The sequence below is a fragment of the Centroberyx affinis genome, unplaced genomic scaffold, assembly GCF_046629955.1.
Source record: "Centroberyx affinis isolate AG114_WGS23_722 - 3 ecotype Tasmania unplaced genomic scaffold, CSIRO-AGI_Caff_v1 ptg000324l_1, whole genome shotgun sequence".
NCBI lineage: Eukaryota > Metazoa > Chordata > Actinopteri > Beryciformes > Berycidae > Centroberyx > Centroberyx affinis.
Window position 1 is genome coordinate 42,241 of NW_027279000.1, and position 144,179 is coordinate 186,419.

Here is a 144,179-nt window from a genome sequence, read left to right on the forward strand (position 1 = left end):
GTGCGCACGTGTCCTTGCTCCGCCGCATTCACCGAATAACAGTGCCAACTGGCGCTAGTCGACACGAATCCATTGAACCGAGGCACGCGGCACTTTTTGGCCGCACGAGGACATAAACGATGATCTCTGTTCATGTGTCTCTCTCTCTCTCTCTCTCTCTTAGATCACAGAGGAGGAGATCGAGCGAATCATGTCGGGGCAGGAGTTCAAGGAGGACGCCCCGGAGCACACCTGGGGCAACAACGGGGACAGCGACCACAGCTCGCCCAGCAACGGCGCCTCGGAGGGCAACCAGCCGTCGCCCGCCTCCACCCTGTCGTCCAAGTGAGTCGTTCGCCTCGTGCCTGGTGTGTGTGTGTGTGTGTGTGTGTGTGGGGGTGGGGGGGGGGTGGCGTTTCTGCTCCCATCACTTGAGATAATGAGGCGGCCCTGACTGCCTCACACCTCGTTCCCATCTCGCCCAGACTTAGTTAAGGTATTCATCGGGCGAAAGAATGCCTGAATATGCGGCGCGAAAAAAAAAGCCACAAAAGAGCTCGGCCGCGCTATCTGCTTTTTTTTCTCGCCCGCCGGAGACGAGTGCATTGTGTACCAGCGCTCATCAAGGCCAAATATTGTCTAGGTACTAGCACCATGGTATGTATTTTAGTCTCATTTTCTATAAACATTAGGCTTTATCTCTCCGAAGCCACGCAAGCTGATTATGATAGCTATTCAGACGGATTGTTATTTTATCAAATTAAATCTCAGCAGAAATGAGCAAGAATGAATACAATGCTCGCGCAAACTCTTCGGAATGCGGTGTCATGCACAGAACGGCGCACTCTGAATGCGTTGGGTTGAAAAGTAAAAAAATCTTTTTTTTTGCAAATGTCTACATAATGATGCCAGTTCGCTCCACTTTTGCTGGAGAAATCAAGGTTCAAGTGAATGCATCGCTGACTGTATGCATCCTTTTGGCCTGCAGCCGCTCCGTGGAGATGAACGGCTACACGGCGGCCCTCAGGGACCAGTACATCAACACCTCCATGTCCACACACTACCAGCTGCTGCCTCACCTGTTCAGCTACGCCGCCCAGTCCGGCCTGCTGGCCCCCCAGCCCCGCAGCCTCTACCCGCAGTCCCACCCGCTGGTGCTGCAGCTGGTGGCCGCCGAGGACCTGGCGCCGCTGGCCACCCCCATGCTCATAGAAGACGGGTGAGTCTGCAGTGAGGGTCTGGCTTGATGACACTGAAACTCTCCGTTGAAACCCAGGATGCTACTACTACAGCTGGGTAGGAGTAGTAGTAGTAGTACCTGGGTTCAAATCTCACAGAACTTTCCACATGCTTTATTATTCTCTCTTTATTATTCTATGATGAATGGTGATCACAAGGCATTGGGATTCAGACTTATCCTTTCCATTTATCCTCCTTTCTCTCCTCCCTCTGTCCTCCATGTCTCCTTCCCTCTCTCCTTCCTTCCTTCCCTCCCTCCCTCCTTGTCTCATCTCTCCCCCCCTCTCTCCTTCTCTCCTCTCTCCCTCCCTTTCTCCTCCCTCTCTCCTTCCATCTCTCCTTCCTTCTCTCCTCCATCTCTCTTTCCATTTATCCTGCTTTCTCTCCTCCCTCTGTCCTCCATGTCTCCTTCCCTCTCTCCTTCCTTTCCTCCCTCCCTCCTTCTCTCATCTCTCCCTCCCTCTCTCCTCTCTCCCTTTCTCCTTCCATCTCTCCTCCCTCTCCCTCCATCTCTCCTCCCTCTCCTCCATCTCTCTTTCCATTTATCCTTCTTTCTCTCCTCCCTCTGTCCTCCATGTCTCCTTCCCTCTCTCCTTCCTTCCCTCCATCCTTCTCTCATCTCTCCCTCCCTCTCTCCCTCCCTTTCTCCTTGCATACAAAGATGTGGCAAGACAAGACAGCAGCTATTAGGTGGTACAGGATACATTACATAGGACAAGACACAGGACAGGACAGGGCAGGACAGGACAGGACAGGACAGGACAGGACAGGACAGGACAGGACAGGACAGGGCAAGGTAGCCACCTAGTGGCACAAGACCCTCATTACACAGAACAAGACACTAAATTATCTAATAATTCCTCCATCATATTGGAGGACACTGACTGGCCAATATCTGAAATTTTGATTTAGGATAGATTTACATTAGATGAATAGATAAGGATAATAATAATAAGGATAATAATAAGGATAATAATAAACATTTATGCGTAGTTGTGTAGAATCTGAAAATGTCTCATTAGAATCAATTCGGGTTAAGGTCTTCTCATAGACCAGTGGTTCTCAACGTGGGGTCCGGGGACCACCAGGGGTCCTTGAAGGGCTTCCAGGGGGTCCCCAGCAAATTGATGAATTGTTAAACTTCAGAATTATTTCATTTACAAGAAGTTAACACAATTAGAGAATGTAGAAGAATGACTGTTCTGATCATACTTTCACTGTTATCTCTCTACCTACAATACAGATAGTCATGGAATTCTGGACAAAAACATATCTAGCAATAAAAATATTCTCAGATTTGGGTCCGAGAGACAAAATGTCATCAAATGGGGGTCCGTGGCTCTAATGTGGACTAGATTAGGGTCCTTGATATGAAAAAGGTTGAGAATCACTGTCACAGACAACCAGTGTAGTATTGATCAATTCTACAATAAATATGTAATCAATCAAACTGTAATCAATCCTATCCATCATATATATGACCGAGCAACATCCGCTGTGTGCCTCAGGTACAAAGTGACCCAGGTGGAGCTGTTCGCCCTGCTGTGCCGCCTGGCGGACGAGCTGCTCTTCCGCCAGATCTCCTGGATCAAGAAGCTGCCGTTCTTCTGCGAGCTCTCCATAGAGGACTACACCTGCCTGCTCAGCTCCACCTGGCAGGAGCTCATCCTGCTCTCCTGCCTCACCATCTACAGCGCGCAGATCTTCGGCGACCTGGCCGACGTCACCGCCAAGTACACGCCGTCCGACGACGAGCTGCAAGGGTGAGTGGAAGCGAAGGGAGGTCAGAAGGGTTCGGTCGGGCTGGCGGTCCAACCCTCATAGCACGGGTTCACCAGGGTTTGACCGAGGGTTAAGGGTTTCCCATAGACCAGTAGATTTCAGTCTTTTTGGGGCCGAGGCACGCCACAGGTCAAACCAAAACAAGTACAAATACCACTATTATGTGCAACTAAAAAAAAAGCCATCTTTTTAAACATATACTGAATTGTACTTCATGGCAATAAATCTCATTGAATTAAAGTGAGATTGAGAGAGAGAGAGAGAGAGAGAGACATCCATCCAGAAAGTGATCTTTAAATCTCTCTCTTTCTTTCAGATCTTTTAATTTGACTGTTTTTAGGCCAAAAAAAGACCAAAAAAAAAATTTAATAATCAGTGTTTCGGCCCTTTTTAAGAAAGAAATGCAAAATCATTAACAGAAACTGTGGCATTTTATGTGCAACGAAAAGGAGCACCAAAACCTCTCTACACATGCAGAGAGAGAGAGAGAGAGAGAGAGAGATACGCATGAGAACTATTGTTAATTCATTATTGTTAATTAAATAACTATTATTACGATTATTCTAATTGTTTCTTTTAATTTTATTGCACTTTTTCTTATCATCATTATTAATGCTATCATTATTCAGTTCTACCAAAGCTTTGGCAACATATACTGAATTGTACTTCATGGCAATAAAGCTCATTGAATTAAATTGAGATTGAGAGAGAGAGAGAGAGAAAGAGAGAGAGAGAGAAGAGAAAGTGATCCATATACATGCATAAGCACACACACACACACACACACACACACTAGGGTTCCACTGATATGGGTTTTTGAAGGCCAATATTGATATTTTTGGATTGAAGCCACCGATAGCCAGCTGCTTGATAGCTGATATTTTGAGCTGCTTCACTATCTTTAAATTTGACTGTTTTCAGGCCAAAAAAAAGAAAAAAAAATGTAAATAACCAGCGTTTCAGCCCAATGTGTATTAATTCACTACAACCATGAGTTTGTCACCTGAAGCTGACCATGGTCACCTTGTTTCCTGGGAGATATTTCCCAGCAGCAGCCAGTCATGCGGTAGCGCCGCTATATGTCATATGCGATGAGGTAGCTATTTATTTACAGTGCTATTTTTTTTTTATATGCGTTATCAAAAGAAAGCGATGAGGAAATTACCCTCATTCATAAGCGTTGGTGATAGCTCACCCGGAGTGACTCATAATGCCTCTGACCTCCCTCTTGTCGAGTATCGCGAGTCATTAATGAACACGAGTTATAAAACACCGGGGGCCTCGCCAACTCAATATTTCACTAAAGAGAGTGCTTGATAACAGGAGTTTAGTACTCTCCCATAAAGGCCAGACGTTCCACTCCGCGAGTTCAATATCTCCAAAGGGTTTGATATTTTTTCCCCATCGCAGCGGTCCGGTATTGTTGTTGGATGGGGTCCAGTGAACCGGTCCGTGACCGGGAGGACTCCTCAGGACAGAGCTGTGGCTAGCACCGTCTGGCATATGAAATACACGTCTGTCCCACGCTAGGCAGAACGGGACGTGTGGGGGTTTGCTTCTCTGTAAATCAGACCTGAATTATCTGACCTCATGACACACATTCTCCTAGTTTTCCTCCCCTTCTTTCCTTTGCTTCGGTCAATTTCCCTGCAGTTTAGGCGTTTTAGGAGTAAGTGTCTGATTTACAGAGGTAGTGCGCACTTCTGTGAGGCTCCACCGTGAGAGAGATTTGAATTCTGAGAGCCAGGAAGATGGGGAACTGAAGGATGATGAGTGGAGTTAATCCCTCTTGGTTCTAAGTACCTGCTTTGAAAAGCGACAGTAATGGTTTGGTCAGCAAAATGTGCCTTAATCACTTTCAGTGGATCCCTGACAAATCCCCTCCTTCCGTTTCTCCTCGTTTCATAACCGAGTTTTAGTTTTACCCTCGGTGACAAGTCTGCATCTCCTTTCCCTCAGGTTCAGCGAGGACGGGATGGAGGTGATGGAGAGGTTGATATATCTGTTCCGCAAGTTCCACCAGTTGAAGGTCAGCAACGAGGAGTACGCCTGTATGAAAGCCATCAACTTCCTCAACCAAGGTAACATCCGCTTTGTACGCTGTTATTTCATCCCGAACTTTCCGCCGGTGTCGTTCCCACCTGACCCTTACCCTCCGTCCCTCTTACCCTCCGTCCCTCTTACCCTCCGTCCCTCTTACCCTCCGTCCCTCTTATCCTCCGTCCCTCCGCAGATATCCGAGGGCTGACCAACGTCTCCCAGCTCGAACAGCTGAACAAGCGCTACTGGTACGTGTGTCAGGACTACACGGAGTACAAGTACCCGCACCAGCCCAAACGCTTCCCCGAGATCATGATGTGTCTGCCAGAGATCCGCTGCATCGCAGGTAAGGGACAGGCGTCGTATGCATGTTGGATGAAAGCACAAATGAAAGGGATGTAGTAGTAGGTAAACTCATTTTACACCGCCTTTTTATTATCACCTTTTCCGTTCCAAAATTTAATGGGTTCTTCCTTGGCCCATGCTTCCACGAAATTTCATGAAAATCGGTCCAGTAGTTTTTCCGTAATCCTGCTGACAGACAAACAAATGACACCGAAAACATAACCTCCTTGGTGGAGGTAAATATATGAGGACGGGGTCTTTTAAGGAAAATAAGCATATATTAGCATTTGTGTTGTTTACCTCTTGATGATCACCGACTAGAGGTGATAGTTTACCCTCCTTTTTATTTACCTACCATTACTTCTTACTGTACTTAACCCCTACCTGCTCACTCATTGTAAGTTGCCCTATGTAAGAGCATCAGCTCAAACACTAAATTTCAACGCCTATATGCCTTGGCAAGGGTTTTGTACATTCTACCAACCTACTGCAAGGTAATTTGAAATATATGCAGTATTCATGTTTTTGGGGTTGGTAAACATGAGTGTGCTGTGTGCAGTTTTCTGATGTCACCTCACATGGTGTCTGGGTATTGAAGTACTCAAAATTCGAGAAACATTTCTCAAAGGCAGAGCTGCTCCGGAGGCAGAGATAACCTCATTGGTTGAGTTAAACCTCAACGGGTGGAGCCAAAGAACCACAGTTAGCTAATGTGTATGGCAAAAATGGAACTCTGGTCAAAATATAAACAAGAAAATTAAATGGAAATGAACCTTTTTTAAATCATTTATGATGTTGGAAGGCCAGCAGGTAGCTAACTAGCTTACCTAGACAGCTATAGGCTAGTAAGGCTAGTTGGAACTTGGAAGGTCAGATAGACTAACTAGCTAAACTAGACTAGAACTTAGCATGGTTAGATAGCATTTTTTCATCTGCTCCCTTACCTCTTGCATTTTTCAATGGCTTCAGTCTAACATTACTTAGCCAGAAAAACTGAGGTTCTTTGGCTTTATTGAGGTATTTCTCAACCAATGAGATTATTTCTGCCTCCAGAGCAGCTCTGCCTCCTAGAAATGTTTGTACAAACTTCAACTACAATCTTCAGAATTCAAACGCCGACCTTTCACTGCAATTTGGGGCCGCCAACATGTGGTGTTTATCATTCGTATGTATATGTGCACATGAAATAAACTAAACTAAGCCTGAACTAAAGTTTGCTGTGGGATGTGTGTGTTTCCAGGGAAGCTGGTAAATGTCCCTCTGGAGCAGCTCCCCCTCTTGTTCAAAGCAGTCTTGCACTCCTGCAAATCCAGCCTGACCAGCTACAGGACCGGCCCGTCGCCCTGTGTGACCACAGGACCCTCCGCTGGAAACTAGGCCCTCGCCCCCCCCCACCCCCCCCCCCCCCCAACCCCCCACCCCCGAGCACCAGGGCCGCCCGGCCGGGGGGTCGAGGGACCGGTCTCCCCTCCTGTGAATGTGACAAGCAGCTAGTTTTTTGTAACTTTTTTTCTTTATATATTTATTACACGACAGAGCTGAATGTATGCTGATTTACACTGTGCACATGCTTCTGTACAAAACAAATGCACATAGATGCATTGGTCTTTGGAGTTTACAAGTGTGTATCCAAGTTGCTCAATGTGTCGGTGTTGCCATTGTTAGAGCTAGACTTTAAAAGATTTTATTTTATTCAGACGGGGACGGATAAGACACATGTTAACGAGTGTTTTGAGACTACCTCAGGAAGATATGTTGTTGCTATTTTCAGGTACCTTTTCTTGCTGTTTGAAATGAAGAGTTGCCCAGTCTAAAACCAAATCCCTGTGGATGCTTCGGCGCCTCAATCAGAGACTGAATGTTCAAAGGAGCTGCATAAATCAGAGAGTCAAACGCAGCGTTTCGTTAACGCTGAAATGGCAAAATGAATGAGCAAAAATGTTGCCGCTTTATCCACATGGAATCTCGAACATCGTGCTGATAGTAGGTGGTCTTGTCCATTTAACATTCCACGAGTAACGGTGACAGTTGTTGGATTTGTGGGATCTTCATCGAAAAAAGGAGCATACGGGTATTTTTTACAATCATAGACTGGGGATGTAAGGCTTTATTGCAGGGGAAGGGGAGGATAGGTAGGTTTGCTGTTAGTTTTATTGTTTTGTCTTGACCAAAGTGTTATGCAAAGCTTTTTTTTTTTTTTCAAACGCCCATTGATGGGTAAGAGAGCTGATAGCTCGACAAAAATGATTTCTTATCAATGAAGGATCAGGATAAGAAATGAATCAATCTGTGTCAGAGGGGAGAACCCTCTGCTGGACAGACGAGTATGTTGCCGGATCTCATTCTAAATGCTAACGCCCGAGACACACACACACACACACACACACACACACACACAGAGCAGATAGCAACACTGTAGCCTGTTCTTACACTCTCACCTGAATTTAGGGTCCACAGTTTTTAGGGTCCTCTGTCTGGTTAAAGTAGTAATCCGCGTAGTAATCCTGTTCCATCGCTGTGGTGTTTCTGCACCGCACTTCCCAGAGATCACCTGTCAATCAAACAGTGTGGGCGGAGCTTGGATGTTCTGTTGTCTGTTCAGCCATGGCGGCTATCGCTGCTCATGCTAACTACCCAGTTCTTCTTCTATTTATTCCTAACAAACTGGAAACATAAAACGCATCACTTGCTGGCTATAGGCTGAATCACTATTGTGTTATATAACAATAGAGAGAAGCAAAATGTACATTTATTTATATGACAAATGTCGCGGATTACTACTTTAACCTACAGCTATATTGGATATGGATAGCTTTAGTGTGTCTCAGTCAGTCGGGGCTTGGCTTAGAGGATTTAGGTGACCTCCGGCTCGCATACCATCTGTGACAGATATGCACATTGTTTAAAAAGCCATAGAAAAATGGTCTTTATTTTTTTGAAGTATGAGATGATCATTTCAAACCGCTTTGAAGTGTCTTTTCCGATTCCTCAAGTTTCCATACGCGACGCGAACATTCGAGAAGAAAAAAAAAACAAACAAAAAAAAAAAAAAAAACGCAGACGAAATGCAGTCCTCGCAACGACTCTCTTTTTTGCACACGACGGTGAGGCTCGGAGACCTTGACCCTTGACCTCGGCCACTGCCCGCCCCAGTGTGTTTCCTCTCGCTCAGGTCCCCCCGCCGACCTGGATCTAAACAGGGTAAAGTGAGTGTTATGTATTGCATTCAGGAGTTACTCAGTGATCACGCTGATGTACTTGTAGTATTAGTAGACGTAGGTTTCGGGACATCGTAGGTCCTTTGTAGAACGTGTTTTCTTTTCCGCTTTATTTTCCCTCACGGTTCTCTCTCCCCTCCATTCAGTGAAAGTGGATGTGGTTTATTTTGAAGGTGAGACACGCCAGGGTTGGACTTCTCTCGACGGCATTCGAAGACGGATCGGGCCGAAAAAAAAGCGAGCGGCATCTTCGGAATGTGCGGTCACAAACGGTTTGGGATCGTATCGATGCTGCCGCTTCCCCCCCCCCATGTTTCCGTCTGCCTCTCTGTATGCAGCCTTAACCGCACCACCAGTCCGACGCAGTCTTCTTCTTTCAAACGCTTCAGTTTAGCCTCCTTTTCACGTTTTTGGGATTTTTATACGTTTTCATGTACCTCGTAGTTATCGTGAATGTTTTTGTTTTTTCGTTGTTTTTCATGTATTCATAGTTTTTTTTTTTTGGAGTGAAGACAACCCCCCTATCATTTGCTTTACTTTGAATTCTTTCTTTTTTTTTTTTTTGTTGGACATGATTTTAATAACTCATTCCCTTGTCCAAGCTGTTCCTTGAAAGTGTCTAACTTTTCATTTATGAAAAACGTGTTACTGAGGCAATGTCTGCTGCAGTTTATATGGACAATGCAGACATCTTGGAGGCCTTATATGGCCTTTTTTATACTCCCAAATATCATCTGACATCTGATTTAAATTGTGAATTTTGTGTTTGGAGCTATTTTTTGTTCTGAACCTTGGTGAAATTACACTCTTGCAGCCTATTCGTTATCTGACTCTAGGATTCTCAGAGCAGCTGAGAAGAATATTGAAGAATATTTACCTCTCTCCAATTCTGCTTTTCATCATGTGTACATCATTCATCACGCAGGTTTCAGTCTACTGAGGAACAGCCTCAGGACTGGGTTTGAACAACACTAAACTTAATCTCAGGGATCGGTACTTTTTAGGGGAAAATAATTTGAGAGCGCAGCCTGCCTCAAAGTGTGAAAGTCTGAGTGATGTCATGCATCACGTTGAAGGAAAAATCCCCCCTAAAACACTTTAACACTGTTAAACAGCTATCGGTGATGTACTTTGCATTTCTGGGTCCATTTTGTTGTTTAGTGGTATATTTTTCATATTGGCCAAATGTAGACAGCGTGTACGACAGTTTGCTAGCAGAAAAATTTTCAGCAATCTAAAACATCAATGTCAGGGTTTTGGTGTCAGTCCCTCAGAATCAAAGAGCGAGGGCTTCTTTCTAGAGCCGCCATTTTGCACCAAGAGACGTTCAACAATCATACAGGGAGAAATCCATCGTAGAAGAAGCAGAGATGCTAGTTTCTCCAACGACAGAAGCCTCAATAGACCAGAATGCAATGCAGCTACAATATATGTTGGGTTTTGAGTAAGAGGCTCGGCCGCAATCATAGACACATCCCAATGTTCACAAGCTAGTTGGCTAGCTAGCTAAATCCGTATGCTAACACGCTAATAGCTAATGAAAGCAACAAGTAGGAAATCAGTAACTGAAGTAGATGTAGTTGAGGCAGGTTGAGGGAAAGTTGGTACACCAAAAAAGTTAATTTCATCACAAAATAACTCCTGGAATGCAGTGAACATCGCAGATTTACGATATTTAAAAGTGTAAGAGGATCCGCGGGGGGGATTTTTCCTTTAATGCAGAGACCCTCAGCAGTAGGTGATACCATTAAGGGTCTCTGTTACTGTTCAACCAAAACCAAATTCACCACCACTACCTTACTTCCACCACTCTGACTTCCTAACTGTACCACATTCATATTTTGATATAATGTGTCGAAGAAAAAAAAGTGTTCTTTTTATTTTCTAAATTGTATTTTTTACAGACCAGGGATATGTCATTTGCAATTTCTATACTGAAACTACCTCTTTTTGTCATCATGTTGCTTACTTTCAAATAGGTGATTTTTTTTAAATCTTATTTATTGGTTTCATTGCACCAATGTTCTGTTATTTTGTGTCTCTTATTTCACTCAGTGACCTCTCAGATTTATAACAAGCGCTGATTACTGCTTTTTTCTTTTCTTCTGTTTTTTTTTTATGCATAAACTTGTTGCCTCATATTCCTTGCTACCTCAGGCTAGTCTTCTGTCAGCAGGTTTTACCTTCTCTGACCTCTAAGTATGCTATATACCATATGATATCATACTTTCTTGCTCTACCAAAGCCGATATCTCTTTTCAACTATGATATTGTTAATTTCAGGGACCCTCTTCCTCCTTTTTGCTTCTTTTCATGTTATTTTGCGTCATATTTGATTTCGCTCTGCCCTGTTATCATGCATTCAATACCAAAGATGAAAGAATGTCAACGACAATTTCAACATACTGATTAAGCATTCGCGTGATTCGTCCTTGCTACAGTTAACAGTGGTTTCTTTTCCTGTGTTGACGTTTTTTATGAATACTTCTTGTTATCTTGTGAATCGGTATTTGTTGTGTACACTATATTCACCACATGATGATATGCCAGTTTTATTGTGCTACATGACTATTGTTCATTGGTAGACATTTCAAGGTAATGTGGAGTGTTAAGATGGGGCTAAAAGACCAGTATCATATTTGACTTTTGTCAATGCTGCTTGTGATCGATTAATTATTTGGAGAATGTAATTCTGATCAAACTGCCATCTCCTCATGTTTACATGCTTTTCCTCACTCATCTGAGCCTGATGCTGTGTCACTTGACCACCGACAGACTATTAAGTCTATTGCAGCGTTACTACTAGGGTTCGACCGATATGAAAATTGTGATACTTTTGGATTCAGCTGTCAATAGCTGCTATTTTGTGCTGATATTGAACGTTTGAATTTGACCATTTTCATGCCAAACGATTTCCTAAAAAATTTCAACTATTCAGGAGGTGGTGGACGACACTGACTATATCTGAAAAGGACAATATCGGCAAAGCGATATATCGGTCTAACCCTAGTTACTGCAGCTCTGTAATACTCTTAGAGCCTTGTTGTACAGGAGCACAAGATGAGAAGAGTCTGGGGGAAGTAAAAGAGCAGAAAAATCATCGCATATCTCAGGGAAGAAATTGATTTGCATTGTCATGACCCGTGAATGGACAATTGAAACGCCTTTTAGCCTACTATGTTTTTCTCTTCAAAAATCTCTTGTCTGCTCTTGTTATTTTAACTACCTGTGAAGAATGTGATCCATTACGTGTTAAAAGCATGTTTAGAATGTGTTAGGACTTGAAACCAAATAAATGTGAACGTTATGCAACTGTACATCAGCCGTCCCGTTGTCCATTATTCAGGAGAGCTTTGATTTTATCCACCGGGTGATCGTAGAAAGTGAAGATATTGTTCTATTCAGTCGTTTTCTGGTGGTATTAAGTTTGTCGAGTGATAACTAGGCAGAGGGCATGGAGATGAATGCTGTGTGCAACTGCTCAGCAGACTTTGGATGTGTCAGATATGTTTGTCCCTGACCTGTCGCCCAGCATACTCTTAATGTGTTTTTCAGAGTGAGAGGTCCTATCATTCAAACACACACAAAAACACAGTGTTCCTGCCTATTGGACAGTGATTTGTTTCTAAATAGTCTAAACCCTACGATTTAAGGCAAGGCACCATATTAAAAATAATAATGATTTTGTCTGGATTGGTCAACATTGAGATAGCCTACTATAATATTTTGATTCTATGACTAGTTTCATAAAATATATACTCAAACATCAAAAACAACCAAAAATTATTATTATTATTATTATTATTTTTTAATACCAGCTGTGTCAATTAGCTAAAAAAAAATTAACAGCCATTTTCTTACAATGATGTAGGCTACTCCCTGTATGCAAAGCCCTTTTTTAAATAATGAAATAAATAAATGAATGAAAATCAGAAATGTTACATTTTTATATATATATATATATATTATATATAGATAAAAACAGAAAAATTCACTTTAACTTGAATAAATAAAAAATAAAACTGTTCTGATATGCAAATTTCCAGGTTAGTTTTAATTCAGGCAGAGCTGCTCTGGAGGCAGAAATAATCTGATTGGTTGAGTTAAACCTCAGTGGACGGAGACAAAGAACCACAGTTTTTGTGACTAGGTAATGTTAGACTGAAGTCCAGTGAAAAAGGCAAGAGGTAAGAGAGGAGGAAGCTAATATTATGTAGCCTAGCGCTCTGCTACTAACTGAAAAAATGCAATTTAACATTAACGTTAAGTTATCTAGGTTAGCTAGTTAGCCTAGCTAACCTTCCAAGTTCAAATTAAACCAGTGGCCTATAGCTATCTAGGGACGCTAGTTAGCTAGCGGCTGACCTTCCAACATCATGAATGCCATGGTCATGAATGAATGAAAAAAAGTAATTTCCAATTACGTGATTAAGTAGTCAGCACTAAAAGTTAGGTGGCATTGAGTTAACATTGTATCTAATGTAAATTGTAGCTAACATGGCACACAAAGGATCATGATAGCTTGCTAATCCTAATGCGTTTCCCCTCAAAAACCTTTGTTTGCACCCCCAAACACAACAGCTTTTAGTCATTTTGCTCTAGACTAGAACACTTTCAAGTTAGCGGTCAAAAAGTATAGAATATACTAATATAGAATATTACGTATTTCTGCCTCCAGAGCAGATCTGTCTATATAACTAAAAATGCTAGAATATGTATTTTCTTACTATCACTAAAGGATTCAGCTATATATCTATATCTATTCAGCTATATACACATATATATATATGAATAGACAAAGAACCTGTTGTGTGATGTAGAGGAGTGAAGCAACCCGCTGTCAAGTTGAGCTATTTAATGAAATATTCGCTAATTTGAATATGTTTCTAGAACAAATGAAAAGTCGGAATGCAACATGTGTCCATAATCAACATATACTATTTCATTCAGGTAGGAGGAGAGGGTTAGACGAGATTTTTTTTCCCCAACTGACCTTAAAATGATTGGCACTGTGCAGGTTCATTAGACGTTCTTAAAGTTAATAAGTGCGTGCAAAAAGCTTTATGCCTCGCAAGTGGCGTCCTTAGAGGCGGGAGGAGAACGGAAATTGCTGACAATGATCACGTCTTAAAGCGAGTGGAGTAAGCCTGGGACCACAAAACTCTTCAAGTAGTGGGAAAAGGGCTGTTTTCAAAGGCCCTTTCAAAGCAATGAGATGGTATATTAGATGGTTTTCACTGGTAGTCCAGGCTCAAGGCTAGCGTTTATAAATGCTTGCTTTGGAGACACTGACACTTAGTGAAAGAACACACGCGGGATTCAATAAACACGACTGTCTTTGCTGTGGGGTTATCGCTCATTCATTCACGCGGATCCACCTGAGCCGTTGTTGCGACTGACTCCACAAATCGCACCGGCAAACACGCTCTGAAATCGTTAATTTTTATGGGCCGCCGTGCTCAATAGACCGTAGCCGACGCTGGAAAAATATGAATACCTTTGACACTTGAAAAGATAGGCTATCACTTCCTATGCTGTGTCATCCTAGATCAAGGATTTGGTTCTTGTAACGCATGAACACATATGACTTTAATAATAATAACAATAATAATAATAAGACTTTAGTATTGCGAGTGGTCCGTGTTTCTTTAAGCTTTGCTGCCTGGTGAAGAGGGGAGACTGCTATAGAGCTTTTTCATATCAAGGACCCCTAATCTAGTCCACATTAGAGCCACAGACCCCCATTTGATTAGATTTTGTCTCTCTCTGACCCAAATCTGGGAATATTTTTATTGCTAGATATGTTTTTGTCCAGAATTTCATCTGTCTGTACTGCAGGTAGAGAGATAACAGAGAAACTATGATCAAAACAGTCATTCTTCTACATTCTCTAATTGTGTTCACTTCTGGTAAATGAAATAATGCTGAAGTTTAACAATTCATCAATTTGCTGGGGACCCCCTGGAAGCCCCTCAAGGACCCCTGGTGGTCCCCGGACCCCACGTTGAGAACCACTGCTATAGAGAACAGACACACACACTGGGCTTTGACTGATATGGGTTTTTGAAGGCCGATAATGATGTTTTTTTGGATTGAAACTGACGATAGTTGCGCTTATATTCGATATCTTTCAATTTGATCATTTTCATACGCAGGTGAAATGGTGGATTTTATTGTTTTTAACTCGTGGTAACGCGATGCATGTCGTGGCCATAACTTATGAAAGCACAGGAATGAGCTCTATATGTCACGGCCACAATTTACTAACTCGAAAAATATGCTCAAACACCATTTTACTAATCCGAAGTCCTGTCTGGATCGACTTCACCTTCTGTTCCTGAGCGCTGCGAAAGCTCGAACAACTTCATCTTCGTCCTTCATCCTTTTTTCTCTACAAGCGGGATCTTCGGCTCAAGATGATTGAGATTTATGAAACGGAACACCACACAAGCGGGGCTTTATAAATCTGAAGAAAAGACTGTGTATGTGCATGTTTCCAAGTTTCTGCAAATAGATTTTTTAGTCTTTTTTATATAAATACCAATTTCTGTGTGGAATGCATTCTTTCTGGGATCATTTAAATGGGCCCCTGTATACTAAGGCCGCCATGAGTATGTGGCTTCAGGGGTTCCATAAACCTCCATGCATCCTGTATGGAGACTACACTGTAAAAACTCACCAATTGCAATGTAGTGAAATCAACTCTTTATCCATTAACACAATGTATATAGATGTTTGTCAAATTCAACTTAAAAGTGCAAGTTATGAGCTTCATGAGTTCACATCTTGTGACTTAAAATTATGAGTTAAAAGAACAACTTATAAAGCATTCACTAAACTCAACACTGTTAGTTTATTAGCAGACTTCCCAGTATGCATTGCATTCGGTTTAACTCTCCAGAAACTCTTCCTTCTTCTGGTTTGAATGAAGTTACAGGATAGAGACTTGTTATGTATGTATGTTTGGTGAATCATAGGTCAATTTCTGATTTAAAAAAAATAAAAATAAAAACCCATGATAAAATCTACTATCTATCTTATCTATGTATCTGGGAATTCACAATCAAATAAGTTACTCTCTGATGCACATGGCAAGTACAATCCACTACAAGTAAGTGTATTGCAGCTGCATTCTATATGCTGAACTGTGTATTAATCATGTGATACAAGAGAAACTTAAACCTAGCAAACCTTGTGAAAAAGTAAATAATACTGGATTTCAGTTCATCAATTAATGCATTCAACTTGGAAACACGAATCCACATGACTATACATTTGTTGATTGAACTTATTGTCTTAAGTTCACTCAGCTTTTCTACATTAGAACAGCTAACTAATGATATTTGAGCTAGCTATTCATTACTACTTCAGTCAACTCACAATTTTAAGACAGCAAGGAAACTTCTGTTTTTAAGTTGAACTGCCTTAATATTTCTTTGCAGTGTACCTCGTTTTGTTTACAGCAGGGCATTGGAGTAGCTAAGGCAAGATGAATAAAAAAGATGACGATGAATAAAGCATTTGTAATCCTCTCTGTGTCACTGAAATGACGGATCTAAATTTTACAATGTTCCTGAGATGGCTAGGGTTAAATATACAGAAGAGGATTAGGGCCACACGTGAAAAATGTATTTGAGTTCTGAGATTAAAGTCAAAATTTGGACTTTATTCCCAGAATTCTGACTTACAACCCAGAACTCAAATACATTTTTCACATGTGGCCCTAATCCTCTTCTGTACAAATATGACTGAGGTAGGCAGGTTTAATATGTTGATTTCGCAGACCAAGGGCAGGTTGAATTAGGCTGAATGTGCACTCTGGGCCTATAACGAGAACTTCAGTTTTGTCCAAATTTAGTTGTAAAAAATTTTGGACAGCCAAGTCTGTTAAACAGAGACGCCAACTTATTTAGTAAAAATTGAAAGGAAATGCTATGCCGCCTTATTAAAGGAATAGTTGGAATAGTTGAGAATGGTTATTATCACTCTTATGTCAGTCGAAACACTGATAAAAATTGTACGCCCACATAACACACAGTGAGTTTGCTTGCGTTGCTCCGTATCATAACAGACTTCTCCAATAGTACTAAAGTGGATTTGGTGCTGGTGCTTAGTCCCAAAATGGCAAAAAAATGACCATAAATTTACTCAAAACAGCTTGTGCAGCATAATCCAAGTGTTCTGAAGCCAAACAATTGCAAACAAAATCACTATTACCTCACTGCTTCTACTACTACTACTACTACTACTTGTACTATTACTACTGCTATTACTATTGAATGAATGAATGAATGAATGAATATTTTATTTTCGTGTCTGGTCATTTACATGACCCATCCCTTATTATTCAGACACATTAACTAACAACAAACCAGCATTCCGGCATGTTAACCCACCATCATCTAACAGCACAATACATAGATATCATCCAAACATAAATATAAACATAAACAAAAACATAAACATCATCCAAACATAAACATAAACACAAACCTCCAACAAATAATTACTACTAGTTCTGCCACTGCTACTAGTTCTACTATTACTACTACTACTATAGTACAACTACTACTACTACTACTACTATTATTACTACTATATTACTACTGATTTTTACTAAAAGGCCAGTATCGGCCCCATATATTGCCAACCATGACATATCGGTCTAACAGTAAGAAACACACACACCCACCCACAGGTTATCGGGGCAGTGACTGATGGTTGTCAGTGGGGCTGCTGATTGCATCATGAGTGTGAAGCAGGCCGGAGGTCCAGGAGGCATCACTTCATCTCCTCAAGGCTGACAAGAGTGGCTTTTGACAGGCTGTCCTACCCCCCCCCTATCCCCCCAACCCCCCCCACCCCACCCCTCCAACGAGCCTCTAATCAGATCAGCCCCAGTCAAGGCTGTGGATCCCCCTGGGCACAGCAACACCATCAGCGTGTGGAGGTGTGTGTGTGTGTGTGTGTTGGGGGGGGGGCAGGAGGATGGATTTCAAACACGATTATTCAAGCCAGGAGGACCTGAGCTGTGTTATCTTGTACAGGAGAGATGGTATTATGGTTATTTTTCGGGTGTGTTGGTGTTTTCTGGGTCTCACCTTGGCAGAAAGCATCAGAAGCCGCCCTTCGGAAATGCCAGTTGCGATTGCGTTATCAGCGGCAAAAAGTCCAACATCCTCTTTCTCTTTGATAGGCTTCATACACAGTGATAAGGTTTGGACCGGACCTCAAACACTCAGCAGGGCTACTGCTGTGTTTGATGGGTTCAACAATGAATGTAAACTATAATCTCCAGTCTGTGATTGGTAAAAGGCACCAAAACCGCCAATATAAAAAAAATGTAAAATTTTCAAAAAATATAAAAAAATGTTTTTGTTATTTTCCCCTTAAAAGACCCTATCCTCATATACCTACATGGGTTTGATAGTACTTACTATGAAACTATGATGATAATATTAATTTACATAATAAAGATTTATATCTGTCTATATAAAGTGATAAAAAAAAAAATTCCTGCAAATTAAAATAGAATTTAGCCTCCACTACATTCCTGATCCTAACTCATCCAGGTGTTTGGAGTATTACATTAGGTCCATATGGAAATTTCTGTGAAATTTGCAAGGCATAAGCTAATTATCAGAAATGTCACATGCAAGAACATATGTTAGAAAGTCCATCAAGATTTTGCAATATTTTAATTTAGTTTCTAATATAATATTTTGGGTTCATTCATTTTCTTTGCATTTGAGACAAATCATTCTAACTGAGAGCCACTGTCTAGTCACTTAATGCCATCGCTGGTTATTGCAGCATGTGACCTTGTTCAGCTGAGGGAATGTTTTGCGTCACTTGTACAATTAATGAAGCAGTTGTGATGTCAAACCTGATGGAACCGTAAGTCTGAAACAACAAAACCAGTTGATTCAGTCAGATAAACGGTTTTGAAGGATATTTGTACAGTATGGAAACCTGTCACGGTGTGTTTTTGCATCACTCACACCAAGTTAGAGAAATGCAGTGTCATTATGTTTTAACTAGGGTTATAGACCAATATGGGATTTTGAAGGACAATACCGATTGGATTGAAGCTACTGATAACGCATATTTTGCAATATCTTCGGAAGGGACAATGGGTTTCAATGGAGAATTTGAATTCTAGAGGCTTTTTCATCCAAACCAATTATTATTATTATTTTTTTTTTGTTTTGTTTATTTTTTTGCCCCCCCCCCAAAAAAAATAAATAAATAAGTAAATAAATACAAAATAATAATAATAATTGGTTTGGATGAAAAAGCCTCTAGACTGTCTGATATATGATTTTTTTTTTTCATAAATGTATTTATTCATTTATGTAGGTACAATGAAATACAATATACATTAAGGACTCTTTTTTTTTTTTTACATTTTTTCCCCCACCCCTGGTCCCACATAGAATTTCTACAGATACAATAAAAAAGAATAAATAATAATAAAAAAAAAAAAACAACCAAAAACCAACCCTTCCTTCTTAACATAGTGGTTACGTCAATGATAAAACAAAAGAACATGCAAAACGACAACACTGTAAATGATTTGAAATGTACTGACATGTATTGACAGAGTGTGCGATATATGATATTTTAATAAAAAAGACCAATATTGGCCCTGTATATCAGTCTTAACCCCATCCAAAGTTTCCTAACTCAATTTCACAACACCCGGGTCCTCTTCTTCTGCAGATTAGGCGTTCAGGGTAGAACACCCCCCCCCCACCTCCCCCCCCCACCTCCCCCCCCCACCTCTATCAGTTTGGTTTAGGCCTATTGTATGTACGTCAGTCAGGAAACATGTCAAGGCTGGGGACTGGCTGTTCAAACTCTGCCTAAACTCTGGCTCCTCTTCTTCCCCTGGCGTCTCTCTCTCTCTCTCTCTCTCCGCCACGCTCCTGAAGCGTGCCTTTTTCGCCAGGTGTGGTCCTCCCTCCCCTCCCCTCCTCTCTCCGTACCCCTCCTCCTCCTCCCTCCATCCCTCCATCCCTCCCTCCCTTCTCCCTCTCATCTCGTTCCCCTTGACCCTGACACGCCGGGACCTACACGCCGATAACGGGGATAAACGGCCCCTACCATTCCTTCACCCCTCGCCAACTGACACACTTCCAGAGGGGGGGTGGGGGGTGGGGGGGGGGGAGGTTATAACCTTGTTCCCTCGCATTTCTCCGATGCCTCCGCTGCACATTTCCTCATGCGCTCCTGAAAACGCCGTCTCCCTCTCTCCCTCTCTCCCTCTTTAGCCCTCCCTCCACTTCATTGCAATTCAAAGTAACGATCCACAACGCTCTCATAGAAATACATGACTCTATTGCGGACTCTGTCTATAGTCAGTTCATGACAGCTCTTATATTTGCTGCTCTAAACACCAAAAGAGTTTGTGTTGTTGTTTTCCTGGCTGACTCCATCATATCCCACAGCCTCTCTGTTTTCCTTGGTGAGCGTGGATTAGAATGGTATGGAGGAGATGGAGTGTGAAAAGATCAATGGTTTAATTCAGTAACTCTCGACCTTTTTCCTATCAAGGACTCCTAATTCAGTCCACATTAGGGCCACAGACCCCCATTTGATGAGATTTTGTCTCTCGGACCCAAATCTAAGAATGTTTTTATTGTTCGATATGATTCTGTCCAGAATTCCGTGACTATCATCAAAATAGTCTTTCTTCTACATTCTCTAACTTCTTGTAAATGAAATAATGGTGAAGTTTAACGCTTCATCAATTTGCTGGGGACCCCCTGGAACCCCCTCAAGGACCCCTGGTGGTCCGTGGACCCCCCGTTGAGAACCACTGGTTTAATCTGTAGGAATCGAAGACTCCATTCCAGTGACTCTCACAATTAGAATCGCCATCAGAATCAATTTCTTCCTCGTCGTCATCCTCTGCTACTTGTAACAACAATTAACAAGCTCCCTTCCCACTCACATTGGTCCATATGGCAGACCTGTTCTACATTCATTTCAATTGCCTCAGTCAGCGGGGGTGAGGTAGGCCTAGGTGTGGCTGGATAAAACCAAAAAGTCATGCACAAAGCAAAATCATTATAATATAAATAAACCGGCACCATTACCACAGCAATGAGTGCTTAGTACAAAAGATGGAAAAGTCAGAGAAAATTGGTATGAAATACTTATTGCCATGGGTGTCAGTTGGATATGGCTGCTGTAAGTGAGTCAATATTAATCTTGTAGTTTTTATCTTTACACTGGAGAGCAAAGATGAGCAAAAAGTGCCAGAAATGTATGTGGAAGCCATGTTTGGAAAAAAAAAAAAAATCACATCAGGAAGCATTCAGGACCAATGTTCCCTCTAAGATGATAGTTTGGTGACCTACATTTAATAATTTATCACTATGTCTGGATTAAGACAAATTTCCCCCTGGGGACAATAAAGTTGATCTTATCTTATCTTATCTTATCTTATCTTATTTTAATATTGACCCAGAAATGCAAGGTGCAACCTGCATCTCCTCTGTTTTTTCTCAATTGTTGAAGTCCTGCCTATCTGAGACGTGTTAATAGATACTTTGCTGCCTAAGTGTAGCACACTCATTTTCCCACTGGAATTGTAGTGGGGGAAAAGTTTTGAAAAGATAGGTTTCTCCTATTCCTGGGGCAGTGGTTCTCAATGTGGGGTCCGGGGACCACCAGGGGTCCTTGAGGGGGTTCCAGGGGGTCCCCAGCATATGGATGAATTATTAAACTTCACCATTATTTCATTTACAAGAAGTTAACACAATTAGAGAATGTAGAAGAAAAGACTGTTTTGATCACAGTTTCTCTGTTATCTCTATACCTACAATACAGATAGTCATGGAATTCTGGACAAAATCATATCTAACAATAAAAAATATTCTCAGATTTGGGTCCGAGAGACAAAATCTCATCAAATGGGGGTCTGTGGTCCTAATGTGGACTAAATTAGGGGTCCTTGATAGGAAAAAGGTTGAGAATCACTGTCCTAGGGTGTATGAACATGTGCATGTGTGTGCGTATGTGTGTGTGTGTGTGTGTGTGTGTGTGTAAGTTGTTAATGTTCCGTTAGAAAAAGCAAAAAAGTGAAACGGCAACAATGAAATAATGAATCCAAGTAAATACATCTCTCTCTCTCTCTCTCGCTCTCTCTCTCTCTCCTCTCATGTTTTTGCCTCATTACCCCTTGGTGGTCTTAAAGCTGAGTATATATATATATAGTATACATATATACATATAGTCTACATGTGAATAACCTTGTTTCATATGTGAATAGAGACAATCACATGTGAAAATGTCGAATTCCCATGTGACTTTGTAACATACTTTATTTTCACATGTAAAAATTTCAGTTCACATGTGAATAAAGCCAATCACATGTGAATATGTCGAACTCACACGTGACTTTGTGACATACTTTATTTTCACATGTGAAAATGTTTTTTCACATGTGAATACAGATAATCACATGTGAAAATGTTGAATTCACATGTGACTTTGACACACACATTATATTTTCACATGTGTAAATTTCATTTCACATGTGAATAAAGCATATCACATATGAAAATGCAGTTTTCACTTGTGAAATGGACGTTTTCACATGTGAAATGGACGATTTCACATGTGACTTTTTTGTAAGGGCAGCATTTATCACTGACACCAGAGTGATGCAAACACTGGTAGCATCGATCTCTTTCTTGTGTATGTTGTAACTGCATGGCCATGTGTAAAAGCTCATAAATTTCAATGGCTCTCTGAATAGCTCTTGAAAACCTGTTAAACACATCTCTGAGGTCTTGCATGGAGTTGATGGAAATATTTTGCACTTGACAAGCATCACCAAGAATGCTAGGGCCAACGAGGTATGTAGTTCCACGTCTTTGGAGGTAATTCGTTTGCTTGATCCTCTTCTCCTTTAATGTACGCTATCGTCATATCCTCTATGTTTTTCACATATTGAAAGGCACTTGATGCAGCAGTCAGTGACGTCCAGGTAGATTTTATGAAAATGCTCGTTAGAATCCTGGAAAGCGGTGTCCTCCTCCCCTGACCTGTCAAGGAACTGCAGTAGGGGCCCACAGCTCACAGCTGCTTCTGATTTGGCCTTCCTAAAGGCTGCGTTCACACATAGCGTTTTTTCCCCAACCGCCAGCGCCCTTTCCTCATTAAAAGCGTTGCAGCCGGCGTTTTTTTCCGTCAGAGCGGAGCGCTTTCAAAAGTTGAGAAATGTTCAACTTTTCAGAAAAGCGCCGGGTGACGTGAACCGCTTTTTCGTCCGCCGACCAATCGCGATGACAGAGACGCTGGCCGTTTCCCATAGCAACAACAAATATGGGGAAAGTGAAAGTGCCGGAGGAGAAATGAGATGTTGTAATCAGTGAATTTCCGATCATAAAGGCAGTATGGATTATACCAGACATGTATTGGAAATATCTGGTAAGCCTTTGCTTGTTGCACAACACTGTATTGGTTACGAGAAGTGCTAACCAGCTGGTTAGTGAGCTAGCAGCTGCTCAGCTAACGTCAGGAGACATTGCTGGTGATCCAACGGCATAACTACCATATATGCAAGTAATGCAGCTGCATTGGGGCCCGCAACAGTTTAAGGCCCACACGTGCCTTTCTTACCTCACCATTATCATATCGTGAGACCTTGAGCAATGAGTCTACAGCATACACACAACCACCCACATCAATGGTGAGCAGTTAGTATTTATAGTACTCAATGAGCCAAGTCATCTGCTCCATGGTGTCACATAGTTGATTCATTCATTCACCAAATAAATAACAATACAATAACATAAAACAGTTTCACATATAAATTAAGTTTAAATAAGGATTAATGGGTGTTTTGATGTTCAAAAATGTGCAAAATGTGCCCCCGCCCCGCAGAATTCTGGGTTATGGTGATTATGGACACATGCGTACTACTGCGTTAGAAGAGTTAGAAGTTAGAAGAGTTAAGACAGCAAGTAAGTGAGATGGAGTACAAACACAAAAGCGGGTTTCAGAAGCGAAAACGCCTATGATGTAAGTAGAACTTATTTATTATTTATTTGACTAATCAACCTACACACTTGTGTTTTGGTGTTTATAAGGCCTATGCGCAGACATGAATAATGTTGTCAATGTGCGGGTGAGCTGTCACCGATTATGTTTTCATCTGTTATGGTGCTCAGACACCAGATTTTGTCAAGTAGGCTATAGCCCGGCGGTCTGTTTTCCTAGTAATCATTTCATTTAGGCGTCAGCTGTGCAGTGCATTTCACTGTTGCTGGTCGTTTTAAAGCTGCGTGCTTTCACTTCTTTCATTCGCTACTGACATTACATTATGTTACGTTATGAGGGGAGGAGGAGAGGCAGGAGGAAGGCAGGCCGCAGACTGAATAGCAAGCGGAACATTATGATGCATTGTGATGGGCAGGGCCCGCTTTGACCATCTTGCATTGGGGCCCCGGCGCTAACTCGTCATGCTCCTGCGGTGATTCCACTTTTTATTTCTCCTCACAAAAAGAGCTCCAGGCAGTGCTTTTTCACATCAGAAAACGCCATGTGTGAACGCAGCCTTACTCCCTCATAAAATGATTCAAAGCGTGTCTCTTTCTGGTTAAGGTGGAGGACGAAAGGTGGAGGACATCGGCCAAAGACAGCGACTTGATTGCTTTCAGACTGCTGGGAAACAAAATGCATCTCGGTTGCAATTGAGCTGAGACCACCTCTGCCATGCGGATCCGGTCTTGCTGTTTTGGAGCAGGTCATGAATTCACTTTCACATTTGTTAGAAGTAACCATGACAAGGAGGTAAACAGACTCTGTTGTGAAACAAACTAGCCAAATGGATCCAATCAGAAAGCACCCTGAATGCTCCAAAGTTAACTTCGGTGTACCACTAGGTTCAGTGCTAGGCCTGTTGCTATTTTCTACATACATGCTACTTCTTGGCAAGTTATCCATAATTATGACGTCAATTTTCACTGCTATGCCGATGATACTCAATTCTACATACTTATCAATTATAATTGACCACAACAAGAAGTATGCCTTTACTGTCAAAAAATATGTCATAAAATTTCCTGCTACTAGCCTAAATTGCAACAAAACAGAGATGTTAGTTGTTAGCCCAAAAGCACAAAGATATGTTTGTGATATCTTTTTCCACTTTCGCAACATCCCAAAAATCCACCCTCTGTTAAATATGACTGACACTGAAACCCTTGTACATGCATTTGTTTCGTCAAGGTTATTCCGATACCTGTCGCACGTATTTTACCTGGCTTTTGTGAACGTTGGCACTGGCAGAAGTCCCATCTTTCTGCTACATCATCATCTTTCTCTTTGTCTTATTTGTTTTCTTATCCCAATGTGACTGCCCATGTCGTTGTTCATTTTGTCCATTTTTGCGTCCCGGCACCTATTGCATGCTCTGCCATCCTGGTGAGGAATTCCCTTTTTGAATTAGCCCTCCCAAGGTTTCTTCCTTTTCCTTCCTTTTTTTCCTCATAAGGTTTTTCTTGAAAGTTTCTCCTTGTCTTCACTGAAGATCTAAGGTTGGTGCGGCCTCGGCAATGGATGCCCTGGCACTGGCACGTTGTTGTTGGCTGCCAGCTGGAGTTAATGTCAGGTCATTGGGTCCCAGGGATCGCAATGGAGGATGTTGGAAGGTAAGTCACTTGTCCATTTTGTTGGTGCGAAAAACTAGCTAGCTAGCCAAACTAACAGCGGTCTTCGTGGGCAATACTTTCTTTATGGATTTCTTTGACGTGTTTTGTAACTGATGGCTCTATCGTGACGAAAACCTGAACTTGGCTAATCAAATTAAAATTGCATATGCAAAAGTTCAAAAATAACCACGGACATGGTATTCCATACTTTCCCGATTAAGACAGAGGTGCATGCAGAGCTGTTGTTGATGCATTACTTCTGTATATCATAAACCCTGGTTTCACAAAATGATTTTCTAAGTCTGGCTAAATAAACCAGCAACTGGACCAGTGGCACTAGAGGGAGAGAGATTTATATGGAAATCTTGATTGAAATGGACGAGGAAAGGGATTCAAATGATTTAAAATGAGTTCACATTTCGCCACTGTGTTTTGAAAGTAAGTCTATTCAGAATTACCTCTCTCTCCTCTATGTTTTGCTCGTTCTTTTGTCTGATGTCCAAAATTTGTAAAGGTCTTTTTTATGACAGCTAATTACCAACCAGCCTGCTGTAGCCTTGAAAATGAATACGATTCTGGCATGAATCTGCACTTGAACATCTGCTGGTGTCCAGATAATAACACAAATCCCGCAGCACCGCGCTCACCAATGTGATTTTCAATAAGTTCATCTTCAATGTAAATAGTGATAAGCCCAGCAATTATCATGGTAAGCAAAATAGATTTTACAAAACAAACCGCAGTTTGTTTTTTCCTCTTTTCAGTTGTTATGAAATGTATGCAAGAACTTTAAGATCTCTCTCCAAATTCTCGGAGGGGAGTTTGGGTCAAGGACTATTTGAAGTGGGATTTAGGGGGGGTGTTTGGCATGGTCTACTACAATATTTGCATTGTAAGACATCTGAAAACCTGAATTTTGTCAGACTGTAAACATTTATACAGACAGGTGCTGAAGAAGCCTGTTTCTTAAGCCATTATGTTTTGTAGGACTAAGTTGTTGTCTTGTGTGTGAATATGGAGAATATGTTGGGTATGGCAAAGTGTGGGATTCTACATAGCTTAGTTAATCTAAATTTGATGTTGTCGTTTTTTATCATTATAGAAGAGCAAAGATCAAACAAAAATCCCCAGAAATCTATTTGGAAGCCTAAAAAATGAATTAATAATAATCTTGTCAGTCAGAAATGTAGCTGATATAAGCAGTTTTAGAAGTTTGGATGTTAAATGATTTTTGATGCAGGGACTTTGCCATAGGGTTCAGTGAGCTGACACCCTCGGTTACAGTGACACTGTGGCTTTAGTCGGAAATAAAGTATGCTCTTTTTTGTCGAATCAATACATGTAAGTTCCTTCATAATCAGTATATGTTTACAAATTAAGCACCTAGTTATGACTGCTTCACTGTGCATTAATGCAAACCAAGTGGTTAATTCAAGAACTCCTGCCCACTGTGATGGATTACTATGCAAGAGATATATTTAAGAGCACGCAAGGTTGCAATTGAGTTTAACCTTGTGCGACTAACAGCGTTTCTCTATTGTTCACTGAATACAAAAGCCAAGTTCTGAAAAGAGCACTGACGAGAACAGGGGCTGTTGAAATTCAGGAATCTTGTCAAGGGCAAGAAATGGTGGCAATTTATTCCCCCCCACCCCCCACCCCCCACACACACACACACACACACACACACGCTGTCCTGCATTACACAGAATACATTGCTAAGATTATGTTTTTGTGCCATTCATTTGGCATTCACTGTAGTGATAATGACTTTACAACAGAAAATAAAAAAATAAAAAACTTTCCAAACATAGTGGTTGCTACTCACATAAAAAGAGAATGACTAGTATATCTAGTAGTGAATATACTATATAGAAATGCCACCCGTATCATACCATTCCTATTTTCTATTATATATATATTTTTTAAATTTATTTTTATTTTTCTATCATTCATTGTGGTAGTTTCACATCACTGCTTTTGGGTTTTATTGTATGTAAAGCACTTTGTAAACATTGTTTTTAGAAAAGTTATTAATATTATTATTATTATGATTATGATTATTATTATCACTTTTCAAATATTAAAAAAAAGTGTCCTTAAATTGTCCAACATGTGAGGAAATGTATTGTGCAACATGTGAGGAAATGTAGGCTATAGGCCCCTTAATAATGTTAATAATGTTTATTTTGTTCTTTTTTTTTATTTATCTGTTGGTCTGTTTGTTACTTTGCTTGTTTGCCCATTTATCTATTCATCTCTCTGTTTACTTAATTATTGAGTTATGTATTTATTATTAAATTCACTTTTTTTTTTTTAATTATCATTATCCATTTTTTTTTTATAGGGGTAGGGTTATTTATTTTTTTTTATTTTTTTACATGCTTCCCAGATGTTTTCAATGTATATATCACCTGCATTTTGTAATACCTTGTGGTTCAATGAAAAAACAACCTAACAAAAAAAATACAACAGCAGAACACAGCCAGTGGATAAAATCAACCAGCAGGGGGCGTAAGTTAATCAGGGAAGTCAACAGCTATGATTTATTCGTGTCTTCATCAAATTAAACCAAACACTCCAATACTAACACAGGTGAGTTCTTGGGAAAACCTGTTTTTGTAAGTTAATTTAGAAGAAGCTGTGTGTCCCATGGGGATCAGAGAGATAGATGAGGTTTTTTTTTTGACCTTGTAGGATGACACCAAGGGAAACCCCTGCCATGCCTGCTTTCTCTGCATGCTATTGTCGTCGTTCTATTTAATTTCCCTTTTCTAAGTGGTTTGTTGTGGTTGTACCCTGGCTTGGTCAAGGACAGACATGAGGACACTGAATACACGCTGTTCAGCAAAAAAAAAAAAAAAAAAAAAAAAATCTCACTATTCTTCTTTTCTTATTGTGGAACATGAAGCCCACTGCTCTCACCTGTTCACACAGCTCCTCTTGCAGTATAGATTAACCAATTGGTTAAGTATAAAGGTTGTGACCGTGTATCATGGGTGGAAAGCAGGCCTTTCTTCTGGAAATCTGTCCATTCCCTTGCCTATAGACAGAGGTATAGCCTATTCCAACTCTGACTATATGCTATAGGAAATGAGGAAAACTCTGTCCGTCTGTCTGCATCCATTTTGCTCCTCAATGGGTTGGCCAATCAATCTGAAACTGCACATGGACATTGAGCATTGGCATAGGCAGGGACTGACGAAGCTGATTTTTCCATTTTCCCAAATTTACGCTGTTTATGCGCATTTTTGGCAAGTCTGCATGTAATTGTGGCACGCGCATCCCTGGGTATGGACTATACACAGCCGAATTCAGCCAGAACAACTGGAAATGCTGTGTTCCACTCAAATTAAGTCTTTTTCCCAGCTGGTTAAGTCGTAATTACAACCTGGAACACTGGAACATTGTTAATTACAACCGTGTTCCAGCTAGCTAGCTTGGTAGCATTGATAGCTTGGTAGTATAGAATGCTTGCAACTTTGCCTTTCAAATTCATAGGTTTGACCATTTACCACACAGGTCTTTTGATAGATATGAGGTCATGCAATGCTGAAAATCTAAAGTATCCGAAAAGCTAGCATATTTTGAGGATTATAAACATGATAAAAGTAATGCTGTGTAGCATTTACAGTGTGTGCTGCCACGTTAATGTGACGTCAGATAGGCTAACTACATCTTGAAAATTCTAGTTAAGAAGCCCTGAGCTCGAGTTCCATACTTCAAGGGCCTTCCAGTCGGAATTCTTGACTTTCCAACATCTGTAGCATTAGTTCTGCAAACATTTCCGGAGGCAGAGCGACCCTGGAGGCAGAAATAATCTAGGTTAAACCTCAGCGGGTGCTAGAAGCTCAGTGAAAAAGGCAAGGGGTAAAAGAGGAGGTAGCTGATTTTATGAAGTCTAGTGCTCTTGCTACTAACTGAAAAATGCAATCTACCCATAAATTATCTAGTTGAGCTAGTTAGCCTGCTGGTCTTCCAAATTCAAAGTAGCCATTCTAGCCTATAGCTGTCTGAGTAAGCCAGTTAGCCAGCTGCTGAACTTCCAACATCATGAATGAATGCAAAAACATTAAGTCATTGCCATTTATTTGGATTATTCTGGCCAGAGTTCCCTCTTTGCCACGTAGCTAACTCCACCCAATGAGGATTAACTCAACCAATGAGGTTATTTCTGCCTTTAGAGCAGCTTTGCCTCTAAAAAATGCTTGTAGAAGTAAAACTTCAATCTGCTAATAAAGGACATTCGTGACCTTGGTATTATAAGGTTCTATCTGACCTTTTTGTCAAAACTGAATTGGTCGCATGAACCTATTCTATGAGTGCCTGTTGACATATGTGTGGTGTTATTTTATGAAAATAATGATTGACTTTGAGTTTGTAATTTCTAAAACAAAGGGACCCATCTCCATTTAACTCAATGGATGCTGGAAACTTTGAAGCGCAATATCTCAGAACTATCCTGAAAGCAGATAGAACCGTTATATCAGCAGTGGTTCTATGTATAGGTAGCCTATGCTAAAAGCTATCGGTTCAGTTGCTAATGTTAACTAGCAAGCCAAGTAGCTGTATTCTCCATAGAATATAATAATAAGTGAAGGCAGCTGATCAACAAGTACAGTTGAACATTTTGCACGGCAAAGAAATTCACCCAAATGTAGCAACTTTCACCCGGAACGATTGCGGCTCTATCTTTCTTTATCCACAAAGATCCTGCCGCTCCAGCACAAAATGGCAGAGGGTTGGGGGGCGGACACCAGCGAGCAAAATATAAATGATGAAGTCAAAACACGAGCCGGGCCTCAGCCCTGCCTCTCTATTTATTGTACAAATATATCTGGGAGACAGAGACAGAGCTTGTCTGATGCTCAGGCACCGCTGACCTGTAGCCACAGCACACTTGCAAAACAAATCTGCGCTACAGACAAACAGCAGATAGGCCATATTTCTCGGCCCCAGTGACAGAGGGCGCTCTCGGCTCCCCCCCCCTCCCCCCCCCTCCTCCGGTCGCCCCGGCTTGTTTTCTGGCTCCCTAATAGTCAGATGAGCGGATATAGGCAAATCGAGGACCTTGCCGTGCCTCCGGGAGGTCAGGGGTGAAACAGATTGATAGATATGACCTATCTCCCTATATGCACCTTCTGCTGAGCAAACAGTCTAAAGGCAGAAGAGATGGGTGCTGTGTATGTTTTTTCCAGGGGAAGGAGGAGGGGGGGGGGGTCAGGAGCAACAGTTCACTAAAGGTATGGCAAAGTCTCTGGGTCTCGCATTATCTGCCACCAAAACTTGTAAATCGACTAAAGTGGAGCAATGGGGCAAGTGGAGCAATGACAGCGTATTATTATTTTGTCAATGTGGTTCATTATCAGATAACAGGTGAATAAACTATGACCATGACCATCATAAGGCATCACACTCACTATTATAAGGAGGTGGAGGTGAGTACATTATGACCGTGATCACATTCACTATTAAAAGCAAAAAAATCTATTCAGGAATTCATTTATGCTTCATTTCTTAAATGTGAAGCCATGTGAAAATGTGAAATGTATGATCAGATTATTAATCAGGGACCCAAATGGGAAGATTTTAGTTGTTACTGACTTAGTGCTGGGTGTCTGAGAGTGAAACCTATCATTACGCATTCTCTGATTCAGTGGTTCTCAACATGGGGTCCGGGGACCACCAGGGGTCCCCAGCAAATTGATGAATTGTTAAACATCACCGTTATTTCATGTCAATGCGATTAGAGAATGTAGAAGAATGACTATTTTGATCATAGTTTCACTGTTATCTCTCTACCTACAATACAGATAGTCATGGAATTCTGGATAAAATCATATCTGACGATAAAAAATATTCTCAGATTTGGGTCAGAGGGACAAAAACTCATCAAACGGGGACTAAATAAGGGTCCTTGATATGAAATAGGTTGAGAATCACTGCTCTAATTGGGGTAATTCAATTGGGGTAAGTAAATTAGAGGGGGGATATACAGTATTCCTTGGGACGCCCTGGAACCTCCTCAAGGACCCCTGGAAAAACTTCAAGGACCACTGGAGGTCCCTGTACCCCCAATTTGGCAACCAGAGGTCTAGCAAATTTTGCTTAAGGGCTTAGGCTTTTTTTTTTTTAAATAAATCCAGTAGACAGTGAATGGATGCGACTGTTTTGTATGTATTTCCTGTCTTTAAAATGGCGAGGTAGTCTATACTAAAGGACCCTCAGCTTTGTTCGCGGTTCCTCCAACAAATCAGTGTCTCCACACAATGACCCTCAGCGGCCTGATGGACCCCCGCCAACCCACTGTTTCCTGTCTCACCTAACAATAGGCAGCTTTACTCTTCAGAACGCTTACTCCAGCAAAATGCCTTGTCACAGCAGATTCATTTTTTTACGTCAATGTGTTTCATTCTGCTGAAGCATACTGTATGTCCCGGAACTATATGTATATATATATATATATATAAATAGGCCTACATAATGCTTAGCAGTGCAGGTAAATATCCCGGAACTATATGTATAGCTATATATATATAAATAGGCCTACAAAATGCTTAGCAGTGCAGGTAAATATAGAAACCGATAGAGTTAAATAGCCTACATTGTAAAAATCATTATGTGAGTACATCCTTATGACTATTAAGCAGTGAATGTATCTTCATATAGTTGATTTTGTGTGTTTCTATTATATAATGTCTAATAGAAATAATTGAAAACTAAAAAAAAAAAGATACAAATAAAATAAAATATACACCAAGATCTCTATTTTATATCAAGGCTTTATACCAAATGTCATTATCTCTCATATAGAACATATTATAATTATTATGATTATTATTATGATGATGCTGATTGTTATTATTATTGTTGTTGTTATTGTAATCGTTATTATTGTTATTATTATTATTGTTGTTAAGTCATTGCTTTATATCAAACATCATTATCACTAACTATCATTATTTAATGATTTAATTAATTTTATTTATAGAGCACCTTTCATACAAGGACAGTAGCTCAAAGTGCTTTACAGGATGGCAAAAAAAAACAGATAAAACAGATAAAAGTGACATAGTATCCACTCAATGTATTGAAAAAAATATATATATCATTATTATTATTATTATTATTATTATTATTATTATTATTATTATTATTATTGTAGCTTTATTATAAATATTATTAGCTTAATTACATTTTAGATTTTTTTTATTATGTATTTATTTAGTTTTTGGTCAAATAACTTATGCTCAAGACTAAATGCTGTCTGTATGCAACAGTTTCCAATCTAAACTCAATATCTCGGGTTAAAACTGAATTTAGAAGAAAAAGATAAATAGCTGAGAAACTCCTGTCTACATATTTTTCCTCCCTTTTTGTCACGCTTCAGTGACACTCCAACGCTCCATCAGCACCGTTTTCCTGTCCAGGCATTCGGCGCTTGAGAGACGGAGGAGGCAGAGCGTCCGTCACGTGACCCGGTCCGCCAATAAGCAGCGGCGGAGCCCAAACTTTCCGATAAGGAACGGACAGTAAAGAGCGAGCCCACTGGAGGAGTTTCACTCGGTGCTCCTCAATGGTCACCATCACACTCACACTGGCCTTACTGGTTCCGTATAGACAGGATTTCTTTTCTTTTTAAATTGTTTTTTTTTTTTTTTTTTCGTTTTCGTGTGGCCCATGCGAGGGTGCAACCACATCTCCAGCCAGATTTTTATTATCAGACAATCCTCATTGACTGGCTGCTGCGTGGGGTTCAGATGTTGGGAGACGAAGCTCAAGGTAAGTCGGTGCAGTTTTCTGCAAACTTGAAAAAAAAAAAAAAAAAAAAAAATAGAGATTGATTTGAGAATGATTTGGTCTCGTTGTTGTCAAGCGAAGAAACCAATTATAACCCAGTAAATATGGTATAATACATGTACCTACACGAGATAAAAGCCTTTCTAACTGTCCCCACAATATCCAGAAGACTATAACCAAATGTTTCTATCAGTCTGCCACAAGATGCTAAGGCAGCGGCAGCGTTTCTTACAGAAAAATCACCGTTTAGTCCATTATACTGCTGAACGACCTTGAAATTGAATGACGACGCAAACCCAGGAGGACTGAATAGAACGGTACTTTAAAGAAAAGAGAAAAAAAAGTAGCCTACAGCCTATATTTTACTTTAAAAAGAACAAAATCTGTAGGCTGTATATTTTATTTGTAAAGAAAAAATTGTGATAGATTTAAATCATGGCAAACAATAAAGTAGGTTAGTGATAACATAATACAAAAACACTGCTAGAATAGGCTATTATAGAATAGAACAGAACAGAATAGAATAGAATAGAATAGAAGCATATAATAATTCAATAATGTTACTTAAAATATAACAATACAATAAAAACCTTAAACAACAACAACAATAATAATGATCATAATAAAATAGCGGCAGTGTAGAAAAGTAATTAAAGACTTGGATTAGAGAATGTCACGTAACCGAAAGATCTCAGGTTCAATCCCAGCAGCAGTAATAAAAGCAACAGCCTAATATAAATAAACATATTCATAAATTAATATCATAATAATGATATTAATTACAACATTAATATCATTAACCTAATAATAATAATAATAATAATAATAATGCTATATCTCTCCATGCTAGGTTCAGGATGTCCATATTTGGTCTTTTTCATAAACAATAATCAGTACAAACGTGTTGCTGAGCGCGCGCGCTACGCGGCTTCTCCATCCTCCATCTCGCCTCCTCGCGCGCGAGCACCTCATATAGGGACTGTGGCGCTCACAGCGCGCGTGACGCCCTATCTCACGCGCGCATCTGTCACTGATTGCTGATTGGTCACCTCCTCCCAGTTATATAATTCAATTCAATTCGGCTCAATTCTACTGTGCGTTATTGGCATGGCAGGGACGAAAGCGGCGTGGTCAAAGCGGCAGAGTATCAGAAACACACCGACCGACTGCGCGGACACCGGGGAGGCTTTTTCACCGCTACACCGATGGGACGCCGGACCGGACCGCGCTGACTTTAGCCCGAAAACACCTAGGCCTATTCTTCGGGTTCTTTTTTATTTTGGATACCTTTTTTATTGATTGATTGATTCATTGGTCGCAATAACCGAGGGTAGGTGACAAATGAAGTCCTACCTAGGCTACACTTGATAGAAAATATAGCTATAGCCTAGCAAAAAAAAAAAAATAGTGGAGTTTATCCACCTTTTTAGACTGATAGAAGTCACTATGATATGAAATTCATAGCTATCATATCACACTGATAAGTTAGGCTACATGAGAATATGGTGTTTTAAGGGGGAAAAAACCTGAATTAGCTAATACTTAGTAGGCTATTTTTGTTTCCGTTGGTAGTTGTTCGATGATAACCGACTGGAGGTCAGAGGTTTTTTTTTACATTACTGGTCATGTGGAAACCACGTAGGCTAGCCTATATAAAATTCGTGCATCTTTTAACCATACATGCGCATTTATGTAGCTAACAATATATAGAAGAAATGTATGGCAATATGGCAAATATGGCCACTTGCATATGTTCTAGGATTTACGTAGCTTACATGGTACATAAATACATCGATATTGAATATATATTAAAGGTATGTTATGCAAAAAAAACAAGAGTAGCTTATATTTTAAAATATGAGCTTATCCCAGCATACGTTATTATGAATATGTTTACGGATATTTTAAAATAAATGTGCCCATAACAGGATATAGACCCTATTAAACATAAATAGGCCTAAATGTACTTGCATTTTTAAATTGTTTTCTTGCATATATTATTCATAAATATAGCCTATTTATTTTCATTTTTCAATATAGCCCTGTGCTAAACTCTGGTGTAGGCCTGTAGCCTTATATGGACTTTTTTTTTTTTTTTTTTTTGCATAGCCTATGGGAGGCCTAGACCATTTTCAAATAAATAAGCATTCATTAGGCTATATTTTGTCATTATCGTTATTCATTTTTATAACAGATACAATTATAGGCTATTATAATGAAGTTAATTAAGCGAGCCGATTTGCGTGATTTACGTGATAAAAAACAATTGCCTTCACATCCTTATAATTGCATAAATTAAAATAGGAGAAAATCTAAAAAAAAAAAAAAAAAAAAAAAAAGAAGTGTATACACGCTATTACATTTTTTCCCTCTATATATAGCCTACAGTATATTTTCCTCTCTTAAATCACTGGGTAAAAGAAAACGAACGGATGCTTTGAGCGGGCATTTATAACAGGTTGTGCTTTATGTGTGTGTGTGTGTGTGTGTGTGTGTGTGTGTGTGTGAGCCAGGTGTGACTTTGAAGGTTATGGAATACACATATGACGATGACCTGGAAGAGCTGTGTCCTGTCTGCGGAGACAAGGTGTCGGGATACCACTACGGTCTTCTCACCTGCGAGAGCTGCAAGGTAGAGCCGATGAATGGATGAAGCGTTATTGATATTAATAAATCAATTTGTCTGTAAAAAATAGTTATGAAATATTCAAATAGGATGCAGGGGCGACAATCCACTGATCCGATAAGGAATGAAATATTGCTGACTTAGGACTGACAACATATTATTATTAATATTATTATTATTATTATGGTAAATTATTAGACCTAGGTCACCAAACTATCCGATTAGAGGGAACACTGATGCTCCTATTATTTTTTTCAATTTCAATTCGATTTCTGATACTTTTTGCTCGATCTTTTCTTTTCCTTGTAATGCTAAAAAAAAAAAAAATGCGTCCGTAATATTAAACGGTATGCCCTCTGTATTCTTCCATTCTGTTTTCTAATGCTCCGTCCTCGTGTCCAGGGCTTCTTCAAGAGGACGGTGCAGAACAACAAGAGGTACACGTGTGCGGAAAACCAGGAGTGTAAAATAGACAAGACCCAGAGGAAGAGATGTCCCTTCTGTCGCTTCCAGAAATGCCTCAGCGTCGGGATGCGGCTAGAAGGTACGGCAGGAACCTCCATTCATTTCTATGTGCCGTGTTATTTAATGGTTCAGAAATAAACATGTGTAGGCTACCTCTTTTTCCACTGTTATAATAATTTTTGGAGAAATAGTCATAACGAAAAAAAAAAAAATCACTGCAATCTTTCTATAGGGATTTATCTGTAAGTCAGTTAACAGTGACCTTATAATACTTGATGGCATAATTCTTACAATATTGCTGTAATATTCCTCTAGGGACGTATAGTGTGTGTGGTACTCTATTTGTGAATTTATAGTGATCTTATGGTACTTGCTGGTATCACTATATAATATTGCTATAATATTGCTGAAAGGATTTATAGTGTGTCTGTGGTACTCAATAGTGAGTTTATGACGACAATCATTTTCAATGGTATAACTATATAAAATTACTGTAATGTGAATTCCTATAATATTCCTATACTGTGTCAGTGTTATTCAATAGCTGGATTATATGGTACTTTATAGTATTGTTTGTCTCCCACACTACCACTATATGAAATTCCCATAATATTCCTATAGGGACTTATAGTTTTGCTGGGTTATTTCTATCATTCTAAAATTTATTGCAGGATTAGTAGGCCGTCATAATAAATATCTCCTGATTTGCAGGCTTGTGGTAGCTCTCGTCGTTGCTTCCTATGCACATGGGATTGCACTGATTCCCAGACAGCAATGCAGAGAAGCACCTGCTTCCGTAGTAGAAAAACGACACATTCTTGACTTACTGATAAAGCCCAAAAGACTCCCCTGTTTTAAATCAAAGGCTCTATTTAGGCTACAAGAAGGAGTGGAACTGCAGAGGCAGCGGGGATTTTTTTTAATCCCTAAAAAGGGAAGCAAAAATTAATGACAAGCCTGCTATTTACTCTCCGTGCTATTCTCAGAATTTGTTAAGGATGCCGGTGAGTTATGATTTTGTTTTGGGTATCATTTGGAACCACGCTCCTCTGCTCGTCAAGGAGTTTTGGAAATAGGAACCCGGCAGGGTGGGACGATTCAGTAGAGCCGGTATTTCATCTCTAAATCTGTTTTTCACCTCTTGTCTCTTGCTGTGACAGCGGTGCGTGCGGATCGCATGCGTGGGGGCAGGAATAAGTTTGGCCCCATGTACAAGAGAGATAGGGCCTTGAAGCAGCAGAAGAAGGCTTTGATACGATCCAACGGCTTCAAGCTGGAGGCCGCGGCTCCTCCGCCGGCCTCCCCTCTCCAGAGCGACTACGGCTTCACCGGCTCCCTGCACAGCCTACCCACCATCTCCAAAAGCCTCCTGCCCTCCACCCCGACCTCCATCACCCCCACAGACTACGAGGGCAGCCTCTACGGGCCCCCGTCTCTGGGCATGGCCATGCAGTCGCACATGCCCCTCGCCGCCCAGTACCAGTACACGGCCTTCCCCGGCAGGGCTATTAAGGCCGAGTGCCCCGACTACACCAGCTCCCCCGAGTCGCTGACAGGATACCCCTACCCAGACATGTACCCCTCGGGCTCGCCTCAGCCCCCCAACCTGCCGCCCCTGGTGCTGGAGCTGCTGCGCTGCGATCCGGACGAGCTGGTGGTGCAGAGCAAGATAGTCGCCCATCTGCAGCAGGAGCAGAGTGGCCGAGGCCGGCTGGACAAGCCCAGCACCTTCAGCCTCATGTGTCGCATGGCAGACCAGACGCTCTTCTCCATAGTGGAGTGGGCTAGGAGCTGCATCTTCTTCAAGGAGCTGAGGGTAAGTACCTCCCACGCCTAACACACATTTTTCCATTATCACATGCACAAATGGCATGCATGCCCACACTCTTACTGATGACGAAAAAGCTGCACTGCACAAGACGTTCATGTAGAAATCCAGCCTTCTTATCAGTCTGAATCACAGCGTCCCCCTCCCTCTGTTTCCCAAAATTAAATTCTGGCATCGGTGCGGTCACTGGTGGGAAATCGTCTCCACCCATCGGAAGTGACGAATCACAAACTTAAAGAGTGAAATCCAAAAGTGTCTTCTAAGCGAGTAGCGAGCACTCCGTCCAGAGAAAAGCTGGACTCACCGACGACGGCTGATTTCCAAACAAACTGCTGACTGGGAAAAGCCATCGCCCATAGCATCCTAGTGGTGATTACAAGTAGGACGGGGAAAATGTTTGTAGGCTCTGATATATGGTGTCACAAATTGCGTAAGCACGTCAAGACAGGCCACAAGTACTGTAGCGAATCCACCGATGTCAGCAGTCCAAGGTAATAAAAGTCAGAATTATCCGTTTTTTCACACTAATACAATCCACTGTACTTGAAGCGGCTTGAAACTAAAAGCGAGCAATATCTGCTTCAGTTCGTTTGTGGTTGATTTCAAAGTAACTTATTAATGACAACAATTGACCTTACCGTCGGCATCTTGGATGTGTGCCGTTCCAAAAACGTGGACACTTCCAAAGTAGCAATAAGATATCATCCCATCATCCCGTTCTTCTGCTTCTTCCGATATGATGTGAACGTAGTTTACTGGCGTCACCTTACGAATTTCTGGCATATGAAGACCTTGAAACTTCAAAAAATTCAAACAGTTAACTCTCACTGCCACTTGTCAAAGTGCGAAGGTGCCTAGTGCAGCATGAACACATATTGCCAATTAACCTAAGGTTAGCACAACACGCATAATTAAATTTAATGCAAATTAAAGCAAAGTTTTTGAGAAATTATTGAGAATTGGTCAACTTACCTGTTAAAGTCGGAATCCACTTTTTCCTAGGCGGTTAGACATTGCTGTACTGTTTTTTTATTTTTATTTTTTTATTTAGTCTCCATCTTTGTCACTAAGCGCTCATTGCTGTGGTGTTTCTGCTGCTCTTCCCAGAGATCACCTGTCAATCAAACAGTGTGTCCAGTACTGTGACTTTGTCTTTTTCCTTGGATTCTCTGTTGATGCAGTTTGAGTTTCTCTTTTCTTTGTCTGTTCAGCCATGGTGGCTGTCTTCTTCTGTTTTTTCTACGCAAACCGGAAACATAAAACGCATCACTTCCTGTGTGCCAGAGACTAGACCAGACACTAGGTGTTCAGAACAGTAAATGTTAAAGCCTTCATGAACTGGATATAGGTTGAATCACTATTATACAGGGTAGAAAAGCATACATTTATTTATATAAACATGTCATGAATTATTTCTTTAAGTGATGACAACATAAAATCATCTGTGTGTCACCAGTAGATTGTTCATACCGACTATTTTTAATTGTCCAAAAGGAGATATTTTTTGTATATTAATTTCACTTCATCCATATTTGTAGTGACACTCAGACACAGCCAGTATTGCTTTTACAATATGGAAGCGTATCGCATGCATAATTCAAAAGGAAATGTAATATGTAAAATGGCCATGTAATCCTACATTTGAATTTAAATTTGCCACTTGTATGTGCAGTTTTTGGCTCAAAATTCAAATTCAAATTCAATAATGTCATTTGCATTTGACATTTCCTATACTAATATTGACATTTCATTTAAACAGCAATTTGCATACTTTATTTTTAGCTTTATTCAAATGATGATGCAAATTGGAAAATAAAAATGTATTTCCCGAACTGCATAGATATGTTTCATGTGATTATGCAATAATGGTGTCAAAATTATAATTGATATGTCATTTACCTTATATGGTTTTGCACTCTCTAATAGGGCATTTTACATTTCATTATCAAAGACAATATTATGCTGTGAAGGTGGCAAAATGTAAACGCTTATCCAAATGTAAGAAGCCAAACAGCGCCTCCTGTCTTTGCCATTTAATACACTGGCCACTGTGCTGATTTCCTGGCAAAATGCAACTGCAAATGCATTTCCAGAGGACTGCATTAACATTGTCACAGGCGTCCACCTGTCAGTCATCCCATTAAGGCGGGTCTTGCGTTGAATCAATCAATCAGAAGTAGCTCACGTGGGAAAGGAGAGAAGGCGGGGAGTTCCGTGAAGCTGGCCACAATATCATTTCCGGGTCTGTCGCCAAAGTGCATTTTCTTGTGGTTATGGTTAACATGGTTTAACATCAGTAAATATGGAATTCTATCTAATTTGTCGTTTCCTCTCTCTCTCTCTCTCTCTCTCTCTCTGTCGGTGGTGTAGCCTATGTATTATCCAAAATTGTACAGAGTTTTAAAACTAAAGAAAAATGTTTTATTGTTCTATATTGTTGTCGAAAACATTTATTTAACATTTTCATTTCCAAGTTCTATGCTAAGTACTCTATTATATCAAAGTGATGAGGAAATTAGGCCTACTATCGAAATGCATTTGCAGTTGCATTTTGCCAGGGAATTAGCGCAGTGGCCAGTGTATTAAATGGCAAAGACAGGAGGCGCTGTTTGGCTTTTTACATTTGGATAAGCATTTACATTTTGCCACCTTCACAGCATAATATTGGCTTTGATAATGAAATGTAAAATGCCTTATTAGAGAGTGCAAAACCATATAAGGTAAATGACATATCACTTATAATTTTGACACCATTATTGCATAATCACATGAAACATATCTATGCAGTTCGGGAAATACATTTTTATTTTCCAATTTGCATCACCATTTCGATAAAGCTAAAAATAAAGCGTGCAAATCTCTGTTTAAATGAAATGTCAATACTAGTATAGGAAATGTCAAATGCAAATGACATTATTGCATTTGAATTTTGATTTTGAGCCAAAAACTGCACATACAAGTGACAAATTTAAATTCAAATGTAGGATTACATGGCCATTTTACATATTACATTTCCATTTGAATTATGCATGCGATACACTTCCATATTACAGAAGCAGTCATTGCTTAATTTACCTGCTAATACACATTAGCTTTAATGTACTGTAATGTTGTTGCTGTAAAGAGACATTAAAGTTAAGTAATGGAAAGTAATGGAGTGGGTGAAGTGTTTCGTTATAGTGTGGTAGAATACTTTTAGCCTTGTATGGATAATTATTCCTGGCTTGTGTTTGGTCTCTGTAGTTCCTTGGCTGCTGAACAGTAGGTAGTTATGACACTCCAGCCACTCACACACACACACACACACTCTCGCAACACACTCTCAGGATAATGATTAGAACATGCATCAGTGTCCCAGTCCATCATCTCCTGCACAATCATTCTCTTTGTCAGCTGAATGGTGTAATTGAGCGGCACCATAGACGTGGCACAGCATGATTTATTAGTACAGTCAAATGGAAGCCCCCCACGCCACAGAATCCAATACTGTTGTTGTGGTATGCTGTGGTGCTAGGAGGGAGCCGCCATGCAGGTGACAATATCTCTCTCCTGTGAGTCAGAACTTAATTTCTCCATACTGACAAACACACTGACAAACATTCGTCAGTAAGCCATGGTCAAACCAATTAAACTGTTTAAATAAAAGAAAGCGTTTTTTTGGCCTTGGGTAAAACTCTTGCTGAATCCTTTTTTTTTTAATTTAAGTTTATTTACCTTGGTAAGAATAAGTCTGCTCTTTTTCCTGCTTCACTCTCATTAAGTTATAGACATTCATACCTGGGAGCCACCCAGTATAACCACAGTCTTCTACTACAGCTTCTATTATGGTAGTTGTCGAGGGTTAGGGTTCACTGACTCTCTCGGTGTCAACCTCACCTCTCTAACCATTAGACTTCCACTGTGTTTCAGTAGGAAGTCTGTCTTTTGTTCTTGGTTTCTGACAAGATCCAAAAGGGTTTCTCTCTTTTTTTTTTTTTTTTTTTTCACTTTTCTACCTTCCCTATCTCGGAAACAATGAGTGCATTGTGGTCATAATGAGATTTGTCGCACTCCCTCAGACTAACAGGAACATGGTATCTTTATATTGGCTGGGTTAGATGGATACTTGGCTGCTCCTTTGCTACAGTATAGTAGTGAAGAGTTTCATTCCAAAATGAGATACCCACTTTGAAAAAAAGTTTGAAAAAAAAAAAAAAAAATTGTGGCAATTGTAGTTTTAAGGATTATGGGTATAAGGGTAGGGTATAATGTCAACTTTGGTACCAATAGATGATTTTTATTTTCTCTTTTCAGGCTAATTTACGGATTATTGTAAGATGCCTAGAGGCTGCAAATGTTTAGGATTTAACCAGAAAATAGCATTTATGACTAAGATTAAAGACAATAAACAATGACAATAAATATGCATATTAAATTTGTATATGACCCACAGAATGGTCAGTTTTGACACCTTGTTGCTGCTTTTTGACACAAATTGTCTCTTTAACTGATATATTATTGGAAGAAGCCTAGAGGCTATTCATTATTTCACGAGGAAAAGGCAGTTATCACAAAGATAAAAATGAAAGAAATGTATTTCTTCACATGCCTTTCCATCACATTACAACCCTCCCAAAAATCATCTTGCAACCCCCAGGTTAAGTTAACTGCTCTATAAAGTAATAATCCTCCTTTTATCATAGAAATAAATGTTTGCTTTGCTACACTCTGTCACCAGTTGATACCACACAATAGTGTTTCATTCTGTCTTTCCTGGGAAAAATCCTCTGCTTCACAGGAAATGAGTTTTATGTTAATGGGAGCAACAACATTGGTTGGTTTGTAATAAATATAAGGAGTAGAAGAAATATGAGAAGCTGTAGTCTACATTGAATGTCTTTATTATTACAGTATGTTGGGCCAGTACCTACATAGAGTGCAAAACACCAAAGCAATGACCGGTTATCACCAAAGGTATCGGCAAAATCAAGAAAAAACAAGAATCTTGCGGATTATCGCGTAAAAGAACAAGCGCTGATTTTGGACATGAACTCCTCAAGTGTATATTGTGTAGCTGTCGAGCCTGCTGGACCCTTATCGTCTCATTTTCCTCTAGAGTCAAGGCCGTAGGAATCAGGAGGGACATGTCTCCTCCAATATTGAAGAGGATTTAATTATCCCCCTCAAAGAAATGCATTTTTAAGTTGCGTAAACTGTCCGCTGAGCCCGAATGGGGCTTTTATTGTGAAATGACTCTCTTCTGGCGTGGCATGTTCTGCTCCTTAAAGTAACAGCGTCAAGGCAGAATGAGCCGTTCACAGACAAAAAAAAAAGAAAAAAAAAAAGATATAAATGATATGTTGTTTTGCTGTTTGTCCATCTGAGAAATATGTCAGTAAACTAATTCCCTACCATAACATAACACACTTCAAATTCTAACATTGACACTCTTTAAAGATGGCTATATTTTATCTAGGTCACATTTCTCTATAAAAAGTCACTAGCTATCAATATCCAATAACTTATTTTGTAATGTCTCTTCCCTGTAAACCATCCGTGCATTGTTTTATCAAATAAGCTTACATCAAACAATGCATTTGGCCAGAATATGATTTGATCAGATTTGATTTGATCTAATCCTTGATCCCTGTATTTCTTAGTCTCAGGTAGTGCCAGTAGTAAATGACATCTAATGGCAAGCAAAAGTTTGATTCCTGTTTAAATCCCTGCAGAGCTGTTAAATTGCTCTTTGTTGCATTTATCAAAAGCTCTTTCAATAAAGCCACTGCATAGATATATCAAACAAAAGCAGGTTTTCAATTTGTATAAACTAGCTGCGCCATCAAATAATTACCCAAAGGGAAAACTAGGACAGGGACGGCACTCCAACTGTAAAAAAAAAAGGTCACGTCCTCAGTCATCTCAATACTTCATTCTTCTGGTTTCTTTCAATTCTTTTCTTGTATTGTAACCATTTTCTCTTTTCATCACGAGTCACGGCGGGGCGTTTTTTTTTTTTTTTTTGCGCCCCCCCACACTCCGATTTCGGGTTTCTTTCCTCAACGCCGGCCCCGCACCGTGTCACACACCTCTGATGTATCTCCTGTGACTCGCAGCCCATTTTTTTTTTATTTTTTTTAGGTTGCCAGCGCGGACGGCATGAGAACAAAGCTGCGCATATTTGCCAAGAAAGCCTCCCGCAGAAAGAGCCGTTTTTTTTTTTTTCCCCGGGCCGGATAATTACATTCCACGCAGACGATAACGGGGGAATGTCAGCTCTCCACCGCAGCTCCGCGCTCCGCTTGTCTACATTGTTATTAAATACACAGCAGAATGGAAGCTATTGATTGCCGGGATTGCTTGTTTGCTGTGTACCACCCCCCCCCCTCCCCACGCCCCCGAGGTGGCCTTTGTCGTGGCTTGCGTTTGACCCCCCCCCCCCACAATTCACCTGTTGCACACGGAAGATGCCGCTGAGGGATTGCGAGGAAGCGCAGCACAAAGGGCGACATAAGGGTTTCGACAATTAGAGGCAATGTACTGTAAGATAGGCAATCTGGAAAATAATAATACGGCCAGGAATATTCTGTTGTATTTGAAGAGTTCAAAAATGAGATAGATATCCGCCATGTGAAAACAGAGGCGTCTGCTCTTAACAAAATGATCGACAGTAAAACAAAATAAAATAAAAGGATTGTACAAAAGGTAAAACTTAAAAAAAAAAAATAAGCCCTTCCTTGACAAAATGACATGTTTCCTCTATATCTTAGAGATGTTAAAAGATAAACCGGAGGTAGTGATTTCTTTTTTCCTGAAATGGATGTAAGATGTTTTGGAAATGAAACAGCAACAGAACAGGCCCCTGTTCTTGTTGCAGGCAATATTGCCCACTACAGTTATACCAGTATTAATTCTTGAAGGACAATACCAATACCAATATTTTTGAGTGCTATATTCAGTATCTTAAAATTTTCCATTTTCATGCCAAAAAAAACAGTCAGTATTCAGTGTTCCCCCCTAGAATGTAATTCTTATCAGTGTTTAAAAGCCTTGGAAACAGCATTTGGACCATCATGGGACACTAAAACTCTCCATTCTAATGACATTCTTTTAAGTGGTCAGCATCTCCTTGTAGCACAGGGTTTCACTGCAGGTTTTACAGACTGTTGCGTAAAAAAAAAATCCTCCCACACCACACTGGAACGATTCCTCCGGTCACATACTGCGTCTCATATAAAATAATAATAATAATAAAAACATATCGACTAGCAGTTGTCAGGAAGGAACCTCCGTCTTATCACGAGCGGATGGCCAATATCCGTTTTTTTTTTGTTTTTTTTTTAAAGACAACATCCGCCCGGATCGATACACGAGTCTACCCCGATTCCCCCCCCCCCCCGCTCATTGTTGCCGTTTCTCAGGCCTTTGCGTAGACAGTAGAGAAGCCACAGTCACACTAGATACAAATGAAGGAGCACCAGGTCTGCTCCTACAGGATTTCCACCCGTGTTCAGCAGTGATTTTTTTTGGGAGTGATCTCTTTGGCGTCCGATTCCTCTCGGAGGGGAAGCCTGAGCAGGTCGCCGAGACCTCTCCCGCTTCCTCCAGCACCCCCCCCCCATCACTGCACCCACCCCCACTCCCCACTCCCCAGATGAGTCCAGATGAGTGCGTGGCCACCAGATTGGACCTCTCCCTCCCAGACAGATATATAGTTTCATTCAGAGGGACAGTAATTCTGTCAGGGCACCCCCCCCCCCCACCCCCCACCCACCCCCCCCGTCAGATTGAATGTGTGTCCGGGCCTATTAGCACCAGCGGCTTGGAGAATTACTGACTGCCGTGTCCTTCGGTTTACAGACAATATTGTGACAGCGAGGAGGGGCTCAATCTGAAATGCGCACACACACACACACACACACACACACACACACACACCACACACACATACACATCCCCCAAAGCTGATGTAATGGGTGTGGGGGGGGGGGGGGGGGTTAGGGAGAGGTGAGCAGGTTGGAGAGGTCGTCGGCGATGCTCGTAAATACAAGGTGACGAGACGCAAGAAAAAACACCCAGGATGCTGGATAAATATGACACCAGGACCCCAGGACCCCCCCCCCCACACACACACACACACACACACACCTTGCCTTCCCCCTCCTTCCTCCTCTTTCCCTCTCTTTATGGTCACCCCATTTTTCTGTCCATCTGTGGGTGTGTGTTTTTTTGTGGGATGTTGCAGTTTCAGGTGGGTTTTAGTGGGTTTTGGCGTTAGATTGATAGCAAGTCCGGAGTGGTATTTTTTTTTATTTATGTTTTTTTATCAGAATCAGATTTATTGGCTGAGTGACTTTGCACATACAAGGAATTCGATGTGGTGGGTTGCTGCCTTTAAATATAACATAAAAGTATAGAAAATGTAGAAATTTAGGAGATTTCTATATGCAATGTGCACATGGTCTCTGTTAAAAAGCTATAGGAAGTTATGGAAGTCAGTAATAGGAACAATAAGCAGGAATACAGATTCAGAGAATATTGCACTGGCTTCTCATTGATTTGAACCGCCAAGAAAAAAGAATAATGCTTTACATGAATTGGAATGGTGTAAACAGAGTATAAATCGTCCCTGACTCTGTTTCTTTGTCTCTGTCTCTCCCTTTGTCTCGCTCTCTTTTCTCTCTCTCCCTGCCTATGCATCTGTTTTGTCCGCCTGTTTCTTGTAGGTGGGAGATCAAATGAAGCTTCTCCATAACTGCTGGTCTGAACTTCTGGTCCTGGATCACATCTTCAGACAAGTGCAGCACGGAAAGGAGGACAGCATCCTGCTGGTGACCGGCCAGGAGGTAAAAACTACTTCACACAAATTACCCATGAGCACCATGCAGAGCGGGGTCAGTTCACTTTCAGGTCACGCCGTTCAAATGTGCATGGAAAATTCAGTACTATCAACCAAGGCCATTTTTGAAATTGGATGTATAACATTTTGGAATCAAGCTGTTGAATTAGATCTGCTCACTGGTCAGAGGGGAGAAGTTTTTATGTAAAGTGTTTGATCAACATCTGCTTTTGAAGGCCAACACCACTACTGGTTGTTTTAGACTGAAGCTGACAATAGTTTGCCAATATTTTGCACCGACCTTTATGATCTTTAAATTTGACCATTTACATACCAAAAAAACAAGTATTCAGCGTTTCAAGGCATTTCAGCAACAGGGCAATTCAAAGTGCTTTACATAAAACATTAAAAGCGTCGAGACAAAATGAAAAGGATAAAATTCAAATAAAAGACCAAGAAAAATAAAGTTCATTAAAGAGCTAAGAGAATAAAAACCAAAAATTGTGTTCTTGTCAGGGTGGAAAAGCCTCTGAAAAAGCATTTAGACCATCATGGACACTAAAACTCTCCATTGAAACCCAGTATAATAATGATTATAATATTCTTTTAGTGTTAGCAGGTTAAGGCAGGGTGACCCACCCACCTATTCAATGGTAGGGAGCCTCCATCATATCAGAGGTGGACAACACTGACTGGCTGATATCTGATATATCATATGTATTGAATATGTATTGCCAATATCAGCAAACTGATACATCGGTCTCAGCCTGGTTGGTTATTGCTGTAAAAGGAAAAGCAACAGGCTCAGCAGTGTTGCTGGTGGTTAAAGTGATTGGGATGATTTGAACTTGGCTGCTGACAAAGTCATCACCTTTACAGTTAAAAATGTGGCATACTTTTACAAAAAGATGACTCTCATTAGAACTCACTGTGAATTATTATTGAAGTGAAAGGCCTTTCATTGCAAAATAATGACATTAGATGATATAATGGGTTTCAGGTTTGAAATATTGGGCAATAAACATGATATGTATTGATATGTATTTGTATGTAGGTATTTTCCAAAAAATAGCATAATAGAATGCTATACACCCCCTATAATGTATATGTGGGAATGATACCCACCTCTATTTCTGTGTATTCAGAGTATATCTACCTACTATATACAGAGCGATAGGATAACAGTATACCTCATCAGCTTCCACTACATTTTTGTCTATAACCTCTACGATATGTGTATGTATATTGCAGAATGAGATAGCCCCCATTTGAGAGTGACACATATCCTTACAAAATGATTGGTAGCACAAACGATAGGTGACTAAAGTCCTTATTTATTTATTTTTTTCCGCCCGAAAAATGGTTATATCGCTGGAAAGAAAGAAAGAAAGAAAGAAAGAAAGAAAGAAAGATAGGAAATACTATGATCACACATACACTGCCCATCAAAAGTTTGGGGTCACCACATTTTTCTTTATTTTTACTATTTTCCACATTTTAGAATAATAGCGAAGACATCAAAACCTCACTATTTATATTTGTCTAAGAAACAGATTTCAAACATTTAAGCATAAGCCTTTAGATCAAAATGGCTTTAAGAGAATGAAAAATTCCAAGTCCAGGTTTTGAAAGTTTAAAAGCCTTTAATCGGCGTAGGGTCCCATTGGTGTCATTTCTTTCCATGGGTGTCAGTTCATTCCTGTCCTACAAAAGCACCTTGTGTGAGACCTTGATCCGTGGCGTCTTGGACATAAACGCTGTCGTTCCCAGGTGGAGCTGTCGTCCATCCTGTCCCAAGCGGAGGCCACCCTGTCCGGCCTGGTCCAGAGAGGCCAGGAGCTGGCGGCGAGGCTGCAGGCGCTGCAGGTGGACCGCAGAGAGATCGCCTGCCTTAAATTCCTCCTCCTCTTCAACCCCAGTGAGTGGACCTCATGTGAATCACAGCATAAATCATGACCTCCAGTCGGTGACCATGCTCAGGCAAACGACCACCGATAGAAGCAAAAATCAATCATATTTTCAGAAAATGTGTTGATTTCTGCGTCTTAAAAGACTCTATCTTCATATAACCTAGATCAGATTTATTTTATGATGATATACTATGAATTAAGATCATCAAGATTTTTGTCAGGCTTTCTCCTCCACTACACCCAAGCCAACCATACGTGTAAATACATATATTCAACTCAAAATGAAAATACATTATTCTGCGATTTAAAAAAAAAAAAAAAAAACACTTTCCCACCAGATATAGTATATCTCTTCCTTTGAAGTTGTGTATTTTAATTAGAATTGATTTATCATTGATTGACCTAAAAAAAGAACAGAGGGTATTTTTTAAAGGGCTGAACTCACATTAGTAGCCTGCAGCTTAGATATTTTCAAAAGAACGGAATGGGATTCAGGTTTTGATGCAAAAAATCAATCAACTTTATTGGGCTGCGGGGCCAACGCTGATGCTGTCTTTTGGCAGAATTTGAATAGCAATACTGACATTTTAATGGAAAAATGTCACAATCGCGGATTATCTGCGGTGCCTATTTATCTGGAAGGTTACAAGTGTTTTCCAAACTGGTCTTTTTTTCCCTCAAATAAACACACTTAATTAAATTTCTGGGGTTGACAAAAGCCAATATTAACAAAGACATCCTCTCCCATTGTCCACTAATGGCATTCAAAAGAAGCGTAATGGATGGGTCTATCATTCGATGGCTGGACCGACATTCATGTAGCGGCTTGTGCATATGGAGAGAGCATAGATGTGGCTTGCCCAGATTCCCAGAAGTGATTGCTATTTAGCGCTGGCAAAGCAGCGAACAAAGAGCTTTTGAATAGGGAGAGCACTTGTCACAGGCAGAAAATATTTGCCGTCTGTGCTGTCGGTTTCTTTGCTCTCGCTCTCCCTCATCTTCAGAGTCAGGTTTGTCGGGGGTAATTTAATTGCCCTTAAGCAGTTTGAAAAGATGATTCAAAACATTGATTCAAAACATTTTTTTTTTTTTTTTTTTTAACAATATGTTTATTGAAATTTCACAATTGAAAACACAGACAACACATCACGTTCACGTACATCTTTACTCATACACACGTCAAAAATAAATAAATATACTGTATAATACATATAATAATAATAATATTAATCTTAAAAAAAAGGCAGTCTTCTGTCAATACACTCTTCCTTTTCCCTCCCTCATTCAGGCCATATTTGTATTTTCTAAAAAGTCCATTATTGGGTTCCAAATATTAGCAAAGTCATTTTGTTTCCCTTTAGCAATGTATGTCAGTCTCTCCAATCCAAGACAATTTGACAGTTCTTTCATCCACATTTTTAGTGATGGAGGGTCTACATTCCTGCAGTATAATGCAATCACTCTCCTTGCTTGAAGAAGTCCAAAGTCTAATAGTTTTGTCTGTTTCGATGTCCTAACAAAATCGTCAGGGTAAATCCCGAGCACACAGAGTTTGGCACGAAAAGGTACGTTTTTCCCAATTATCCGTGATAGACATCTGATTACACTTTTCCAGAATATCTGTATTCTGGGACAATCCCATAAACAATGAAACAGGGTCCCCTTCTCATCTAAGCACCTAACACAAGTGTCAGGAATGTTGGGGGACATATGGTGAAGTTTAACAGGGGTTATGTACACTCTCAGCCATTTATACTGAAGCAATTTCAGCCTTGTATTAATCGATTGCTTTTGTGCTTTTAAGCACGCCATTTCCCAATCCTCCTCATCAATGTCCTCTTGTATGTCCGTTCTCCAAGCATTTCATCTATCAAGAGTTGACTCTGCCGAATGTGTTGCCAGAATATTATAAAACCTAGATATGTGACCTTTACCATCTAAATTCTTAAGTACGATTTCCTCGATAATTGATAGCAGTGGTTAGGACATTATCTGCTTATATTTTAATGATATAAAGCTTATCAATTGCAAATATATGAAGAAATGTTTTCTAGGGATCTGATATTTCTGACAAAATTGATCAATGAAAGGAACTTCCATCTACACATAGGTCAGAGATTTTTTGAATGCCCTTATTAGCCCACAATTTGAATCCTCTGTCTACTTTACCAGGTTTAAAAATACCATCTCAAATTGGGGAGCTTAAGCCCCCCCCCTTTCAAAAGGTAGGTACAATAGCTTGAGGCAGAGTCTTGCTTTTTTATTGTTCCAAATACACTGGCTAAATATTTTGTCAAGATTACTAAAAAAGCTGTTTGGTAGTGGAAATGGGAGTGATTGAAAAAGATATAAAAATGTTGGGAATATAGACATTAGATTAGATTAGATTTATGCCTCCAATCATTGATACGTTAGACCATCAATTCAGTGCCTCTGTCACCGTGTCCACCAGAGGGTCAAAATTTGTAGGAACTATATCCCTAAATTCAGGGGTAATTCTAACCCCCAAGTAACTAAATCCATCTTTAGTGGCCAGAAATGGAGTATCTACTATAGGATTCAGTCTCTCTTCCTTATTCAAAAACAGGACTACTGACTTGGATTTGTTGATTATATAACTGGAGAAGCTACCAAATGATTCCGCCAATCTAATCAGGTTAGGAATACCTGTCTTGAAATTTGTCTGGAAAAAAATTACATCATCAAGGCTATGCGGTGTTCAACCCCCCCGATTGTGATAGCTGAAATACCCTTATATAATCTTACTGCCATAGGTTAGATTGCTAGTGTAAACAGTAATGGGAATAAAGGGCAACCCTGTCTGGTTGATTGCTGTAGACTAAAAGGTCTAGAGACATTACTGTTAGTTAAGATCTCTGCAGTTGGGCTTGTATACAGTAGCTGAACCCACTTTAAAAAGGTTCCACCAAAACCATATCGTGAGAGCACATCAAAAAGATAGGTCCTTTCTATTCTATCGAATGCCTGACAGGCATCTACTAATATCATTGCTGTATCTTTTGCATTATATTTCTCATACAGCACATTTAAAACCCTTCTAATATTTTGAAAACCTTGTGTTTTCAATACGAAACCATTTTGGTCATTACTGACTAGCTGAGGAAGGTATTGTTCCAATCTTATGGAGAGTGCTTTACAAGGTATTTTCATATCACATCCCATTAAACTAATAGGTCAGAAGGAAGAGCATTCAGTTGGAGGCTTGTTTGGTTTTAATATTAGGGTTATCATAGCCAATCTTAACAATGGTGGAAGCATTCTTTTATTATAAGAGTCTTCAAACAGGTTCAAAGAGGTTTTACGAGCTTCTCTTTAATCATTTTGTAAAACTCTATTGGTATCCCATCAGGGCCGGTTTAGAACTTGTATAACTTCAATCAATGCAGGTTTCAATAAATTCAACAAAAGCTGGATCCTGCAGCCAGAATACTTGTAACTGCCATCTCAGAGGGCCTTGAGCAAGCTTACCCAAATCTATCTCCAATGACACAGCTGCATGATCGCTAATCACTATGTGGTCATACCAACCATTTCTGACATTAGACAGTAGTTCTACAGAAATAAAAAAATAATCAATGTGTGAATAAGTCCTGTATGTACTAGAATGGCAGGAGTATTCCCTTTTGTTTGGGTTTTGTTTTCTCCACACATCAACTAGTCCAAGATCTTTCATACACTCCAACAGTGTCTTTCTAGCTAGTACATGGGCAGTATTGGATTGATTTGATCGATCCGTTATCGGATCCACCATGCAATGACAATCCCCTCCTAAGATATAAGTACCCTCCAAGGTGGACATAGTCAACAGAAGCCCCTCAAAAATGATGGATCATCCTCACTGGGGCCATATATATTAATCAAGTTCAATTTTTGTGACAAAATATTGTCCTGAACAATGATATATCTTCCAGATGGGTCTTTAATAGTTTTTGTAATTTTAAATGGTATTGACCTGTGTATGAGGATAGCTACACTTCTAGCATGATTATTGTAAAAAGCATAAAAAACATGGCCTGGCCATCTTTTCTTCAAACAGTGTATATCAGTGGTTATTAAATGGGTTTCCTGTAAAAACACTATTTTAGATTTCAGATACTTTATCCTGTTTATTATTTGTTTCAGTTTAGTCAGTTTTCTTAGTCCCCGAACATTCCAGTTTGTAATCTTAATATCCAGTTTGTTTACCTTTTTTGTTTTCTCCATGGATAATGTAGTTCAGTACAGTGAGAAGAGAGAAAGTAGTGATCCTGCCAGAACCAAATGCATACAAATACATACCAGCGCATATACACAAACACGCGCACACAAACACGCGCACACACACACACACACAGAAAACAGCCCACCCCCCAAGCATTTCCCCAAATGCATTTGAAACAATACCCCTTCCCCTTCTGTTATAGGAACATGGAAGAAACGCTGATCCACAATCCTTTGAGCAGCAGCTAGTCTGCACAGACTCAGCTCTGGACAGAATAACCATCAGTGTCAAACAACCGCACATCTGATGTATTCTACATTAATAAATGAACGCCTTTCCAATTTTAACATTAACATCTATCAGCAAATTCCGGAATCTGGTGCAGTAGTACAATCAATGTCACCATAAAAGATAATAGTGTAAATTTTAAAATTATATCAAAAGCGAATTGGAAAACTATAACAAAAAATAGGCTACTATACATCTCAACATTTAGAAATCATGTCTAAGCCTGTAAATTCCTTTCCGATTCTAACTCTGAAACATAGAACCAATCATTGTGTACCTAATCCAGTGTAATTATCTGAGTCTCATATTTACGGTACCTGTTCAGCCGATCAGTTGTTTTCCCAGTGGAGTCTCAAAGTTTGTTGTGAAAAGTTAGTGGATTTACAGTACATGTGTAGCACCTTCTATGCAGGTTGATTGATGTCACAGTAAACCATTATGTAGCACTCTAATCTTGCAAGCGTTGTGCTGGAACCCCCGAAAGGCTCCCATATCAACAAACAGCTTCGTAACTGCGTTGAAACCACGTCAAACACGGACCGTTTCTGCTAAGAGGTCCTGAGCAAACGAAATCTCGACCTCCTTCGTGTGTGATGTCTCGCCGTCTTGTGTTGTCTCAACGTCTTTGTAAGCAATTTGTTTCTTTTATTTACACGAGTCGAACGTTTCTCCACACGATACACAAACATCGATACTTTTTGTAGGTGTTTTAGGTCCAGACGACATTTCGGCTAATCTCTATAAACAGATATCCGACTCCATTCTCACGTCTCAAGTTGCTAATCGGACTGATTGAATGACCGGCGCACGGAAGAGGAAGTCTTGGCCCAGATGTCCGCTGGCTACACCTGAAACCCCCAAATATTGGCCATCGCCCCCAGAGTCTAATCGTCGTCAGACCGATAGAGGATGGGTTCCCAGATTGCCTCTGCTGTAGCTGTAGGATTGAGGAGCTTCAGCTTCCTCAATCCTTTTTGTGTTTGAAGAGACATCTTGTTCCACACTAATCATTTTGCCTTCCAATGATGTTATAGACTTTACCATGTCAGTCAGACGGCTATCAATGTTGTCCAACTTTGATCCGAAGTCCGAGCGGAGTGATTTCAACTCACTCAGCACCGCCGCTATATTAGCCATATTGCTAGCGTCTGTACTGGTACTGGTCGACAGGGATGACTTTGTTGTTTTCGTACTTGCCTTGCGTGCTCCAGTGAAAATCTCACACTGCTTTATCGTAGGAGGGCTTAATTGATGCCACATTACTTTTTCAAATTACAGAGTGTATTTGTGGGGTTTTTAATCAAAATCGCACACGGATGTGTGAGTCTTTTAAGCTAAGCTGCCGTCTTGGCTGAGGCCACGTGACCTCCCCCTGATTCAAAACATTTAATTACTGTGTGAATAGATTCTTCAGGATGGGCTCAGCTGATGCTGAATGCAAGTCCACTGGAGGGCCTGGCTATTGTCTCACACACACACACACACACACACACACACACACACACGCTCACTCAGAAACACAACGCACATATGCACACATGAACTTACACACCCCACACACTCTCCTCATTTCATAGATAAAAAAATATTTTAATGTAACCTACTAGACAGCATTTATACCTAAAATTAATAAAGTTAATAAAATAGAGGTTTTGAGGTTCAATTTCTGGTTCGTCTCTTCCTTTCTGATTTTATGATGTTTTGAAGATCATCACAGTTTTTACATTATTTTAAGATTATTTTGAACGTCAGAGTTTGATATTGTCTGATCCATTCCTGTAGAGCATTAGAAGTCCTTACAGCCCAGATGTGAAAACTCTTAAATGTTTATGGTGCTTTAAACCAAACGACTACTGCAAAACATGGAGTTCTGGCTCTAATAAATGTTTCACTGAGAATTTACTGTTTTCAGCATGTGCTTTCCACCACTGCTTGATCAAGGTTAGCCTGATATATCAGTTTGCTGATATTGTCACTTTATTAAAAGTCGGTAGTCCAGTCAGTGTGGTCCACCTCTGATATGACGGATATGAAGCACTTTGATTGATTACATATTTAATGCAGAATTTATCAATACTACACGTTGTCTATGGGAAGTCCTTAATCTGAACTGATCAAGTGTGTTTAAGTGAATCTGGGCTTCAATGGGGAGTTTTAGTGTCCCATACTGGTCTAAATGCTGTTTCAGAGGCTTTTCCACCCTGACAAGAACAGAAGCCGTTGTCTTCTCCAACTAGAATTTCACAAGGGGCTTCCATTTTCCATCCTGCCATACCTGAACCAGTTTCCCCTCCCCTGACCCATACTAACCCGGGCAACGTGTGCGTCCGCAGATGTGAAGCTGCTGGAGAACCAGGCGTTCGTGGAGGGCGTCCAGGAGCAGGTGAACGGCGCCCTGCTGGAGTACACCCTGTCCACCTACCCGCAGTTCCAGGAGAAGTTCGGCCAGCTGGTGGTCCGGCTGCCGGAGCTGCGGTCCCTCAGCACCCAGGCCGAGGACTACCTGTGCTACATGCACCTGAGCGGCGAGGTGCCCTGCAACAACCTGCTCATCGAGATGCTGCACGCCAAGCGGGCGTGCGTGTGAGGGGGGGCGCTCTCGCCGCCGCTCGCGTGTAGGCGGGAGTGAGCGTGTGTCTGCGTGCGAGGGAGAGAGAGAGAGAGAGAGAGAGAGAGAGAGAGAGAGAGCGGGTGAGTGTGTGTGAGGATGGAGGAAAAAAAAGAAAAAAAAAAAATGAAGATAGACCCCGCAGCTGTGGGGGTTGCAGGTTCAAATTTGGTCATTTTGCGAGGGGTTTTGTCGGGGGGGGGGGGGGGGGGGGGTTTGGACGAAAAGAAAAGGCGTCTTTGCTTGGAATTATAAAGGTCCATCTGCGTTCAAGGCGGCTTTGAGATTCTGAATGTTCATGTTTTCATATTCCCGCAGAGCTAAGCTAATGAGAACTTTTTAAGCTGGATTTTCTACCCCGTTTTCAAAAATCAAACTTTAGAACTACATCATATGAAAGACTTGTTTTTGACCAAAATGTCAGATGCAGCTTTATGATTCCAAGGTCAACAACACTCCTAGACTGTTCTCGACGAAGACGTCCCACAGAGCTACCCAGCAACATTTAGACGTCGAAGAAACGTCGATACGACAGACCGCACGTGCTCTCATAAAAAGTCGTGAAATGAAACTCTGAAACTCAGATTTACGTGCTGCGGACACGAGTTATAAATAAATTACATTCCTTCACCACAAATTGGATTCTGTGACAATAACACGAATTGAACACAGCATTTTCAGCTAAAGGTTGGCTAACGGTTAAGGTTAGGCAAGTAAAACAACTTTGGTTAAAGCAATATTCCACTTAGTTTCAACATGGGAGTTATTCGGCACTTCACCATGAAAACCAGAATATAAACTACTCACCAAGATCAGATGCAGCTGGACGAGTTTGTAGCATTTGGATTTTTACTTCCCATTCATTTGAATGAAGCCATGGAAACAGACTGAAAACTGACATTGAACACGTTGGTGAACAGATTCAACAACAGATCCTGCTGGTGTGATTTTCAATGGACGTTTGATCCGGCGTTTTAGAACATAATTTCACCAAATAGCATTTTTATTGATAGAAGAGAACATAGCGGAGGGATGCTATTTAGGGGAGATAGTTCCTGTTTGGGAGACCGGATCTACTTTTGTTTTTACATACTAATTTTAGTGTAAACCAAGAATAGAAATGCAAAATGACAATGGACCCAGGGTGCTTTGTTGTCTTTGTTGTCTTACGTGAAAGCAGGATCTGCTGTTGTATCACGACATTTAACACGTTCACAAATGTGTTAAATGTCAGTTTTCAGGCTATTTTCATGGCTTCATTCAAACGCTACAAACTGGTCCAGCTGCATCCAGTCCTGGAGCGATCTGAAGCGGTTGGACTTATCCGTCTTCCGCATGTCGCTGTACGTCAAAGTCTTGCTGGGTAAGCCACTGTGACCTTTTAAAGCTGGATTTTCTACCCTGTTTTCAAAAATCAAACTTTAGACCTAACTGTTGAATGACATGATATAAACACCTCGTTTTTGACCAAAATGTCAGATGCAACTTTATGATTCCAAGGTCAGCAACATTATTCCTAGATTTTCTAGATGAAGAAAGGCTTCAAAATATCATGGCACACCTTGGTCTTGTCAAACTAGACTAGCACTACTCATATCTCTGCACTTGTTCTTTTTTGTCACCAACCTTACAAAAAAAAAAACCTAAATATGAAAGCTATATGAGGTTCAATATAATTTTGTTTTTATCTATTTAGATGTTAATATATTAATATATCAAAGCCACACATGTTAACGAGGGCACATTCTTATTCAGTTAATCCGACTCTTTGATGGGTTTTGCCAAGAAAATACTGTTAGAAAAAGAGAGGGAGGGAGAGAGAGAGAGATGAGGGAAAGAGGGAGACTGACAGAGACAGAGAGAGAATGATAGAGAGAGAGAGAGAGAGAGGGAAGGAAAGAGCGAGGAAAAGCTGTGTGGGAGAGAGAATGAAAGGAAGCCATCGCTGGCCAGAGCACCGGGGAGGAGGAGGAGGAGGAGAGCGCTTGGAGAAAAAAAAAAAAAAAAAAAGACACACATCAACGTGCAAACAGAGAGGGGGAAATGAACAACAAAGACGGCGTTTTTCTTTATTAAGTAGACATGTGAAAGGCAAAAGACTCATTGTTAAGTGTTTGTCCTTCAGTTTTCACCGAGGAGCGATCCCAGCCCGGGGCGGGCCCGAGACGCGCCGCGGGCCGACTCCACGGCCCCCTTTTTTTTCTGCAGCAGAGTGAGGGAAAATATGCATCTGGCAGCGCGAGGCGCCGTCCCGCTTCAAGGTAGAAGAACGGAGGCCCTTTGTAGAATCCTATTTACGGGGTCCGCGTCTTTGACAAAACAATGGGGCCCTTAAAACGGAACGCGTCACGTTCAAGCTCGCTCACATTTGCGTTGCTTTTCAACACAATCTATGTCGGTTAGGGTTAGACTGATATGGGTTTTTGGAGGCCGATATTTTTGGATCGAAGCTGCCGACAGCTGATATTTAGTGCCGATATTCAATATATATTCAATTTACTAGTCTTACTTTCATGCCAGTAGTCATGCAACTATGGGATCTGTTTGATATGTGTTCTTGAAATCCGACACCAAAACTGATATTTTCGGATAAGCTGCTGAGATGATATTTAGTGCCGATATGCCAAAATCTTTAAAATTTACCTTTTATATGCCCCAAAAAATCTCCCAAAATTTTGTATTCAGTGAGCAGAATTCTGTTATTTTCAGGGTAAAAAGCCTCTGAAACAGCATTTAGACCATCATGGGACACTAAAACTCTCCATTGAAACCCAGTATAATAATGATTATAATATGCATATTCATGCATATTATGTGTTGAATCTGACCAAAATGTCTCATTAGAATCAGTTCATGCTAAGAGCTTCCCATAGACAACCAGTGGACAACACTGACTATGCCATATCACATTTTTTATAAAAGGCCAATATCGGCCCCATATATCAGCAACCTGAAATATCGGTCTAACCCTAATGTTAATAATTCTATATACTGCGTCAACAGGAGTTATTATTGGCACTTGTGTTGAAAAGTAACACTTATGTATTTTGTCCCAAACTGGACACACAGACATGTTGAAAATGACACATCGTTCTGAAAAGCGCATCAATCCCAGCGATCAGGGCATTGTCAATGATAATCACTGAAGATGAATGGGAAACACGATACAATTAAAGCACTATGAACACATGTATTATTGTGCAGCTGAAGCATTTCACTGTGGACATTTCAAATCATTCCTCTTCCCTCCATCGACGTGGCAGGGTCAGCCGTTTCAAAGTTATTGTAGACAATCACTCCACCTGCCTTAACTTAATGTCCGCCTGAAGACACACACACACACACACCTGGGGTCTCTAGTTGAGACGACAGTGTCTGCTATCACTCTGTACAGTATATTTATATTGTGAAGTGAATATCTACTGCAAGATAAAGATACATTTCAACACCGGAAAGGTTCTCTGCTTTATGTTGAGGTCAAAATGCTACTATTGTGGAATTGATTCTCTTGATATTGCCTTTGTTTTTTGCTCTTTGTTCAGTTTTTTTCCTGTGAGTTGACAGTCTGTCCCCTGTCTTAAACTGAAGTTCTTTTCTCACAAAAGAGAAAGTGACCAAAATATTTTGTTTTCTTTAAATATATTTTATTGTAATAGCATCAAACCAATAAAATTCAATGAAATAAAGCTCCACTTGTGTGTCGGTTATTATCGTAGAACCATTCATCGGTTGTACACAAATGATAAAGACGTCATACATACAATTCAATGCAATGTTTAGTGTAGCTGCAGTATAGCCATGTCTAATTTTTTACTTTAGAAACACAATTCATGTCAGTATTAAGGTTCTATATTCCAAAACAGTTTTGGAAATGCGTCATTACCTGAAGTTCATCATTCAATATCTCTAAAACAGAGGATCCTGCCTGTAAAAGTGTTATCATTCTACCACCCCAATGACTTGTTACCTACTAACATTTAAAAAGTACCATCATTTGTATTATTGTTTTTTCAATTGTTTTTTTTCCATTTTTAACAGTTGGTGTCACAAGTGATATTTCATTTTGGAAGAAATGTCTTTACATGAAAATTCAAAATTGTGGCTCAAAAGGCCAATGACATTCAAACAATTCACAAAACACATTTGTGAACATATACTGAGTTAGTGATCACGCTCAACAACTGGCCATGACTAACAACACAATTTAAAGAACACATCTAGACCATAGCAGTTGGAACAGTTTTTTTTTTTTTACAATACATATACATATACCATTCCTGACAAAGTCTTGATGTCTACAAAACCTGCAGAGGCACAACACAAACCTCCAGTGTATCTACAGATATTCAGCATGCAGTAACAGTTTGAGCCATGGTGAGTTAACGGTTACAGGGTATACAGGGTATAGTGCATCCTGCTGTAGGAAAGATAGGGAAGAGTTAAAATGGCTGCTGCTTTTTATAATCCAAGGGAGGAAAAGGACTGGGGAGTCTGCCAAACTCTGCGGTGCCTAAAGCACACTGTAGTTGGAGACTAGATAGGCAAGATAGATAGATAGATAGATAGATAGATAGATAGGTGATAGGATATGTACATACTCTTTCTGAACTGTACACAGCAAGTCATAAGAGCGTGTGTTGTGTTTTTACACTGACGGCACAATCTTGCTGTCTGGTCATATTCTTATGCTTGCTATGCTTCACTTAATATTCTGGTAAGAGTAAAACCCAGTTGTCCCAGAAACCCCATATCATTAGGTTTTTTATTACTTTTGATTTAGTATTGAATTGTAGAACAGTCCACCGTTAAGTGGGGAGAGAATAGTGAGAGTGAAGCCTGTGATTACAACACTCATTCTTATACATTCTCTAAGTGGGATCATTTCGAGTGAATTCAATTAAAGTGAAATTCAAGTAGGCTATAGAGGCTTTGCAGTTGCTCCCCAATTTTCCTAGCAGTCATGTCTAGCGCTATCATGGAGGTCAACTGGAGAGCTGTATTTGTACACAAATAATGTCTCAAAACACAATTGGGCTAGAAAAAGAGAGATGTCTCAAAAATAGGGTGAACACATTTTCAAACCCCCAAACCGGGACCCTTAAGTGTACCATGTATGCGCCTATGCACGCACCATAGGATGGGGGACAATTATTTCAGTGACTGCACCTTTCAACACCATGGACAGAGCCTCAGCAAACCAAAAATGATGTTTTGCCTCCAAAAATCCACCAAAACATAGTTTATTTGAAAACTGTATAATAACACAGTTTCAGATCACTGTCACCGGCATCGATTGATTGACACACATACAGACAAATCAGTGTTGAATTCAGACGCGTGGTGGTGCATTGTTTATGTTTTTTGATTGGGTTAGGTAATAATGAGCGGGACAGAACATGATAAACGTCTATGTAAGCGCTGAAAACAAGTACAATACCATTATTATCATTTTAATTGTGGTGAAAACCGGGACAATTTGATAGTGAATGTTGAAAAACCGGGACATTTTAGTGTTTTACAGATATTTGTCGGGACTCGGGACACCCATCTTGAAACCGGGACAATCCCGGACAAACCGGTCACCGTACTCAAAAAGATAGTGTGGTTGCAGGTGCAATCAGTAATGTTCTAAGTGAAAGTGAATAGTGTGATAAGGTGGATTTGTTTCCACATGTAGGTTACTGTGACACAGTAAACTGTCTTGTCTTTAGCCCTAGCTTCTACTCCAAAACACTCTTGAGTTGTAGCTTGAAAACAGCTTTGTTAGCTAGCTAACTAGCCAGCAGGCCGATTTAGCAAAGCAACTGATGTTAATTTTCACTTGCGACTACTAACGCTAGCTGCAACTAGATACGTTAACTAGTGTAAACAGATGTGTTAACAAGACAGTGATGGTTAGCTGACAACCAGATACTATGGTTAGCTAGCTAAGAAACTGATATTAGCCTATCTGAACACAAAATCAGATGTATCAGTGATAAAATGATCAGTTCCCAGTCATAAACAGCACAGAAATGAACCATATCTTTCAGTTCTGTCGAGACGGTACGTTTCAAAACGCAATCATCCTTTTTCTATCGTTGTTTCCAAGAGCTGAGGACCCTCCAATATGGCCGCCGGAGGGTGCGTCACATCGCCTGAAAGCCCTGCGTCTGATCTGGGAACAGGATTGTGACAGTAGGAGGGGTAAGAGAGATGGAGCTCTCTTCTCCTTCATCCTCCTCCTCTTCCTGCGGTCTGCTTTTTCCTACCTCAAACACTCCATCCCAGCAGAGTGTGTGTAGCGCCTGAAAGCACTTCAAGTCATGTGTAGCGTTGCTATTTGACAGCGGCTGCCTCGTGTGTACTCGCAGTAAGTTATTCAGTGTCCAGTCCTGCCTTCTTTTCAGCCCGTTGCATGTTTATAGTGACTTGAGTATCAGGATCCACTCCATTTTTTGCAGTTCAACAACCTGGTGGCGAAATAAAGTGAAAGGCATTAGGTACCGACTCGCGGCGCGCGGCGGGATCTCGAGTGAAATCTTTGCGTTTAACGTTTTCGCGTCGTACAAAAAGGGAGAACGGGAGGGAGAGAGAGAGAGAGAGAGAGAGAGTGAAAGGGAGAGTGAGAGAGAGAGAGCAGGTGTTTGAGTGGTTAATGGCCAATCGCCTGAATAGCCGGCTCTGTCCGTCCCTGATTAAGGGAATGAACTTCCGCTTTGTTTCGGTGGTCAACAATGGAGACCGAGTGCCACTCGAACACCAACCCATCAGGCGTTCCTCACAGAGGGGGTGGGGGGGGGGGAACATTTAGTGAATCGATTGCAAACTTCGGTCTTGCCACTGCCGGGCAATTTGGGGCCATTGAGAGTGACTTAACCCTCTGGAAGCAACGGGGGGACCATCTGTTCCTTCCTCCAGCGGCTCCGAGAAACAAAAGACAAAACGCCAAACACCATGTAGGTAAATGGAGATAATCTAAGAGGAATAAAACCCTTTCTGCTCTTCCTCCCTTATTCTCAGTATTTGTTATGTCTATTATTGGGGGGGCTTTTGCTCTGACCCACGCGCTCCCCCGAAGTTCCAGCTATATGGCTTTTTGAAAGCCGATACTAGTATTTTTTGGGGGGATTGAAGCTGCCAATAGACGATATTTTATGCCCGTATTCAATATCTTTAAAGTTGACTATTTTCATGGCAAGTATTCAGAACTGTATGCTTGTCAGGTTGGAAATGTCTCATTAGAATCAGTTCATGGGCTTCCTATAGATCCCGTGGTTCTCAACGTGGGGTCCGGGGACCACCAGGGGGTCCTTGAGGGGGTTCCAGGGGGTCCCCAGCAAATTGATGAATTGTTAACCCTTAGCATTATTTCATTTCCAAGAAGTTAACGCAATTAGAGAATGAAGAAGAATGATTATTTTGATCCTAGTTTCACTGTTATCTCTCTACCTGCAATACAGATAGTCATGGAATTCTGGACAAAATCATCTAACAATAAAAGATTTGGGTTGAAGAGACAAAATCTCATCAAATGGGGGTCCGTGGCCCTAATGTGGACTAAATTAGGGGTCCTTGATATGAAAAAGGTTGAGAATCAGTGCCATAGACAACCAGTGTAGTATTGATCAATACTCCATCATATCAAAGGTGGACGACTCTGATTTGACCACATCTAATTTTTAACAAAAGGCCAATATTGCCCCCCCCCATATACTGATACATTCTAATGCTTCTTACAATTGGTTGCTTGTATTGTTGATGATCTAGGAACGCTAATGTTTGTTATTCTTTGCTTTTATGAAAAGCAATGTAGTTCACTCATTGTAAGTGTCACTTAAAAGTGTCAGCTCAATGCAAAAAACACAGAAAATGTAAATGTGATTTTTTTCCTCTCACTACTCATTCACAGCCACCCAGTATCTTTTATGAATGTGACCCAATTGTGACCCCATTTTTGTTGAATTCCACCTGATGCTGGTTAATGTCAACTTTTATTACACGGCTTTGTTGAATACTCGATTCTGATTATTTCTTATTTCTGAATAGCAGACCGCTGCTATGAATAGCGGACCGTTGCTATGGACGCAGTTCTGATCATAGACTCTGGAGGACCACGTCCAATCATATCAATCCGCAGAAAGAAGTCCGGTAAATTTAACGGTTAATTTAAATTTGACGACGTCCATCAGAAAACACCATGGAAGATTTTTCTAATATTAATTTTAATCTATTTGAGAGAGCATGAAACTTTCAATTCATGGTTAATGGCTGAACCGTCCCCAGTAAGGAAGGGTAAGAAGGCTACAGAGTTTACGTTGCTATGGACGCAGTTCCAACCGTAGAATCTAACGGGCTATTTTTTGTAGCGGAAGCAATAAAATCATTTTTAAATCAATATTTTGTGTCAAATTATTGATTTCTTTAGTAAGTAGCCGGGTTTATTTCGCAATAATGACCCGCGCGCTGTACATTATCCCTTACATACTGATGCTAAACCAGGCATTATTCAAGCTATGTGACCAATGTGCAGTGAAGTTCAGTACCTGACGGCTTGAACCCAGTCAGCTGAACCACCTGGGGAAATAGAAAAGACACACACACACACACACACACACACATACACATACACACAAACACGCACACACAAACCTTTCATGTAGAGACTGAAAGGGCTTTGTACACAGATAAACATTCAGATAATCAAACAGCCAGGTATATGGTAATGCGTTTTGCCGTAGCGTTACATAGTGGGACATTTTAAGATCGTCACTTACTTGGTTTCCCGACGCCGGCTTCAAGGAGAAACTCACAAAGCTTTCCTTTCTGAAACTCTCTGCAAGACAAAAAAAAAGACGCCTATTCATAGCTCTCATTTCTCTCCCTGGGCAAACACATTCTTTATGCAAGGCCAAAAAAAAACAACAAAAAAAAAAAACTGCAGAACAGTGGTATGCAAACAATACGACGCACAATACAAACAATGCTTTACGATATGAACACAGAGAAACCAAAAAAAAAAAATGCAAACAAAAATTCTTTTATGAATATAAATGACAAGGGGATCGTTATGAGAATGAAAAAAAAAAGAAAAGGAAAACGACTAGAATCTTCTCTTGCACAAAACTCTTTTCCCATCTGGCCTGACAGTGAAGATCCCTCGCTTGTACTGATCTGCAATTCTCTTTTCAACCAATCGTCAAGTTTGCTGTTATGAATTCATATCGGAATACTGAAAAACGTAGCACACGCAATCAGGTGTGTCCAAACTTTTGGCCGGTAGTGTACATCATAGACACAATTGTAACATTTCGAGACGGATATCATGATTCCATTGTGCATTGTTCATTTCATGTTTTTTTTTTTTTTTTTATGTTTGGGTGCTCTTATCCTTGAGTCAGTTGATGTAGACAGGTGTATTCAACCCACGCTGAACTTGTAGGCTATGTGGGTTTTTTTTTTCCGTGATCATGTGATATCCTCACAAGCTATTTAAAGGAGATTATGGGTATTGTCGAAATGTTTTTTTGCCAAAATAAAAAGCAAGAATGTCGTGTGGACCTGTAGTTCACTAAGACCGGCTCAGTGCTTGGTAGCATTAGATCCGCTAATTTAGTTCATTTAGTCCACATTAGGGCCACGGACCCCCATTTGATGAGATTTTGTCTCTTGGACCCCTGAGAATATTTCTATTGTCAGATATGATTTTATCCAGAATTCTAAGACCATCTGTATTGTAGGTAGAGAGACAACAGTGAAACTATGATCGAAACAGTCATTCTTCTACATTCTCTAATTGTGTTAACATCTTGGAAATGAAACAGTGTTTAAGTTTAACAATTCATCAATTTGCTGGGGACCCCCCGGAACCCCCTCAAGGACCCCCTGGTGGTCCCCGGACCCCACGTTGAGAACCACTGCATTAGATTACTGTTTGTTTGAATGATACACCAAGTTGGCCTTCAATCCTGGCAATCCTTGTCAATGTAGCTTTGAAAAACAAAGATTTAATGCTGCCAAGCACTCAAAGCAAGTTAGTAAACTACAACCACCATAATTCATTGTGGAGTAAACCTATTCATAAATTAGCTGTATATTAGATTTGCTTCACAAAACTAGTGATAATCAGATTCAAACATTCATCACACAGAGGTCAAATACCAACCGGGCAACCAGAGGTTCAACTCAAGGAGACTGTGTTGTATCCGTTCAGTACCAGCGCATATTAGAGAACTCAGGGGCGGACTTAGTGATTTGGGGGCCCTAGGCAAAGGCAAGCATGGGGCCCCCTGAATCCCAACCCTTTCCCTTTTTAATCCATCCTTTCTATACATTACCTTCAAGTTGGGCTGAGCAAAGTATGCATGCAAGGACATTTTTTTTGTCTTTCTGCTGATCATTATTATTATTATTATTATTATTATTATTATTATTATTATTATTACTTATTTCTACTGATGCAGTCGCAAGTAAAATGATCTTAAAGTCAAATGGCACAATCACAAGAAGTGGAATAGCCCACTGTAGCCTGAATGAGTAGGAGGGGGGACCATGACGGGTGTTTTTCAGTGGGTACATTTATATTAAATTGATTAAAAATAAGTTCTATTCATGTCTTCTGTGGGGCCCTCTGGCTGCCGGGGCCCAAAGCAGTCGCCTACCTTTGCCTAATGGTAAGAACTTAGTACTTACCGCTCCTTCACAGGGCAGCTGAAATGATGGCTTATTAATAGCCAGCCATGTATACATTAGTACTGCAACCGATGCTTCTGCCGACATCTTGCCATCTGTCTTGTCCTGCTTGCTTGTCTTGCCTCTAGTATGTGCATTTGTCTTGTTCAGTGCACGCTATTGTCCGTGCTGATGTGTATGCTATGTTTTTTTCTGTCTGACGCATGCTATAGTCTGTGCTTGTATGTGCATTTGTTTTGTCTACATGCCATTGTCTGCTAATCTGTCCTTTCTTGTTTTATTGTCTCTCTTGTGTCACTTACTGAGTTCTTTATCTCTGTAACACATGCATTTTAATGCTGTCTTATTTTACATTTTAGGCTGCCTTTTAAACATCTGGCCAGGGACAGCAGATGAAAACTGGCCTTTTCTGGCTAACTCTCAGTTACAGCTACAGTTTGACTGTTGATTGATGTGCATTGTCCCTGAAAAAATAAACCAATGAAATAAATGGGAGTATAATATTCAGCCAGTGTTTCGGCAGCTAGTTAGCCAATGCTAGCCTCGTTAGCTTATAGCTGAAGGTGCTATCTGTATCATTTTTAACCATCAATATAAATGATACATTGTTATGATTACCATAAACAAATGAGACTATGATGGAGACGATTGGTAGCCTCTAGTTCACATCAGTGCTATTGTTAGTGCGAGAGTTTCTCCAAATTAACACCACATTTCCCGTAAACCCTGTTGCTTCCTGTACCCCTTTCCTCTTCCTAGTGTCTTTCTCTTTAGAGGATAAACATGTTTCACTCCTTCCATCTGCCATCGCCAGACACTCTGAAAGCTTTAGCTCTGTTTGCTCTGGCAGAACAGCGGCCTCTTCCTGTTTTGTGCCGTAAAGCAATCCAGCAGATTTCCCGCCAAATCTGACCAGGTGGCTCACAATGTAAAATGCAGAGTAGAGGCCGGTAGAGGCTGCCGATCTTCTTGCCGATGATCTTGTTTGTTTATTTTAGTTACGCTAATGTCTTAAAATTTATAATTTATTGATGTAAAAATGCTACACACTGCACCTTTAATAGAATAAGACAGCTCTCTAAGCATCTTTCAAAGATACTGACCTAAATGAAACATCAATAAAAATGCAACCAAAATACAGTCTACTTACATATATACACACACACACACACAATAGAATTCAACCCCATCATGTCCATCATTATTTGAATGGAATTAATAGAAGAATAAAGAACTTTTCACACACCCACCCCATCAAGGGGGACCCAGCCTACCGTTCTTGATGACCAAAGAGGTGGAGGTGGAGCTGGGGGGTCCGGAGGTCTCGCTGGTCTCTGGGCTGGAGGGGGTCGGCGGCCCGCGGCCCCAGGAGGTGGCCGGGACCCTCTGGGACGGCAGGAAGCTGGTTGGCTGGGAGCAGTTCTGGGTAATACGCGACGAGCCAATCGGAACGGCGGCGAAGACGGAAACCGGAACACACGTGTGAGTGAATATCGAATATACATTTCAAAACAATGCTAAAGAAGAGATTGATTTTCTTGTGTTTGCGGTGCTGTGTACTCTCACCGTGAAAGATAAGGCTTTCCTCTTTTCTTTGATCCGCTTTATGGCATTCCTCACCTAAGAGAGACGCAGGTTTTTACACCCACGGGTTTAGTCCGGCCACTCCGCATACCGCAGAAAGATACATTATGACATTCTGTAATGGCGAAGACAACGGCCCGAATGTCCTTCTTACCTCACTGTTGTAGACGGCGTACACGAGGAAAATGTACAGGCCCTGTTGGGGAGGGAGAGCGCCAATAGACCGATTAGAAAAGTCAAACGCGGAAAGAGGAAAAGAATAAACCCCCATTCACACGCTCCCTTATTGACGAGAGCCGAAGTGGATCTGTCGCCAGGTCAAATACCATTTAGCGCTCCCACTCTCCTCTACAAAGAAGGCACACAGCAACTAATAGGCGAGGTCACATGTCAGTCAAACTCTGTCTTCGTAAAAACAGCAGCATATATTTGCTTTCCATTCTGGTGAGGTTTTTTGTATCGCATATCTTTAGTGATTTTGAACATGGTACATCACTTTTCCAAAATGGGTCGGTTGCATCAGTCAAGTCTCCCTCCAAACAACTTCCCTCCCTCCCACCCGCCTCCCCATGAACTCTGAGCCATCGGTATAGATAAAAACAATGATGATAGTTTATAGAATGATGTTAATAATAATGAACATAAATTACTTATATACATATACAAATATATCCACATGCATAAATGCATACATATATGCCTGCATATCAATTTGAGAGAAAAAATAAATAGATAAATCAATTAAAAAAAAAAAAAAAAAAAGGGTGTACAGTCTCACTTGGTAAATGTTAGGATATCAGGTCTCGATTCCAAAAATGTAAGAAATGAATCCCATATTTTATGAAAAATATGACTTTTTTGTTTGATTGCGTAAGTAAGCCTTTCAATCGCTATGCAAGAAGAAAGCTCATTAATCCAAAGGTGTGAATCCAAATTTGATCTCGCATTTATCATTATCACGGAGAGCAGAATTCGGGCAGATATCGAATTTGGAAGCCAAATCGGAAATACAAAGTCACATCAGAGAGCGTTCAGAGCCAATGTTCCCACTGCAAAAAATCTCCATCTTAACAAGTCATTTAGTCAATTTTTGAGTCCTAAAATTGTAATTTTCTTAAAATAAGTGAAGAAATCTGCCAGTGGGGCTCTTGACACAAGTTCATTTGCATTGTTTCCAATGCAAATCAAACTTGTTTCAAGAATTTTGTAGAATCAAGTGTCATTTTCTTTATAGTAGTGCAGTGATCTGCCTTATTCTGACGTGTTTCAACATACTGACACTAATTTCTAGAAATTTCTAGAGTTATCTCACCTCACTGACAGAATGTTTCTCTTGGTTTAAGAAAAATAAGATTTGAAGGCTGAATATGAGACTAAATGACTTGTAAAGATGGACGTTTTTTCATATCATATTGATCAAACAATAACATCTTGTCAGTCATCTGTTAGAACTTTATCAGATTAAAGATGGTTTGAAATTTTTGGTGACAGAAAGCTTTTTGGTTTGATTTTTCCCCTCATACACTCTGCTCTATTTGCCTTCAGAAGCCCTCTATCATAAAAGGAGAGTGGATAGTGATAGTAAAGGAAATGTATGATATGGAGAAACTGACCTTTTCTCTAAGACTTTGTATCGATAAATTTTGTAAGTATTGGTCGAAATGGTTATTACATATGAATATGGATATTACTTTTTCTCTCCTCCCTTAACTTTATGTCTGTGGTTTACCAGTATTATCACATTTATAATTTTTTTTTTTTTTTTTTTTTTTCAAAATGGATTTGTATGTGAACTTGTTAGATAAATGTCATAAGACAATAGTCATTTTAACTTACTTTGAGGACTAGATGGACTGAGACTGATATGGACTTGAGGTGATCCATGATGCCCTGCTGATGTTTTCTCTTTATGCCTCTCTTTCTTCCTGGAACTATCTGGAAAGTAACCCTTAACACAAAGCTAACTACTGATAACATATGAGCTGTATTGTATTACCCCTGGTGACCTGTCTGTTCAGTTCTCCTGTGCATTTGTGTTCCACTAAAACAAAAACTACAAAAATAAAGTGATAAAAAAAGAAGCCCTCTATCATACATTCTACTGTTGCCAGCCTTGCAGGTTGGTGAAGCAGCACCAGTGAAAAAGAGTTTCTTGGGTAAGAAGTAAGAAGGCGGAAGAACTCCTACTGTAGCGTTATCTGCCCTCAGCTGGACACTCACAGTAAATCTAAATTAACTAGCAGCTCTCTGGGGGTCACCCAGAGGCTAGCTCATTTTGATTAATTAAAGACCCAGGAAGAGCAAGGTGGGAGGGAGGGGGGTGGGAAGAGAGAAGGGAGAGATACAGATATAGAGGGGTGGGCGGAATGCATAAGGCAAAAAAGAGAGAATATTGTATGGAAAAAGTGGGAAGAGAAAGGAGAGAGAGCGCGAGAGGAGGAAGTGGCTGCCGCGTTATCAGGGGAGGGGAGGTGGAGGTAGATCTGGTATGACCTGCCTTTCAAAGGCCTGGCCAGCCTTCTCCCACACACACACACACACACACACATACACACACACACACACACACTCATTTTCTCATTTCTCTTTCTTTATGACAACCTGTCAGTAGTTTTAAAGGCTGTGGACACGCTACGTTTAGTTTATTTATTAGTGCATAAAATACAAAATATCAAACATAATAAAAGTGATGGAACATTAATGTCGAACTAAAATGAGTGAACCTAACAGCAAGGCAGAGGTTAGAAGCCAAGGGCATATAGGCAGTGATCAAACTGTATCTTTTGATTGATATATCAACAGCTTTACAACAACAGTTCTGTTTTCTTGTAGTTTTTTTTTTTTTACATTGGTGACAATGTGACAATCCATATTATTCCAGGACTGTAGTAACTTTACAGCAACGGTTAATGCTGCACACCTAGCTGGGCACCGTGAGACTGGACAGCATCTGTACTTGTCTATTTGTTTCCGTAGAGCATTTCCAACTGAGTCCTCTTTCTGTTTTTTTGGTGAGACTCTATCTTTGTGCAACAAGTCAATCCTGTACATTTCACGCCAAATCGTACCCCAGAACACATTGAGACAACATACTGTGTACAGTATGTTCAGTGATAGTAGACTCCATGCTAATACTTTAGCATACACTATGTTGAGTGATAGTAGGCTCCATGCTAACACTTTAGCTTACACTATGTTGAGTGATAGTAGGCTCCATGCTAACACTTTAGCATACACTATGTTGAGTGATAGTAGCTCCATGCTAACACTTTAGCTTACACTATGTTGAGTGATAGTAGGCTCCATGCTAACACTTTAGCATACACTATGTTGAGTGATAGTAGCTCCATGCTAACACTTTAGCATACACTATGTTGTGATAGTAGGCTCCATGCTAACACTTTAGCTTACACTATGTTGAGTGATAGTAGGCTCCATGCTAACACTTTAGCTTACACTATGTTGAGTGATAGTAGGCTCCATGCTAACACTTTAGCATACACTATGTTGAGTGATAGTAGGCTCCATGCTAACACTTAAGCATGACCGCGGGGGCAGAGGGGGAGACTGCCCCAGGGCCCTCGCTCAGTAGGGGGCCCCCTACTGAGCTACTTTTTCATTATAGCCGAATGTCTGTCACTGACTGAGTGAGTGATGAAGTTACACCATTGGTCGGCCGTGGCACGTGGCACATCATAGGACCACAAAGGACAGAAATTTCAGAAGACAGAAGTTTCGTTTTCGCCGCCATCTTGTTTCTCCGCTGAGATCGGGAAGCCGTTTCTCCCACAGTAAGCAGGCTGACCAATATCATGCATGTAAGCTGAAGCTAACTGAAGCTAAAGTAGAATCTATACAATTAGATCATATCACCGTTTATTTCTATGCATATTCGCGAGCTCAGTCCACCTGACAGCCCTCTGTTCTGTCGGCGGAGAGAGAGACACAGACAAGCATGGAGGTTTCGGTGCGCCGAGGGCTTACTGCCGACGCTACCCAGAGTTTCCCGGGGGCACGGTTCCGACCAGTGCCAATAGCTGGGCGCCGATTTGTTCCGGTGTTATACCATAACTGGTTTCGACACTATCTGGTTACCATACGCGTGCGTGAGAGTGTTTTACTTACTGCAGCAGATGTTGTACGCCTCTGTCAGCAGATTCACCACCACTCCAGAAACTGGAAACTGACAGTACCACATCGCTTACATCTTTAGTGTCGCTTTTCACGGTGACTGGCACACATATATATCGTTTTGTTTTTTTATCATTGTCAACATAATGCTAACAACCCTAAAACAGAAAAACGAAAACCTACTTTGTGTCCAATGGGATTCGAACCCACTAAGCTCTGTTTGATAAAACAAACTTATTATAAGAGTCATATTGTAATAAGCACGCCACACAACAACAATGACATAATGTGTCCTATGTAAGATTTGAATGGCGTAGCCTAAGTGAGGACCTCAGGAAAAATAGCTGTCATTAATTTGGCAGCAAATGGGCATCCTAATAAAACAATAACACAATAAGACATTGCAACATAGCAGAGAAATCACTGAATAGATTAATAACTGAGTAGTTGACAAGATTATGATATTATGGGGATATCTTCATATGAGCCTGACTTACAGACATATGAAGAAGTTGTTTTAGTCTATAGATCTTTTGAAAAGAATATTACACCAAAATCGTAAATCTGAAAATCCATTTCAGTGAAGGTAGCCTACATCAGCCAGTAGCCAAACACAAGCTTTTATGTATCCTGTTTAACACAATATGTGTGGCTGTAGCGTAGTAGCCTAGTCGCAAGTGCAAACAGGGCTTCGTAGCTCCTTGCCTACACTGGATGTGATTTTAAGTAGCCTAATTGCTAATCGCTAATCATAAGGCTTTTTAAAATTCTGATTACAATTTCAAGCTATTTTTAGTGGCCTCATGCCAGAGATCACAGCCATTGTCAGTTCTTGTAAACCGTGCAGTCCAAACTATCAGCCTGCAGCGAATAGTGCAATATCTTCATGGGTAACAAGTTAATTTAACGAGCTTCCGTATAGGCTATAGACAATCACCGGTGTTGCACAGCCAATGGTAAAGTGAGTTGACTAGGGTAACTACAACAAGACCTGTAGCATAGAGTGATAGAGCACAGGTTGGGGATGATAGTAGTTTTTTTTGTATTCGCGGTATCAAAACCCGCAGGTCTACTTTGTTGTTATTTTTATCAGTGTGATCAGTGCTTTGAAAAGCTGTAATAATAGAGTTCACCAATATATTTGCGCCAATCGCCATGAAAACAAACATTTTAACCAGACCAGGGAGAGAGAATGCAGAGAGTATGCCGGTTTTCATTCCAACCAAAGTCTACACCCACTGATTAGTTTCACCTGGTGTGGTGTTTGGCAGGCACATGCTTGCCTATCCCTGCCATAGGCTGTGTCTTTGTGGAGTTGTGCTGACAGAGGCGGACAACATCTGCTGTAGTAAGTAAAACACTCTCACGCAAGCGCATGGTAACCAGATAGTGTCGAAACCAGTTAGGGTATAACACCGGCCGAGATTTCGGCGGGGGTCCCGACGCCGATGCGTCACCAGGTGTCCGGCGAACGGCGTTTTCGGCACCAATGGGTACCAGAGTGACCGGGGCTTGGATCGGGAGGATCGATGCGGGCCGTGGGCATGGTGGAGAGGACAGCGGCGGAGAGAGGAGACGGGATGTGCTGGAACGGAGATCAGTATGGATGTATGGACTATTATTCTGTATATTAACAGTCAACAGCGGAGTTAGTTACACCATTGGTCGGCCGTGGCACGTGGCACACCCATACACGGTCCAGCCATATACTAGGTTTTGACCTAGTCTTGTTAATTTAGTGCCGAACGAAGTTTCAGCCGTCTGAGGCTCATTAAGAGCTATTTGCGTTCATGCATGGATGAGGCCAGACTATCCAACCTCACTTTGCTGTGTGTTGAGCGGGACATAAACATTGACAAGACAAAGTTGTTGGGCAGGTTTGCCACCATGAAGAAGAGGAGGATTAAGTTTTAAAAAGGGACCATCATGATATGTACAAAGTTAGTTAACCTGTTCGGATTATTTTGTTCCATGGAGGATGTTACACAAATGGACTACACTAAACTACAGCAGGCTGAGCAGGGACAACAATTGGTGAGTGAAACATCCATAATTAGTCTTTATTAACTTAAATTTTGGTTATGAAGAAATCAGTCAGAATGTTAGATTAATCTGTTGTTCAACTCCATGCTTACCGCATCTCGGCACCTATCTGTGTCACTGCCTGTGGTGTTACTGTCTATTTTCTATTTGAATATGCCTTGTATAGTGTTATAGACCGCCGTGTCTATTTTGTATTTGAATTAGGGCTGGAACAAAATCAAATATCAGAATATTTTTGACCAAATACCTCGATATCGATATTGCGACAATATTGAAGGGATGACTATTGGTGCTTTCACAAAATATTTACACAATGAGATTTTTGATAAATAATCATCAGTAATGTGGATATAATGAAGAACAGCTAGAACAGTCTGGTAAGTTCAAAACATTACATCACTTTACTGTAATGCAGCCTTTAAAACCAGGAAAAGACAACACTTATGCCATATCACGATATTACGATATCCAAAATCTAAGACGATATCTAGTCTCATATCACGATATCGATATAATATCGATATATTGCCCAGCCCTAATTTAGCACACATAAAACACGGGGCACATAAATACAGCACTAGACTAAAAGACATAAATACACAGTAAAAAGATACAACATTATGCAGAAAACTACCTTTTCCTCCTAGAGTTTAGCAGGGAGATGGCAGAGGGTATGAAGGAGTGTTTGTATCTGTTGGTTTTAGCTAGTGGAAGTCTGGGGAGGGAACCAGATGGCAGAAACTGAAACTGTTGATGTAAAGGATGGGAACAATCAGACAGATTGGATTCTACTTTCTTATATAACTGTTCGTTGTAAAGATCCTGCAGAGTTTCCTGTCAGTGCCAGTTATTTTGCTACAGACATTAACCACCTTATTGGGTACATTTTTGCGTTTTACCTTGAGAGATTGATACCAGCAGATAAAGGAGAAAGTGAGCACAGACTCAATAAAGGATCGATAAAACATTGTCATCAGGCTCTTGTCAACCTGGAAGTTAGAGTTTCCTGAGACAAAAGAGACACTGCTGGCTTTTCTTGTACACCATGTCAGTCTAGTACTCTCAAATGTCAGTTTATTGTCTAATATAGTTCCCAAATATGTGTAGGACTCCACTATTTCTATATTCTGGCCATCAATCACTGTACTGACAGGAGAGGGGTGGGAACGTCTAAAATCAATACACACATTCTTAGTCTTTGACACATTCAGTACTGAAAACGATTCATGACACCAATTTGAAAAATAGTCAACAACAGGACCATGGGAAATTTCCTTTCGCTGTTTAGCAGGCTCACTATGACTGTATCATCAGCAAACTTCAAGATGTGATGGTTTTCATACATGCTGCGGCAGTCATTGGTGTACAATATGTACAGTAGAGGAGAGAGGACGCATCCCTGGGGAGAGCCAGTGGACCGCCGTGTCTATTTTATATTTGAATATGCCTTGTATAGTGTTATAGACCGCCGTGTCTATTTTATATTTGAATATGCTTTGTATAGTGTTATAGACCGCCGTGTCTATTTTGTATTTGAATATGCCTTGTATAGTGTTATAGACCGCCGTGTCTATTTTATATTTGAATATGCTTTGTATAGTGTTATAGACCGCCGTGTCTATTTTGTATTTGAATATGCCTTGTATAGTGTTATAGACCGCCGTGTCTATTTTATATTTGAATATGCTTTGTATAGTGTTATAGACCGCCGTGTCTATTTTATATTTGAATATGCCTTGTATAGTGTTATAGACCGCCATGTCTATTTTATATTTGAATATGCTTTGTATAGTGTTATAGACCGCCGTGTCTATTTTGTATTTGAATAGGCCTTGTATAGTGTTGTAGACCGCCGTGTCTATTTTATTAGTTGGGCTTGCTTCAGCAACTAATCGTTTGAGCTATCGACGCGGTTCAAACTCTCACACGTTCAGCACGTTCGGGAATAGCGTGCTATTACTTTTCTAAGTGTTGGGATTTATAGTTTTTTCACAATTTATGCTTAAACATGATATTTTTCCCCATAGAAATGAATGGAGAATCTTCAGCATGCTAGAGTGGCACACTCTAGGAACTGTAGAGGCTGTGATTTTTACTAAATATTCCAAGTTTTGAAACTGTGGTAGCTCCCACATTTTTCACCCTATAAACACATATCACACATCAAACTGTTCTGCTACTTCTTGTGCCACTCAAAATGCCAGTATCTAAGCCATAGCGTTTATCGTCTTTGAGTTGCGAATGTTTGTTTAACACTAGTGCAAAACTGTTTTTTACAGCCCTCCTCTCATTTCATCACCTGTGTCCTGTACAGATTTTTAAACTGCCACTATTCCCACAATTTTCACAGCACATATATGTATTTTATATCAAACTGGTCACACACTTCTGCTCTCTCTCACAATGTAAATATCTAAGTGGTATTTGCATTTGTAGTTTTTGAGTTAGGGACGTTTGTTCAACACTAGTGCTTTTGCCTTGTTTCTGCCGATTTTTCATTCTGCAAATACAATATTTGATCTGTAATAGTTCCCACAGTTTTCACACTACATGTACATATTACACATCAAAATGTTGACATACTTCTTCTCTCTCCCAATATATAAATATCAAAGTGATGGGATATGTATTTTGTGAGCTATGATGGTTTGTTCAACACTAGTGCAATAGTATTTGTGCTGATTTTCAAATAACTATAGTCATTTCCACAATTTTAACAGTAGACATACATGTTACATATCAAACTGTTCTACCACTCCTCTCTCTGACAATGTAAATATCTAAGTGATAGCATGTGTCGTTTTTGAGCAATGGACGTTTTCCACATTCCACTGCCTTTTTTTCCTTCAGTAGAAAGTGTGTGATTAAAGGATTCAGAACACCTGGTGACAGGTGGGAGACAGGAGAGAGGCAGAGAGAAAGAGAGCACAATGCTACCCAGTGGTCTCAGTAGCCTAGTGGTCAGTGAAAAGGTTTGCAATGCAGAAGATAGTGGGTTGAAATCCAGTGGGTAACATTATCTTCTGACACCACCAAGCTTGAAGCTTTTTAATACTGATAGTCCAAATACTACTTATTGTACGTATTGTATTATTTCTACTCCTGATATTACAACTGCTGCTTTTACTACAACCCATAATACTACAACCTTTAAAAAGGCACACACACACACACACACACACACACACACACACACACACACACACACACACACACACACAGAGGTGTAATTACCATAATAATGACTGATTCTACTTCCATTACAACTACTGCTGCAAACAGTGAAACTGTAGTACTACTACTACTACTACTGCAGCTACTACAGTTTCAGCAGTCTCTCTACTACACTCTAACTGGTTTATAGACTTGCACTGGCTTTCAGTGTTTTACTATTTCTACTGCTACCACTACAACTATGACTTTAACAGCTACTTCTTCAAACAGCAGATCAAAATACTCAAAATGTACAGACATTTAAACACTCTGTCATGAATTCAACTGTCTTCAACCTGTCTTGCTGAAGCAAGCCCACACATTTTCTTCAGAAAATGTAACCTTTTCTAGTGTTTATGTTATTCCCGTGTAAGAAAGACATGGTACTGAGAACAAGCTTGTCTGACAAAGTGGCTCTGGCTTCACTGTATGTTTTCTTAGACATTGGCTTGCTTGGCAAGCCAATGTCTGTTTATGGATAGGATAGGATAGGGTATATAAGCTATTTTACAGTTGTGAATTTTAAAATGACTTTATCAGAAGGGCCCCTCGAGAATGCTCCACCCCCTCTGTGCTGAGAGTCTAGCTCTGCCCCTGGCTCCATGCTAACACTTTAGCATACACTATGTTGAGTGATAGTAGGCTCCATGCTAACACTTTAGCATACACTATGTTGAGTGATAGTAGCTCCATGCTAACACTTTAGCATACCCCATGTTGAGTGATATAGGCTCCATTAGGGCTGGGCGATATGGACAAAATCAGATATCACAATATTTTTGACCAAATACCTCGATATCGATATTACGACAATATTGTAGGGATGACTATTGGTGCTTTCACAAAATATTTACACAATGAGATTTTTGATAAATAATCATCAGTAATGTGGATATAATGACTAAGTGGGTAAAGGCAAATAATAGAACAGCTAGAACAGTCTGGTAAGTTCAGAAAATGACATCACTTTACTGTAATGCAGCCTTTAAAACCTGGAAAAGACACTTATGCCATATCACGATATTACGATATCCAAAATCTACAACGATATCTAGTGTCATATCACGATATCGATATAATATCGATATATTGCCCAGCCCTAGGCTCCATGCTATCACTTTATCACACGCTGTGTTGAGTGATAGGCTCCAATTTTTTTTTGGCATTTATTGTGTGCGTGTAGGTGTGTGTTATGATATGGAGAATGAGATAACAAGGTCAAAAAGTTCCCGGATGGCCTCTGTGTATATGTTGGCTGTCTTTATTTACCTGGAAGGCATTGAGAGCGATGAAGATGTAGGCGACTACTATGGACAGATGAACCAGCACTCCGCACAGCCAGGTCAGACCCAGCACCGGCAGCAGAATGAGAACCGGCCGCGTAACAGCCCTGCAACAAACACACACACAGTACTGTTTTCAGTGCACACACACACACACACACATGCATCACACACACAAACATATGCACCATAGATCAGTGATTCTCAACCTTTCTCATATCAGGGATCCTAATTTAGTCCACATTAGAGCCACAGACCCCCATTTGATGAGATTTTGTCTCTCGGACCCAAATCTGTATTGTTAGATATGATTTTGTCCAGAATTCCATGACTGTCTATATTGTAGGTAGAGAGATAACAGTGAAACTATGATCAAAACAGTCATTCTTCTACATTCTCTAATTGTGTTCACTTCTTGTAAATGAAATAATGGTGAAGTTTAACAATTCATCAGTTTGCTGGGGACCCCCTGGAACCCCCTCAAGGACCCCCGGTGGTCCCCGGACCCCACGTTGAGAACCCCTGCCATAGATCACACACCCTCTGGATTAAACACCTTTACACATACATGGTTTACACACACTTACACACAGTACACATGAATGGAACACACACACACACACAAAATGACAGATATGGGAGTAGTGGCTAAAAGAGTTTTAATTGTAGCCTAGCATGATTGTTGACACAATATTTCACACTGTGCTTTGGCGCCTTTTTTATTTGCAATTACTCCATATATCTTTCTCCTTTCAAACTTTTTTAGAAATTTGAAAATGAGCAGAAAAGACGAACAAGTGGGAGTTTTCAAGGCATTTTGATGAGATTTTCCCTCTTGAGCGTTTCCTCCTTGAATGCTCTGCAAACGCTCCATCTCCACACACAGCCATGGATTTTACCGCCTACCACAGTCATGCTCCTATTCCTTTGCAATCATCCTTTCAATGATCTTGGTGCTTATACGGCCAATAACCATTTCACGGGGCAAGGCAGAAAAGGTTGCCTTTGTTCAAACCACTATTGTTGTCATACTGCTGCACCTGGGTAGAGAGATTGAGTTTTCAGTCTGCACTATGTCTGCAAGGACAAAGCCAGCACTTCCTTCGCTTCCCTTTTATTTTTGAAAGTCCTTTTCCCTCTAATCTTCTGAAATCACATAACACTCTAGAGCTGGCACAGATGACTACTTTCAATCTGTTTGTGAGGGAATGAAGAGACACACTGAGAAGGGAAACGTCGTAGTGGCATTTCCATCTGGCTAAGACAAATGTGGAAATAGTAAATCGGGGTAGAGGATAGGGCTGAACGATTTTGAAAAAATATCTAATTGCGATTATTTTGACTGATATTGCAATTGCGATATGATTTGCGATATTAGAGGGAATGATCATTTTTACATCATTATTCTCATTTTCATTGAAAAACGTATTAAAATGATTATGGTGGGATTTCTGCGGGGATCTGTACCAAACAAAGATGTTTTCTTAAGTCTGTAGAATATGATGTGTAGGCCAGGACATCTCTGCAGCATGACAATATTTCATTTAAAATGCTATTTTGACACACATTTCGCCTTTAACAAATATTGTGCCTCTTGCGATTTGAAAATTGCAGTAGGCCATATTGCGATTTCGATAAAATGTTGATTAATTGTTCAGCCCTAGTAGAGGAGTGCTGCTTTTTAATTTATCATGTAAAACTAATAAGAGTTGAAGGGTTTTTACCTCAAATAAGAAAAGAGATCCAAGCCTCTCCTCACAAATAAAAGTTAACAGTGTCTTTATTTATTATTTTTGTATTAACTCCTGCAAAAGCCATATACACATATTAATACTGTGTACTTAATGAAATACTTCATGAAAATCTCCTAATACTTATTTTTAGTATAATGCATTACGGTTTGTACATGTTGTCCTCCCATTGTCTTGCCTATGTATGAGCATGTATGTATAGCGAGTACGGTAGACATTATACAGTATTAGCACAAGAAAAATCCAAACAGGGTGAATCAACACCCTGATGTGAAGAGGCTCACTGTACATGGCCCCACTCATTACACCATTACTTACCAAACACATTAATCATTTCACACCAAATTTTGATATAAAATGGTTTTATTACAAGCTAAAGTAATTTACAAACATTCGCCAAAAAAATGTTTGTCAGAACTGTAACCATAGAACGTGTGTAGCTAGCATCCATGCTACTCTGTAGCAGAACTGTAACCGGAGAAACATTTGCTAGCCTCCATGGCTACACTACAACAGAACTGTAACTATAGAAATGTATGTAGCTAGCCTCTATGCTACACTATAACGGAACTGTAACTATAGAAATGTATGTAGCTAGCCTCTATGCTACACTATAACGGAACTGTAACTATAGAAATGTATGTAGCTAGCCTCTATGCTACACTATAACGGAACTGTAACTATAGAAATGTATGTAGCTAGCCTCTATGCTACACTATAACGGAACTGTAACTATAGAAACGTATGTAGCTAGCCTCTATGCTACACTATAACGGAACTGTAACTATAGAAACGTATGTAGCTAGCCTCTATGCTACACTATAACAGAACTGTAACTATAGAAATGTACGTAGCTAGCCTCTATGCTACACTATAATAGAAATGTAACTATAGAAACGTATGTAGCTAGCATCCATGGCTACACTATAATAGAAATGTAACTATAGAAACGTATGTAGCTAGCCTCTATGGCTACACTGTAACAGAACTGTAATTATAGAAACGTTTGTAGCTAGCATCCACGGCTACACCGTAGCAAGACTGTAACTATAGAAATGTAAACAAATCTGGTTAGATTGTTGTTCAGCCTCTAACCAGTAATCAAAAGTTTGGTTCTCTCTGAATAAATTTAAAGTAATATTGTCTTCCATGTTTCCAGCCTCAGGTAGCTGAGTGTTTGTGGGCACTAACCAAGCAGTAACAGTTTTTTGCCACAAGGTGCTGCTAGTTAATTACCTCCGCCAAGGAGGTTATGTTTTCGGTGCCGTTTGTTTGTTTGTTTGTTTGTCTGTTAGCAGGATTACAGAAAATACAGGCCCAATTTTCCTGAAACTTTGTGAAAGGGTGTAGAATGGGCCGAGGAAGACCCCATTAAATTTTGGAGCTGATCCGGATCCGGATCCGACTCACGTACAAGCAATAATAGCACGAACCTTGGCGGAGGTCTGCGCTCTCCGAGTGCCCTTCTAGTTTGATTAGAAATCAGCAAAAGTGACCAGACTTTTAGCTGCGACCAGCAGCTAGTATAAGTCACTCTGTCAGACCAAATTTTCAAAAAACTTTACTGTGCCGACTTGCCGACTCTGACTTGCCACACAGCTATAAAGACTCTATGAGCCTTACTGTCACATCACTTTGAGTTGAGCTTGGTTGATAAGAGCGATCCAGAGTTCCAGTCCCAAGTGAGTCAATTTATGCATGCTGGCTTCCCCAAGCGCCAAGCAGGTTGCAGTTTATCATGAATTACATGCTTGTCTGACTGAGGAGTGATATGATTAGAATTGAGTATTCAACAAAGCCAAGTAGAATAAGGATGTTGCAGTGTAAAATGTTTCAAAAAGGCCTTTAAACAACCTTCAGGCATTTGGCTTGCTCTGTGAACAGGATCAACTTGACTTGACTTGATTGGACAAATTCCAATGTTTCTCCAACTCCAGTGTTTGTCTCAAGATGTGTAGAAATCTTATTTTTAAGACCTTGTCCATGTTGTATATTGTCTGGGGGAACTGAACAATGCTAGATGTAGCTATAACATTAACACACTGTTAAGATAACAGGATTTATAGCATAATTTAGTTTTGAGGGAAGAGAGACATCCCAACACAGCGGTTCTATTGCACGCAAACAAGCGCTCACACACACACACACACACACACACACACACACAGATACAGCTGTACTGGGACCAGGTGTTAAGCTGATAAGCCCATACAACTCCCACAGCAGACTCCCGAACCTAGACTCCCTCTCTCTCACACTGCCTCTATTGACTGTAGCTGGCTCGACCCAAATCAAAAAGGAAACAGAGAGACAGAGAGAGGGAGAGAGAGAGAGAGAGAGAGAGAGAGAGAGACAGAAATAGAGCGTGGGTGCACAAGAGAAAAGGATTCATGGGGAAGAATGAGAGCGCGCACACAAAAAGCGGGAAGAGAAAGGAAAGCGAGAGGAGAAATAAGAGCAAGTGAGAGACAGAGAGGTAGAAGGGCCATTGTATCTCACCAGGTCAGGTCAAAGGTCTGCATCTTTGACGCCGAGCTTGGACTGAGCATCTTAGCCCGGCGACGCGCGCTGGAAACGGTCACCATGACAACCCGACACAGGACCACCGCATTGACCTGTGGGCAGACGACAACGGCGTCAGCATGGCCTCCGACAAAACACACGATACATGCCACTGCACATCCACTTGGCCTGGAGTGGAGGGTAAAGCCACCTAAGTGGACCCTCCTTTTTAGGCTGATGTAAATCTTTAGGAGGTACATTCAGAGTGTACATCATCAGTAAATAGTACTGAATGGTTCTTTTCATTTTTCATATATCCTTTATTTAATCAGGTAGTCTCTTTGAGGCGGAAATCTCTGTTTCAAGAGAAACCTGAGACAAAAAAAACATTCATAAAGATGACAAAGAAAATACATAATACAGTGCAGTCACAGTGAGTGTGAAATTGATCTCCAGTAAAATATATGACGAAAGGGAAAAAAAGCATTAATTAATGCTTTTCTGAAAATATTGATTTTTGTTTTTCACTGACTAGAACCAATTTTATGAATGTATGTTCACAAAGATACTTGCATCAACCATAAAACTTGCAGTCAGGGAAATGTAAGGAGGTAGACAGGCAAATGTGCACACACATACGCAAACACACACACACACACACACACACACACACACACACACAAAGTGAGATTGCAGTACACACCGCCAAGACAAAAATAACAGGTCCCACGAACGCCCAAATCATATCAGTCTTCACATTGAGCCAGCAGTGATCGTCCGCCTTGTACTCGTCCACTGATATTGTCAATGTGATGCCCACAATTAGAACAGGTAGTCCTGAAAAACAATTCAAGCAAAGAAAAAAGAAAAAAATGAGACTATAACAAGTGGTATTGCCATAAGAGAAAGGAGCATGTTTTAAGAGTTTACATATTTATGGAACAGTGGCTGCTGTAGTGCCAGACTGTCTATTTAGTCTGTAAGGGAACATTCAAGACATCTGCAACGTATGCTGGGTTGGCCACCTGAATACTGGCTGTTTGTGTAAGTGTGTGAATGAACACATGCTGTTCTCGGCTTATTATTACGACATAACACACACAGATGGATTCGGGAACATGAACAGTGGCGGCGTCAGGATGTTTGTTAGACTGGGAGTGCGGTAACATTGCAATAACACACAATGAAATAGCAATGTTGAATAAGTGTGAATTAGTGAGTTAAAGTACTTTAACCTAGGTCGGAGCTCACTTGGTTCAGTTTTGAGGCCGATATCATCCTCCCTGACAGCTAGTTAAAATGTTTTAATTATTATTATTTTCATATCAGATGTCTGACCAGAGAAATCATTCCAGTGTGGTGTGGGAGGATTTTACTCAACAGTCTGTAAAATGCAGTGAAAGCTGCCTCATCCTGACTTAAGGAGCTGCTGACCCACCTCAAAGAATTTCATTAGTCTGACTTTTAATGGAGAGTTTTAGTCTCAAATGATGGTCTAAATGCTGTTTAAGAGGCTTTTCCACCCTGACAAGAATAATATTCTGGGGGAAACACTGAGTATTTGGGAATTATTGGGGCGTGAAAATGATCAAATTTAATGATTCATGCAGCTTCAAATCACAAGTATTGCCCCAAATGTACCGTTAAAGCTGGAATCCGAGACTTTTTCCAGTAACAAGTAGCTATTTTATCCATCTGGATGGAGTCAGGTTACACAATACCAATTGTCAGTATTACTATGCTGGGGGACTGCATAGACAGCTAATGAAATTTTTGACTGGGTACGACAAAAGTCTGCTAACTATCCAGCTAACATTAGCCAATACAGGTTACCTGCGCTACTAAACATCAGGGTATCCAATTCCGGACAGCATATGACCAAAAAATCACAATCAAATACCAATATATTTCATCCTGTACTGTTTTTGCTGAGTTTCCTCATAAATTAACAATCCTCCATCTGTCTTTTTTAAATTTTAATATCGCTTTTACCTTAACTTGTAATTGATTTTCTTCCAGTCCCTGCAAATGGATGACAGCGCACCTATTTTTGAGATTCAAAATTCGTATCCAATTCCAAACGTACTTTTGTGTCGGTGTATTCATATACTCGATATTAACCCTTTATTAACCCTTCCTGTACCCTCACAATGTTACGGATACTTGTAAGAAGTGCAGGCTATGTACTCAAAGCTCTTATTTTTCCATTTATCAGCCAATACCGATTCTCTACATGAAGTAACTGTCGCCCAAAGTGGGATTTAAGGCTTCCCGCTAATTGTTCGTGACTAACTTTGTAACTTAGTGTTTTATATGCTTAAATGTGTATAGATATTTATGAAATTTGATACCTAGCTTCTGAAATGTGTATGAATTTACGTCACTTAAAAATAAAAAAATAAAAATCCAGGTAAACACCGGAAATTACGCGAGTGACCGAGTGGCCGGAATGGGATACAATACCGTTAGCTAGTTAGCATACTAGTTACCCAAAGGGCTTTCACTGAATTTTTTTTCATTTTTGGCTTACCTGACTGATATGCTAGTAGCACACACTGTAGGCTGCTATTACTTTTAAGTCACAATATTTACACCATCATAACAGATGCTATTTCCTAACACTCTTCTTAATTTCAAAGTTACATAAGTAAAAGCCAAATTAGCCTGCCTGGTCCGGGGAAGCCATTTTTACTAGGGTGGGAACTGTTTAATGGTGAGCTAACGGCACACGAGCAACACTGACTGCTACCTTCTTTGATAATAGAATACTTCCATGGTTGTTTGGTTGTAGTCTGAACATCATTTCAAATACTTTTCACGATCAGAAGGGGAAACAAAGCGGGGAAATAACCAAATTTCAGCTTTAAAATAAAATAGAGTCCTACAATAAAAAACTGTGACAGAGATCATGCTAACCCCAGCCGATGGCGTAGTAGAGTTTCATCCTGCGGTCCTCGCTGATGTTGACGGACACCACTTTGCTCCAGAGCAGCAGGCCCTCCACCAGCATCCAGGAGAAGGAGGCCATGAAGAAGAGATGGAGCAGCGCCGTCACCACGAAGCACGCCTCCTGGAGGATAAACGACAGATATGTTATGGTATGATATCCTCATGTAATCAGGACTGAATGACTACTGGACTAAGGCCTCACTGATCTGGTGAGTACCATGCTTTATGACACTAAACCTGTATAGAAATTTAGGTAACACTTTACAATAAGGGTCACTAAGTTAAGGGTTAGTCAATGCTTAGTAAGGGTTAGTTAATGCTTAATAAGGTTAGTTAATGCTTAATAAGCATTAACTAACCCTTAATTAACAGTTAACTAACGTATAATTTACTAATGTTACTAATAGTTTATAAAGATGACTTAATAATGTATAAATTAATACCTTAGGTAACATGAACACCATTAGTAAATATTACCTGACATATTAGTTAACTGTTAATTAAAGGTTAGTAAATGCTTATTAAGCATTAACTAACCCTTAACTTAGTGACCCTTATTGTAAAGTGTTACCAAAATTTATAATGGGTGTTTAGAACTTATGAAAGGTAGTAGTAGCAGGAAAAGTAGTATTATCTTGGGTTTCAATGGAGAGTTTTAGTGTCCCATGATGGTCTAAATGCCTTTTCGGAGGCTTCTCCACCCTGATAGGAATAATATTCTGGAGGAAACACTGAATCACTGAAATGTTTGGCAATCTTTTTGGCATGAAAGTAGTCAAACTTAAAGTTGTTGAGTAGTGGTGCAAAATATTGGCAGGTTCAATAAATATTGTTATTGGTACTGACCTTCAAAAACCCATACTGGTCGAGCCATAAATGCAATATCCTTCATTTGAAAACGGTGACTTCTATTCTTACAAATGCTGGCACAAAGTTAAAACAACTCATGGAAGAAGTTGGTGTCTCTGCTTCTTCTACGATGGATTTCTCCCTGTATGATTGTTGAACGTCTCCCGGTGCAAAATGGCGGCTCTAGAAAGAAGCCCTCGCTCTGAGGGACTGACACCAAAACCTAAAGTTTACCGCTGATGTTTTACATCCTGAAACATTTTCTGCTATCAAACTCCATTGTAGCTGCTGGAAATATCTTGATGTGACGTCACGTTGTCTACATCTGTACAGTTATCCGTACGAATATGTAATATACGTATAAAAAAATATTTTTGGGGGGGATTTTTCCGTTAAGTTCTTGGTTGATAAAATCCACTTTTAGATTGAGTCCTACAACTCAGTAATGGACGCTATACATCCAACCATTTTGGAAATGAACTCTTCAGGTGGTTCTTTATTTGGTAACACTTTACAATAAGGGTACATTAATTAAGGGTTAGTTAATGCTTAATAAGGGTTAGTGAATGCTTATTAAGCATTAACTAACCCTTAATTAACAGTTAACTAATGTGTCTGGTAATCATTTACCAATGGTGTTCATGTAATTTATACATTATTTAATAGTCATCTTTATAAACTATTAAATAATATATAAATTAATACCTTTGTTAACATGAACACCATTAGTAAATGATTACCAGACACATTAGTTAACTGTTAATTAAGGGTTAAGCATTAACTAACCCTTAGTTAATGTACCCTTATTGTAAAGTGTTACCCTTTATTTCTATCTTTTGCAATAAAGAGAAAGCACTTTGCTCATTATTTTGCGAGTCTTCATACCAAATACTGTATTCTTACTCCTGCATCATACTTCTGCATCACGTGTATAGTCTCACCTCATTGGCCGAGGCCCAGTCGCTGCACATCAGCAGCAGCTCGGCAATCCCCAGGGCCACGATCAGGTTCTTATGGACGGTGGTGCGGTCGGATTTAGGGACGCTGCACATGTACACACCCGTACATATAGCCATGCATGCACACACACACACACACATACACACACACACAGCATGAAATATATGACCGGAGGACCCAAAGTAACTTGTTTTCACATTTTTTTTTGCCATTGTATTAACACTTCACTGCAGTGCTATTCACATATCTACAGAGTACAATGTTCCATTTCCCCCCCCCCCCAGTTATCGAGCGCGAATCCACCAGGGTTTTCTTAAAGGCTTTTCACCCTCGCCGCTTTATAGAGTGTACTCCCTGACGTTTGTGACTCACCCCACCGCGATGAAGAGGATGAAGGTGAAGAGGAGGCCACACAGAGACACTCCACAGCCGATGAACGTCAGCACCTGCAGAGCTTTTTCATTTTCCGGGCTCCTCTGACACACACGCACACACACACACACGCACACGCACACACACACACACACACACACACAAACACACAGCCGTAAATAGCAGCGCATACTGTCAGTGAAAGCGTACATGAAAAATACAAAGGGACAATTTGAGTGGGGAGAGAGGAATGCTACCTGGACTTCGTAGACCTGCAGCAGCAGTGCAAAATTGGTGGTGTGGTTGCAGTAGCACACGGTGGAGCCATGTTGTTTGGATACTACCTCACAACCCTTGGTGCTCCACCACCCACCAGCCTCCGGACTAGAGTTGGACACACACAACACATACTCACATACACACAGAACTGCCGGGAATGCCGAGAATGAAAATGTTCCCCCACTCTAAAAGCTATCCTGCGTTTGTCAGATTTTTTTGGCGAGAGTGGCGAGACAACCTTGGTCCCTATTGTGGAATTTTAGCCATCCGACATGGATAGATATTCATTCGTACTTACCTGAGATCAAAATCCCAGAAGGCGCACACTGGGTCGTACACGGCGCCGGCGGGATTCTATAGGGAACGTAAAAAAAAACCTATGAATGCGATATCTCATGAGGAGAGGAACGGCTGAGCTTTCAACGGAAATCAGCTCAGGAAGAGAGAGAGACGTTGGTGAGATTTGCCGACCTGGGCTCTGTGCTGGAGGTGGAAGCGAACCGCCGTGCTGACTGGCTGGTCGTCTCCCAGGACCGTGGTGGAGATGACGGAGGAGCCCAGGATGGTGCCCAAATACCTGGTCATATAGATAAATACATACACTACAACACTGGTCACAAGGAAGCAGTAGGTCTTCAGAATGAAATCAGCAAGAAAACCCCCAGAAACGGTCAAATGTCTTTAGCGTGAAATGAAAGATGTGATGAATTGAGTTTATTGGCAAGGACCTCACGATACGATACGTATCACGATACATATTGCAATACGGTACGTATTGCGATACATTGCAATAATCTACATAATTTACTGAAAATTTAAAAATAGAGATGAAAATACAACTTGTTGTGTACCACCTGGGTAGTCTAATATGTACATCACATTATATTGATAACTCAGCGGACAAATTGAGTCAAAACTATTTAATTCAAAGAGATTTGAGGGCAATTTTAGGACATTTTAAATCCGTTTAAAACATGAATAATGTTTTTTAATGTATCGATACGAGGGGCTGGAAAATTGATACAGTATCATTGAAAAAAATATTGTAATACTCAGTTGTATCGATTTTTTTGCACAGCCCTAATTTGAAGAAAGTGAAACTTATTCCTACAAAACCAATACCTGTACCTCATAGACCTGTAGCAGCAATGCAAAAACTAACACCTACTCTTAACATGCAGTTTGCAGGGTTTGAAACAAAGCCAAAACCGAGATAAATTTGCAATATCTCACATCTACCCAGTTTAAACATTTGAAAAAAAATTGAAAATCATGTCCAAAATGCTACAAAAGCTATATTTTGTAAAAAATATGAATAATAAAATCATTACCTGAATATCTTCACTTCAATATCTCTCTTAAGTTAACCTTAACTTAACCTATTATCTTTAAAACAGTCCTATATGACATGTTTTAACTTTGTGCAATCATTAGTTTTGTAGGAGTAAGTGTTATTTTTTTTCAAACGACAGGTAATTAGTACATTTACAACAGTTTGGAAATGAACTCTTCATATGTTTTAGGGTACTGTAGATGTGACATATTGCTGCAAAATCACTTACAGCATGTTATCAAAAAAGCTTTGTTTCAAACCCAGGAAACACCTATTTTAGAGTGTTTTGTACAGTATTTTTTTGAATTCTTTGGTTATATACAATCTTTGGTCTTTGCCTGTTCTCCAACATTGTCCCCGCTGACCACCATAGGCTCCTGCTTCTAAAACATTCTAATATGTTTGTTTTTTTTGTCATTTGAATTTTGTTGCACTACTCTGACCTTTTCAAGTTGGAATTTGGCCCATTGGTCACCTTACCCAATATGTGACAAGAGGATTGGCACCAAAATCATCTCTGTAGCTCTACGCATGCTAACGCTTTAGCATACAGTATGTTAAGTAATCGTAGGTGACTAGCATTATTCTAAAAGTGAGAAGATTAAAAACTTGAGCAGCTCTGAGGATGGATGGTTAGTTCATTTTACAGTAAACCTGCCAGGGTTGTTTAGAGGATTGTTAAAATGGATATTCAACACAATAAATTTGTTTTGTTTACACAGGAAGTGAGCCAGATTAGCCAGACAGCTAAAGTTTTTTGTGCTGTTGATTTGTTGATTTGGCCTTCATTAGTGATAAAGATTGGCATTTTGTTTTCAGAAGTTATGAATCTACAGGCCATAGAACAAAAAAAAGAATACCAACTGATTTACTAAAAGTCTTCATACTTTGGATAATGTTAATTGCCTATGATTGTGTAATCGTGGATTAACTGTATGCTAAAGCGTTAGCATGCGCACTGGACAGAGCTATCTACCTATTTTGATGCCAATCCTGTCACATTTTAGGTAAGGTGACTTGACTCTACACATGAAACAGCATTGAAAATAGTTAGGGTGACATATTTCAATGAAAATGTGTATTCATTATTTTGGCTAGGAAAAATGATTCTTGGCAGGTGATTTATTTTTTTAGTTTACCAGCCTTGGCAGGTGAGCCAAGAAGTATGTTTTGGTCTCTGGCTGTACCTACTCTGGTATGACATATGGTGGAAAAAAAACATAAAAACATGCCATACTGTGACAGTGTGGGGGCGGCACAGTGGAGAAAACATTTAAAAAAACAAAAAGGTTCCATTTCCGGCTCCATTTGCGCTCGAGCGTTACCTCTGGCTGCCGTCGGTGACGGTAGGAACCATGGTGATGTTCTCCTCGGGCTTGAAGAGGGGCCGCAGCGAGCCGTACCATGTGTTGACCAACGTGAGCCTATGGAAGCCTGCATTCAACACAACAACAAGGCGAGGGATTCTTCAACTAGCACCAGACGGCCAAATAAAACGGCACTAAGTGAAAAATAGTTCAATTTAGGATATTAGCCATCGGTTATTATCGAACATGAATAGTTGTCTGGAGTATGCAAAACCCAACAATGCGCCTCCATCTGCACTTCAATGTAAGACCTTGGGAGCGTAAGTGGGTGAACGCATGCCACACATTCACAAGTCTGTCGTTAGTGCATTGTCCGCTGCATTCACCTGTAAAACTGAGGTTAATAAATGCCTCTTCTCTCTCCGCAAAACACTCAGTGCTGCGACTGATAAGTCTGAATAAGTGATTGCTGTAAGTAGAATACCCAGAGGGGGAGGAAGGTGATTGGCGCTGGCAGCGTTTTCCTACCGTTGTTATGGAGATCCTGTATCTTCTGATGTGGGACTGAAATGCAGTCTAGGTTGGTCTCTCTCGCCGTCTCGGGCCCGCAGAATCGAGATCCGCTGGATCCTTCCTCCAGCCTCTGCTGCTGCACCTCCAACCCTAAAAAGTAGGCGAAAAGAGAGCAAAAAGCAGAGGATGGTTATGTATTAAATCAGGGATTCTCAACCGTTTTCATATCAAGGACCCCTTAAATAGTCCACATTAGAGCCACAGACCCCCGTTTGATGAGATGTTGTCTCTTGAACCCAAATCTGAGAATATTTTTATTGTTAGATATGATTTTGTCCAGAATTCCATGACTATCTGTATTGTAGGTAGAGAGATAACAGAGAAACTATGATCAAAACAGTCATTCTTCTACATTCTCTGATGGTGTTAACTTCTTGTAAATGAAATAATGCTTAAGTTTAACAATTTATCAATTTGCTGGGGACCCCCTGGAACCCCCTCAAGGACCCCTGGTGGTCCCCGGACCCCATGTTGAGAACCACTGTATTAAATGACTGATTACTGGCTTAAAATTGTCTTGAGTAATGCACTACACTGGAATACTCAGACTCTTTAATGTAATCTGATTACTTTCAGCTGCTTTCAGATTTCAGCCTTCTGAGTCTGAAAAATATGCAGTTAAATGAACAATTAATTACACTTTACAGACTGTAGAATAGTCTTACAGTTAAGGTTCAATTGATTGATACCGATACAAATGTGTTTGAAATAAATCTATATTCTGTGCCATTATTCGATATATTTAAATCTGACCATTCTCATGCCAAAAAATAAAAACATAAAACTTTAATTTCAGCAAACTGATATATCAGTCTAACCTAATCATCATTTACAACCATTATCCACAAATGATTTAAGATGTTTGAATACATGTCTAGATGCCTGTTTTGAGCAATCCAGCAACTGATCACCTATTTTTTTTATGCGATTACTGTTTTTCTCAGTAAGTAGTTTGTTGTTGACATCGCTGGTAATCCATTACTCCAACCCTGGCAATGAGTTACACAAGAGAGAATCATGTTTCCACGCCGTTTATGAGGGTGTTTACAAGTGCCTGATGAGAATATGACAAGTTACAGTTAAAGGAAGAAATGATTGGAGAAGGCACAAAAGCAGGGCTAAGAGGTTCCTGCTTCCTTTTGTCTTTAGTCATTGCTTTTGCATTGTGAGGATGTCAGTGAAATAAAGTGCCTCGGATGTAAATAGCTGCGATGTTGTGGGCTAAGTATACTGCAAGTTTAGGTAATGCCAGCGTAGTGTAGTTCTTTTCAGCGCTGAGAGTTTTGATGAAGTGTCCACTCAATGACCCTGATGGCATACATATGTACGCTCACTCACCAACACTTCCCTCTAGCATCCTCTAGAAGCTGAAAACTATAGTATTTCACAAAAAAAAAGCAAAAATGATAGAAAATCAGCAAACATAGACATGATAAAGTTGTATTGTAGAAATATGTTTTGTCCCTGTTCTATAAATCACCTTGCCACCCCCCCCCCCCCCCGAAATGATCTCAGGACCCCCCGTGGGGTCCCGACCCCCAGGTTGAGAAACACTGATGAAACACACACCCTCTAGCAGCCATATGCAGGTCTATAGCTCTTGGGCAACAGCGGCTGGTGGCGTTTCTAGATGTATGACTTCAGCAGAGGTTTTCTGTGCTGTTTTTGACTGGGAGCTGAACATTTGATCCCTCATACATCTGACTGATTTAGTGTTTAGATAATTTCAGCTTGGTAGCTAGCTAACCATAGTATCTGGTCAGCTAACTATCACTGTCTCTAGTAGAGACCAGAAGCCTGTACTACGAAGCAGGATTTGGGGTTAGCGAGGTGACTTCAGGTTTAATCCAGGGTTTTCGGTGTCACAAAGGTGGTTTACTTTTTACCGGAGTATGTCGCCATAGCAACTTATGGTGAACTGCTAACCTGCTCCGGAGCAGGTTATGTTCAGGATACCGGATAGAAATGGATAAAAAGCCCACCTCCTCACCAATCAGCTCCCTGGACAATTTGGCGTCATCGTTTTAAACAATCTTTAACAAGAATAACAAAACCAGATATGAATAAAATCATTGCATTCAAATGAAAAAATAACTGTACAAAGGGATTCTATTGAAGTAGGTAAGAAGGTTAGAAGGACTCTTCGCAGGGCAATGGTTTGCCCTCTCTGGCTATAAAAGAGGGATTTTATCAAATAGGGGATAGCTTACAATAGTTGGCTATAGTTATCAATAGTGAATTGAATTTACTATTGCATGTGACAGGCAGTGATAAGTCTATTTACCTACACATTTACACTGCATTACACAATCTGCATTTCTCCTCCAGCCATCCTCTCTGGCCTTGGCAACAGCAACTTACTTTTCGCTGTTGTATTTTTCTATTGCTCATATTTATTCACTATAATAGTAGTTCTTATTGAGAGAAAAAAACAAATGTTAGTATGTAACCCCACAATTGTTCAGTAGTTTATTGCTTTTATTGTTTTATTTTATTTTTGATACCACTTCTATTTCTTATTTTTAGATTCTAGCCTACATGTGTGCTTGTATTCTATTTCATTTTCCCTGCTGTATGATTTTACTTTTGCTGCTACAACGATCTAATTTCTCCACAGGGATCAATTACATTTCATTTAATCTTAAATCCGCTGCTCTGGATCTGTCCGTGTTGCATGTGATTGGATTGTGATTGGTTACAAAATCCGGCTCTTTTATGTGAACCCACACATAGCTCAAGTGGGAAAGCCTGGATTGAGTTAACGAGTTGATAACCACCTTCGTGATACCGATTACGCGTGATAGCGGTTGTTAGGGTTAGGGAGTTAAACCAGCTACCGCAAAGATATCCTGGATATGTTGAACTTGCTTCGTAGTCTAGGCCCCAGGTAGAGACTAGTGTTAGTAGTGGCTAGTAGTCGTATCTTAACATTACCAGGTTTGCTTGAATAGCCTGCTGGCTAGTTAGCTACCCAGCAAACATTTTGATGTTGAATATAATGCTGATACGGACCATACGACTGATATGGACTCCAGGAAGACTAGTCTGTTGCTTGTCCGCCAACTAACCAGGATCCACAATAAACAATATGACAACCTGCACTAACAAAACCTGTGTAAATGTAGCCCCAAAATGAACGTCTGTGGTCGTCCATGGCTGCTTACCTGCATTGTTTTGTGAAATCAATATTTTTCATATCAGTTCAAAACAGTTTCCAAAGCTGTTTTAATAAGATTTTTTTTTTTACTGTGATGTGATATCATACTGTGAATATATTGTGCTTGTTTAGGCTGATGTCGAACTTGTCCACCTCCTGCACGTCACCACCTGTGAAACGCTTGTTGGCTAGCTAGCTAGCTAACAAAGCCAAAAACCAACAGTTTGTTCAGGTTAACCAAGCTGACTCATGCTACAACTCGACTTCAACTCAATTTAGAAGCAAATCCACCATATCAGACGATCCACTTTTAATTATAACTAAATTATGAATTGGCCTACACCACAACAATCTTTTTGAAGTAGCCTCTCTTTTTTGGTTGTTATCAGTGGTGGAAGAAGTACTGAGATCTTTTACTTAAGTAAAAGTAGCAATACAACAATGTAAAGATACTCCATTACAAGTAAAAGTCCTGCATTCAAATCTTACTTAAGTAAAAGTACATTATAAATATTGGCAGCAAAATGTACTTAGAGTATCAAAGTAAACATACTCATTATGCAAACTGTCCCCATTTAGAGAGTTATATTTTTCATAAATTATTGGAATATTAATACTGATTTATTGACATACATGTACAAGCAGCATTTTAAAGTTGTCAACGTGAAGCTAATCTTAACAATTTAGCTATACTTTTGGGTAGTCTAATCTATAACAATGCTATTTTATAGTTATTTTATAAAGATGATCAAATGTTTTAAATATAAAATATTGATCTGAAAAGTAACTAGTGACTATAGCTGTGAAATAAATGTAATGGAGTAAAAAGTACAATATTTCCCTCTAAAATGTAGTGGAGTATAAGTAGTACTTGAGTAAATGTACTTAGTTACTTTCCACCACTGGTTGTTAGACATTTTTTGCATTCGGCCAGTTCTCCACTGGACAGTTGGAGATTTTGGACATAACCGCAAAGCCTCAGTAGCAAAAATTCCTTTGCTCCATTGGTTTAATATTTCTTTGTATATCATGTGAATTCTTTTACCCTTTGCAGGCTGTGGGTGTGTGTGTGTGTGTGCGCGCGCGCGTGACTCACTGATGTTGGGGCTCTGAATGGTCAGGTGGTCAGTCTCTGCCATCAGCCGAGGGCCCAGGCTTGTCACCATACGGTCAATACTCTTGACCACGTCCATGGGGCCGCTCACCACCTGAAACACAGGGAGCACGGGCAGTCTCAGCGGCGGCACCGAGGCACTCTGCCCTCCCGAGCGCCGCCGCAAAAGGTAGAGAGAGTACATTTCAAAATGACCATTCAAACGCCACACAATCCCAACCCCTCGCCGGCGTCTACGCGCGCTTTGGCTGAAGAGGGCACGCGCGCGCTTCAATAGATAGGCCTATAATGCAGGGTGCCGTCGTGGATTTTGCCCTTGCCTGTTTTGAAACCCCCCGCTCTGAATTCAATACGGCCGTCTAAAGAGCCGAGCCCCGGAGACGCAGCTCGGCGGAGAGCGAGGGAGGTTTTTTTTTTTTTTTTTTGCAGGATGACTATGGCCACAGTGTTTCAGAGTGCTGCTCATCCATTCAGTCTGGGCTGAGGTGGCCTTGGAGCGCTGAGAGGCCTGGGGGGGAAGGGAGGCGAGCGCTGATAGAAACACAACACTTGTCATAAGGCAGCCTCCATAAGGATCCATACACATCAATAGCAGAGAGAGAGAGAACTGGGGGGAAAAAGGACTCAGTAATACAGGTTTGAGAGAGAGCAGTGTACCAACTGTGAACCGGGTTAGGGTATGGTTTACTCCAGAATAGTGCTTTTATTCCAGCAATAGTGAATGTGAAAATTAATGTTTAAATGGATGGCTTAGCTATCTTTTATTCGGTATTTATGGAGGCTAATGAAGAATGTCAGCTCAGGTTTTAGTTCCACCATTACAGTATATAAAATATCTACAGAAGGCTACTGCCCTCTAGTGTTTTGGTGCTGATATGACAGCAGTCTATTGTAGATACTGGTCAGATGCCTCGAAATGACTAAAATCCCTGTGGGGAAACTGGGTTGTCACAGCAGCGGAATAGTAAAAGGATAAGAAAACCTGAATATCAATTAGATTATAGCAAAAATATCAACATGTATGCAATATACACAAATGAGACAATATGGGAATATAAAGAAAACAGATATGTGGATTTACAGCTTATATCCATGATGTGCAAAATGTGCATTATATTTGCATTGCCAGGTCTACAGAAGTACATATATAGTATATATTAAATATCTCTCCTTCCTGGTTTGTAAATGTTGTTTCTCAGTCTTGTTTCTACTGCAGTTGGGCTGAAAACCATTTAATGCAATGAATGTATGAAACAAGTTGGAAAATACATTCTGCTGTATTCCTGTAAAGTGACCCATTTGTAAAGTTACCTGATATTCCCTGAGTTCCCCAGAGAACTATCAAACTCCCTGACTTTCCCTGTTTGGAATACACCTCTTTAAATGGCATGATGTTCCAGAAATTCCATGACCAGTGGGATCCTTGTCTGTATATTCTACTTTACAGATATACAGTAGATACCATATGTACAGAGTGTACAGATTTGCATATGTGCATTACTAGCTGTCCACCTTGTGAAAAACTCAAGCTGGAGGAACCGGGTGTCCAGAGAATGTGCAGGACCCATATGCACTGTTGTGTGTGTGGGGTACCTCTTTGATGGCCTGCCACTTGAGGGCGTTGTCCTGGCTGATGACGCTGTCCGCCACGGCGATGAAGTGCTGGCTGAGCTGCCTGGCGCCGGCCCGGCTGCGGTTGGCGTCGGCGGGAGGTTCGGCGGGGACGTCGGCGGCCAGCGACAGCAGCTGGATGAGGGAGAACATGTCTTCCGGCTGTAGCCCCTCCTGATGGGTTTCCTCCAGGGCCTGGAGGGACACGTCCAGCAGGGTGGACGCCTCAGCCCAGCTCATCTGACCTGACGGCTGCATAGGCCCCTGCATTACCTGGGACTGGAGGCATAGTCACTGTGTTACTAGTACTACTATTACTACTACTACTACTACTACTACTAGGCTACTACTACTACTACTGCTACTACTACTACTGCTACTACTACTGCTACTACTACTACCGCTACTACTGTTACCACTAGTAGTGCTGCTACTACTACTGGTAGAATTCTGTTACTACTATTACTACTACTATTATTAGTACTTCTATTAGTACTACTACTACGTCTACTACTGCTACTAAGACTGTACTATATTGGCATTTTATTAGAAATGGGATATCAGTAAGTAACTTGAACAGCTGACCCTGCCACGTCAGTGAAATGCTTCAGCTGCACAATAATACATGTGTTCACAGTGCTTTAATTTTATCGTCGTGTTTCCCATTCATCTTCAGTGATTATCATTGACAATGCCCTGATCGCTGGGATTGATGCGCTTTTCAGAACGATGTGTCATTTTCAACATGCCTGTGTGTCCAGTTGGGGACAAAATACATTAGTGATTCTTTTCAACACAAGTGCCAATAATAACTCCTGTTGATGCAGTATATAGTAGGGCTGCAACTAACGATTATTTTCATTGTCAATTAATCTGTCGATTATTTTCTCGATTAATCGATTAGTTGTCTGGTCTATAAAATGTCAGAAAATGGTGAAAAATGTGGATCAGTGTTTCCCAAAGCCCAAGATGACGTCCTCAAATGTCTTGTTTTGTCCACAACCCAAAGATATTCAGTTTACTGTCATAGAGGAGGAAAGAAACCAGAAAATATTCACATTTAAGAAGCTGGAATCAGAGAATTTTGACTTATTTTTCTTAGAAAATTACTCAAACCGATTAATCGATTATCAAAATAGTTGGCGATTAATTTAATAGTTGACAAGATTACATATTTATTGTAGAATTCATCAATATCACAGTGGTTGTTTATGGGAAGCCCCATGGTCTAAATGCTGTTTCAGAGGGTTGACAAGAAAAACTTTTATTTTTTTTATTTTTTTTTGGGGGGGGGTGGGGGGGGTGAAGATGCATGGATTGTTTACCTGGGTTTTGTTGGAGAGTTTCATCAGCTGGTCCATAAAAGCAGTGGGTTGAGCGCTCTTGGAATCGCTCAGCTCTTTCATCTTCAGATAACGCACTGTGGAAAAAGACAATGTCACATCAATCTAACACTTCTGCATGGAAACACCTGTTTGTACATAGGCCATAAACACAAAAGCACTGTATATCTGAGGTGTCAGGGTGTGTTAGTGGTTAAGGAACCCATCCTGATCAAGGACTGAAGTGTCCTTGATCAAGACACTGAATTCCTTCCAGCTCCAAGAGTGCTGTTTTGTAGCTGACCCTGACCTCTGACCTCCCTGTGGAGGAGGGGCAAATGAAAAGAGAATTTCCCTACAGGGAGCAATAAATTACTAAGGAGGTTGTTATAATAAGTTATTAGTAAAATATTACAGAAAATATAACACCATTCTCTTACTTTAATAATAATTAATAATTAATAATTTAACATAGTTTTGGTTTTTTACTTCAAGCTCACATTATTAATTATAATTTCATTCATAGTTTACATTATACCTTTTGAATCTTAACTGTTTTGTATGTTGTGAACTATTTTGTTAATATGGTAAAACAACCATAGGTCAATCAATCAATCAATCAATCAATCAATCAATCAAACAAACCAAACTAATAGGTAAGCAAACAAGGAGGATCAGTAGCATATAATATATTATTGTTGTTGTGTGTGTGTGTATATATATATTTATATATATACTATTTTTTTTGTTTTTTTTACATGCAATTTATTTTTGTAGTTGAGAAATGGGAGAAATGGTTTTGAGAAAAATAACATTTTAAAGTGGTAATCCACAAGTTCCTTGTTTTTTTTTTTGTCTCCATCTTTGTTGCTCAGCGCTCATTGCTGTGGTGTTTCTGCACTGCTCTTCCCAGACATCACCTGTCAATCAAGCAGTGTGTCCAGTACTGTGACTTTGTCTTTTTCTGTTGATGCAGTTTGAGTTTCTCTTTTCTTTGTCTGTTCAGTCATGGCGGCTATCACTGCTCATGCTAACTACCCAGATCTTCTTCTATTTATTCTTAACAAACAGAAACATAAAATGCAAAGAGCTACCAGACACAAGGTGTTTAGAGCAACACATGCAAAAACTTCATGAACTGGATATAGGTTGAATCACTATTGTGTTATATCGATCAGTGATAGAGTGTAGGAAAAACATGTATTTATGACTGTAAGACTCAATAGGAGATGAAACCACCTGTTGATATGGACATTTTAATTTAGCAGTGTGTCAGCCTTACCTCTGCTGCTCATGCAGATGAATGGCAGTGGATCAGAGCAGTCAGCCAGTCCATACAGCGGGAGGAGCTGATCTGTCCAGCCCTGCAGCGTCCTGCAGCCCTGCAGCTCCCTCTGCTGGCGGACTGCTGCTCATGCATTCACAGCATCACATAACACACAGTGACACAGAACAAGACAATGTCAACTTGAGCATATCTAAAGTGGGTGTCTTTAAATGTGAGATCTTTAGTCCTATATGAATCCCTGGAACTAATCTGGGTCCGTTGCAGATCTATTTTTGTTTTTGTGGTGAAGCATATTTTTTTTATCCAACTTCAAGAGACTAATCAAACAATTGGTAACAAGAAAATTGGTAACAAAAATGAAAATCGACTGTAAACTCTTTAACCTCAATTTGGCATTGTAAAAACCAAAACTGACTGGGACCTCTCACATGGTAATAAAGCTCAGACAGCGGGGGAGTGTTTTGTTACTGTTCACCATTGCGTGGAGCCCTGCTCTTCCAAAGAAGCCCCGATGCTGGAGTTGCGGGAATCCCCTCCATCCATCCATCCCTCCCTCCCTCTCTCTCTCTCTCCCCTGCTGCCCTCCCTCCGCTCTGTCCGGTCAACCATGCTAACGCGTTTCCTTAAGTGTCTCTATGTCAGGCTGGATATGTTCAGCCTCACACTATCTGGGTTAACAGGCCTCTTTAGGGAGGAAATCATCCAGAATGACTCCACAGCTGAGGCACAGGCAACTGGGAACAACCGCTGGATTAGAGTTTCCGGCCCGACTGGCCTGGCACCGTTCTTGGGGACGCAATTAGGAACAGAAGGAATAAAAACTGGCAAGAAAAAAGTAATTTCCCCACTAGAAATGAATGGGAGCTGCCCAAAAAAAAAAAGTCAAAGAATTGGAAAAACACTCTGATGGATGCACTAGACTCTGATGGATACACTAGAAGAGAAAAATATGTACCATATGAAAATAAACCAAAAAATCAAATGTATACAGCAAGAAATAAGTTCAAAGTATCAAGAGAATGGAAGTATGAAGAAACCAAATATGTGAATTTACAGCTTCTATCCATCAGTATAAAATCTGAGTTCACATTACTAAGTTTAAAAAATACCATGCATATGTACAGAAAGTGTCTAGGCGGTTAGGCATATGTTGGAAAAAAAGAAAGAAAAACCTAACCAACCAAAACCAAATATATTCTCTTTAGATGTACAGAACGTACAGATTTATACATAAGAAGATATATATAGATTGTAATATGAATGGTCAAAGGGAAAAGCTCAAAAAGTCAAAATCTTACAACTGGAACATCTACAGTATTAGGAGTACTGCAGATTTTACTGTAGCTGACATGCTTTTCCAGACTATAATTGCAACTGTAGCTTAAAGCTACACTGGGCTCCAAATGGCAGCGAGAGGTAAGTGTTGGAGAAATTTGAATATCAATACCCAGGGTGACGTCAGTAAATTGCACACAGCACGCTCATGTTTACCAACCCGGCTGGTCTGTGCTTTATACCAAAGGATAGCAAAGGGGATATGGCAGGGGCATGTGATTCAGGCAAAGAGGGGAAAATGAAGTATGAGTTTTTAGGTTATAGAGTGCAGTCACAGTTCGTTTTGTTTGATCCAAACCATTATGGAAAGGTTTCCTTGCATTTTTGAATTTGGTTAGTTTAGGTCAGTGATTCTCAACATTTTTCATATCAAGGACCCCTAACTTAGTACACATTAGAGCCACAGATCCCCATTTGATGAGATTTTGTCTCTCTGACCCAAATCTGAGAATATTTTTATTGTTAGATATGATTTTGTCCAGAATTACGTGATAAGAGATAACAGTGAAACTATGATCAAAACAGTCATTCTTCTACATTCTCTAATTGTGTTAACTTCTTGTAAATGAAATAGCCTAATGGTGAAGTTTAACAATTCATCAATTTGCTGGGGACCCCTTGGAACCCTCCCAAGGACCCCTGGTGGTCCCCAGACCCCATGTTGAGGACCACTGGTTTAGGTTGCCCAATTAAAAGTGAACCAGGGCTTGTAAACAAGTCAGATGGACTCACAAGTAGCTTGTTTATTGCAGTTTTGGTAACTTGTCATCCTGCCAGGTTAGAGATTTTGGCGGAGGAGGTAGTCAAAACTAATCAGATTCCAGTCCAGTCAACATCCATCTCCTCATACTCATAAACCCTTGTGTTTTGGGTATCGTTTCCTGTAGTTGGTTGGGATTACGCTCTTATTCCTAAAGATCTGCACTACACTTTTCTTGGAAGAGTACTGAGACTCGCATTTTCCGATGTCTTGGTGCGATTATTTCATGCCACCTGAGTTCAAATGGTATTGCTCTCACTTAGCCAAATGAACCGAACTAAAAGAGTAAAAGGTTCTAGAGTTTAAATAAACTGCTCCAAACATGCTTGGTGTGAACGCACCCTGACTGTCCTGAGTAGGGTAGGAAAGTCATTGAACTCTAGTCGAAGGCAGTGGAGCTATGATTCAATTACTATTCCCAAATCCACCTAGTTCACTGCTTCAAACCCATATGAAGTGAAAGCAGTGCAAGAAATAAAACTGTGGGTACCACTTCTTTCAAGAAATCATATATAGCTTTGGCATGGCTTTGGACTGACTGAGCGCTTTATATGTACCCTTACCTGGACAAAAAAGCATGTCTTGCACCTCTTTGACCACTGGGTGGCTGCTGATGTTGTCAACACTCCAGCTGAAGAGCACTTCCTGGGTCAAGGACGAACAGGCGTTGAGTGCGCGGAGCTGCCTCGTCTCCAAAGAGGTATTCCAAACGTTCAGGTCGGTGATATTCCCGACAAAGGGCTCTGTGAAATTCCCTCCAAAGGAATCCTGGTCCTGACCTAGGATGAGTATCCCGTCCCCGTGGATATCCCTGGGAGTGTCCGCCCCCGAGCCCATGTCCTTCCTCTCCCCGTCCACATAGATAGCCCAGCGGCCGTCGCTCCGCCGCCAAGTAACGCAGAGGTGATGCCACGCCCCGTCGTTGGGGAAAGAGGCCTTGTACGGCCGGTGTTGCCCGTGGATGATGAGCGCCAAGAGGATGCGTCCCTGGGTGTCCACTTGGCCACGCAGCTGGAACTCATTGGTGAACACAGGTGCCGCGTAGGAGAAGATGGTGGACACCTCGTCCCACTCGGGGTCCCACTGAACGCGAACGCACACGCTCACGGCCGACATGGCGGGGAAGGACATGTTGACGCGAGCGAAGCCCTCGTGAGATTCCCTCGGGAAGTTCAGAGCCGAGAACTGTAAGTCTAAGCAAGACCAGAGGGAGAAATCATTGATTCATCTCTTCATTTCAGTGCTATGTGTTTATTTCTCTAGGGTTTGCTGACCATGCATGCTCTTTTCCATTCCACATTCACACAATTACACATTCACTCCTGGGAGCTGACCAGTACAGTCACAGTCTTCTACTGTCTCATATTTAGCAGCTCCACTGGTGCAGTTGGTGGTCAAGTGCCTTGCTCAAGGGCTTTCCCCTCCTTCAACGAGAGCCCTTCTTCATCAACAGTACTTGTTGAAGGAGGGGAGAGCATTATTTATTTACCTTCTCCACCCAGATTGTCCCAGTCGGGATTCAAACTGCTGACCTTCCACTCACAAGCTCACTTCTCTAAGCTCTGAACTCCTGCCACCCCCTTTTAGATTCAATGAGAACTGAGAAAAGTATGATATATAAAACTATTTTTTATCAGCTTATGGATGTAGGGCTTCCACTCACACTGCTTGGCGAGGGCCAGGGGCTTGGAGGCCGCTTTGCTGGGATCCCTGACCCAGATGGGTGAGTGGAGTCCAGCCTGCCGGAGCAGCTCCGCGGCCCCCTCCTGGTCCTCTGGCTGGTCCAGGGTGGTGAGGGAGCTGAACTGGCCTCTGCAGAAGCTGTCGGCTCTGGGGAAAGCCAGTGAGTCGTTGACCAGCTGGAAGGCCCAGTCTGATGTGAGGTGGACCAGTCTGGCCTCTGCTGGGGAGACAGACATAGGACATGAAATACACTACTACAGTGGTTCTCTACGTGGGGTCCGGGGACCACCAGGGGTCCTTGAGGGCATCCCAGGGGGTCCCCAGCAAATTGATGAATCGTTAAACTTCATTATTTCATTTACAAGAACAATTATAGAATGTAGGAGACTGACTATTTTGATCATAGTTTCACTGTTATCTCTCTACCTACAGACAGTCATGGAGTTCTGGACAAAATCATATCTAACAATAAAAATATTCTCAGATTTGGGTCCAAGGGACAAAATCGCATCAAATGTGGACTAATTAGGGGTCCTTGATATGAAAAAGGTTGAGAACCACTGCACTACTACAATAAGGTGTCAATCAAATGACTGTATTAATCGGTTGATTGGATGGGCAATAGAAGACTAGCACTGTGAATTGATACTGCTGGTGACTAAATGGCTAAAAAGTGATCAACAGTCTCTCACCATGCGAGCCCCTCTCTCTGTCTGGCCCAGCATGTGTTGGCTCACTCTCACACACCACCTACATGAAGGAAAAGTTATGCTCACGTAACTTAGTTATTTTAGCAATTCCTACAAGAACAATTCTACATGCACAGTTGAGTTGCATTGCATTCCAAAATGAGCATTTATCCAGCATTTATCCTCTGCCTACAATATGGCTGCTGGTATGAAAGTAAGACACATTACTGTATGGGTTACTGTTAAAGTTATGAGTCATCTTAAGACCTTTGCGTACAAAATAGTTATGCTTTTGAGAGCAGAGTTGTCTGCGTTTTTGAAATCTTGACTGAGGAATTCCAGGTAGTACATTAATACCATATAAGCAAGTAAAATTTACATGGTCCTTGTGTTATATATATATATATATACTGTAGTATAGAATGTGCAGAGGAGGTATTACCACAGTGGAGAAGAGCAATAATCCAGTAAGCAGGGCTCCAGTCATCTCTAAGTCAGTGTGATCTCCAGCTGAAATAAAATACGTATTAACGTAGAAAATTTGGTTTCCACTGGATCAAACTGCCAGCCGTACTTCACAATAGAAACCAGCTCTGTATCTGTTGAATACAAGAGTGTATTATTTATGGTAATTTCTCCTTCATGAAACTTCACGAAACTTCAAGTATTACATGACAAGACGGAACCATTAACCTTCCAGCACATCAGGCTAGTAGTTTTCAAAAACTCCGGGTTCATTTTAGCTCTGTAGTCAGTTGTAGAATCCCAGTTTTACTCCAAGACAGCAGAAACTCTCCTTTTTGTGTAATCTGGGAACAATTCCACATGCGTGAGATGATCCGAAACCAATCCGGTCCACATCCACGTCCAACTCCTCGTCCGGCACCTTGGCCTCGACGTCCTGCATGTCCAGAACGCCCGGTCTTCTGACTGGGAGAGAACCAGAGAGCCCAGTGTGTCTGTCCAGCAGTCCCATTCTGTCTCCTGCCCACTGCCTCCCTTCAGATCCCCCCACCCTGCTCAGCACCCTGAAGCCAGCAGCTTTTGTCATGCAAATCGGGTCATTTTTTAAAAGAACTCTACTTACGCAAGCAGTGTCAAGCATTTGGCACAGAGAGTTCATCAACAGCAGCGGGGCGGCAGACATTTTTACCACATGTCCCTTATTTATGCCTTCTATAGGGCACTCTAAAGTTAATTGAAACATTGGTTTTATTGGTGTACTTCATAGTCAATAAAAGATTAGTACTACTCATGTAATCAGTGTACAGTAGGCCATAAAGGTTGTCTGGGTGGCTTTCGTCCGGTGTTTGTGTGCAACATGCATGCCTCTGAATTTATGTATCTTCATTCACAAAGAGTACAATAAGTGCAACATCCAACACACTGCTTTGTTGCACAGTTAATGCTGTGTGGCTTGATAACTAAATGATCCCTGATTTAAAGCTTCAAGAGTGATAGGCTACTTTTGTGTATCTTTAAAGTGACACTAGGCAACTTTGTGCTTTGGCTGCAAATGGTTTGAACTCATTGACTTGCTGAAATCCTGTAAGGTGACGTCAGTACTAGTGGTGGAATGCAACTAACTAGCATTTACTCAAGTACTGCACTTAAGTACAATTTAGAGGTCCTTGTACTTTACTTGAGTATTTCCATTTCATGCTACTTTATACTTCCACTCCAGAGGGAAATTTCAGAGGGAAATATTGTACTTTTTACTCCACTACATTTATTTGACAGCTTTGGTTACTAGTTACTTTGCAGATTTAGATTATTAATACAAATTATAAATCAACTAATACATTATTAGTACATTAATGCATCAATAATTATTGTCCAATAACATGATATATATGATTCTGAAATGTGCCATTCTGCATAATGACTACTTTTACTTTTGCTACTTTAAGTGCATTTTGATGCTAATACTTTTGTACTTTGACTTAAGTAAAATTTTGAATGCAGGACTTTTACTTGTAACAAAGTATTTTTACACTGTGGTATTGCTACTTTTACTTAAGTCAAAGAATACTTCTTCCACCACTGGTCAGTACTAATGCTGAGTTCCATTCAAAGTTAGAAGCTGGAAATTCACGACTTGTAGATCATAACCACAACCTGTGTGCCTTCCAGTGGTCCAGATTGGAAAAACCAGAGGAGAAATCTGGATGTTTAATTTGCCCAACATAAAATACTGTTCCTCATGCAACAGCTAATGTTGTATCAATGATATTTGGCAATGTTAGCTACTTAGTTAGCATAGAATGTTAGCAACTGTAAGTGCAACTTTACATTTAAAATGTATACATTTAACCATTTACAATACAGATGTTTTGATATATTTAATCATCATGTAATGCTGAAAATCAAACTTAAGTGTATTTTGAGGATTAGTTAGTTATTATTACAAGTAATGCTGTGTAGCGTTTACAGTGTAGCTACGCAGCTATGTTGACGTGATGTCAGATAACTGTCTCTCGGTTTAACGTTGAGAAATCTTGCCTGAGTTTTCTGTTTCCATTCCACTGCATTTCAGAAGTCTGAATTTCAGACTTTTCTGACATCAGCAGTGTAATGGGGTGGAGGTGGTGAAGAGGTTCAACCATTGTTGGCGAGTCCAGCTTTCTCTGACAGACCACTCACTCACTCCAGACACTTAGTATTTCACTCAGGGGCCAGTTGCATAAAGATAGACCCAGTCTTAGACTTAAATATGACCTTAAGTCAAACTTGCTATAGACACTTGATTGTTGTAGATCTCTAATGGTTTGTTTCTGTCTCTAAAGACTCACTCTTCTTCAGGTTCTTTCCAAAAACCAAAGATTTGACACCAGCATTTCATTTGTGCAAACGTCTCAATTAGCGAGGATGGAATACTCTTCTCTGCTGCAGCCTCACTTCGTGATTTAGGCTGATAAGACAGGTGGATTTTTCAAAAATCTTGTATAGTGTAGCTGTAAACACATATGCCCACACAAACACACATACACACACACACACACACACACACACACACACTCATGCACTTCAATGTAAGACAACTGGACTAAAGCCATGACATCACTAATGCCCAGAATACACCGCTCAAGACAAAGACTGATCAAGACAAAGCCAGCCATTAGTATTCCACCTAGGCATCAACTCAGAGTGTGAAAGTCTGGCCACAGGCCTACATCGACAAAGCCTCCTCCAAGCTACCTCCTCCTGGACATCCCTCTCCCTCGTGCCCTCCTCTCCTGTCGCCCATTCATCTAACTGAACAACAACGTACTCCTTCAATCACGCCATGGCTTAGACGTTGCTGTGAAATCCAAGCGTTTACTTGTCAATGTTTGCACTGAAGATAAATGTGTAGAGGACAATAGCTCCCTAAAGGTTTCTTCAGTTGAAAAATGCAATCTGGAATTCATGTTCTTAAAGAGTTTGATTTGTAGATGCAAAATAAATGTTGAGAGTAAGCGTTTAACTCAAATAACAGGTCTCCCCCCCCCCCCCCCTTTTGCTGCCACATACTGTCAGTAAAAGCTCAGAGCATAAATTTCACGTCTTCAACCCAATAAATAACTTTGTAAACAAAATCACTAATGGGATGGCAGTGTCTCAACCGGGGTCACTACACTGCAATTATGAATTGGGCATTTAAATACCAATATTTTTGGATTGAAACTGCCAGTAGATGATGCTTTGTACTGATATTCAAAATCTTTAAATTGTGTAAAAGCCTCTGAAACAGTATATAGACCACGGGACACTAAAACTCTCCACTGAAACCACACTACTACTACTACTACTATTAATAATAATAATAATAATAATAATCATAATGGTGATGAAATATATTCATGCCTACTTGCTTGGAACCCAATCAAAATGTCTCATTATAATCAATTCAGGTTAAGGTCTTGTCATAGAGAACCAGTGTAGTATTGATCGAGTCTACAATAAATATGTAATCAAACAAACTGCATCATATCCATCATATCAGAGGTTGAACACACTGACTGGACCAGATCTGATTTTTAATAAAAGGCCACTATTGTCCCAATATATCGACGAACAGATAGATCTATCTAATGCAATTTTAAATTCTAAGCATTATTAAGAGTAAGTTACATTGTGGCATTTTCAATTATCTCTCTCAACAGTTGAATTAGACAGTCAGTCCAACTCTGCTTCGCTTGACTGCAAACAATAGAGCACCAAACCACATGCCATGCTGCTGTCTCACTGCAGTAAAACCCATTAGAGGTTAATATATAAAACTTAACTGCCACATTAAAATCTGCCACCTGGCCTTTACACACTGACTAGACAAAATGTAGCTGTAATAGGTCCCTGAGCAGGATGTCAACACAGCATACACAAGAATACATCAATATCCTATGGTACAGTCATCCAAATGCAATGCTGAACATTCACAACTCTCTGTACAGCTGTAGCCATGCTGAAAGCTATGCTGCCTGAATGCATATAGTGCTAGATAGATAATGCTGAATGTATTCATGTAGAGATACAGTATATGTATAGACTACTGAATCTGAGGTCCCTGTACTGTACTGTATGTACTTATGTTATATGTTAGCTGTTAACTACACCAATGTCATGAAGATACATTTCTGTACAGTTAATTACAGTGATTCTCAAAGAGGATCCAAAGCACCCTCTTATGATGATGAAAGTTATGATCCGGATAAATAAAAATGAAAAAAGAATCGGTGGTACATTTATTTGGACTCATTGGTGAACATTCCTGTGGCAGTCGCGTCTCAGGTATTACAATTAAATTTGAAGACAATAATAATTAAATTCCATGGCAGACAGCTAGCTGCACTGAGGGAAATTACCATGAAACAGCAGGCAACAGGGGAATTGCAGAAGCATTCAATTCTAGAACCCTCTATTGGCCATGTTGGAAAACCGCCATGTAATTTAACCGCAACTATGGATAGCCTCTGTCATTCGCAAAGACATCAAGGCAGACAGCAATCGACAGGGTCTGCTCAGATCATTTCATGTCTGGCGAGTAATTTGAACTAGCTATAGCTTTCCAAATATAAGGCTTGCTGTCGAGGAGTCAACAAGAAATTGTACTCAACTTTAGAGAAAGAAATGTCTCAATGATTGTTGGCGTACGCAACACCATCTACTGCTTTCATCGCTTCGCAACGCAAAAGAATCGTCACTGATTTGTTTACACAGGTATTGATGTAGCTAGCGTTACCTAGCCTAGCTAGTTAGCTAGCAAGATTGATAACTAAGGCCACATCCATACTAATACGTTTTCGTTTTAAAACGGCATTTTAAAACAAAAATGATCTCCGTCCACACGAGCGTTTCAGAAAAAATCTCCGTCCATACTAACACGCCTGAAAACGCATATCACATGACCATTCACGTACACTGGGCATGTGCGTGCCGGTGTAAACAGGAAGCAGATTGTCTACTCTGCGGTTGGTTGCTTAGTTGCAGAAAATACTACTGATGTCGTTTGTTTTCTTCCAGAAAAGGGTCACGTGATAGGGGCGTGACGAATCAGGGAAGGACACGTCGTGACTGATAAGACCCAATCAGGAAGTGAACGTGGGCGTCTGCGTCATCATTTTCAAAAGTCTCTGTTTCCGCCCGTCCAGACTAAAACGCAATCCCGGAGTTTTCGAACTTAAACGGGGTCAGCAGCGTTTTCAAAAGTCTCCGTTTTAGGGTTCCGAAAACGCTGGAGTAGTGTGGATGCTAGGCGTAAACATAGCAAAAGTTATGTGTTTTAAAACAAAAATGTATTAGTGTGGATGTGTTACTTCCCCCAACTTTGACTACAAATCCTACAAATGTTTTCTTAACACAAATCAGATAACACTTTCTTATTTTGGTGCTATCTTTTCTTATTGGAGTGTGAAAGGTAAACTAAAGTGGATGTCATAAAATTGCTTATGTTGACTCAAAGTTCTTCATGTGTTCACATTCCTTGTTAACCGGACAGCTGAGGGATGGGATGGTGGCGAAAGCACAGCGCTGGGGTAGGTCAACTACAACAATCCAATGAACTGGGTCATAAAAACAGTGGCAGTCAACAGAAATGTGGAGCAAAGAGATACCGGGGCATTTTTCCTGTGGATGTCAGAGCAACACGTTCACCACAACACGGGCGAAAAGTCACGGCGAACCCTTCAGGTCTTCAGAGAGGCCCTGACCTAGTTCACTACGTTCACAACAACTGGATATTTCTATTGTGGTTCAAATCAGATCCAGGCTGTGCTGCACAACCACACCCACATGCATACGGTACTTGCTTACATACTCATAAGCACACAAATGCCTACTCTCTTATCATTTGTACAGACATAACAGCAACACAGCTGGAAGGCTGGAACCTTAGGTTGTTTTGTGTATGTTGGTGTCGAATACAGAGTGTTTCTTTAGGTACATAATCTATTGGCCTAACTAAGATTCAGTCTGCAAACAGTTGCATGTTCTAGATTGGCCTTGTTTCACTCCAAGTCAACATGACACTCAGACTGAGCAACTAGGGGAAGACTGGGAAGCCATTCAAGTGGTTTTTTGGGGGGGCTTAACACAGTCAGAAACGCCACAACCACCATAAATCTAACATCTTTTACCCGTGTGTCTTGACCACATTCAAGAGTTGCAGTCCTTTACGAGACTCCTGTGCAATAAATAACAACAATAGTCGTCTGGTTTGTCCCAGTTATTTGGGTAATCTCCCCTGCTTTTGCCCAGGAGTCAACAAATACCATTGGTCAAAAGCTTCTCTTAATCAACAGATTTGGCCGCGGTGAGCAGAAACTCACAAAAGAGCGGCCGGGCTAATTGACCTCCTCCCTCCCACCCGCTCTTCCCTCCACTGTAACTTTGCTGCCATCGCTGCCCAGTGCATTTCCATGACAACCTGGGGATTGTAAGAACGGTATGGAAACGTCAAACACTCAGCGGCGCACACAAAAGGCCTGTGACCTACATGTGGAGGGAGGGATGAAGGCTTTTCCCAGAAGAACCGGCCCAGCAGAGCCTCGGAGCATGGGACAGATACCCAGCCCCCCCACCCATCACCTACCCACCCACCCACCACCACCAAAGGTTTTTGTCTCACCCAACTGCTCGCTTGGAAGGCAGCCACGAAGTGAAGTTTGACTCCTCCAGCATGTTAACCTGCTTCCAGCAATTACACGGGAAATATATTGCATCTCGAACTCACAAAGCGGAACTCGCGTTTCCACGCAACACGATATGAAAATGGAGCGGCCGTGGCGAGGGAGTACATGTTTCTCTAAGTACTTTGGGGAGCGAGTGCTGCAAATGCCTCGTAAAGCGGGAGCGGTTTCAGCAAAGCGGGTGAATTCTCTCGAAAGCTTGTACTCCCAACTTATACCATCAAACGGAACGCGTGCTCTGAAACGCCGACGCTCTCGTCAATCCTCTGGAAGAAGATAGACAGACGAGAGGCAGGCGTACAAAATCCTATGATACATCCACAGATTTATGGATTTATTAAAGGCCCAGGGGGTACATGTCTGTAAATCTGCAGGCAGAAAATGGCGGAATGCTCCCTCGTAAACAAACATTCCTGGCCGGCCGGCCATCGGGGGCCATGTTTGTCTGGCCTAATCTGGCCGCGGCAGATAGTCTTTATGGCCGCCCCTTTGGCCATCAATCAGGGCTGCTGCTGAGGAACCTGGTCGGCCACAGCAGGGGTCACACCGTCACCACGGCGACCGCCTTTAAAAGCAGCCATATAAACGATGTAGGGCGTTGGCAGGAGACAAAGAGCAAGAGAAACACAGAGGGAGAGAGGGATGGGCCAGTCTCAGTATTAGTTGCATCTTTGGATAGAACTGTGCTACAGCTTGAAAGACACAATCCTGACCTGAGTCAACCCCTCTCTCCGCTATAAGAGATAGTACAATATGATTAGGGTCAGACTGATATTGGTTTGCTGATATCAGCCTCTTATTACAGTTTTTCACAATTGCTTACACACATTTTCTGAAACTAGGGCTCATTTTCTCAAAACTCTAAACACAAAACACAAAACCACTAAACAAAATGCAAAACTCCACAAATCACTGGCAAAATGACACTATTATGAATATCTCATCAGTAGGCTTATGCCTTTTGCATGTTCAGAGGTACATTCATGCACAGTAGCCTGTTGTAAAAGACTGTTACAGTATACAGTAATATAAAATACTTTATTTCAACACTTGAATGTGTTGGATATGTGAAGTGTTCTACATACAAAACACAATGCAGTAGAAAAAAAAAGAAAAAAAAAAAGGTCTGTAAAAAAAAAAAAAGCCATGTTCACACAGACTTGTCGTCTCTCAGTTCTGCAGAAGATCTAAAACATGATGTGATTGGCTAGGGTACAAGAATATTTCTAATTTTCAATTTGAAATGACACATTACTGTAACATTGGCCAATCATCATTGAGTAGCACAGGCCTAGTGATGTGTAGGAGTACTACTACTACTACTACTACTACAGTATAAAGAACAGTAGCATGGTGTAGAGATTAGGCTATTTGCCTGTTCTCATGTCTGAATGTCTGGATAATGGAAGCAGCAGTGAAGCTCAGGTTGGTCTGGACTCTCTGCCCAGCCTCCCTCATGCTCAACCCATGTGGAGCACATGGTGAACCAAAATGACCCGGATCTCATCTGAGATACAGTAACTGTTCTCCTTGCTCTTCTTTTTCCTCATCCTCCTCTTCCTCCTCTTACTGTCACTCCTCTTCCTCTAGCTCTCACTGCAACATTGTTCTCAAAAACAGGAGAGCTCACCTGTGGCCTTTTTTATAATGCTAAAGCTCTGATTTCTAAGTGAACAATTCAGATATCAGTGTTTATATGTGTGATGAGTAGATGTGGCCAATTGGTAAATGAAGTTAAGCATTTGGGATGGCAGTGCTTCCAAATGAACACATGTGATTTTAATTTTTGAATGTTGTGCCTAATGCAGAGAACGAGAGAAAACTACACATTACTGTGTGTAGTGTTTTGCAAAAAGTGTGATAGAGAATTGCAAACTGAGTGAAAAGCAGAAAATGTGCTTGTAGGTTTGCAGACTTGGTTTAGGGATTTGATACATGAGATCAGGTTTTAGTGATTGTGTCCCAGGTTCCAGTTTTAGTGTGTAAACAATTGTGAAAAACTGTAAAAGTCAAATATTGTCCAGTCATTGTCGTCCACCTCTGATATGATAATTGTGATTATGATGTGATTGTGATTATATGATGCAGTTTGATTGGTTACATATTTATTCTAGAATTGATCAGTACTGCACTGACTGTCTATGGGAAGCCTTTAACCTGAATTGATTGTAAAATTGTGGTTGGACTCCATAAAATAATGCATGAATATGTTATTAGTATTACTATTATCCTGGGTTTCAGTGGAGAGTTTTAGTGTCCCATGGTCTAAATACTGTTTCAGAGGCTTTATTGCTAAATATCAGCAGTAAATATTATATATGACTATTGTCAGGTTAAATCCAAAACTATCAATATCGGTATCAGTATCGGCTTTCACAAAACCCATAACTTAAATACAATATGATACAATATGATATGATATGATACAATATGATAAAACTATACTTGTCAGTTTGCACAAAAAGAACAAACAAAGAACAGTAGAGCATACCGCAGTACTAATATGCACAGTAAAACACAGGTCCATAGTCCCATACAAACAAGAATATGTCTATGATCTACACATGGTCACACACATTCACACTCATCCTGCTCACATCTTGTGTTCATCCCTGTTCAGTTGAGTTTCACACTTAAATCGTAACATGGGTCCCCAGGTTCCCTCCCAAACCAATAGTGCAAACTTCTTCACCAAATTCATATCTAAACTGACATTCCTCTTACCTCAGAGTCCGTCACCTACATTTCATATAACCACTGAGGTGACAAATGTCCCTATACACTTTTTGACAAAGGGAAGTACTGCACCTGCATCTACTGTACAATGGTAATTCACCCACTTCCTCTAACACTGCCGGTGAAAATCGATTATACAGTTTCAATAGGATTCATGGGTAAAATGTGGAACACGAGAACACTATAGCTTGAAAGTTCTGAGAAAAATGACTGCGATTCAGTCATCTGTTCCTGTTTTCTGAGCCTTCTGCTGAAGGTGAGCTATTATATGTCTCTGCATTAGATTATATGAGCAATTATATATCTCTTTTATAGTGAATCCACAAAGGAAATGGCTGGCCATAGGAAATTCCATAAAGAAAGGAAAGTTGGAAGAAAAAGAGAAGCTGTATAGGGGATATGGGAGAATGTAAGCCATGCACCCATTGGCCCTGTGAGGCTTAAGAGAATTAATGAGATGAGAACTTTGCAATCACTGTTAGCCATATATATTGCATTTGCATATGATGACAAGTACATTTTTCTTTTCACCGTCTTTTGCCTCAATTCTCTTTTATGTTGTGTTATTTGAGCAAATAAACATAACCAAACACAAGTTATCAGAACAGATGGACAGAGGTTTAGATATAATATTGCAGCAGTTACAATTGTATGGATATGTTTGATTCAGTTTTATTTCATCTATCCACTATTTGTTTGTGAGGCTTTTCCTATTGATGACTCTGAGTTGTTCTGTATGAAAAAAATATATTACATATGGTAAAGGGACATAAACATATTGTATATGTAGCTTTGTACACAGCGAGGTAGTGGTAAATAAAAAAGAAGGTAAACTATGAGCTTCAGTTGGTGATCATCATCAGGTAAACAACCACCAATATCAACAAAAATCAATTCTGCTTTCAGAAAAGCATAAATTGATGATTTTTTTCTCAAAAGACCCTTTCCACATATATGGTTAGTACATCAGTTTGATACTGCTTAATATGATGTATATAGAAATGGAATGACAATAAGGTCGTAAACTCTATTCTGAAAATAAAAAAGTGGGTTATCTTGCTCTGTTGTGTCTTGGTATGTACTGTGTATTTCTATAAATTGACAGTTTGTCCCTGCACCAATATTACAAACCCAAATAGCTCTTTATTTATTATACTTTGTGATTAAAGGTTCTACATTTATTAATATATCGTCATCAAATTATCTGTGATATCTTGGTAAAATTACTGTAAACAAATGAGACCATGGTGGAGAAGACTGTCTCAGTGTTTCTCAAAATGAAGACCACATTTCCCATAAACCTCATTGCTTCCAGTACCCCCCGGTTAGCCTGGTCTCGCAGACCAGATGGAGGCAGACCAGATGCTTGTAACTTAATGTTTGTATTGGTCTAATCAATTGTTACATAATATACTCACAAAACCTTTCCATGTAAAGCTACAACACTCTTCACAAAGTTTCAGCACTTCATTTTCAGAGCTACGATTTCTCAGGGAATCGATTCAGGTTTTGTCAGCTTGTACTTCAAGTCCTGTAAATTAGCGGGGCTTTGGGGCAGGGCCATTCACTCTTGACCAATTATATGCCGCCTTTCACACTGAAACTGTTGTCATTGGCTCACTGGCTGTTGTCACAGAGCCTCAAACACAACTACAAATTCCTTGCTACAGAGTTTCAAAACTGTGCTTCAAATTTTCAAAACTGTGCTTCAAATTTTCAAAACTAAGAGTCACATAAAGTATGAAATAGGGAGTGGTGTATCTTCTGTTCAGGGAAGATAATCTTTGCAACCACCATCAATTAGCTTATGAGCTAACTAGCTACTACTAGCACACTCAGCAAAGACCAATTTCTCAAAAGAACCATCAATGGGATCATCTCACCCTACTGACTCACAATGGCCTAAATTGATATTACCGCTAAGACGTTTTGAGAAACAGGGATTTGTTCAGTGTAAATTAAATTAATTTATGAATTCAGAGTCATTTATTCATAGCTTAAAGACAGAAAAATGAAATGGAACTATGAATTGACACATTTAAAGAACATTTTATTAAATATATCATTGGTAACACTTTACAATAAGGGTCACTAAGTTAAGGGTTAGTTAATGCTTAATAAGCATTAACTAACCCTTAATTAACAGTTAACTAATGTGTCTGGTAATCATTTACTAATGGTGTTCATGTTAACTAAGGTATTAATTTATACATTATTTAATAATCATCTTTATAAACTATTAAATAATGTATAAATGTATACCTTAGTTAACATGAACACCATTAGTAAAGTACACATTAGTTGACTGTTAATTAAGGGTTAGTTAATACTTATTAAGCATTAACTAACCCTTATTAAGCATTGACTTAGTGACCCTTATTGTAAAGTGTTACCAATATATCATTTAAATGTGAATTTGATGAATCACTTTCTAAGTTATTAGAATATAAGACTATAGTCCTTTTTCTTTTTCTTTTTGCCTCATCTTTGCACTGCACGTGCTGTCATTTCTTTTACTACTGTGGGCAAATACAAAGAAGATACACAGGACCAGTCTATGAGTGTCAGTGTGTTAACCATCCATTTTGGCACACTGACACCATGTGGCAAAATGCTGCACAGCTCTGCCATATGCTGCCTGTCACAAATACTGTTGGTGCTCACATATTCCTGCAGTAAGAAGGTCTACTGCTGCCAAGTTAAGTTAACTGTGTGTATTAGGATGATTATCCAAACTGCTTGAAGTTTCTTTCCTCTTTTCCCCTGCAATAACACAACATCGCACACCCTCTTCTTCTTCAGCCTTTTTCTCTCTTTGAACACACACACACACACACACACACACACACACACACACAAAAACACACCATTAACACCCTTCCACTCCCAACCACAGTTTCACATATTTTATTTCCCTCATTTATGCATCCTGGTGAGTTTTTGATGTCATCTTTGTCTCTGTCATCTGTATTTTTTTTCTTTTTTGGGTGAAATATGTTTTTTCTTTCAACTGCACAGTTTGTTTTTTCTTCTCTTTCCAGTTTTTTTTTAAACAACAAAAGTAAACTAAACTGAAAGAAATACATAGAGTTTTTGGTTTTGTTGGTCAACAGCCAAACTCCATGCTACTGTCTAGCCTACTGTCACTGAGCAACATAGTGTATGATAAAATGTTAGCATTGAGCCGCCTACAATCACTTAACTTAATGTATGCTAAATGTTAGCATGGAGCCTACTATCTCTCAACAGTGCTAAAGTGTTAGCATAGAACCTACTACCACTGAACATAGTGTATGCTAAAGTGTTAGCATAAAACATACCTAAAGTGTTAGCATAGAACCGACTATCGCTGAACATAGGCTGTGGTCGGAATGGATCACTATTCCCTAATTTGTATTTCCCTATATAGTGCTGCTCTATTAGTGCACTAATTAGCGGTAAATCACACATGATTATTGAGTGAATTCGGACACTTAATTCATCATCATACATCATCAACCTGCGTCTGCATTCACCAGTCGCATAAACAAATGTTTCAGCTAACATTTGACGAGTTACCAATATTCCTTCAAAGCCAACCACATATGTGTCACTAGCTGACATTAAACAGAAAAAAAATATTCACTGACGTTCCCATCTAGGTGTTTTCCGACCTTATGTCAGTGAATATTCTATGCATTGGAGTTGTGTTCGGCTACTTTTTTTATTTTCACACAGCCAGCACTTCATCCAGGTGTGCGTTTCCTTCACGTTTTGGATTCTCACTAGCTGACATTAACAAGAAACACGTTACAATAAGCTCTGTACCGTATAACCTGCAGCTAGAGATAAATACCTTCCTGAACAACAGACCGCAATGTTAATGTTAGCGTTAACCAGCTCAAATTAGCATAACAAAACGCACTTATAATTAGTTATGAATTGGCAGTTAAAATAAAAAACATCTTTAGAATAGCTTGACATCTTTTTGGTACCAAAGAAAGTTTATTTACTTGCATTAGTAAACGAGGTTTGGTGAAGAAGAGGAGGCCATCATTATAAAACCACAGAAGGGTTACAACTTGGTTGCTTGGTAACGGCCAGGTGACTACAGACTCGCAATGCATTTTGGTACTTTCACCGTTTTAGTGACCAGGCTTGTTCACTACATATTACAGTGCATTGTGGGAAATATGTAGCGCCCTCAAAATCATTCCACGATATCATTTTACGATTCGGACACTAACAAAAAATGTCTGCCGTACGTATTAGTGCCCTAAAACGCAGATAGTGATCCATTCTGGCCACAGCCATAGTGTATGCACAGTGTATGCTAAAGTGTTAGCATAAAACCTACCTAAAGTGTTAGCATAGAACCGACTATCACTGAACATAGTGTATGCTACAGTGTTAGCATGGAACCTACTGTCATTCAACATAGTGTATGCTAAAGTGTTAGCATGAAGCTTACTGTCACTCAACATAGAGTAGGCCTATGCTGAAGTGTTGGATGATTTTGTTGCTGGTGTTCTCAAATCACTTACAGTAACAGCGAAGTTGACCAATGGGACAATCTACCAAAAAACTAGGTGGATTCCTTTAACTAAACTGGCTGCAAAAAATGGTAGTTGCACTGTCTTGACTGCTAAGAGAAATATTTGCCAAACCTATTACGTAATGGCAAGTATAGCACTATGTGTGTTAATGGGGATCTGCCTCTCAGACACCATTTATGCTTATTATGTGTGTGAAAATTCCTGGTATTCAATTCTCAGCCAAACAGTGGAGCCCTTTGCCATATTCCAAAGAGCAGCATCAACACCCACCTGCATCTCTATCTTCAACCACTGGGTGATGCTGTTGTGTAAGGCTTGATGGCATACCGTGTGCATACTGTGTGGGTCTGTTTGTGTGTGTGTGTGTGCGTTTGTGTGTTTGTGTTAGTGCGCATTTGTGTGCTCAGGAGATGCTGTCAAAACATCCGTCCCAGTTGTCCCCGTGTGCCTCTCTGCTGATCAGAGAGCAGACAGGTTTCCTCGTCCCATTTTACCTGCAGTCACCTGCAGCCGGGGCTCCATAGAGATGACTGAGGAGGAGGCAATTACAGGAGCAAGCGCGGGGGAAACAGATGTGCAATTATGAGAACAGAGGTTTGCACTTAGCCCGCTCATTGCCCCGGCGTCATCGCGGCATTATGCAATCCGCAGCAGCCAAATCCACAAACAGCTAATTAAGTCCTCATCACACCTAGAGAGAGCTGCACACGCTGATCACCGCAGACACAAGTCAGAGGCAAAAGCTCGGCTCGTCACGCCGTGTTTTTTTAGGATGGCGAACATCACCTTTCATTACACCGTTGAATTTTGAATTACCCATATAAGCTAAACCCAAAGGATGCTTTCGCCATGGCTGCCAGGTTGGGTTCGACAGATATGGGCTGATGAAGGCCGATACAGATTTTTGATATTTTTGGGCTGAGGCTACAAACTATTAATATTAGTACTGATATTCAGTAACTCTGAATTTGACCATTTTCATGCCAAAACGTACAAGGATTCAGTTTTCCCCACAGAATTGTATTCTTGTCAGGGTGGAAAAGACCATCATGGGACACTAAAACTCTCCATTGAAATCCAGACCAATGATATTCTTTTAGCTGGGTTAGCAGCAGGTTAGAGGCAGGTTTCATTGCAGGTATTATAGACCAGTTATTCTCAACCTTTTTCATATCAAGGACCCTAATTTAGTCCAGATTAGGGCCCCAGATTTGCCCCCATTTGATAACATTTTGTCTCTAAAACCCAAATCCGAGAATATTTTTATTGTTAGATATGATTTTGTCCAGAATTCCATGACTGTCTGTATTGTAGGTAGAGAGATAACAGTGAAACTATGATCAAAACAGTCATTCTTCTACATTCTCTAATTGTGTTAACTTCTTATAAATGAAATAATAGTGAAGTTTAGCAATTCATCAATTTGCCTGGGACCCCCTGAGAACTCCCTCAAGGACCCCTGGCGGTCCCCGGACCCCACGTTGAGAACCACGGTTATAGACTGACACATTGACTGCATGATATCTGATTTTTACAAAAAAGGCCAATATCAGCCTGAATATATCAGCAAACCAAGACATCTGTCTAACTCTGCTGCCAGGTAGAAGTGATACAGCAATAGAGCCATTACCATATATCAAATGATGAGCAGGTCCCGCCCCCTGTCACTCACTGAATACAGCCTGTCATTTAGTGGACTGATGTCAGAGAAAGATTGGCCCTGTAAACTGACTGAAACAAACTACTGATATGCGGGTACTGTGCGCAGTTCAGACAGGGCAAATGTCTCAATAAGTTAACACTGTAATCTGCTGCAAGAGGACCTCTATATAAGAGACATACTGTACATGTGTGATGACTTGAGATTCAGCACTGGGTGTCATGGCAGTATCGGCCCAGCAAGTGTTACATGACCAGGTCTCTTTAGGTCCATTTTACATTTACAACAAGCATTTAGGGGGCATAGGTGTGAATGGTAGTGTCTGTCCATCTGTGTTACCATAGGTATGAATGGGAGTGTCTGTCTGTCTGTGTTACCATAGGTATGAATGGGAGTGTCTCTCTATCTGTGTTACCCTAGGTATGAATGGGAGTGTCTGTCCATCTGTGTTACCATAGGTATGAATGGGAGTGTCTGTTTATCTGTGTCTATCTGTGTTACCATAGGTATGAATGGGAGTGTCTGTCTATCTGTGTCTATCTGTGTTACCATAGGTATGAATGGGAGTGTCCGTCTTATCTATGTTACCATAGGTATGAATGGGAGTGTCTGTCTATCTGTGTTACCATAGGTATGAATGGGACTGTCTGTCTGTCTGTGTTACCATAGGTATGAATGGGACTGTCTGTCCATCTGTGTTACCATAGGTATGAATGGGAGTGTCTGTCTGTCTGTGTTACCATAGGTATGAATGGGAGTGTCTCTCTATCTGTGTTACCCTAGGTATGAATGGGAGTGTCTGTCCATCTGTGTTACCATAGGTATGAATGGGAGTGTCTGTCTATCTGTGTCTATCTGTGTTACCATAGGTATGAATGGGAGTGTCTGTCTATCTGTGTCTATCTGTGTTACCATAGGTATGAATGGGACTGTCTGTCTGTCTGTGTTACCATAGGTATGAATGGGACTGTCTGTCCATCTGTGTTACCATAGGTATGAATGGGAGTGTCTGTCTGTCTGTGTTACCATAGGTATGAATGGGAGTGTCTCTCTATCTGTGTTACCCTAGGTATGAATGGGAGTGTCTGTCCATCTGTGTTACCATAGGTATGAATGGGAGTGTCTGTCTATCTGTGTCTATCTGTGTTACCATAGGTATGAATGGGAGTGTCTGTCTATCTGTGTCTATCTGTGTTACCATAGGTATGAATGGGAGTGTCCGTCTTATCTATGTTACCATAGGTATGAATGGGAGTGTCTGTCTATCTGTGTCTATCTGTGTTACCATAGGTATGAATGGGAGTGTCCGTCTTATCTATGTTACCATAGGTATAAATGGGAGTGTCTGTCCATCTGTGTTACCATAGGTATGAATGGGAGTCTCTCTATCTGTGTTACCATAGGTATGAATGGGAGTCTCTCTATCTGTGTTACCATAGGTATGAATGGAAGTCTCTCTATCTGTGTTACCATAGGTATAAATAGGAGTGTCCGTCCATCTGTGTTAGCCCTGTGATGGACTGGGTGGCCTGTCCGGGACAAGATGTCCCCCTGCCTTCCACCCAATGCATGCTGGGATAGAGTCTCGCCCCTCATGACCCTGAACAGAAATAAACTGGTTACGAAAATGAATGAATTTCAGGCATCCAGCGGATTATAATGTGTTTCGCACTTACACTTGGATGTTGCAGGGTTAGAACCTGTGCTCACTGGTCTCTCTGAGCAGTCGGTCACCCTGCCACACTAGCACTAAAAGTGTGACACCAACCATCTGACAACATACTGTACATGTATATTCATAAATGCAGTGCTCCGTGTGTGTGACATGGTTTTGCACTTTTTTAAACAGAGGCCCTCATAGGAGTGGACTGAAAAAGACAAGAGCAAAACGTAATCCTCTGACCTACTGTGCTATGCTACCCCCCAGGACATTTCACTCTTTTATTCTGTGCATATACAGTATTATTTCCTTCCTATCTATTTTATATTTTTGTATCTTATACTCTATAGTGTTTTTCTTATAGTCTTTATCCTTAATTAGGCATCTATAGGCTTGCTCCAAACGACATTTCATTGTACTCGTACAGTGACAATAAAGGTCTCTATCTATCTATCTATCTATCTATCTATCTATCTATCTATCTATCTATCTGTCTTGACATTTCATTGTACTTGTACAGTGACAATAAAGGCATCTATCTATCTATCTATCTATCTATCTATCTATCTATCTATCTATCTATCTATCTATCTATCTATCTATCTATCTATCTGTCTTGACATTTCATTGTACTCATACAGTGACAGTAAAGGTATCTATCTATCTATCTATCTATCTATCTATCTATCTATCTATCTATCTATCTGTCTTGACATTTAATTGTACTCGTACAGTGACAATAAAGGTATCTATCTATCTATCTATCTATCTATCTACCTATCTATCTATATATGTATCGGTCTTGACATTTCATTGTCCTCGTACAGTGGCAATAAAGGTATCTATCTATCTATCTGTCTATCTATCTATCTGTCTTGACATTTCATTGTGCTTGTACAGTGACAATAAAGGTATCTATCTATCTATCTATCTATCTATCTATCTATCTATCTGTCTTGACATTTCATTGTACTCGTACAGTGACAGTAAAGGTATCTATCTATCTATCTATCTATCTATCTATCTATCTATCTATCTATCTATCTATCTATCTATCTATCTGTCTTGACATTTCATTGGACTCGTACAGTGACAGTAAAGGTATCTATCTATCTATCTATCTATCTATCTATCTATCTATCTATCTATCTATCTATCTATCTATCTATCTATCTATCTATCTATCTATCTATCTATCTATCTATCTATCTATCTATCTACCTATTTATCTATATATGTATCGGTCTTGACATTTCATTGTCCTCGTACAGTGGCAATAAAGGTATCTATCTATCTATCTATCTGTCTATCTATCTATCTATCTATCTATCTATCTGTCTTGACATTTCATTGTACTTGTACAGTGACAATAAAGGTATCTATCTATCTATCTATCTGTCTTGACATTTCATTGTACTCGTACAGTGACAGTAAAGGTATCTATCTATCTATCTATCTATCTATCTATCTATCTATCTGTCTTGACATTTCATTGGACTCGTACAGTGACAATAAAGGTATCTACCTATTTATCTATATATGTATCGGTCTTGACATTTCATTGTCCTCGTACAGTGGCAATAAAGGTATCTATCTATCTATCTATCTGTCTATCTATCTATCTATCTATCTATCTGTCTTGACATTTCATTGTACTTGTACAGTGACAATAAAGGTATCTATCTATCTATCTATCTGTCTTGACATTTCATTGTACTCGTACAGTGACAGTAAAGGTATCTATCTATCTATCTATCTATCTATCTATCTATCTATCTATCTATCTGTCTTGACATTTCATTGGACTCGTACAGTGACAATAAAGGTATCTATCTATCTATCTATCTATCTATCTATCTGGACATTTCATTGTACTCGTACAGTGACAATAAAGGTATCTATCTATCTATCTATCTATCTATCTATCTATCTATCTATCTGTCTTGACATTTCATTGTACTCGTACATTGACGATAAAGGTATCTATCTTTCTATCTACACCCAATTAACCTGTATTTTAACACATCACCACAATGTAAATGCCCTATGTGCTCATGTTGTTCAGACAGTGGCAGTGAACATCCGCTCCATTCTGTCAGGCTGCGTCTTAAGATTCCACAAAAAAAAGAAACCCGGTGTGGCCGCCGGTCGTGTCGGCTATTTATAAGCTGACACACCTGCACTTTCCCCTTTTCCTTTTGACTTATGCATGCCCCCGCTGATTGATAAAACACGGAGGCCACGCGGAGCGAGGCGTGCCTCCGCTGATGAGGGAGAGATTGAAGGACCCGCATGCATTTCCTGCGTCTCTCCGGGCTTCTGAGGAGATCTGCTGCTTACTCAGGAGTGAAAGCCTCAAATTAAAGTGTTTGTGCTGACAAAGGACAAATGGGATTTTTCGTTTCGCGCGAACGGTGCAGGATTGCGTCGGCTTTTGCTCAAAGTGTCAGGGGAAAAAAAAAAAAAAAAAAAAAAAAAAAAATTGTCTCCTGGTCGACACCTCTAATGAAACGTGCGCATGAAATTAAGGCCTTCGCCGGTGTTTAGGTTGTACGCGTGTAAAGAGGGAGAGGGAGAGGAAGAGGAGGAGGAAGGGAGGGAGCAAGATGCGGAAGAGAGGGAACAGAGAGAGAGAGAGACGCTTCTCCTATCCCTCTCCTGTGTATAGATATGTCTTTTGTACCCTTGAAGTGGGAGTAAATTGAATATTCATGAGTGAGCGTGAATAAGTGCTCTGTCAGCCAGTAGTGTCACTGATAGATGAGGGGTGGGCCTGCATGGAGCTCCAATGGCCGGCCCGCGATTCTCCGTAGGGGGACGCCGAGGCGGGGTGGGGTGGTGGTGGGATGGGGGGGGGGTGGAGGCAGGATAGAGGGGTTAACTTCCCCTCCGTGCACGCGTTGAACTCTTTTTTAGGAGTTCCAGAAGAAGAAGAAGAGCAGGTAACGGGGCGGATGTCGGGAACTTGACAGTTTCGAAAGACTTTCTACGGACCGGAGCGGGGCGAGTCCGGGGGATCGCTGGAGCCGAGGAAAAAAAAACAACCAAAAAGAGAGAGAGAGAGCGAGAGAGAGAGAGGTTTTTTTTTCCCTTTTCCACCCGGTTGGACTGAAGTCTGGGGGTCTCTCTCCTCGGATTCCTGTTTTCCAGCCTGTGAGTCCATGGTCCAGAAACCCCCTCTAATTTCCTCTGACAAGTTCTCACAGTTGCTTCTCAATCCCCAGTGTCCTCCATCCTCCATCCTCCTCCTCCTCCTCACCCCCCTCCTCCTCCTCTTCCTCCTCCCAGCGAGTTGAAGGCCGACACACACACACACATACACACACACGCAGAAACGGATAATTTCACCGCCGATATTTTGATATGGTAATTTTATTCATGATGCCACTCCTCGGCCGCTGCGCAGCTTGTCTGTACAAGTGCAAATGAGGGATGTTCCAAATGTAAAATGTTCTGCTGCTGAGGGGGGGGGGGGGGGGGGGGGGTAGGGGGGGTGGGGGGGGGGGGTGATCAGTGAGGTCTCTGGCCAAAAACAAGGCAATATACAAAGTGAGTTGTGTTCCAGTATACGCAGACTGGCCTGGGCCCACACACACACACACACACCCGACTCCAGTCAGCTAACGCCTGGCTCGTCCAACACAGACCAGATGGCCTCGTCCTCGGGCTAGAGAGAGAGGGAGAGCGAGAGACTACAGGCAGAGGCAGCAGAGAGAGAGAGAGAGAGAGAGAGCGAGAGAGAGAGAGAGAGAGCGCTGGTGCTTAACGTGTCCCAGAGGTGGAGGGCTCAGTCAAAGTTATATCCGGCACAGTGCAAATGGGTCCGGATGCTGCCGGAGCTACTCTGATGTAAAGACTAACTGGATGAAGCTAAATCTCCCAAAACCGAATTTGCGGGGGTCCTTATTTCATTTTTTATTTCACCCCTTTCCCTCCATCTTCAGTTCATTTCATACGTTTCTGTCCAAAATCCACCAAATGAAACCTCGGCCATCAAGATGATTGCTTGAAAAGTAAAACTGCCCATGGATTGGCACCGCATTACCGTTTTATCTTTTCTCTCGCTTATCAGAATGTAGATGAATTCAACAACATTCTAATTTTGCATGAAAAGAGCCATGTTTAGCATTCAAACGTCAATAAATCTTTACCACATTCATTTTGAGACATTTGTATAATTGGTAACCTCTGTCTGCTGGATTGCTTTACGGCACAAAACAGGTAGAGGGCGCTGTTCTTCCAGAGCAAACTAGAGCTAAAGATTTCAGAGTTTCAGATGGTGGGAGGAGTGCAAGGCCGGTGGAAAAAATCACTCGCAACAGGTTTATCCTCTTCTTTTATGCAAAAGATGCCTGACTGACAGGGGGAGGGTGGACGGGAAGCAATGGGGTTTATGGGAAATGTGGTCTTAATTTATACCACTGGTGTGAGATAGAGGCTACCAATCGTCTCAATCGTGGTCTCAATTGTTTACTGTAATTATACCAAGGTATCACAATGAATTTGACAAAGATACATTGATGTGTAGAAATGATATACACATACAGAACAAGTACAACTACATTCAGTGCAAAGGGAAACTATGAACAGTAAACTATGCATACCGTATTTCCTCTAATATTGGCCCGGGCCTTTATTTACCTCAGCTGCAGAGGGTACCAGGCCTTTATTGGAAGCAGGCTTATATTAGAGACAGGCCTTTATTTCTAATTCCCTATGTTTGATAAGTATATCTGCTCATATTTTAGTACGAAGCCTCCTTGTTTTCTGATCTGCTTCTGTTGGGGTTCGTTAGGTATCCGTTTTTTTTGTTACTGCGACGCATTACCGATAATTACGGTAATCGACGACGGCACGCTCCAGAGACTTCCGCCGGCCGAGCCGTCTTGTGGCATACTGCCATCTTGTGGCACTTGTACGTTACTACAAACTACAGTTACATTATATAACAGGCACCAGGAGTTTACCGGTATCCACCGTTGTTTTTTCCTTTGTTTTTTTCCCCGGCCTGTATTTGGGGCCGGCCTTTATTTGTTCGTGTCGACCACGGCCCCGGACATTATTGGAGACCCGGCTTTTAATTGACTACCGGCCACTATTAGAGGAAATACAGGGATGTAGTGGAGGGTAAACGCACCTTAACAAAGTTCACCCACCTTTTTATTTGTTGAAACACAGTTTACTCACCTCCATGAAGATCTCAGTTGTTTACGGTAATCATACCAAGGTATCGCAATTAATTTGACAATGATATATCGACGTTTAAAAGCACACGTAGGACCTTTATGGAAGCTAGAGACGCAGATATTCTCAAAGCGTGCAAAAGTGCCAAAAGATTTTTAAGAGTCTTTAGGGGTCTGAAGATAGAGCGTCCATTTCCCGTCCCGGGACGACAGTCCTATAGGGCCATAATACAGATGGCCCGCCCCCCCCCCCCCCCCTCCCCGCGCTCCCACTGCTCTTTGTTTTCATTCCTCTCTTTTGGTGATAATGTATTGTCTACAGGGTGTGTAATGATCCTCGAGAGCGGGCCCTACCCCACTAACAGGCACTTCTGTCAAACACATCACCGTCGGGGCGCGCTCATTGATTTGTGTCTCTGCCTCGAAATGGGGGGCCGTTTCCTTCCCTGTGTGCGCCGGGCAGACGTAATTGCGTCTTGCTTAAATGATTCAAATAAGGCGGTCTGTTGCTCTTACCTCCTCCCCTCCTCCCCCCCTCCCTCCCTCCCCTCCCCTCCCTCCCCTCCCCTCCCTCCCCTCCCCTCCCTCCGCCGTCACTGTCACCCTCGCTTATTTCATTACGGATTCAGCAGACTTGATAAAAACAGCGGGGGGCGCCCCATTCCGCGGCGCTTAACCAGCCCGGCCCGAGACAAAGAAGTGGTCAAGCGGGGCAACAAATCACGCCAAATGGAGCGTTTGCTCTTTGTGCAGCCTAGTTATGGAAAACTGATAGCGGCGTCCAGAATACTGAATAGGTGTAATAAATGCTGAAGAAGGGGGATTCTTCTCCTAATTGGGTAGGGGGGGGGGGGGGGGGGGAACGGAAGCACTGGCATTCCCCTTTTTTTTTTTTTTTTTTTTTTGTAGCTGAAAATGAGTTCTGTGAAATAGCCTAATAGCCTGTACACAGTTAAAGGGGGCAGTGTGATCCCCCCCACCACCTCCTCCTCCATCCTCCTCCATTCCATCCTCCATCCCATCCTGTCGCGGGGGGGGGGGCTGACAGATAAACATGTTCTCCGCCGGCTAATTGCGCTACCTGTTCCTGCAACCGGTCTTTTCCGGTGACAGGCTAGCTGTGTCTGCGAGAAGCCTTCAGATCTCCCGGACCCCTGAAATAATAGAAGGAGGAGAAGCAGAGGAACTTCAGAGGTGGGGGCGGGAGGGGGGGCGGGGGAGGGGGGAGGAAAGTGGAGGATTACGTACCTTTAAAAGCACACCGTGCAACTTTCCAAATGAGAGAGAGAGAGAGAGAGAGAGAGAAAGTTTGCGGCTAAAGAGACAGCTGTCGGACGGGGCATTGACGGATTAACTAACATGACAAGCGCGGCAGGTAAATATGACAGCATCTGTCGGGCGGCATCAACGTCAAACTTCACCTGAACAAGAGAGAGGAAAAAAGAAAAAAAAACAAACAACAAAGTCAAAGACAAGACAATTTCAAAAACGGTAACCGGCGATATTCATATATCTTAAGCGTGGTACGTCTCCTCCCCGGTTTTTTTTTCCGCGATGAAATAAAGATGTTCCCGAATCAATATTGCGGCTATATGCGTATCAATATACATGCGCTGCGGGGTCCCGAAAGCATTCTCGTGGAAGTACCTTTGTCTTGAACGGGGCTGCAAGTGGTCATAAAAGATGCAGGCCCCTCAGCTGGACACTGGCTCCCTCCAGTCAGATGAATAATAGTACAAAGGGCTGCTAAATCATTGAGACAGCTGCTCTGCTCTGTCCAGACTGCCCTGGTCCGGCGCAACACCGCCAACCAGATCAATGCGGAGGACGTAAGAGCGTATACAAGGGGGGGGGGGGGCAGAACTTGGGAGGAACCCCCAAAAAAAACCCAAAAAGAATTAGCAAGCGGGGGGCATCACAAACCCCATCCGGTGCAGGAAAGAAGGAAGGAAGACGTTGAGATGGATCTGAAGCCATGCGGATTCTTCAAGAAGAGAAGGTTCAGGTCTATGCCCCTTCTAGTCATGAGAGGGTACAACAGTGGACAAACTGTCCTCTTTTCTCGGACCTGTGATGCTAATCTTCAAGGAAGGGGTGGGGGGGGTGGGGGTGGGGGGCGGTCTGGCACCGTTGAGGAAATGACCCAAATGTGGGGCAAGGTCATTGCAAACTGATTTCATTTGGATATTAGCGAGGATGGGGGGGGGAGAGGGAGAGAGGGAGAGAAAGAGCGTTGTTTAAGTAAAACCCTCAAGAACATTATGATTTATTTAAGTGAGGAGAAAAATATGAATAATGTATCGGCTATACGGAGCATGAATCTCTTTTGTACTAATTGTCAGGAAGGCTTGCATCCAGCGTGTGTGTGTGTGGAGGGGGGGGGTGGAGGGGGGTGGAGGGGGGTGGAGGGGCTGGAGGACCCGGAGATCACAGGGGCGCTGCGGCTCAAAGCCGCCGGTCCTACAGCCACGGCCATTGACTTGCAAATGAGCTCAAGAAGGCTAATTAATGGGGGGCTAATGAAAGCGGCGTCGGGTTTCGGGGCTGGAGAAATAATCCGGGCCCGTTTCGCTTTTTCCCCTCTTTTTCGCCGACTTTTCTTTCTCTCCCCGTTTCCCTGGCTCGTCCCCTCTCTCTCTCTCTCCTTTCCCACAAGATGGCTCGTGCCATTGAAGTTGATTGCAGAACGCATCAATATGTGAACAAAGTTGGTGGTGGTGGTGCGGGGTGAGGGGGGGGGTGGGTGTTAGTGGAATTAGCATTCATTTGAAGAGCGCCCCCCCCCCCCACAACCCACCCCCCCAATCCCAGCTCTGTTATTTATTCTGTAGCTTTTGGCACATTTTCTGGCTTTTTTCCCCCCCCACTCCCAGGAGGAGAGATGGAGGGGAGACGGAGCAGGATGTTTAAGATGTGTGACGGCCGGGGCCCCCGTAATGGCAAGTTCTTCACTCCCTCGTCTCTTCCCCATGTTTGCACTTGGAGAGAGTCGGGGGGCCCGCGTCCCTCTCTCTCTCTCTCTCTCTCTCTCTCCTCCGTCCTCGTTGCGGTGTGTTTGGGAGGGGAGGGGAGGGGAGGGGAGGGGAGGCGCGTGGTGGAGAGCCAGCCAGCCCCGGATCAGATGCTTTTTGCCCCGCAGTGGTGTCTCCTCTCCTTTGAAGCGGTGTGACTCCTCTCTCAGCGCAACCCCCCCCCACCCCTCCACAGCCCCCCCCCCTCCCCCCCCGGCACTGCCACCGTCTGCGGGGTCCTTGCTGCACCGAGCCACGCCGCTGTTTGAAGACGGAGCGCCTGTGCTGCTCGACCCCTGCTACTGCCACAGGCGCACACACACACACACACATGCGTACACACAAACATACATGTACATGCACATGCACACACTCTCCCACACATATACAGTCAAAATCTGTCTAAGCTTCTTCTTGTTACCCTTTGATATCTACTCTACTACTCTAGCCTCCACCCTGTCAGACCTCAGTAACAAGCAGCATCAGTGGCACATTCACATCTAGAATGATAACTATAAAGGTGCTTATAGTTATAGAAAGACTTGCATCGCTGTAAGTCAATAGAATGTCTGTGTTACCACGACAACGATAACTACAAAAATATCCCAAAACGATAACTATAAGTATATTTTTGGTTTGATCTAAGAGGTAAAACAACCAATCAAATTAAAGTTCTAAGAAATAAGGGGTTTGCTGAGGAACTTAAAGGGATAGTTCACCCAGAAATGAAAATTCTGTCATCATCTCCTCACCCTCATGCCAGTTGAAACACAGGTGAAGTTTGTCCATATAACACACAGGGAGGTTGCCAGCACAACTCCATAGCAGCCTTCTCCAAATCAACTGAAGTCAGTGGGGACCAGTTCTTCAGAGTTCCAAAAAGACCTACAGTATATTTACACCATCATTTAGTGCAAATCTGAACTACAGCTGATTGATTTGCAACAAATCATGGTGTATAGGTCTTTCTATTCACAGTGTGATTGTTTGGCTGTTTTTGTTTTGGAACTCTAAAGAGCTGGTCCCCATTGACTTCAGTTATTTTGGAGAAGGCTGCTACCAAGTTGTGCTGGCAACCTCCCTGTGTGTTATATGGACTAACAAATTTCACCTGTGTTTCATTTGGCATGAGGGTGAGTAGATGATGACAGTATTTTCATTTTTGGGTGAACTATTCCTTTAAGTATTTACAAAGTATTCTTATAGTTTATACTTATCTTTATAGTTATTGTTCTAGATGTGCATGAACCTTTACACATTTCAGTAAGAATTTTGTAGTCTGATTATCGTCAGATCATGCTATAGGATGCATTAAGTGACAGATCTGGATGCATGCGAAAATTGGATGGTGCTCATGTTGCTAAAAGATCTTCAGAGACGTATTTGGAAGTGGTCTGGGTCGCTTTGTAATCAAACCACAATGCACATTTTGTCTCCATCTCTGTTGCTCGGCGCTCATTGCTGTGGTGTTTTTGCAGTACACTTCCCAGAGATCACCTGTCAATCAAACAGTGTGGGCGGTACTGTGACGTATTTCCGGATTTTCTGTTGATGAAGGTTGAGTTCTTGTAGGTGGCGCTCAAGGATTTCAGTAATTCTTTAGTGAGGTGAGCCAATCACAACCAAGTCCAGTGGTGATGTGTTGATTGGAGTTAGTCTGAAACTGCCTGTAAAAAAGGATGGATTTCTGAAAATGAAATAACTTTAACAATATCTTTATGTAACCGCTCAAACAAAATATTTAACCACAAATGTATAGAATAATGGAACATTTGAATTTCCATAATAGGGCCCCTTTAAGCTGAAGCTTTACCTTGTGTTCTACAGTGTTGCAGTGTGGTAGTCTAGTTGCTCCTGACTCTAGGTGGGTTCTCTCTGGTGGTTCCTCTCTTCACAGCTTCTCCTGGCCTCTAGGTTACTGGATCATTGTGCTGGCAGAGACCCCTGCCCTGCCCTGCCCCCTGCAGCTCCTCCTACCTCTCCCCAGGTAGCTGAACCCTCTCCACCCTCAGCTTCCCCACCCCTTTTGCCCTGTCTTCCCCATCAGGGACCGGCGCTGAGATGGATGGCGAGGCAGAGCCTAGCCCCCCAGACGGGCTGATTTATGGCGGCTCCTTTCCTTCCAGGCAGAGCGGAGGCCCCTGGGGGCCCGCCTAGAGAGCGCTGGGGACAGCCGCCGTCTCAGGCCTGACGGCCCCGGGCTCCCAGTCCGCCGTGATGCCAAGTACCAAACGGCCACTCCAGAATGGTCGCCATCCGTCATGCGGGCAGCCGGGGATCTGCCTTAAAGAGCTGAAACACAGAGAGCAGGAACAATGAGACCCGCTCCCTTCCTCCCTCGCCTCTTCCCACAGACATTGATCTCCACCGCAACAATTTATTATATCACCTCTGCTATGGTTACTGTCAGGGGGGATGGTGGGAGATACCTCCATGCTTTTGTTTAACAGTCTGTGCAATTGCTATAAATATAGCAACATCTCAAGGCTACAGCAACATGATGCAAGTCTTTTCTATGCTGTATTGACGATATGGATACTTTTATAGTATATTTAAATATACTAGCAACTCCAATGTTGTGGCAGAATGGTGGGCTGGCTGTATACATACAGTATATATTCATATATGCAGTGATGTAGTGATAAATAAAAGGTGGGATAACTATGACTTCCAGTCAATGATCATCATAAGGCAAGCAACTACCATTATAAAAAAAAAATCTATTATGTTTTCAGAAAAGCATTGATTCATTTTTTTCCCTTCAAATTCCAATTCAGTTTTATACTATAATGTATTTTATGAATTTATGTATTATTCGTTTTTATGGGCCTTATTCGTCTTTCTTAGAGGAATTCTCCGATTTCCTCTCAGACCTGGTAACTCGCATTGACAATAATTGGTGATTTCAATACCACTGATCCCCTTAGTAAGGCTTTCTCATCGCTTATTGACACGTTTGGCCTTGCTCACTTTGTTCACAAAAAGACCCATTCCAAGGGTATAACACCCTTGATTTGGTCCTCGCTCGTGCCGTTACTGTCTCTGATTAGTTTCGCAATACCTACCGGCATTATTAGATCATTACTTCCTTAAATTCCAAATTGAACTACCTTGTCATCGCACTAACAGTGTCGATACCTATAGCAGCTGCCACACTGACGCTGCCACAGTCGCAAAACTTGCGCATCTTCTGCCTAAAGCTCTCACCTCATTCCCTGAGCAAGGTTCTCTATAGATAACTTTACCAATATACTAAACACCTCCTTATTTCATATGCTTGATTCCGTTGCACCTCTAATCACAAAGACTAGCCGTCTAAAGAAAAAACAACACCTTGGTTTACTGATGAATGAATGGGTGAATTACTTCTCAAAGCTAATCAATGGCAGTAAAAAGAACCGTATGTTCCCCTTCGACACAGTAGGGGAAATGACTTGACTTGACTTACTCTCTTATACTCAACTCTCCCTTTACTGCTAATGATTTGATAACATTCTTCAATCATAGAATTGACCATGTTAGAGATGAGATTATTATACCTAATGAGGGTACTGGTCCCTCTTTGTAACGCTCACCTGGTGTCCTGGAGACCATCTGTGTACTCTCACAGGCTCCTTAGATGCCTTCACCAAATTAGTATGTACCTTAAAACCTTTCCTTAAAAAACCTAACTTCAATCCTGATGTCCTCAATAATTCCAGACCAATTTCAAATCTTCCCTTTCTTTCTAAAGCCTTGGAAAGAATAGCTATCCAATTAACTGAACAAACTACATTGGCATCCGAGGCCCTGCACTTTCATGGATTAAGTCTTATCTGTCAGAACGCACGGTGGTTTTCACATCACCTCTGAATGCTCCAGCATTAACTTTGGTGTACCACAAGGTTCAGTACTAGGCCCGTTGCAATTCTCGATTTACTTGCTAGCTCTTGCCGAAACTATCCTTAATTATGATGTCAGTTTTCGACGATACTCAAATCCACATACCTATTAAGCCTAGGGGCTGCTCACAATTTGAAAAACTAGATGTACTGTTACGAAGTGGATGTCGTCAAATTTCCTGCTACTAAATGCTAACAAAACAGAGATGCTAGTTGTTGGCCTAAAAGAACAAAGTTCTTGTGTCGCCAGAGTCTCACAGTTCGAAAAAAAATCGAAAATCTCGCCGTTATACATTTGATCCAAATCTCTCATCCGACTCACACATCAAAGACATCACAAAGATAGCATTTCTCTTCCTTCACAATATTGCAAAACTCTATCCTCTGGTCTACCAAGCTCCAGTATTAAAAACCTTCAACTTGTATAAAATGCTGCTGATAGAATATTAACCAGAACTAAAAAATTTGATCACATCTATTTTGACCTTCACTGGCTCCCAATTCAAGCCGGATCTGACTTCAAAGTGCTTCTGCTAACATATAAATCGTTACACGGGTTCGTGCTGTCATATTTGTCGGACCTCATCGATTCTTATGTTCCCCCTGATTGCGGGACACTGGTTACCTTACTGTCCCGAGGGTCAAGAAGAATTCGTCAGGCAGAAGAACGTCCTCCTTCTGCGTGCCCTGTCCCATTCAGGAAACTAATTCTTTGAAAATCTTCAAATTCAAACCAAAACCTATCTGTTCTCATTGTCATATGGCCATCACTAGCTCTGTCTATTTCGGGACAAACACAGCCTCTTCTCTTACTGTTGCTTAGACAGCACTAATATAGGAACCAGCCATTGGGAACCCAGTCTAGGGCTGCCTCTTGGTCTGTCTGCATCATTACACTCACTGCCTGTCTGCTGTCTGTATGAGTGTGTTTGTGGCTGAATATGTCTGCTTAGAGTGTGTGGGTCGCAGTGGTGGAAGAAGTACTCTGATCCTTTAAAGTAAAAGTACCAATACAGCAATGTAAAAATACTCCATTACAAGTAAAAGTCCTGCATGAAAAATCCTACTTAAGTAAAAGTACATAAGTATTAGCAGCAAAATGTAGTTAAAGTATTAAAGTAAAAGTAGTGGTTTGGTCCCTCTGATATTTTATTATGACATCATTAGATTATTAATACTGAAGCATCAGTGTGTAAGCAGCATGTTACTGTTGTAGCTGCTGGAGGTGGAGCTAGTTTGAACTACTTTATATACAGTTAGCTAGTTTAGTCCAGTGGTTCCCAACCTAGGGGTCGGGCCCCTCCAAAGGGTCACCGGATAAATCTGAGGGGTCGTGAGATGTTTAATGGGAGAGAAAAGAAGAAAAAAAAAAGTTCTGATACACAAATCTGTTTTCAGTTTTTGGACTTTTTCTCTAATCTATCTAAAAAATATTGGATCACGCAGTAACTTTACCGGGACACGGGTGCTGTCCTGGGGGGCTGAAGTCCCATCTTTTTGCCATGCTTCTCTTTGTAGTAAGTAAGTTCATCTTTATTTATATGGAGACATTTTAATACACACAGTTTACAAAGTGTTTCACAAAGAGAGAGTAAAAAGAAAGAAAAGATATGAAAGACATAAGAGGACATACGGTAGCAAAACAACTTTAAGAAGACACAAACTCTTTAAAATCTATTATAAAATTACACAATCATTCACAAATATAAAGTAAAACACATTTTCAACATTGTTATGAAAAGGCCAGCCTATGTCTCTTTGTCTCATTCGCTTGTTTATCTCATGGTCACTGTCCATATTATTATCCATTTTATTGTTTTGTGCCGACACCCATTACACACTCAGTTTTGTTGTTTTTTCCATTTTTTTTAGTACAGTTTATACACAGAGAAAACTGCATGTTGAGCAGTGTAGATGTATAATACATTTTTCATTGATTAATAAACATCCCGCCATGCTGCCATAATACCAGGCCTGGCATGGCGACTGTCCCCTCCTCTGGCCCAGCTAGCAGGACATCTGCACTTCAGAGAGTGGCCAAGACTCTGCAGTACATACTGGCTACCAGTTCACCAGCTGAGCTACTGGAGCTGTAAACTGGTGGGGCAGCAGCCGGACTGGTTCTCGGGGTCGGGGACCAGTGGGACTGAGATGGACTGGTCCAGGACAACTCAGCATTTGAATGGAAACAAGTTCCTCCTCTGATATGATGGAGGTTCTTGCCCTCCCTCCCTGACTACAGATAGTCAGGCCTACCCCTTAGTAGACATTGGAGTTTGATTATGTATTTATTGTACAACTGACAATTGTACTCCAGTTCTTTTTCATATCAAGGACCCCTAATTTAGTCCACATTAGAGCCACAGACCCCCATTTAAACAGTCTACCATTGAGATTTTGTCTCTCGGACCCAAATCTGAGAATATTTTCATTGTTGGATATGATTTTGTCCAGAATTCCATGACTATCTGTAGAGATAACAGTGGAACTATGAAACAATCATTCTTCTACATTCTCTAATTGTGTTAACTTCTTGTAAATGAAATAATAGAGAAGTTTGACAATTCATCAATTTGCTGGAGACCCCCTGGAACCCCCTCAAGGACCCCTGGTGGTCCCCGGACCCCACGTTGAGAACCCCTGATCTATGGGAAGCCCTTCACCTGAATCTGCCCTTCACTTGAGAAAATCTGAAAAATAATTTTATTCAACCAGGTCTAAATTGTATTCCACCATGTCTAAATGATGAGTCTTGTTCTACTGTGACAAGAATACAATTCTGGGGGAAACACTGAAAACTTGTAATGTAAGAAATAAAAAGTGCACAAAAATGGTCAAATTTAAAGATATTGAATATTGGCACAAATGGCTATCAGTAGCTTCAAACCAAAAATATCTATATTGGTATTGCACTTCAAAAATGCATATTGGTTCAGATATTAATAGTAACCATTATAGACATTTACAGCAAAACAGCCAAGTGAAATAAATGATAGGCTACTATAGCTCTGTTGATATGAGCTAAAAAGGAACCATTCCCAAAAAAATGATCAATTGCAAATGCAAAAATGTAACTCGTCAATTCTTGGGAGGAAGATCTGGACACAGAAGCAAAGAGTTAATGACTTTCACTCTAACTGTAAGACTTGAGCATTTTTTTGTTTTTCAAATAATTTTCCAAGCAAGCAACTTGAGTAAAATTGAACGAAAGTGACAAATAATTAACATGATGGGAATAAGAACCGAGCAGCAAATATGACTCGAATGAAATATTTGAGTGGGAAGGGTGGGAGGCATCTGGACCTGGAGGTGGTGGCGAGGTTACGAGTCGACACTGCCAGCAGCTCACTGCCACTGCAGCCTCAGGCGCACCAAGCAGAAATGCAAAATAGAGCAAATGGATTATGTAATCCACACAAAATTCACTTTTACTGCGGAGGAAGATGATGATAAATCAACAAAACCGCACTACTGAGCGTATCAAAAAAAAAAAAAAAAAAAAAAATCAAAACATCCCCTGAATTCTCCCTTTGAGCCGACAGACAATGTTCCTTTTCACCCAGTAAAGATATTTCCCTCTTTATTAGCTCTTTCTGATTTCCGCCACCGCTGTAATTCCCCCCCCCCCCCCCCCCCCCCCCGCGCGCGAATCTCGGCGGACCATTAGCGAGCGCGCAGACGAAAATTGACAATAGGCGAAACGACAATACGGGAAAGGATCAGTGGCGCCGTTCGCCGTGTTACCGGTGTTTTTTGAAAGTGTTATTTCAATTAAAAAGCGGATAAACTGCTGATTAATTCAGCACACTTCCCAATTACAGATCAAACGGGCCTCCTGGGGGCCCCACGCAAAGCCCCCAAAAGATGGCAGATGCCGCGCACACACACTCAGGCATATTTCATTACGGCTATGAAATATTGAGCTGGTGTGTGGCGTTGTTGTACCGCTGGGTGTCTGTGTTGTCGGAGGCTCTATGTAAATCTGGCTGTGACACCCCTGTCTGCAGCAGAAGACTGATATCTGGGACATGTTGGGAGACACTACGGGGGGAAAATGATGCAATCCGATGCTAAGATGCTCCGGTCGAGGCTCGCGTTCGGCTTGCCGCAGCGGAGCAATGCCTGTGCAACTCGGGAGGAGGAATTAGTAGGGGAATGTGAATTCTGATGAGCTCGTGCATGATGCGTGTTGAAATCCAGCTTCTTCAAAATTCCAGCTAATAATACAAAACCGCCGCTACAACCGCAGTGCATGAACTAGAAAAAGGTAGAAAGGAAGAATAAATGCAGCAGAGGCAGATGGATGCTCTAAAAAAAAAAAAAAAAAAAATGTCTTAATTGGTACAGAGACGCCGTTGCGTTTCGGAAGAAAGCCTTCATCAGGGTTACATGAGCAAGAGACGATGGATGTTAAATAACTTTCCAAGATGGTTACTTCAGTCAAAATAGACACCTTAATGCAGTGATTCTCAACCTTCTTCATATCAAGGACCCCTAATGTAGTCCACATTAGAGCCACAGACCCCCATTTGATGAGATTTTGCCTCTCGCACCCAAATCTGAGAATATTCTTATTGCTAGATATGATTTTGTCCAGAATTCCATGACTATCTGTATTGCAGGTAGAGAGATAACAGTGAAACTATGATCAAAACAGTCATTCTTCTACATTCTCTAATTGTGTTAACTTCTTGTAAATGAAATAATGCTGAAGTTTAACAATTCATCAATTTGCTGTGGACCCCCTGGAACCCCCTCAAGGACCCCCTGGTGGTCCCCGGACAAAATCATATCTAACAATGAGAATATTCTCAGATTTCGGTCCGAGAGACAAAATCTCATTGAATGGGGGTCCGTGGCCCTAATGTGGACTAAACTAGGGGTCCTTGATATGAAAACGTTTGAGAATCACTGGTCTAAGAAACACATTTCAAGCATTTAAGCATAAGCCATTTAGATCAGAATGTCTTTAAGAGAATGAAAAACATAGTTCATTCAATTAGGTGGGTCCAAGCTTTTGACGGACAGTGGACATCCAAGTATTAGAAGCGAAAAAAAAAAAAAATTTTGCCATCATGCTTCCTAATAACGCAGCAAACAGCATTAAAATAACCTTAAAAATGCGTCTACATGTGGTTTCTCTCCCTTTTCAGAAGATTTTCTTCCTCTTTTTTCCCGTAAAATCGCGGATTTAGCGGGGGGGGGGGGGCCTTCACTCTCCGGCCGCGATGATAGCTAACTCTATCCGCGATGATAGCCCCTTCCTTACAGTGCGAGATGCGCGGCCCCCCCCCCCCCCCCTTTAGCGTGTCCATAACTCATTTGAGTGGTAAGAGCAAACAAACTGCTGTAACAGCTCTCTGGACAGGAGTTTTTGGCTGGTCCAGTTATGATGCTGTGCTCTCCTCCTCCGGTGTGTGTGTGTGTGTGTGTGTGTGTGTGTGCCGCCTCCCAAACGAGCCTGCGGCACTTTGTAACCACCGCTTTATGTCCCAAAAGACGCCCCGGACCAATAGTGCTGAAATCCAATGTGACCATAACACATAAATCATCTTTTAAGCACTGAGAAGAGCAGGTGCGGGCATAAACAGTGTCGACGCTGCTTTCTCAATGATGTAAATAATTTATCAAACCTACACACACACACACACACACTGTTTATTCCGTCCCAGTCAGTGTGTAATCCTCAGACGCCATTTTAGTGGAGGGCCTGTCAAGACACGCGCACACACACACACACACACACGCTCACACACACACACACACACGGTCAGTGTTTTAGAGGCGGCCCTGTCTGTCGCCGTAATGAATCCCACTGTGATCACTCTGGCAGTTGTGGTCATCACTCTCTGACCAGCACACACACACACACACACACACATGGACGCACGCACGCACACACACACACACAGATGCATGCACGTGCATACCCCCCCCCCCCCCACGCCTCTCTCCTCTCCACACACACACACACACACACACACACACACAGAAGTCCTGCTGACTGTCTGCTCATTCATCATGCGACCCCTCATGGAGTTGCTTGTGGGAGTCTGGGGAGGGCGATGGAGATGGAAGGACCGGGGAGGAGAGAGAGAGAGAGAGAGAGAGAGAGAGAGGAGGAGGGGGGGGCGGCGGCGGGGGGTGAGGGAGGTAGGGAGGGGGGGGGGGCAGGAGAGAGAGAGAGAGAGAGAGAGGAAGGGTCTGAGCGGGACAGAGAGGGATGTGTCTGTAGCGAGAAGACCGAACCCCGTCGCTCTGCGTTCGGGGACTGACTTCCAGGCAGAGCTGGGGGGGTGGGGGGGGTGGGGCGTGGTGGACAGGCACCCTTGGGACCCCCACCCCCCACCCCTCTCCCAAACACCCACCCTTCTTTCCCTCTACTGTCCACCCCAAAAAAAAAAACTAAACCCACAACGCACAAAAAGTATAGGTTTTTACCCGTTCCTGTTCCCCGGCTCCTTCACAGTCCCCACCAGCAGCTAGATGTTATAGCTTCCCCAGGAGCGTTAAGTGCATATCTAAATAGTTGATGAGCGCTAAGCTGTTGGCGGGGGGTGGTGGGGTGGGGGGGGGGGGGTGGGGGGAAGTGTCGCCGGCGGCGCCTACGAGACGCCCGGTGGGACCGCTTTAAACAACCCAGGGGCGTCCCGCTGCTCGGCAAAAACCTGGGGAAGGAGACGGTACCGAGCCCAGCAGGTTCCTCACCTCCCCGATCTTTTAAGATAATTATCAGAGGGAGGGGGGGGGAACTAGCTGTGTTTTATGCCCGTTCCAATGCACGACGCGCCGCTTGTGTGGATGAATGGGGGGGTATGCGGGGGGGGGGGACGACTGCACTTTCAACAGCTTCAAGGAGAAATCCCTTTCTCAGATAGTCTGTCATGTAGCATCAATCCGTGATGTTCGAGCGTTCCGGGAGTTATTTTTTGTGATGAAGTGTTTGTAATTGACTCGCTGTACCCGCTTTCCCTCAGCCTGCCGCTTCTACTTCAGTTAGTCGTGCCTACGTTTCCCAGAATTCCCTTTCAACAACCAAACTGAGAAAGGGGCGCAAACTTGTTGCTTTCAATCAAAGCAGTTGGGCAGATAAATGTATCTAGAAAGCTAACTAGTTGGTGAACACTGGGGTGTGTCTATGATTGCCCATTACTCACTTATCGCTGTCTGTAGGCCTACTATTTATACCTAATGTATAACACAATACAGGTGTTGTCACTGACATATCTTCCTGTTTCTGTTGTCAGACGACTGCAACACTATAAAACAAAAAGGTCACAACATGCTAACAGTACAGAAATTAGCGTTAGCCTTGGTTGGCCAGTTAAATAAATGTAGCTAGCTAGCTAACTAGTTGGTGAACATTGGGATGTGTCTATGGTTGCCCATTACTCAAAACAAAATGTCTTGTGGCTGCATTGCATTGTGGTCGATTGAGGCTACCGCCAGAGGAGAAATAGACCTTTGTCACAAACATGGCTGCCGTACTTCCGCAGGGTATAGCTTGGACAACCATGCAAGTAACTGTGATCGAGGGTCACAAAATGCTAACTGGCTAACCAAGGCTAACGCTAATTTCTGTGCTGTTAGCATGTTGTGACCCTCCATCAAATCACTTTTTTTTATAGTTCGGCAGTCATCTGACAGCAGAAACAGAAAGATATGTCAGTGACAACACCTGTATTGTGTTACACATTATGTTGAAACAAAATAAGTCATCACAGACAGAGTTATGGGCAACAGAAAGTTGCCTTTTTAACATTGCTGGCAGTGAGAACCGAGCTAAACCCTGCAGAAGCACGGCAGCCATGTTTGTGAAAAAGGTCTATTGGTCTCTTCTTCTAGATCAGTGATTCTCAACCTTTTTCATATCAAGGACCCCTAATTTAGTCCACATTAGAGACACGGACCCCCATTTGATGAGATTTTGTCTCTCGGACCCAAATCTGAGAATATTTTTATTATTGCTAGTTATGATTTTGTCCAGAATTCCATAGATATCAGTCAAAACAGTCATTCTTCTACATTCTCTAATTGTGTTAACTTCTTGTAAATGAAATAATGGTGAAGTTTAACAATTCATCAGTTTGCTGGGGACCCCCTGGAACCCCCTCAAGGACCCCTGGTGGTCCCCGGACCCCACGTTGAGAACCACTGTTCTAGATGAAACATTTTCTGTTATCAAACTCCATTGTAGCTGCACTGGAAATATCTCGATGTGACGTCACGTTGTCCGGTTATCCACAAGAACAAGGAAAAACACACCACAAAACAACAAAATGGACCCAGAAATCCAAGGTACATCGGCAATTGCTGTTTCTTAACAGTGCTGAAGTGTTTTAGGGTGTATTTTCCCTCTAATTTTACTCTTTTTTTTCTGTATGTTTGAATGCTTTCTGCTTCTGCAACTGTTTCCCATCAACCAGCTTCACTGGGTAGTGGCGATAGTAACATGAAGCATTCTCTGTCACTGTAGTATAGTGATACTCCAAGTCTACACTTCCCAGCTGCTGCTACTGCTACTGTGTGTGTGTGTGTGTGTGTGTACACATAATGCGTGTGTGTCAGAGTGTGTGTTTCATTCTCCTCCAGAGAGCTGGGAGTTGATGCCCACACTGTGGCAGTGCAGAGATGGAGGAGCTGGCTTGTCCAGAATTGATGTCTCTTGAAGGCGTTTTGTTGTTGCTCACCCCTGCACCCTAGGGACCATTAAGCTGAAAATAATTGGCTCTGAATCTCCTCCCTTCATCGATCCTTTAGAGTCAGTGAACTCTCGGAGACACAGCGCCAGCGTATACACAGAGACAGGGGAAGAAATGCACACACACACACACATATACACACACAAATGGAAAGAGAGAAAGGGAGAGGAGGAAGAATGTGAAAGAGGCAACGGGAAAAGAAAAAGGGAGAGAAAGGCAGGCACACAAGGGTTTAAACACTAGAAGTCAGCAGCTCAATATAAGGAAGCGCTCGGCCTTAGAATAGCAGTCATTGGTTCTCAGCGGAGGTTAAATCAAGTGAATTTCTTCATCTCTAAAGATGTTTTTTTTTTTTTCTCTTTTTTCGGAACAGAGCGGGAACAGTGGCCCTAACACTTCTGGACCCTCATTTATCTCCGGTGACAGTCACACCAGCCCGGCGTCTCGGCTCTCACCCGGTGCAGCACAGGGCCGATGGGTGGCCAACAGAGGGAGCCCATGCTATTCCGCAGACGTGCAGGATGGCCACACTGAAAAAAAAAAAAAAAAAAAAAAAAAAAATCCATCCAAAAAAAGAAAAAAATCCATCTGAACAAGTCATTTAATGCATTGCGTCTTACGATTGTCTTATTATTGAGCAGCTGCCAATGGGGCGAGATCATTTCACTTGTTTCCAGTGCAGTTTCAAAGAATGTTCTTGGGAAATAATATCCTGGAAAAAAGGGCAGATTATGTCCCTTACTTCAAGAAAATGAAAGAAAATTAGTTAGTTTATGGTCCTCCAGAGGGAATTCTTCTTCCACAAACGCCAGTGCTCAACAGCCATCCGCACCAAACGGCAACATTAATATTAGCAAATGAACTGATTTGCATTGGAAACTTAAGATCTCATCACTTAAGATTTTGAAACGCAATATCAGATCTAATTGCTTCTCGAGCGTTTTTTTTTGTTTCTTGTTTCTGCTTCGAAAATGCCGGGGGCAGGATACAAACAAGGAGCCGGGGGGGGGGAGGTAGCTGCCATCGCGGGGGCATTCATCTTCAATTACCT

General features: G+C 41.2%; 3 protein-coding genes across 3 annotated transcripts in view; 2 read left to right on the forward strand and 1 right to left on the reverse strand.

Annotated features, from left to right (window-relative positions):
- nr6a1a (nuclear receptor subfamily 6, group A, member 1a) overlaps positions 1–6,762 on the forward strand; it is a 9,718-nt gene extending 2,956 nt beyond the window's left edge. The window contains exons 4-9 of the mRNA XM_071515199.1: positions 164–324; positions 968–1,198; positions 2,727–2,981; positions 4,960–5,081; positions 5,234–5,386; positions 6,626–6,762. Of these exons, the coding sequence (XP_071371300.1) occupies positions 164–324; positions 968–1,198; positions 2,727–2,981; positions 4,960–5,081; positions 5,234–5,386; positions 6,626–6,762 (1,059 nt within the window). The remainder of the gene's footprint in view (positions 1–163; positions 325–967; positions 1,199–2,726; positions 2,982–4,959; positions 5,082–5,233; positions 5,387–6,625) is intronic.
- A 26,268-nt stretch (positions 6,763–33,030) lies between these two features.
- On the forward strand, positions 33,031–55,814 carry LOC139640990 (nuclear receptor subfamily 5 group A member 2-like). The gene is made up of 7 exons (XM_071515198.1): positions 33,031–33,052; positions 35,584–35,702; positions 36,099–36,240; positions 37,322–37,977; positions 46,695–46,814; positions 48,578–48,725; positions 55,561–55,814. The coding sequence occupies exons 1-7, from the start codon at positions 33,031–33,033 to the stop codon at positions 55,812–55,814; spliced, it is 1,461 nt and encodes a 486-aa protein (XP_071371299.1).
- A 6,149-nt stretch (positions 55,815–61,963) lies between these two features.
- On the reverse strand, positions 61,964–105,570 carry adgrd2 (adhesion G protein-coupled receptor D2). The gene is made up of 24 exons (XM_071515197.1): positions 105,441–105,570; positions 103,886–104,125; positions 102,786–103,415; positions 100,122–100,247; positions 98,843–98,937; positions 97,500–97,790; positions 95,889–96,000; positions 91,591–91,725; positions 91,081–91,189; positions 88,894–88,999; positions 88,721–88,776; positions 88,401–88,527; positions 88,144–88,247; positions 87,753–87,855; positions 85,930–86,083; positions 83,717–83,850; positions 83,011–83,126; positions 78,747–78,867; positions 68,245–68,286; positions 68,073–68,126; positions 67,781–67,928; positions 64,592–64,650; positions 64,361–64,391; positions 61,964–61,992 (listed from the first exon to the last, which is right to left on the reverse strand). Exons 1-24 carry the CDS (start codon positions 105,568–105,570, stop codon positions 61,964–61,966), a joined length of 3,252 nt encoding a protein of 1,083 aa, XP_071371298.1.
- Between the last annotated feature and the right edge of the window lie 38,609 nt (positions 105,571–144,179).

Bases quoted from the DNA above. Each gene is read 5' to 3' on its own strand.
- LOC139640990 (XM_071515198.1), top strand. From the start codon at position 33,031: ATGTTGGGAGACGAAGCTCAAG. The intron at 46,815-48,577 runs GTAAAAACTACT...TGTCGTTCCCAG, and splicing joins TGCTGGTGACCGGCCAGGAG to GTGGAGCTGTCGTCCATCCT. The intron at 48,726-55,560 runs GTGAGTGGACCT...GTGCGTCCGCAG, and splicing joins CCTCCTCCTCTTCAACCCCA to ATGTGAAGCTGCTGGAGAAC.
- adgrd2 (XM_071515197.1), bottom strand. From the start codon at position 105,570: ATGGGACTGCTGGACAGACACACTGGGCTCTCTGGTTCTCTCCCAGTC. The intron at 78,868-83,010 runs GTGAGATACAAT...TGTTTGTTGCAG, and splicing joins CAGACCTTTGACCTGACCTG to GGCTGTTACGCGGCCGGTTC. The intron at 64,651-67,780 runs GTAGGCTGGGTC...TTTGTCTTGCAG, and splicing joins CTCTTTGGTCATCAAGAACG to AGAGTTTCAGAAAGGAAAGC.